Here is a 121,896-nt window from a genome sequence, read left to right as displayed (position 1 = left end):
ATATAATAAGTATCTTTAATGTAACTGGGATGTTTTTTAGCCAGAGGAATAATATAGGAATCAATAAATTCTACTACTCTATACGTTTCACCACTGCAGTCTGAAACTAGGAGCCTACCTGGAGGAATAACATATGGTTTACTCCATGTGGAGGGATCCTTATGAATTTTAGGTAAAAGAAACATTTGACCTTAGGTTCTGCTTCACCTGTCAAATAAGGTAATTGTTATTTATTCATGAATTACTTTTCATAAATTGTTTGGAAAATCCTGGAGACTAAAAGAAGTGTTTTCATGTATATAGGATTATTGATCTTACTGAAATAATACATTTTATTGTAAAATTGTCTTTCCCCTTCACACACATACTGTTCTCTATGGGTTAGGGCTCAGGGTAAGGGTCGGGGGTAGGGTTAGGATAAAGGGTAAGGGTTAGGAGGGGTGTGGGGGGTTAGGGTCAGGGTTAGGGAAAGGGTTAAAGTTAGGTTAAGGGTTACGGCTAGGGTTAGGGTTATGGTTAGGGTTACGGCTAGGGTTAGGGTTTGGGTTACGGCTAGGGTTAGGGTTACGGCTAGGGCTAGGGTTAGGGTTAGGGTTAGGGATAAGGGTTAGGGTTACGGCTAGGGTTAGGGTTACGGCTAGGGTTAGGGTTAGGGTTACGGCTAGGGCTAGGGTTAGGGTTACGGCTAGGGTTAGGGTTATGGTTACGGCTAGGGTTAGGGTTACGGCTAGGGCTTCGGTTAGGGTTAGGGTTACGGCTAGGGTTAGGGTTACAGCTAGGGCTAGGGTTAGGGTTAGGGAAAAGGGTTAGGGTTACGGCTAGGGTTAGGGTTAAGGCTAGGGCTAGGGTTAGGGTTTGGGTTAGGGTTAGGGTTACAGCTAGGGTTAGGGTTAGGGTTACAGCTAGGGTTAGGGTTAGGGTTACGGCTAGGGTTAGGGTTTGGGTTAGGGTTAAGGTTACAGCTAGGGTTAGGGTTATGGTTAGGGTTACGGCTAGGGTTAGGGTTATGGCTAGGGCTTCGGTTAGGGTTAGGGTTAGGGTTACGGCTAGGGTTAGGGTTAGGGTTACAGCTAGGGCTAGGGTTAGGGTTAGGGAAAAGGGTTAGGGTTACGGCTAGGGTTAGGGTTAGGGTTACGGCTAGGGCTAGGGTTAGGGTTTGGGTTAGGGTTAGGGTTACAGCTAGGGTTAGGGTTACAGCTAGGGTTAGGGTTACGGCTAGGGTTAGGGTTAGGGTTTGGGTTAGGGTTAGGGTTTGGGTTACGGCTAGGGTTAGGGTTACGGCTAGGGTTAGGGTTAGGGTTACGGCTAGGGCTAGGGCTAGGGTTAGGGTTACGGATAGGGTTAGGGTTAGGATGTGTTTATTTTAATCCTCACTGATCTAAACAGCCATCAGTGACCAAATGCATCTGTTGATATAAGTGTTTAATCACTGTTGAACCTTTAATCTTATCACTACAGTTAAATATTTCAGGTCAATTTCAGGTTCTGAACTTGTCAATGACATCACATCTGTCTGTTCTGTATTTTCAGACTCTGTAGAATTAGGGTTAGGGTTACGGCTAGGGTTAGGGATAAGGGTTAGGGTTAGGGATAAGGGTTAGGGTTACGGCTAGGGTTAGGGTTGGGTTAGGTTTACGGCTAGGGTTAGGGTTACGGCTAGGGTTAGGGTTACAGCTAGGGTTAGGGTTACGGCTAGGGTTAGGGTTACGGCAAGGGTTAGGGTCAGGGTTACAGCTAGGGTTAGGGTTACGGGTTAGGGTTACGGCTAGGGCTAGGGTTAGGGTTAGGGTTTGGGTTACGGCTAGGGTTAGGGTTACGGCTAGGGTTAGGGTTACGGCTAGGGCTAGGGTTACGGCTAGGGTTAGGGTTACGGTTACGGCTAGGGCTAGGGTTTGGGTTAGGGTTAGGGTTACAGCTAGGGTTAGGGTTACGGCTAGGGTTAGGGATAAGGGTTAGGGTTACGGCTAGGGTTAGGGTTACGGCTAGGGTTAGGGTTAGGGATAAGGGTTAGGGTTACGGCTAGGGTTAGGGTTAAGAATAAGGGTTAGGGATAAGGGTTAGGGTTACGGCTAGGGTTAGGGTTAGGGTTAGGATGTGTTTATTTTAATCCTCACTGATCTAAACAGCCATCAGTGACCAAATGCATCTGTTGATATAAGTGTTTAATCACTGTTGAACCTTTAATCTTATCACTACAGTTAAATATTTCAGGTCAATTTCAGGTTCTGAACTTGTCAGTGACATCACATCTGTCTGTTCTGTATTTTCAGACTCTGTAGAGTACAATCAAGCAGTTAGATGTGGACGCTTCTCATGTTCAACAGTCTCTGTCATGTAAACAGAAGAACTTCTATACACGTATTATATGTATTTACGTAAGCATTTATAAGCACTTTAACATTATGTATAACACACTTTGGGGAGATATAATTTTTGGGTGGAAAATGTCAAAATACTGCTCGGTAACATGTGGACTTGAAACAGACATACATTTTTTCAGCTTTACACAAACATCCACAACATGTGGTTCTCGACAGAAATTGATATGAAGTAGGACAAAACCTTTTAGATATTATGTTCAACTATGCTGAAAATACATTTTGGAATAAAATATTGAAAAGTCTCTGTTTTATTGACCTGAGAATGTGGTACCACGTGGACAGGTTGCCATGGTAACACGCAGATGACTCTTTACCATTGTATGCATCACCCAAAATGTGGACTTATTTTTTAAAACAACAAACCAGATATAATCACAATGCTTTTTTTAATGTATTTAATACAAACAGTGTTATTTATAACTTGTGCTGGTCCATACTGATAAAGATAAAATACAAATAAAGAGTCATTTCTCGGTAACAGTTCACAGATAGTCTTTTTAAATGTGACCAGTGTTTGAATTCACAAACTTCTTCATTCAGAATTTGTATTTCTCAGTAACAGACAGTCTTTTCATGTCTTTTTGTTAATTTAATGCGGCCTAGCAGAAGGTTCAGAACTTCTCCTGTACTGTGTGAGTGGTACTTTAAAAAGGATAACAGTTCCATAAGATACAGATCTAAAAAAAAACATGAGCCCACTTGATAAATGATGTGTGTACATTAACTTTTTCATGTAGATGTTCACTTTTGCTCAATCAGATCCTGTAGTAAATGTAAAAACATTCATCAATCAGCTATTTTCTGCATTTTCTTCAACCCATGAGAAAACCCTCTTTCCTTCATATTTCCTTATCACTGCTAAATAAGACACCAGCTTAAGATGCTTAACGTGGAATTTTTTTAACTTCATTATTTTTTATCTTTGTTTAGGTACTGGTTTTATTACTTCCACCAGGAGGTATTGTGATCACTTTGCTTTGTGTGTTTGTTTGTTTGTTTGTGTGTGTGTGTGTTTGTTTGTTTGTTTTTTTGTGTGTTTGTTTGTTGGCAACTTTAGGGGAAAACTATTCTCACCATCTTTCCCAAATTGTCCCCACACATAGGCCTTGACCCTGGGACCAACCCATTAAATTTAGGGCCAAAGTAGGACAAAGTTCAAATTTTCCTATCTGTCATCATTGAGCAATTTTCGAAAAAAAATTCAAAACAACTCCAATTAGCCTCCAATTTGATTCACCCGTAGCTTAGAACAATCTCTTGTATCTGGAACTAAATTGTCCACATCCACTGTGGAATGTGGACTCTGTGGACATTTCCATTGAACATTGAAAATCCCATTTACCACACATTTAAAATTAGAACTCAACAAATACTGATGTGAACTGAATGTAATTGGACAGACACACGACTGGGACCAAGCTGCAACTTTTTCTGCTTCAATGGAACAACCTGGAAACTGTTGAATTTAAACAGAAATCGTCGATCCACACATGCACACCGTTCAGGGTGCTTGGTGGAGGTTTGCGTTCTCTGAACACTTGTTAATGTATTTATTGCATGTATTCTTACTCTGTTTTTTTGTTTGTTTGTTTTTTTTCAGAGATTGATTCATTACAGAGTTAATTTTATAACAATTCATGTTATGTCGCTCTGCCACAGTGGACTGTATTTGTCATTGTTGACTTTGTGACTATCTATTCTATTCTATTGGTCAAAGTCACTCTACAGCACAGGTGTCAAACATGCGGCCCGGGGGCCAAATCAGGCCCACCAAAGGGTCCAATCTGGCCCCTGGGATGAATTTGTGAAATGCAAAAATTACACCGAAGATATTAACGATCAATAGTGTAAAAACCATGTTACTTCAGGTTCCATAAATACACATATAAACCAATTAGATCTCAGTTGGATCAGACCAGAAAAACACTGTCATCATAAGCTATAAATAATGACAACTGCAGATTTTATCTTTGTTTTAGTGTAAAAAAAGTAAAATTACATGAAAATGTTTACATTAACAAACTATCCTTTTACAAAAAAATGTGAATAACTTGAAAAAATATGAACAATGTGAAATGTCTTGAGAAAAGTAAACGCAATTTTATTAATATTATACCTGTTACTAAATGTTTTGTAGCTGTAATGGAAGTTGTAATGCACATGTGTAAATGATAAACTGAGGCAGAATATTGTTAAAACTGCACTTATTTTTCTTAAGACAGTTCAAGCTGTTCACTCTATTCACATTTTTACGGAAACGTTGTAGATGTAAAAATTATCATAATGTAACTGTACTTTTTTCACTGGTATTATTTACTGGTCCGGCCCACTGGACTTCATATTGGGGTGAAAGTGGAACTGAACTAAAATGAGTTTGACACCCCCGCACTATAGAGATAAAAACTGTAATCTTGAGAAAGGAGCTGAACCTGTTCAGTTTAGTAAACACATGTGAGATGTGCTGCAGTAGAAGTACAAAGTATTAGTAATAGTAGTTTAAAAAAAAGCCCAGAGTCAGCGCTGTGTTGTTGTGTTGTCCCAAACCTTTATTGCAGCACCCAGAACAGATCATTTACAGACAAACTGACACTTTAGATGGTTTTTTTTGTTTTTTTTTGTACAAAATCCATCATCATTACATCAGAATAATTTAATCCCCAGTATGGGCCTCTTCAGGACATGAGATCAGCAGACTGAAGGTTGTGACGTAAAGACAACAGTGTGAGGCCAACAGACAGGTGGATCCTCCACTCCTCCTCCTGTAGTTTTCCTTCTGTGCCTGAGAACAAAGCTGCCCGTGGATCACAACCTACACAGCACCGCTTCTGATCCAAGCAGGTGATGACAAACCAACCTCTGTGTCCCTGGGCTGCTGCAGAGTGTGGTTACTTTTATTGCTCTTGGTTTTGTGTTCTTAAAGGTTTGTCCTGAAGTAGCTCAGCCCCCTTAAACCTGCCTGTCACAAACAGCTTATGGCTTTGTAAAAAGCTTGTAAAGCATTCTCAGAAAATTAGGAGATTTCTTGTATTTTTTTTTTCCCCAAGTCCTTTTTAAAAAGGTTTAAAAATCTAGAAGCTCTCTCTCAGTAAAGACTGTAATCTTCAATGTTAAAAACGTCGTACAGTTCACATTGACTTACAAAGTGTTGGAAAGTAGAAAAGACCAGCTAGTGTTACAGAAAAAAAAAAAAAAAAAAAGACAGGAAGTCCTATAAAAACCACTACTGCACACAACTGGAATGTGTGGCATTCCTTAAAACAAACTGGTACAGTTGTGAGGACTAGACACAAAATACGAACACCGAACCAAGGAATTAAAGTGGAAATATGTTACTGAAATCTTCTTGGCTAAGCAACAGTAGTGTTTTCTTTGTACAATACCACACTGACATACAGTTTGCTGTCAGTGTCCCAACAGGAATGTGTTCCCAGGGTGCTGCACCCGCTGTCCTATCAAAGCCTCACAGTCACGTCCTATCAAATACAGGTAATGTACACTTACAACAATGGAACAGACAGGACGTTTACCTGCCCCTCTGCTCATTACCTTAAAAAAAAAAACAACAAAATAAAAAAAGCCCTCAGTTGGCTTTTACCATTTGGAAAGTCTACACATAGTTCTGCAGGGGAATGATGTTAGTGCTGAGAACTTGCTACCGTGGATTCCTGATTAAAAACACACAGAGACAGACGCTGAAGTCGCAAAAAAAAAGGTGGATAGAGACACGCACTGTTTCATTTTAAGAAGGTCAAATGCAGAACAAACCAGGCTGTGACGTCATCAGACCTGGTGACGACGGCCCACACAGGATCACCTGAACCCTGACCCCAAATGTAATCTGTAGGCAACATCCGAAACAAAACAGTTACGCAAAATATCAAAAAGCATTATTTCAGCCATGTCCAAACTGACATAATATATATATAGCTGAATAAAACTGTAACCTTTCCTTTTTTTTAATTTTTTTTTTTTTTTTTACAAGTTTACCGAATAAATATATAGTAAATCACAGTATGTTATTGGGTATTTAACACAGATACATACAAACAACAGCTGAAATACTAAGAAAAGCATCGGATATTCAAGATACATTTGTACAACAGATCTTTCAGCTGTAGTTTTACAGAGTGCTAATTACCCGACAATACACTATAATTTCAGACAAATGCTTCCATATGCACTACATTTGGGGTTAAACTGTTTCAGCGTGACCGGTGTCCTGTCTCCGTTTGTCTGCTCAGCCTCCTCAGGAATCCAAATATCCCTTAAAGGTTTTCAGCACAGTGCGACGCCGCTGCACCACCCACGTTCATCCTCATTTACATCACAGTTCAGGTTCTAAACACACACAGCTGAAGGTCCAACTCCAGTTCATGTGTTCAACAGTCGTTAGGTCCTGTTCACACTGGTTCTGACACGCATTCTGGGTGATCCAGGCCTAAGTGGACAGCTGGAAGTCTGGCCGTTCAGCCCTGGTATACCATCGGATTCATGTGTAGGTGATGTTTTGCAGTCGTGTGGCGACCTCTTGTGGGCACGTAAATAAGAACATGTATAAGAGGAAAAGGTGGATGTTAAACATGGACAAACCTGTGGTTCGAAGGCAGCGGCAGAAACTCTGGAAGCCTTCGATTTTACTGTTAAAACCATATGCACATGTTAAATTTTAGGTTTACCTTCACAGAGATCCTTTTTCATTCCTATGCAAGTGGTTTTTGTGCTTTAACACAACCTTTTCCTCAACATAACCGTGTTTTTGCACCTTATTTTCGGCGTTATCTGTAAGTTTTATGTGTATGAATTAGGGCTGAAAGATATATTGTTATCGTATCTATATCTAGATATGAAAATTCAAGATATTAATATCGGAAAAGCAACGATATAAACGATATATATTTCCCCTGTGCTCGCCCTGTATGTACAGCTCTGCAAGTCACAACAAATTTCATTTATTCGTACTTTATGTTAAAGTTGATGACTGGCAGTGAGTTCTAATAAATAACGCTGCACTTTCCACATTCTTTTGTATTACGATGTTTGTATTTTTCTGAAAAATGCTTGGTTTTCACCGAACCCGTAGTCATATCGTATTGATATCAAGATATCTTGCATGAATATCGAGATATGAAATTTTGTCCATATCGTTCAGCCCTAATCTGAGTTCTGTGCTGCAGGTACGAACATGGAACGTGACCACGCCAATGTGATCTGTGAAATCGCATCTGAAGTTGTAGAGCTGTCCATTTGTAACCTGATCACCGAAGACATGCCAGGTGAGAACAGGACCACAGTTAAACGGTCTCGGTAATCATATCTAGAAATAGAGGAGAGAAAAAAAAAACAAACAAAAAAAACCAATCAGCTAGAAATCTACAGAACACACAGAGATAAAGGTAGTTACACAACAAAAAAAACTGAGGAAGAGAGAGAACATAAAACTACATCATCACAGAAGGGAATGATGAGCAAAGATCCGTCAACACTCATATCATGGGAAACATTCACACATGCACGCACTCACACACTCGTTTCTCTCTGAATTCACGTGCTAGCATATGGCTCATCCTGGAGTCGACGCATACTGAGTGGTAAATAAACTGAGGGGGAGGGGGAGGGGAGGTAGGAGGCAGACAGCTTTGCATAGAGTCTACACAGACACACAGCTGACAGACGGGGACAGAGGGACACATCATGGTGTTTGGATTAGATTGGACTACATTTGAAAGTTTTATCACCGGCCTGAAACGGAGACATTCATAGCGGTGTCCTGTAGCTGATTTCTGCTCTAAGATGGCGGCTGCAACTCACTGTAAAAAACCTGCCAACTGTATGGAATGACCTGAGCCTTTTCATGCTATTACAGATCGAAGCTCAGAGCGGGACTTTGGCCTCGAATTAATTGGCAACAAAATTTAGCTCCAGGAAGTCTGAGTTACAATATCAGACTTCCAAAAATGATGAGCCAGTCTGGGGTCTTTTTACTTCTATTTTAGACGTTGCTCTGGTTGTGGCTGTAAAACGACAGCCACTGATTTCACAGACTTAAACTGCCCCTCCAGAACTGAACAATGATACGGCCGCTCAAAAGAAAACAAAGGGAGAAAAAAAAAAAAAAAAAGCCAGATGAACATGAACTCAAAGAAAATAAACAGAGGGGTAAAACAGGAGTACCATTAGTAACAATCCATTCAATATCTGACACATTTACACTAGAGGGACAGTTAAAGGGAGGAGAGGGATGAAGAGGAGGGGAGGGGGAGGCGAGTGTTGTCTTAACAACTTAAATCGTTTTCTCTGGAGGTGAAGAGATGCATCATCCTTCCTGAGCGTGCTCAGATAGTGCTGATGCGTCAGTGGGTCCCTGCTCCGTCACCACGGCGACTGCCGCTGCCTCTACGTTTCTATGGGAAACAAAAAACATATAAGATGCACAAGGGTCTGTGTGTTCATGGAAAACAGACATAAAACTATACACTTTTTACAGCTGTAGTTGATGAAAAGTGTTGATGGCCCTCCTGTTAGTGTGTCACGGTTTGGTTTTAAGTGGTTTTATTTTTAATCCCAATTAAATCCAATCAAATTTTATTTATATAGCGCCAAATCATAACAAAAGTTATCTCGTGACGCTGTACATATCGAGTTGGTCGAAACCAGACTCTAAGCCGATTTACAGAAACCCAACAGAATCCTCCAGGAGCAAACACTAGTGACTGGTGACAGTGGTGAGGAAAAACTTCCCTTTAACAGCAGAAACCTCAACTTTTACTCCAAGTCCAGATTATATTTAATTCTGTGGCTCCTGAACTTTTAACTGTGATTCAGATGATGTAACTGACCATTATTTTACGTTGATTAATCTCATTGGTTTCTGACATTTTAACGACCAAACAATAGAAAATAACTGAAACAGAATGACAAACCCCAAGATAGGTCTGGTTTGGTTCAGAAGTCAAAGATATTAACTTCACCGTCATTAGAGGAAAGAAATCAGAAAGTATTGACACTGACGAAACTGCAATTATCAGTTTAGCTATTGATTAATTTAACAGTACGATAAATAACTGATTACTCATTTATTATACACGCCGCTCTAGATTCAGTTTTAACTTGACTTTACAGTGGATATTTAACATCTAGTGGCTGCTGAGCTGAACTGAGAGAAAATAATGAACCTCTGAGAAAGTTAAGGACTGTTTTCTGATGCTGCTGAATTTCTGCCAGTTCATGATGAATCAGCTGTGGAGCTGAAGAGGATGGGTTGAACTTCAGCTGCATCACCAACACTCAGAGGATGCCTTATTTTAATTCAGCTTTTCCGTGTTGAGTATGGTGGCTTAGATTTACTAAATGGAGAATTTTCTATCCAGTTTTGCAACAGAGCTCTACTTGACGGCATTGCACCTGCACCTCAGTGGTTCAGTGGGGTATTAGAAATAAGATTTAACAATTTAAGATCTTCACACTCTCCACAACTGCTAACTCCCACATGTGCTGATAAATCTGCCCTTTGAACGTCCCTCTGAGGTTACATGTTGAAAAAGACACACATGTAGGCCCTCTCACAGGCTTTCTAGTAACAAACATCTGATAATATGTTCTTTGGCAAAAGGAGTCAAAGTGCAGCTGACTATCAGTTCCACGTTGATGACAGATGTTAGATAGTAGAAACATACGGCTTTTATCAAACATTATGTAATGCATGTTGTGCAGCAGGTGACAGCAAATATTAACTCTGCGACAGAGGTGAGGATTACACCTTCACCTCTGACATTTAGTCTAAGGCTACGTCCACACTGAGCAGAGAGAGGAGCTGCTATAACAGTATTTACCTGTGGGCTCGTCCTCCGTCTGTTCCTCTGTCTCAGCAAACTCTGCTGCTGCAACAAACACAAAATGCACAAGTAAGACGACAAAATCTAAAAAGCATGTCCACACAAACGTACATCTGCTGGAATTCTCTCCAACACTTGAAAAACTTTTTTCCTTTTGTTTCAGTACTTAAAAACAAACTAAGACATTTTTACTTCCTTACTCTCAGTGTGATTAGTAATCTTCCAGAATAGAGGCAATTATTGCATATTGTGTGGGAAGTTATTTTTTGTTTGTTCTGTATTTAATTGTTTTTGTGTACATAACATACTCCAATTCCATCTATTAATAAAGAAAAAAATGGATAAAATAGTGGTTAAGTTTATTTTATAACTTTTTGATTGTCTAATGTTGTATTTGATATTTGTCCCTTTGTTTTATAGTGTAAATGATTAAAAATTGGGAATGAGTGCCCACCTTCTTCTACTGCCTCCTCTGCCTCTTCTACTTCTTCTGTCTCTGTGGGTAAAAAACAAAAATATGACCCATTAGTTGTATGCTCATGTCAGGGAACAAGTTAACATCTCTGAATAATCTGGAATTCACAGAACGCAATGTGCACATCTAATGTATTCATGGCTAAACTGAAGAGCCTGTATTTTGTGAGCAGCTGTTTCTCTGTAGCTCCAGTCTGTCTTTTAATTGTATAAAAGTAAAAGACATAAACTGGGCGGTGTCTGTTGACAGACTGATATCACTGAAACAGATGGCCATCACACATTGTAGTTAAAGTTGTAAAATGAATTGTGGGTGTTGCTTTTGTAAATGTGGATATCTTTATGGATCCAGACAGGACAATATTCACATGGGTGTCGGTAAGAGCTTTATCATGTACAAGGAAAAACATAAAGGATGCTCATGTTTAAAAAAAAACAACAAAAAAACAGAAAACGGTCTCTCTTCTCTATACAACTGCCCACACTTGAGGGCAAATCTATATCTGATCTTTCCTCATGTTCTGGAGTTCTGCTGAAGATATGAAGATAGGATTGCAAACAACCACCTGTAAACCTCACAGACAGCCCATGTACTTTCATCTTACCTGGTGCTGTTTCTTCCTCCACTGCTTCTTCTGGAGTTTCTTCTGTTTCTGCAGCCTCCTCCACTGCCTCCTCTACAGGTTCAGCCTCTTCTGTAGCTTCTTCTGTGGCTTCTTCTGTAGGAGCTGCCTCCTCCTCAGCGGGCTCCTCTGAAGCTACTGCCTCTTCCACTGTCTCCTCTTCGGGTGCTGCCTCCTCCTCTTCCTCTGGTACTTCTTCCACTGCCTCCTCTGGTGCTACATCTTCAACAACTTCTTCTGCAGGTGCAGCCTCCTCAACAGGCTCCTCTGAAGGAGCAGCCTCCTCTTCAGCTGCTGGTTCTTCTGCTACTTCCTCTGCAGCTTCTTCTGATGGTGCTGCCTCCTCTTCAGCTACTTCTTCTACAGGAGCAGCCTCCTCTTCAGCTTCTTCTGCAGGTGGTGCTTCTTCCTCAACAGGCTCCTCAACAGCTTCTTCTGCAGGTGGTGCTTCCTCCTCAACGGCTTCTTCTGCAGGGGCACTCTCCTCCTCTGCAGCTGCCTCTTCCACAGCTTCCTCCACTGCAGCCTCCACCTCTGCTGCTAGTTCCTCTGCAACCTCGTCGACAACTGGCTCCTCCACAGCCTCCTCTGCTGCTGCCTCCTCCTCAACTGGAGCAGCCTGAAATCAATGGACACATTAGACCAGAGATTATAAACACATCCACCCTTTGTCACATTTTACTTTTAGTCATGAACAGTTAGACCTCCTTTATTTTCTTTAAACTCATCAGCTTAACATTTTCTAACATAAGAAATCAAACCAGTTAAATACCTGTGTTTAATGTCTGTGCTACTTCAGAACTAATGTGCTATAATAAATTAGAGTCAAGTTAAATATACTGAGTAAAAGCCACACTGTCATCTGATCAACCATTAGTTACATGAATGACAGTTCTTTAAGCTGACATAAATCAGTCTGAGATTCAAAGTTATCCGTTTACACAAACAATAATGGCATCTGATTATCAGCTTTTGATTTTACTATTAGTTATTTTTAATTGCAATTAAACGTAAGTCATAAAAATACAGATGTTGAGAAAATGTCATTCATTCTAAAGAAGTGGGCTATGATTTTGAAGATTCTGACTACATCTTGTCAGACACTTGTATGAACAGCTCCTTCTAAATCTACAACAAAACCTTTATGAGCAACAGACCAGGTTTGTTTTTCTATCTCCCAGTTTCTGTCCCTTCTCAAGTTACACCTACATACAACAAACGTGTAGAAACAGTACATTTATTACAAACAGAAATGACTTTGAGCATTTCTGGGGGCTATTAACGGTTAAAATCTGCTAATATAGACAGTGGTTTTCTAGTTTATTCTGATCAGACTTGTCTCTTCCAACTGCAGTGGTTACACAAAGACTTTTTTATTCTGTCTACTAATGGCAAACTTGGGTCCATGTAAACACAGCTAGGTGTCTTGACTTTGGGGGAAAACTAGATCATAGGAGTCTATTTTTAATATACGGAGTATGCTTTGCCCCAGGTACAGTACACAAGTCTGAGCCAGTTTAAGATGCATAAAAGAAAATGTGCTGTAACAGCAGCAAAGGTACAAGTCTAAAAGCAGTAGCAAATTATTTTAGAACATCTAAAGGGAAATCCTTGAGAAACAGCTTTATATTTGATTAAAAAAAAAGAATTGTTTATTCAATTGGTAGTGAAAGAATAAAAGAATGTAAACATCCAATATCTTTAAGGTGTTAAAATTATAGTAGCACCCCCCCCACCCATGCAGAAAGTGTATGAGTGACCCTACATCCAAAGAGGTCTTTGTGTAAAACTTGTTACACACATATTTAGATTTGAAATTACTCAGATATTATAACTGCTCAAGGTACAAGGCCATTTGACCTTGATAAAGTAGGTCAAGGTGACCCATTTTTAATAAGCTTCTGCTCCAAGCCAGGATGCATCCACAGTATAAATTTGGTGCAAATATCTCAATGCATTCTTCAGATGTTGAATGGACAGACAGACGACAAAACGACTACAATACCCCTTTGACCTGAAGTTGACAGAGGGGTAATAAAAACAATATTAACATTCTGGACATACTTCCTCCTCTACTGGGGGAAGCTCCTCTTCCAGCACCTCTGGATCCTCCTCAATCACCTGAAAAAGCAGAAAATAAAACACATCATAATTGTCTGAAGTCATTCTTAGAACTAATGGCCCGTCATAGTTTCACCTCCAACAGGCATCTGATTTTACAAGTAGAAAGACTTGGTGTCCAAACCCAGCAGGTGATGGTTTCATATTCATTATTCCAGTTAGTACTAACCTCAGGGGTCTCCTCTGGCTCTGGTTCAGGTTCAGCCTCAGGCTCTGGTTCTGGTTCTGGCTCAGATGCCTCCACCTCAGGCTCTGCTACAACCTCAGGTTCTGATAAAAGGAGAACCAGTTGTGCTTATCAGGGGTCCAACAGGCAGGAGGTGCTGAAACGTACCACAGTTTGAACTAAAGGTTGGACTACCACATCATGCAGGTTCATGCTCACTCGTACCTGGAGGTGGTGGTGCAGCCGCTTCCTCTGCTACTGCAGCTTCGATCACATCTTCCACAGGCACAGCATCAGGCTCGACAACAGCTGGAGACAGTAGCATCACAACAAAAATTAGAATGAACTAGTGCATGTAGCATATTTTGACCATTTTTCATGTTTATTATTATTGTCTGTGTAAGCAATGGTTCACTGTTCTTCATCAGTTTTGTCTAACTGCTGTATTTAAGTGAATAAATAACTGCATAAACTATGATGAAAAGCGTATTATTGTATCTCACAGGAAAAGAGCAATAACAATTATACATGTGGCATAATTAAAGCAACAAAGAATGTACTGTTTGCATTTCTAGTTACTTTCATATTCATTCAGTGCAGCAAAGACAATTATGAAGTTATCGCCTCCAATTTCAGTGTTTTATTTCTTTGAGTATGGCTCAAGTTTACGTAATAGCTGTGAGCATTTCAGATTCATCTGGACATTTATGTGCACAGAAGTTAATTTCCTTATTTGTGATCAGGTTGGTAAATTACTTTTCTCAACTGAGTGCAGTACATATTTCTAAGTGTACATGAGATTCTGAGCAGCTGAGGTTCCATACAGATTCTGCTATATGGGATGTTGAAGATGACTGACATTTTTTGCATTACTGCTTTTCTTCGGGATGCACTTTCAAAATGTCACTTTGGTGGTTTAGTGTAAATGAGAAGATGTTCCTTTTTTCAGACTTCAGTTACCATATATCACCTGTGTTCCCTTGTGATCTACCTTTACATGTTCCCATGAGATCTGTGTGTGTGTGTGTGTGTGTGTGTGTGCGTGTGTGTGTGTGTGTGCGCGTGTGTGTGTAATCAACCTGTCTGTTTTACCTTCTGGTGTGGGTTCAGGTTCAGGGGCCTCCACTGGGGCAGCTGCTTCCTCACTACGGGAAGTGACGACAACCACCTTCTCTTTGAGTCCTATATGGGGTTATGCACATGTTGAAGGCAGCAAACACACACATGTACAGTGCAGACATAGGATATGTAGTGTATACACACACACAGTATGTGAACTGTCACATTATGGACTGCACACACCTTTATGTATAGAGATGTGGTCAAAAGTTTTAGAACACATTTTTCCAGTTTTAGTAATATTTAAACAGTGAAATTGAGGAAAGGTAAAGAGCCTGAGACTACAAAAGTCCTTTCTTTTATCAGGACGCAAATAATGGATTAAAAATATAAGTTTTCTGCAGCAATGAAAGTAAATTTAATGTTCAAATTTGATGATTTTGATGATAACCTACAACCCACTTTATAAAAGTAGTTTTAGAGAAAAAAGGCAAAAAGGAACAGACACAACAGGTTTGGGACATTTGCACAAAAAGACCTTAAACGTTTTTCTATTGAGAGATATTAAAATGTGTTTTAACAGGTACATTTTTATGCCTTAAGACATTACACTTTGACATGTTAACGCAATACAAGTTGACATGGTAATGTGACTTTTCTGCTTGTACCCAATGAGGGACCGTGAATCAGGGCACCTTATATATTCATGAGGAGGGTTGCACAAAAGCAGTACTTTGTGTGTAAATTAATAATGTGGGCACATATGTACACGTTACAGGCACATACACAACAAAGGAAATGAAGTGTATGAAACACAAGCCAGAGCTGTTGCTCAGAAGAGTCTAAAGTTTCAGTGGAGAACAATGAATGATTCATATTAAAAAGGATTAGCACTGCATCATCTTGATTAAGCTGAGCCTAAATGCTGTATCTCACACTTCCTTTTAACTCTTATTGGAAGAATTGAACAACATACATTAGGTATTTTTTTGTTAAAACATGAAAATCGTACAGCTAAACGGGCAAACATACCCTTAACCCTCACTATAGTGTCATCTATTCGCAAGCGTCTCATCCACTATAACCTTTAAAAGTGTATATCTTCCCTTTAGACACCTACACTTCTAAAACTTTTGACCAATAAAGCACATATGTAGGTGATATTATCATTTATGCGCAGTAGATCAGATAGTGCTGCTCGACAACAAGGTGTGGATCTGATTTCTATTACATGTCAATCAAAATTATTGTTTTCCACTGGTGAAATCATTGACATAAAACAAACCATCAGTGAAAGGCAATGGGTTTCTTTTGCTGACTGAAAGAAATTTCACACACACACAAAGACTGTTAGCCTTCTGGGGCACAGAGTAACCACCAAATGTTGGATTTGCTCTTGTTTTAATAATTATTTTAGATTTATACAGTGTGAGATGTATTCTGTATTTAGTTTACTGGATGTGCTGGATATTAGATAGTAGATCAGGTACAGCAAAGGAAGGATGGAAGAGAATAAGCCACACATGGATCCAGAAACTTTATTGACAAAAGAAAAGTACACCTTTATGATTCCTATAAACCCTATTGTTTTCATAATCACTAAATATCCCCTCTCACGACTTCAGCAGCTACTATCCCCTGCACTTAGAGTCTATCTCCACTCATTTCCAACAATTCAGGCACACAGTGTCACACATCATAATAATCTGAACTAGTGCTGGCCAGTGGGTTCACCTTAGACCTTGCTGCAGTGACATAGACATGTGCTCCAGGGTCAGCATGTTTCTGGAAACACTCGACACACCCACAGGTTGTAGAGGTTATTTAGAGACTGAAAGACTTTTTACAGAACATTCCTTTCATTTGTCAAGATGATCCATCTTCTCTCAGTCAAACACAAATCGTACTCTTGCTTCAGTTCTCAGTTAACTAAACTAAGATTATCTAAACATTTCCTCATTACCTATGATGGTACACTTGGGAAAGTATAGGCTGCACATTTGAGATTTAAACCCACTTATTTCTTTAACCCCTCAACTGTATGAGTCAACAATGAAACTATTGCAGACAAATTCTTCATGTGGTTATTCATTTCCTTCTGGATTTAGACTAAAACCCTCTGCTCTACGATTGTGAATAAGTATAAAGAAGCCACGGACGAGAAACTTCAAAACAGGCCAGTATGAAGTTCAGATTTATAAACCAGGGGCCTTTTCAGTGCTGCAATGATCACTGATTCACATTGCCATGGGTACATTTTTGGTGTTAAAGACCTCAACCTCCACACACAGTCCTGTCTTTAAAAATGGCCAACTCTGCTTTTTTAATGATCAAGATATTCCTCTCAAGTTTGATTTCTTTATTTTCTGCCTTTGTCTGATTTGCCAGCTTTGCCTTTTTTCACCTTTTCTTTTCCTTTTCTGTGGTCCTCTTCCTCCTGGACCTTCTTTCCCTCCCCCTCTACTTTTTTCTCTGCTTTGTCCTCTTTCTCACCACCTCCTCCTCTCTTTAATTTGCTCTCCCTCCCCTCCACCTCCACCTCTTCTTCTTTCCCTTCATCCTTTTTCCCCTGCAGCTGTTTGGTTTTTTCCTTCCTCAGTTTTTCCAGGGCTTTCTCCATCTCTTCTTTTTCAATCTTCTCCTCTTCTTCCTTCAACCTGATGGCCACCCGTTCCTTCACTTTTGCCGATATGTCCTTCCTTCCCAGCTCCAGCTCCTTCTCCTCCTCCTCTTTGACCAGGATTTGTCTGACCTCAGCCAGGGCCAGCTTGGCGAGCTTCTTGGCCTCCATTCGTTCGTGGATGATGGCCAGCTGCTGTTTTAAGGCCTCTCGAAGCTTGAAACCCACATCTTTGGTTGGAGAACTCTCTGGGATGGAGGGGCAATAACACTCATTGGCGTTTCACCATTCATTAAAGGAGTTCATGGGACGAGGCCATGCTCAAATTCACACCAAGCATCAGACAGGCGAGTTCAGTTCAGTCAAACTAGTAAAAACCAGTTTCACACCACAGTCCTCTGACTCCTGTCAAATCACATTAACACTGTAGTGAACATGCATAAAATGGGTTTTACAACAGTTGCACGAGGGTTTTTATGGATTACTACTTCAGCTACTTCTGTAACCCTGCAACTGCACTTTTAGTATAGCTCAATTTGTAGTGCGTTTAGTATGTATACACTCCACCGTCTAGTCCACACAGGAACACAGCACGGCAACATGCAAATGCATGTCGATACCTTTTTTAGCTCCTCTCCTGTCTGCATCTCCAGGTTTCTCATCTGATATCACAGAAAACATACATAAATTAAAACTTTCTATCCCAACATGCAATACCTGCCTGATCGCAACAGTTGCATAAACTCAAATAATTCACCAAAAGGAGGTGATAAACTTAAGTCGACGACACATCAAATACCAGAGACGAAAACCTTCCTGTACAACCAAAGAGGCTATTAAAAGGGAAAGCAAAATGTGACATTGGGAAGTTAGATGAAGGTTCCTTTTTCCAAGCTGTTAACAGCAGTACCTATATGTAAAGAAATGAATATAGATCCACCTTTATGGTTGTCACCAGGGGTTTGATGAGTAATAATGAACTGAGGAGTAATGTCATAATTCTTCTCATCTGTTGTTTTACATGTGCTTCGTGGTTTTTTGTTAAATGTGCCTTTGGGAAAATATCCTGTCTCTGCTAGGTTGAACAAAATGTCTATATTAGTGTTGACAAGGAATTAACTGCTCCACCTTTGTGTGCATTCGAGGTTGATACAGCACCTAAGGGGTTAAAGTGCATAAAGAGTAAAATGCTAAAAATTCTAAAAAAAAAAAAAAAAAAAAAAAAAAAAAAAAAAATCAGCTGCATACTTTTTGATGGAATTTTACAAAAATATCTGTGTTCTGTTTTGCATTTTCTGTTTGGCAGCGTAAACCAGAGACAAAGTAAACATTTCCATATATGTTTGTCCAGAAAAAGGAGGGCTACAGTGGCAGTAAGAGCTTAGTGTACTGCTGTTTAAGAAAACACATGCAAATATAAAAAACCTAAACAAGTCAATTTGGCAAGCTACAGAAACTCAACACATGCAAATATAGTCCTGTACCTTTCTGCATTTGGCTGAGAGTATTAGCATGCATTGTCACATTGTTGGGGTTTTCTTAATTTGCTCTTTTTTTGTCTGTTAAGTTTGTTTTCTTACACAGCAGTGTGCCGGGTGTTCCCTGTCCCCATAGTGCATCATAGAAGACTCTCCTTAAAGTGACCGCTGTGGCATTTGACAGTTTAAAAAAAAAACAACAACCCCGCTTTAATAAGCAGGATTCATTGCTGAAGACAGAACAAGTCTAACCTGTTTCAGTCCAACGTAAATATTCCCTCAAGGCCTTTTGACACAGAAACACACACCCAGGCTGTCACATGCATAGGACAAAACACCTGCAGCTGATTCAGCATTTCATCATTATAAGTAGATCCCTGTGTAATTCAACAGACACTCCTGTTGCTGTGTCACTGTAAATGCTCTATCAGTGGTTCAGGTACACTCCTTTTAACCTCTGGCTATTACTAGAAGTGCTGCCATTCACACAGAAATAATCATTTCTCAACTGTGGATGTAAGAGACAACTGTTAGACTTCAAGGCTGCCAAGCACTGTTAGAGTAAGATGTCTGTTTATTACATTAAAGGGGAAATCAGAACAATGGAGCAGTTACAGTGATATACTGGAGCGGGGAAGAGGAATAATGCAGGTCCGCAAACACAATGAAGCCTGATTCCTGCAGAGTATAGGAGCACCTGAAGGACAGAGAGCACCACTGTAGCTCAGTATATACACAATATTGTTCTTGAGGCAAGTCCTAAAGCCATCAGTGACTAATATATGAAAGGTTCTATTTCTACTTAATTTCTACACCTGGAGGGTCTGCATACAAGAACATGTCCATACATGTGGCAACAAACGTATGGTCCATGGATGATCAAAAATCTGAGCTAAACGTCGACATTTGCAATGTACATTATGAGCTTCTTTTTTCCTCTATAGGAAGATATAGTCGGGGTGCAAATGAATAAAATGGCTTTGCGAAATGTTGGATCATTTTATAAACTGTATTTGAAGTAATGCATTCCCATCTTTTTCAGATTCTAAAAATCAAGGCTTTCATTCTAGTATTCTTCATTTTCAGAGTTAGGAATTGTCTGAGTTTTCTTGAAAATCTCAGAATTAAGAGGACTACATAGGCACTCAAAACTAAAAAAAAAAACAAGACTAAATACTCATTCACACTAAAACATACCAACATACTATTGAAAGCTTCACAGTTATAATAACCGGATCCCTGCACATTGAGATGCTCATGGCATGATCAATAATCTGAGCTGCACATGAAACTCTGAAGTGCATTGTATTTATTTACCCCTTCCTATACAGGAAAGTATGTTCCGCTTGACAGGTTTTAACTATCTGTGCCTTGAATTTGTCATCAGTAAACAGGTCTGGCAAAGTCCAAAATGTTCCAACAAACACATGAACATGTCCCTGCAAGGAGACACGCAATGTGTTACTGACAGAAACTACTGGCTCTCATCCTCAAGTGAGTGTGTTATGGTAAGAGTGCCATGGGAGAAGCTTCCTAGCACTAAATCAGCAACTCAATCGATCAGTTCTTTCTCACTGCAGTGGTCTGTCTCCCATGACAGTATGTCTTTGTGCAGAAAGTCAAAAGGTAGCTTGTTAACAGCAGTTTAAGACATCAGGAAGAGGAGGGGTGGGGTTACCCAGGTCAGTCTGCTATAGTACCACTACAACACATCCTGTGAAGATTCACCCCTAAATAAACCCGCATTTTTCCTGATTTCAACATATTATCCAAATGCACACAGTCTGAACACCAGGTAGGAGTGGGATCCAGGACAAAAAGCAAGAGTCTTAGATGTGCCAGAAATTTAGAAAAGTACAAATCCATGCTTGTAGTCCAAGTGTCCCGAGTAAATGTGTTCCAGATCAGTTTTTTAGGCATGCAGCGATGGGAAAAGACGAGGGACAGCAAAAACCAAGCTGTCAAAGTGCAAATCACCCTTGCATTTTTGTTTATTGGATTGCTGGCTATTTGCAACAGATTTGTGCAGAAAATCAGTTATAAATAGATTCTTAAAAAAAAAAAAAAAAAAAAAATCAACAAAAAAAAATAAAAAATTGAGAGCTTAAAAAATGTTCCTGAGTATCATCAGACCAAATCCCAGCACAGAAATCGACATCATGGAAACTCCTTCAAAAAGGATTTAACTCTCAAGATTCTGCTGATAGAAGTACGCAGGTTGTCAAGTTTTAGAAGGTTACAGTAGGTGGAATCCAGGATGGGTAGGGCCCAAAGCACAAGGCTAACTGCTGTATTTATCTTCAAGGCTAGTGGCTGGTTCAAGTGCCAAACGCTGTGAAACATCTCCCAGACACTAAAGCCTGGTCTGTTTGACAGGGGCCCTGTAAAGTTGAAGAACAAAGTGGAACTGAGGATAACTGGGCTGTTGCTATTGGTTATGGAGGCCAACTATGACAATCTTCTGCCCCTGATTTCCATCATCCTTTGCTCCTCTTCTTCTCACATGAACTTCATCGTCATCCTCCTCATCCTCATCCTGCAGCTCCAGGTCTCTTCTTGAGCCACTGCGCTGCTCTTCTTCCTGGTCCTCCTCCATTGGCTCCAAGGGGTTAATCAGACCGTACAGGAAAGTGAAGAAACCATTTAACCAATCAGAGCCGCCCTCCTCCACTTCTTCTAACCAATCCAGAATCTTGGATTCACCCTGACCATCGCCCTCACTGGTCAGGCCTACGCAAACAAGAGGAGGGGGTGGGGGGAGGGATGGAGGCGGGGGTGGATGGAGGGGAAGTGTGGGTGTACAACAAATTGACGTGAGAGAGACGGGGTCGGGGAGTGGAGAAAACTAATAGCAAAAAGGCAGGTGGAAGTAAAGTTGGAGCCGAATAAAATGAAGAGGATGATGAAATGAAAGAGCAGAGGAGGAAAGAGGGAGGGAAAGAACAGGAGAAGGTAAGAAGTTTTAAGCGTAGGTTAGGCAGCGAGGGATCTACTCAGACTATATAAATACTGTATATATAAGCAGGTAGTCAGGACGTCTCCACATGATCACCAGCAAAATGTAGCTTTTATACTAAACTATCGATGCTGCCTAACAAGACACTGAGTGGTTTAGTTTAAACCAACAGTGATTTTCTTTAGAATTAAATCAGATCGTTCTGTTTGATGAATCATAATGAAAGAGGTGTTTTGATGAAGTTTATTTAATAATGGGGCTACTGATCATGTGTAGACAGTCAGAACCAGACAGAAATAGGTGTCAGATACAAAACTACAAGGACACATGGTAGAGCTCATACTTCTGCAAGAGTGACTTTAAGTCTTTGCCTGTCGGCCAGGGATGGGCTTCATACATTTTTGAGCTGTAATTTAAATCATATGTCTTATATTGTAACATTAGCTAAAAATGTGAAAGTTTTGGCCAAAGTGTGAACAGTAAATAGCAAAAAAAATTGCAGCAGCACAACTGTCTGTCTGTGCATGTTTGGACCTTTTAATTAAAAAGGACAGAATATGTACACTGAATAAAAATGTTAAGTTAGCTACTTTTTACTGGCTTACCCAAATGTTTAACATGTTTGTGCTTACTTCAACATCCCATAACTTAAAAGAGTGAAGCCATTATATGTATGCGACCACTCTACATTTAAAAATATTTTCTTTCAGTTGCGCTCAAATCCAATAAAGTTAAGGAAGCAATGAAGCAGAGGCTAAGGAGAGAAAGCATGGAGATAAAAAAGACTTCTTTGAATAAAAACAAAACAAAGATGCATTAGAAGGCTTAAGAGTGTGTTGGGAAGATGCACTACAGTAAAAGGTTTGGGGACAGAGTTACAAACTATGTACTTATAATAAAGAACATTATCATGATTATCATTATCAATAGACATAATACTATTTATGAAGACCACTGAGCTAAAAAATAATCTGAATATTATTTTCATGCTGAAGATGACCTCTGTACAAAGTAGTAAAACATACCAAACTGGAATGAAGGTCAATATAACAGCAATTCTTGTGATAGAGCAGAGAAAAGGAGTTCAGCTTACCGCAAAAATTAATAAAAACAAAATCTGACACTGTCAGAAATAAGCCATATTTGAGGTTCAGTTTAACAGTTTCCCACTTTTTAGTAAAGTCAAAGTCATAGACCTTTCATGATAAAAATATATATCTATATAAATAAAGCTGTCTTATACAAAGTTAACTTTCATTGTAGCATGAATTAGCTCAAATACATAATGATGTTATTGTGTCTTTGAGTTTGGAACCTCCTTGAAAAAATAGACCTTACTTGAGTACACGTATGGTCCAATAACAGACCACATTACATATCAACATGACTTTTGGAGGCTGGTAATTTGTAAACATCCAAACACAACATTATTCAACCAAACAGATTGATGTCAACCTCTAACATAAAGGAATCATAAAATGTAAAGAACACAAATGGGGAGCTTGAGGATACAAACTTGAAGCTAAAACTTAAAAAGAGAACTTTTCCTAACAAGAGATTGGAGTAGAGAAAGTAATTCAGAATAAGAAAGCCAACACAAAAGTCCCTTATACACTGACATGTTCTTACCCTAAAACATGTTCTGTAGGACAAATGAATGACTGTTTTGATTAATGAAAAACAACTTTAAGGTTTGTCCCGCATCTGTGACCCAACATGTCGAAATTCATCACCATATGTATAATGTGTGCAAAAATGGTTATATTCCGATTAAGGACAGAAAAACATGTCTTCACCTTCGACGAACCTCATTAATTCCATCTGTTAATATCACTTCAGTGAGGACCTTCTGCAGATCGCCTTTCTTTTTGGAATATGTGGCCCATGAGATTTTAAGATAAAGACTAAATTCCTAACTGCTGAGTGGAGAGACTCAGTGGTATGTTTGTTGGATTCATTTAGTTAGATACCCTGAAAACAGCTCTATAAAAGTTATTATTATCATCATTAATATTGTTATTGTTGTTTCAGTCAACTGTTTGATTGTGAGTCATGCAAAAGAAACCCAGATTGCCTTTTAACATAAATCACACACACATGCCATTTGGTGCCTGCAGAAGAAATCAGAGCTGTCCCACATCTGTGTATCATGCGGATCTTATTCCAAATATATTTCCACACTGTACATATCCCTTGATTTCCTAATGCAGGGCACAGATAGCAACATTGGATACAAAATTTGACACAAATCAACTTGCCTAGCAGAACTTTAGCATCCTCCACATCAAAATCGCCGTCGCCATCTGTATCGTATGCCACCAGTTTACCTAGAGTAGTGACAAACGCACATGTACACTTACTGTCTGATCTTTGTAGAGGATTGGATTTGCATGCATCATTAAACATAGAACAGAACAGACATAACAAACAAATAGTAAATGCACCAAGCTTGTGAGGGACTGGTCATCTATTACTCATGCATGGCCATCATCACAAGTGTTAAAATCTTGGTGGATTTCCTTAAAGATGGAGATGCAGGACAGACAGTTAAGACCAGGCATCTACAGCTATTGCTGGGAAATCTGATACAAAAAGTACTAATACAACATTGTGGGACACCAGTATGTTGTTTTTTTTAATGATGTTATCTACAGTGCAACTACAAAAGAGAATGGGGTGGATCTAAACCATTTGAGACCTGGCACAGGGGCCTGTATCATAAAGCGAGGCGCACGGATTCAGGATCTCTTTGCGTCACCCAACAATCACACTACTAGCATAAGTTTGGAGCTCATCAACTTGCTTTGCCAACCCAGGGTTTCTGATTCTAATTATGAGTGTGTTCACGTAAAAGGGGTGGCTCCATATTTGTGACTAATAGCAAACATGGACAGGTCCGGAGCTGCTTATTTTCCACATGAAAACAAACCTGTAACGGGAAACAGATCTGAGGAATTAAAAAACATAATTACAGGCTAAAAGAAACAACTGCTGCAGCTAAAACTGTCAGAGGAACTTGACAACAGACAGTGAGAATCTGTAAAGATATGTATTCTTATCAATATACCTACTTCCTCCAGATCTGACTAGAACTACAGTTGTGGATTTCATCAAATTAATGTCTTGCTTCAATGTATTCTACATATTCCTGTGATGTGACAATTTTAGCCTTTGTCTCTCTATTTTGATATTGTTTTAAGAGTCTGCGAACAAATAAAGAACAAATACAAAAATAAAATTCAAGCCAATAAGTGGGCTTACTGTCAAATCTTCAAAGTTGGCAAGTACAAGGCTAAATATTCCATTATTATACTAAAGAAAAACCTTTTAGACAGCATCTAAAATCTGTCTAAGAGACCCTCCCACTACATGCACAGTCCACACCCTTCAGTGGGAGGCAATTTTAAAACACAACCTCTGACATAACCTGCTCCAAAGCAGTTTAGTTGATAAGTTACCATAGTGATTTCCCTCCTTAAGAAATAAACCACCTTTGTGATACTGAAAACCCAAGGTTGAATCAGAAGTTGCTTCTCTACATCACTTAATTTTGCTTTATGATACAGGCCCGTGGAAACTTCAGCTAAATGAAGAGGACAGTTAAAAGGGGGAGGGGTCTCTTGAAAATACAACGATGGCTTCTGAAGGGGATTCTAAGTCAGGGTTCCTACACATTTTTCAGTTTCAAAATTCTATTTTTCCCCAACACTCCGAATATTTCTGACCACAGTGGTCATCTAGATGTTTGTTACGCAGATAATACATTTAAACTTCTATTTTTGGGGTCAGACAACCACTCTGGGAGCCATGCTTTTGCCTGTGCACATAGCTTACATTTGCCACATGTTGGACAAGATTGCATCTACTTTTCTTTCCCTTAGCCAACAAAGCTTCATATTTGGGGCTCAGCTCAGCTCTCAGAAGACAGGTTCTTCCCAGGTGTAGAGGCAGCTCTGAGTGCTCAGCTGCTTCACATAATTATATTAAAAAGACTCTGGCTGGGATCAATTTTTAGAAGACCCAAACTTTATTTTACAAATAGAGAACTGGAGCTGTAATCTGGAAGGATCTCTCTCCATACTTTGCCCAAAATATGGAATTTGACTTTTGTCATTTCCAGTTCTATATGTGGAGGAACCCTTATAAATAGAGCTGCACCCATCTCAGTCAGTTTTTATTCTGTTCACTTTAGGTTCAGACTGGTGCATCCCCATTTACAAAACAAGGATGATATATGTTAATGTGTGTAAAAACATAGTACACCCTGAGTTCTTTACCTTGCAAGGCCTCAGACAGGTTAATTTGAAAGCCTTTAGCCTTATCTGCATGCAAAACACAATACAAACAATAGGAATTACAGAGTCATTGAGAAAGAAGAATCATAATTCATCCATTAACAGCAGAAGAAGAAAGTAGTACAAAAGACAGTGGCATTAGCTGTGCAAATTAGTCAATGTATCAATGAACATACATGCATTAGAGTAAGGGATGGGAATTGAGAAGAATTTTTCCGATTCCATTATCAATTTTGCTTATCGATCCGATTCCTTATCAATTCTCATTGGCTGAGGGAATAAAAGACTGCAAACGGGTTTGTTTGCATTAATTGTCTATTAGATTTCCATCTCTGCACAGAAAATATAACATATACAGTATGCACAAATAATAACAACAGATGACGCCGGGCCCGGTTCAGAGTGGGGGTGTGGGGGTGTCACACCATATGACTGTACAAAGTGAAAGTGAAACTTAAGATGCTTTACTAATTCCTCTATGTCTCCAGCTGTTGCGCACCTCATTTTCCTATTCCTTACCTGTAGAAACTTTTATTTGAGGGGGCTGGAGGTTTGTTGGAATCGATAAGCAGAATCGTTAAACAAGCAGGAAAAACAATTCCAAGGAATTGAGCAACTGGGAACCGGTTCTCTATTCCCATCACTAATATGAGTTGACCTCCAGTGAATAGGCGTGGACATGCTACATTCCAGTGACACAGAAATAAATTAATGAAGTTCCACGTAGTTTTTGTTTCCTCTTAAGATTCTTCATGAAAAGGTTATTGTATGCAAAAGTCTTATTGTTAAAAAACAAGCAAGATTAAAGTAATGATACTGAAGTTTGCTGATATGTTTGGGGGATTCATCTGCAGGCATTAACAGGTAGCTAATCTGCATATTATTTTCCTATGCAATGGTTTTAATGCCAATGGGAAAGCAGGAGAAAAGTAAAGATTGTCATTAAGTTGGTGGTAATGACAAGTGAATACAAGCTGTGGTGCCGTTTTTGGGTGAGTGGTTAAGAGTTCCTAATCAGAGCTTTAAAGGGTTATTTTCTGAAGTGTGATTGTATGAGGTACTTATCCATAGTCAATGTGCAAAAAATATATGGTGTTCATCACAACTCTGGTATGGAGTAAGTGTACACTAATCAGTAAACTACTATTGAAAAAAATTGTTTCATCTATCTATAAAAAAAACAACAAAAAAAAACGAAAAACTGTATGCTATATTTATTGATTTTTTAAAACCAGTCTTATTTCATCATAGGCAGATCTTGATAGGCATGGAGATGATTACCCATTTATAATTCATTAACTTTGTGGTAATGTTGGAGGAAATGACACTATCCAAATACGCCCAAGTTGAACAGCCATTGCACAACAGTTTTTAACTTGTTCTTCTAGTAAAGATAAGCAGCAGCACTGTTAACTAGGTTACAGATGAGGTAACAACCAAAGCTGAGGTCAAGCATTTACAAATGGCACCAAATGCAACATTACACACTCTGCCACTCAGTTCTTGCTATTGTGGTACCCTCAAGATAATGGTAAGGATGGTTTAACGGTCAGACAGATGACAAATGAAAGAAGAGGATATACCATTTAGTTTGTGTTACTTTATTACTTTTAAAAAGGACACTTTTAAAAAGGTCAGGACTAAAATGTAACACACCAGTCACAGAGTACATAAATATATTAAGAAAGAGGCTTGTTGTCAAAAGAGTCTGGTGGTTTTGAAGAGAGCAGAACAACAGCTTTACATCTTTGTCAAAAAGTAGAGTCTTCAATCTACTGTAGCCAATAGAGCGACTATGGATAATTACCTCATAAATGTCCAGAGTAACCCTTTAAGTAAAAAAGAAAGGGCTACTAGAGAAAGGAAATGCTGTCATATTCACATATAGATGCTTTCATATAAATTTGTGTAGTTTTTCACAACATGTACTCACCAAGGACCCCCTGGTAGTCAACAAGGTCAAAGTAAACCACGGCTACAGATGTCCAGACTCCCAGCAGGGCCAGGACGATGAACCAGGTAAAGAAACTACCGCCGCTTGACCCAGAGTCTGCCTTCTTCCCATTCTTATTGGCTGCCTGGGATTTGGTACCATCTGCAACACAAAGGCAGGATATGATGTCAGTATGTGCAGATAATACTCAAATTTGACTTGGAGCATTTTCAAGGTCAGTGTTACATTTCCTCACAAACTTCTGACACAGTATCACAGATAATCCAGTCCACACAGAACATCATTTAAAAAAACAAGCAGGGCTGCAACTGATGTTGATTTTCATTTCATCATCATCATTTGAATGTCATCTTATGATAAACCTACAGTTCAGCCTGTAAGATGTAAAAACAGAGCAATAAGGTAAATGTATTTTCAGAGGTTCAATTTGTTTTATGCTGGTGGGCATGTGAAGTGGGAACCTGAAGGTATTGTCTGAGACTCTAAAAGCTGTCCGTGAGTGTTTAGAGACCAGATGAATTCTGCTTTTGTTCACAACCTGGACAGACTCAGTGTTTTTCTGTTTAGAACTGTTTGGCCCACACCAACTGCAGTTAACAAAAAACACATTGACTCAATTAAAAGATCAGAGACTTAACATTTCAGAAACTGAAGATAGACATAACTTTTTAAATGTATAATAGTATGTGTGTGCCTGTGTAGTGTTAGCTGGTAAATGCAGTTATGCTGTTGCATAATCAACAAAAACAACCACACATGTTAAGCCATTTGCAATGATCACGCTCTTTATTATTTCTAACATCTTTCTAAGCCACCATGTTACTCTACTTCTTCCAGAACGGATGAAGTATCAAGTTGACATATTTCAACAAATTTGCATGCATTTTCCATTTGCTGCATCTGTAAAATTGGCTCTGGGAAAAGAAGCAGTCGAGGGAATGGAAACAGAAAAATAAACACATCCAAAGAGCATTGGGTGAGAAGCTATTCCGGGATAGATGATATCCATCAATGCATGATGGGAAAAAAATAGAGGCAGAGAGAATGAACAGGTGTTGCAGTGCACTACATGGTACAAGGTCATACTGAGACACACTCAGGGGCATAGCTGAAATTACAACATTACTTAGACTGATTCTTTTTATATGGAGTTCAGATAAAGACAGGAAATGTCATCTCAAGTCAGACAATATGCATCTACAATACAATAACTAATTCATTGCTACTCAGTGTTTAATTAATAGTCATGAGTTTTCCAGTCCAGATACAAGACCAAAAGCCACCCTCAAGCTGAAATGCGTGCAAGTGTGACATTTAGTTTCCCTCTCATGCTTTGTGCTCTATATTGTTCTGCCAACTTAACATTAATATAAGACTCCACAACAAGGGGAGGGATTCTTCTTTGTTTATTATCTTATCCCAGTCAGCTGAGTCTTCAGAGAGTTGACCAATACCAATCTGGACCAAAGTCTCCCAAAGTGGACATGAATGTGGGTCAAAGGTACTCACACTTCACAATCTCAGTGGAAACAGGTACTATAATAATTAAGACTTATTATAGGGACTTTACATAAATATTAGCAATATCACCTTCAACATATGGATACATTTACATTATAGGAGACCTTTCATAAATAATTTGTACATCATTTTATGGCATGCATATCCTTGATAACTAAAAAATTTAAATAAAGAAAAACTAAAATAAAACTAGCCTATGTATGCACCACTGAAACTGATGATAACATAACTAATACCTCTGATCCCTTTTTACAGCACTAGACATTCAGGTCTTTGCATCTTTCTGTCCTGAATCCAACCAGGCCTCAACAATGACCTCCATTCTGCTTCGTCCTTCCCTTAAACCAATGCGCCCCCTCACCTTGGGTTTCCCCAGCTATCACCGTAGGGATGGTTGTGACGACAGGAGAGGTGGTGGACTCGACCAGGGTCGCTGGATCACCCATCCCTGCGACTGACGCCCTGTCTCGCCAAATAATGGATAACAGCTCAAGTGTCTTAGCAGAAACCATTCAGTCTGAGCTCTGGCAGAAGAGCAGCTCTACCTCTCCGTTCGTCTTGTTGTCCCTCCCTCTTTCTGTGCTGATTGTTTCCTGCTCTACTGTCAGTCATCCTCCCTTTTTTCTCTCAGCCCGATATGGCTCTGGAGGTCCAGTCAGAGTTATTTATAGTTCCGTTAGACCAGCTGGCCTTGACACACACTCACACAGCTGTCAACATCACTGCCTGGCTGAAAAGACACTAGCAGCTTCACCTCTACAACATATCAAGTCATACGTTTTTATTTACCTTATTTTTATTTACAATTTATTTATTTTTATTTAAGAGGATTTCGTTTTGTAAGAGTGTAGTGGTGAACATAAGTGATGATTTATTTCTCATCATACTTTATACATCAGTTCAGTATGAGTTTTGTACAATGGAAGGAAAAAGGGAACAAAACACACAAATACACGTGAACGTTTCTTAACTGTATTTCAATTATGTTTTGAGTTTGGTGAAAGTTGACGTTTTAAACCTAGTATTGTGTAGTCATGAGGTAGTTGGTACTAAAGCTTTGGAATATGAAAAACATCCATCTAGATAGCTTGGTCTGTGAAACATCAAAAAATGAGAAATCAGAGAATAACCACTAATAACTTATTACAATGAGCTTGACTATTTGCCTCTCTAAATTATCTTTGTTTCATCTTGGAATATATCAGTCAAGATGGAGTGCTTAATCTATGAGTTGAATTTGTCCAAGACATCTTCCAGTTATTTTTTCATTAAATAAACTAAGAGTATCATTGAAGTCCTGAAAATGTATAAAGTGTAAAATTCAATATGTAATAATAAATTGCTCTTTCCATGTGAATTTTATATACTTAACCACTTACTGAATTTACAAAAATGTGCTGTATTGTTGCACGTCATTATCTGGATCTGAAATTACCAATATTTGTACAGCCAGTACTTTTACAAATGTCAATCATGGAGGATTAAGGCTGCATAGGAACGTTCCCCCCTGAAGAACAGAAATCCATCACTTCTCAGCTATGTCAGCCATTTTTATGAGTCTTTCTTAGGCCTGAGGCATGAACCCCTCCTCCACACGAATAGTGAAGCTGGGCAGGTTATTACTTTGCAGCTGATTGTTCCTGTGCACAACAGGTGATACAAAAATCAAAAACTCAAGTCTAAAACGTAAATCAAACCTAAAACACGGCTGTTGTCAACTGGCGTGCACAGGCAAAACTCGAAAGCCTTAGCTTAAAGAGAAAATAGGTAAATGGTTTTACCAGAGACTGCATACTGAGCCCTTGGTTTTAGGCTTTGGCAAGTGCATATGATCACAGGATGCACATTAAAATAAATCTAAACTAATCCTCATCCAACAAGTGTGAATCAAGTTTATGGATACAGGATATTTTTAGGTGCAGCAAAAATCAACCTGCTGTTAGGGACTAGAGACTTGCACAGCTGCCTTTTGTAACAGCCAAGTGGCCACAGGGCTGGTACTGTTTTGTGAGAGTTCAACAAGAAATTCTGGTTCATACTGTACATTCATGTCATCGTTAGGGCTATTTCTCCTCCTAAAATGTCAATAGCCTGATGCTTTACAAGCGACATTTATGTTACATAAACAACAATAAACACCTCAATTGCAGTGGTGAAAGAAGGCTTAAGATCCTTCAAGTAAAAGGGCTAATACCACACTGAAAATACTCCTCAAGTTGTGCTGCTGTCCTGTGAGAACCATGGATCTCTGTATAGTCAGGTTTTCATGAGCTCAGCAATGTGACAATGCACTTCCTATATTATCCAAGGGGATCTTCAAAGGGTTTATTTATCAGAATGAGGTAAAGAATGTTCAACTCAACTTGTAAAAGAAACACTTTATCTGTCAGTCTGTCACAAGTGTGGAGAGACGTGGTTTTCTCTGGATGGCAAGGATAGGGGGAAAAATTGTCTGAAAAATAACCAAACCTGTCTGATGCATGTAGGACTAAAAAGTGTGATACTTGCCTCTGAAAGAAGCAGAGTAGAAGTTGGGAAGATCTTGAGGGCAAACTTTCCACACCAGTTAAATACATAAAAGTCAGCGTCTAATTATAGCTGCTTCTAATAAACATGCAATGAACAACCTTTTGCCCAAGTTAAATCCAAAATATCACACAGTATTGATGCAAATCTCAGTCAAAATCTACAATAGCACATGCTAATATGACACACCTCACTTACAGGCTAGCCCAGAGAGCAGCCTGCCAACTCTGCCACGCACACCATCAGAAAACCATGTGTAGAAACATAAGCATGCATTAACGTACCACTCTGTTCTGTAGACTCCATGCTCATATAACCAATGCAAAATTCACACACATGCACACACAAACACACGTCGACTCTTCTTTTCCAAACAAAAGGAAAACCCCCTCTGCTCAGTCTCTTCACTCTGACATTCAGTACACATTGTTCAGGCTGAGTAGCTCCTCTTAGGTCTTATGTAAGCGCTGCTATGCACCGCCTTCTTTAAAAATCACAACCTCTTCCCTTAGGGACTTTTAACATAGATGCTAGCTCACATATACATACATGGAGCTCATGTGGGGGTTTGTACCTCCTCATACCATTAAGCGCATTCCGCTCAGCAGCACACATTCGCTGACCTTCGACACAATCACCTCTGACCCCAAACAACTTTTAAACATTTGCTTTGAAAAGTGCAACCAGACAGAAATAAGGAGAAACAGCTGTGAGTGTACCAGCTCAGCAAGATAACTTATCCACACTCTGTATCACACTATGTAGTGATTGCTACACACATTGAGTATTCTACTGATTTGGTAATCTAAAAAAGGCATTTAGTATAGCAATATTAGAAGGGGAAAACAAGATATCTCTCCAATCAACTGGCTGGTTTCCTTTTTGGAAAAAAAAAATAGGGATGCATCACTCCACTGAGTGAACATCAACAATGGCTAATTGCCAACTTTTTGACTGTCCTTGGAAAATAAGATGGCATTCACTGGTGGTAATACTGACCTGTTTCTGTTGCACTGAAGGCTTCCTGTCTGATGACTGACAACTCAGCCACCGCATCTGACTGCAGCCAGACTCCTTTCACTTTAGGTTTCAATAAGTCTAAGTCAAGTTCAGTATGCTGCCAAGTAGTTGTAGAAATATCTTGTACACTTGCTAGTTGTGGAATGGCTCATTCAACTTCACCTACTTTATGAAGACCATGAGTTTAGCCTGCTAGTGGTATGCAACAATACATTTAACAGTAAACAAAGTTTGTAATGGGCTCTGGCCATTTTTTTTATCATTTAGTATTAAAAATTGTTATTGTCATCATCAGCCTGGGACTGACCAGATTTCAGGATTAGACATCATCATTAATAATAATAATAATAATAATAATAATAATAATAATAATAATAATAATAATGATAAAAATAGGTTTGAACCCAACAGGCAGAATGTAAGCTTTTACTATAACTTTACAGGCTTTGTGAAGGAGGCAAATAAGTGGACAGCAAGGTTAGAACAAGTCCACATATACAATTTCATCTTGTGTAAAAAAGAAACTCATATGTAGTTATATGGATTAAGCAAAGCTTCCATGCTTTTAGTAATTGACTTTTTTGAGGAATTGTGTCATCTCTAATCCACATGTAACTGGACAGTCCTGTCCTACTGTACTGTGTTGAATGTGGACCTGGCTGATTCAGCCTCATGGCGCCAGGATCTGTGATGGTGCACAGTACATTCCAGTGATGGAGTCTGTGACAAAAACAGCAGGAAACAAATCCCATGCCTGGCTTTGTTCTGAGAAATCCCCAGAAAGTCACCAGTATTAACAAACGCTGCTGTTTGTTGAGCTGGTGTTAAGCTAATTGCATTATAGCACAGGCCTGCTGAAGTACCAACAAGCTGATCCAAATATACTGTACCTCCACTGCAGGAAAGTAGATTTATGCACAGCTTTACACTACTGAAGAATCAGGTTTATAGTAATACGGTGTTAGAACTACCATGGTGTTCAACTGTAGTCTAACAAGGGTGCACTCCTTTTTGTCTTTGAGCTTTTGTTTAAAAAAAAAAAAAAAAAAAAAAAAAAAAAAAAGATTAAATGCTTAATAAACTTGTAGTATCAACTGTGTAAAAATAGGCTTCCTGCTTACCAGACTTCTGCAGGCTGCCCAGTAGCTTACCAAGTGACTGTACAGTTAAACGTTTACCCTTTACTTACAGGGTAATATAGCAATGCATAGATGTTTTTTTTTTATTAGGAAAGGGGGTAAGATATTAGGTGATTCAATGATTATCAGCTTTTCCTGGTACAATTTGTCATTATTATATCAGCCTTTAAAATCCAATATTTGTTGACATGTAACATACTGCTACTGTAAAATAAAATTAGACATGACAACATGACAGTAGATTCTAGCCCCAGGGCTGAAGTCAAATGCACCTAAATTTAATGACAGCTTTACTGAAGGAGGTCCTCAACGCTGTGTACAGATGACAGATGGCGTATTGTCAAGATTTCTTTACGGCAGGATTGAAACCAGTCTAACCAGTCTCAGCATAGCTCATTTCACATTGTTCAATCAGGCCAAACGAAGCATGCTTAACAAACAAAGACATCAGCTACCATGACCAGTTGGAGAAATCCTCTGTACTTTTTTCAGAATCCTGCACTATGAACATCTCAAATATATTTTTAGATGTGTTATTCTTAGGGATTCTAACATCCTGTCTGAAGTTAAAACAATCACTCAAATATTAGCATTAGCAATATTCTATGATGACCAGAAGTTAAAACATTTTTATGATTCAGAAACCAACCCAAACATCCGTGACCCAAACACACACACACACACCATCATGCAAGGCCACGTGACATTTTTTCAACATCAGGGTTTCCGTTTACACAGTGAAGACAACCTGCAAGTGCAAAAAACACTGCATCACACATCAGTCCCAGAGGAACAGACAAGGCTGTTACCCTTTGTGCTCTGCAACACTCAGCCCTTTGGAGAGAAGAGGAGGAGGAAGAGGAGGAAGAAGAGGGGGAGGAGGCCTGGAGGATTGAAATGATAGATATGGAGAAGTGAGAACAACAAAAGATATAAATGGAAAAGCAAACACAAATAGATATGGCTAACAAGTAACAGATACATCATGTAAACGTCAAGATAATAGTAGTACATGTTAAAAAAAAGATTTGATTAATTAGTCCCATCATGGCATTTTACAAATTACTGATATAGGCCAATTTATTGCTATTGGTTTTGTCCTTCTCTTAACTGGAGTTATAAACTCTTAAAAAAAATCTACTAGTAGCTGACCTCAAAAGCTAATCATTACATGACTTTCTACAATTTCACCCGATTGTTTTCATTCTATTAATAGAGGTTACCATTTTGATGGTGTGGCATTTATTACTTTTTTCTCCTTAAACTACAATGTTATGTGTGTATATTTTATTATATATAGAGATACACAGGTGTACAGTATGTAGAGGTAATTGTCAACTATTAAATGACTGATCAACAATTTTGATAATCAGTTGGTTTGAACAGAGAAACAATTATAGTACAAGCATGATACACCTGATACAGAATTAGCCGTTTACACTCTTCTTTAAGGCGGAACTGCAACATCCAGTGTCAATATTTGATTAGTTGATGCCATTTTTATCCTATGATGTAATGTAAATAAAGACAAAGTGCACATGCAATTTAGTGCAAAAACTTCTACTGGGAGGAAGCCATTAGAGGTGGACCAACATATCAGCTGGCTGATATATTGCTTTTTTTCCTCCAATACTGGCCTTTATTTTTTTGGGGAAAGCTGATATTTGATCATTAGTAAAAATGTTATAAGATACTTGATAAAGCACCTGATCTTGAAGTTCAATAAATGCTAAGAGTACTATGTGTACGTGTATTAATAATTTTATTTATATTGCTACATAAAAATCTTAATTATCTGAGTGTTTCAATCGTATTTTATGGTCAGTGTGCTTTAAAATAAATAAATAAATAAATAAATTGGTCTTAAATATCGGCCTCAAAAATCAGCTGTAGATATCAGCCATCAGCTGACATTTTTTTTTTTTTAAATCAGCATTAGCCTAAGAAAAACCCATATTGGTCGACCTCTAGAAACTATGACCTCCTGACTGATGAACAGTTCAGAGTTCTGTACAGGTGTGAGAGGACTCCTAACATCTGTTGCATAAAAGGATGCTCAGTCATATGTTGAACAATCTGTCCGACAAGCTGCACAGTGTATTACTAAGCAACTGTACATGTGACCTATTTGGCTGCACTTCTAAGCTGTCAGGATCCAGCTGGGAGCCTGTTACACAGTGTCTAGGAAGTAACTTTTCTATCATTGTAAATGATAATGGGTGGGTTGTAACTTTTACACAAGAACCGTACACAAGTACAAATTTGAGGTGCTTATTTCACTTGAGTATTTCTATTTTATGTAACTTCACACAAGCATAATGCACCACATCTAAGAGGCAAGAATTATACTTTCAGCTGCATTGACTATTTAACTGATTAGATGTCAACTATCACATGAATTTTGAAGTATTTTCATAATACTTAAAATTTGATTAAATTTGAGAAGTACTAGTTTTCCAATTCCAGTTACTAATATTTGAATATTTTCTGGCTTTTTTCAACAACACATGATTGATACAAAATTTGTTTGTGAGATATCAAGTTGCCATTTATTTATTCAAAATTGATGCAGAAATGGCAATAAAATGTCCTTGAACACTCACTACCTTCACAATTATAGGTTTGTCATTAAAAAAAAAAAAAAAAGAGTCAACAAATGGATAATTCAGCTGCACAATTAGTCAAATCACAGGGTCAGCCTCTGTGATTACATAATCACAAAAGGCTGTAATTTAAAGGTCCAGATATTTTGGATTCAGTGACACTAAGAAGAGAGCTACTGTGTAAAAAACACAAAATGAATGCTATTCTATTTGTAATGTTTGTATTTTTCAGTTGCATAAAAACATATTCATTTGTGCATTTTTCTAAATAACCACACAAGTAAACTCAAACCTACAATAATTCCACTCTGATTTTTCACCAGAAAGTCAGTTTTATAATCCAGTGATATGTATATACTATGCTGCCAATACCTTAGTATTTACTCATGTTTAACTTTTACTTCTACCAGAGTATTTCCACAATGTGACATTGCTGGTTTTACTCTCTGAAATCTGGGGTGCTTCCCCCAGTACTGCAAATACAAATGATCAAATGAATGCAGGCTTTATTGTTAAATATATCTATATGATCTTGAGCCTTTGTTTATTCTGTACGCAGTGTCTGTTTATCCATGTAACCCTTTGTTTCATGGTAATCGTCAGCTCAGACTGAACAACTGCTGAACCGCATGCATGCATAAGCAATCTAGGGGGCGGGGTCAGAAACAAGACTACAAAAACTGTACATTTTGTTCTCTGGTCCTTTTTAACCGCCAAAAATGCCCTTTGATCAGCTGTAACAGGATATTATGCATGAATATTTCAGTCGCCAATATGATATGAGGCACACGGTGCAGAATTTTAAGATGCGATACTTTGTTTTTGTGAGCCCACCCTCTCTCGCTCTCCATTCATTCATTTGCAAAGACTCCACGACGTCAACGACAGCTGCTCTATACAATAGATTTTTGCTAGAAATTATTCATCTGCTTTACATTCTGCTGCTGTTAATCTCAATTCATAGTCTAAAAATTACAATAGATGCAGTTTTGTTTTCATGCAACAGCTGGAGGACAAGGTGTACCCAAATCTGTACACACACTTGGCTCGTAGTTCACGTCAACATATAGGCCTATAACATGGACTGCTACTGGTCTACCCACAGCCACGTGTCAGCGTGGGGGTTAAAGGCTTTCACTGCTTTCCCTATCCACGTTTAAGCACCTTTAGAGAATATCCAAGTTACATGCATTGTGTTTTAGAGCGCAAGTTTTTATGCAATAACGCACAGAATAATAGCTTTCAGATTAACCCAACGTGGGGACTATTTTCGTAAAAAAAAAAAAAAAAAATAAAAATAACAAAGCACTTTTACACGTTGACTATGTTTGTTATATTTAAGCCACGTAATCAAATATGTATGCAGCAGAGCAGGGTGTTTGGATCGTCGACGCTCCATCCACAGACCTCTAGATGGGTCCTATAGGGTCCGGGTGCAGTGAGGGACCCCCGGGGGGCCACGTATAGCCCCACCCACGGATCCCCATATTGACACGTGAGCATTTGGAAGAATGACTGGGCCAAACAGGGGGGCGGTGGGTTCTGCTCCAGGGTACACACTCCTCCAGCGAGGAGTCTCAAGGAAAAACGGCAACACTAGGCCTGTATTTGTCCGTGGGCCTGACAGTGTAGCGGCTATAAACCCACACGACAGGAAGCTAGCGGTATCTCTAGCGTGCGACTTTAATCCCAGGGGTTAGAGTCGCCATGGTCGACCGGTTCTGTTACCGGATAAACAGCTGGTGTACAGCCGACCGAGGTGCGACGAGTCCGGTTATAGTTAGCAAACAACAGCTCCGTGTGTGGGGTTATGGGTAATGGGCACACGCGCACCGTTGCTATGTGTTGCTATGTGGAATAACCTGAAAAGTAAGCTAGCAATTTATGGCGACGATAGTAGCTTTGCCTACACAGCGTTGACTCCTGCGTCTTTAAAACAGTAATAAGCACAGGGTTGTGTTATAATACAGTAATTTCTACGTTTTTAGCCAAGTCAAATAACGGTAGCTGCGGCCGTGAGAGAAATAATTATCTGACAGCTTGACAACCGATTAACTGTGAAAGGCCTTGGTTGCTGACAGTGAAATCTGAATGCTGTAACGCATCACTGCAACCCACCATTTAGTGGAAAAATAGAAAAATAGCAATGTACCTTTGGGTTTGACGTGCACTTTCACGGTTTTCCTTGAAGCCATGGCGTGACTCTGGAGTCTGAAAGCAATGTAGAAGAAGGAGTGAAGCGGCCCGGGGCTGTATTCTAGGAGTAAAGAGAAATCAAAATTTCACCTCCTGCCTCATAAAAAAACTCAGGGCCAAAGACGCCAAGCCCACTTTTGTTGACTGATAGCTCTCTCAGCTAGTAACAGACCCGGTTTACTGAAGAAGGCGGGGTGTTTGAAAATTAGGACCAATGGGATTTGAGAGGCGTTGAGCTTATTCAACTGTGTGGATAGTCTTATCTTTGCCCCGCCCCCTCTGTCCTCTGGAACGTGGCAAGATGGTAGATTCCCTGGCATCACTGGGACCCCTCCCCCTGCTCCCATGATACTGTGGCTTTTCTGTTCAAGACACTCTGGAAATACTCTTTATTCAGTTCAATTATGCATTACCCCTCAGTGATTCTTATCTATGAAAAGGAAATGCACTAGAGTTAAAAAAAAAAAAAAAAAAAAAAAAAAAAGATAGATAGATAGATAGATAGATAGATAGATAGATAGATAGATAGATAGATAGATAGATAGATAGATAGATAGATAGATAGATAGATAGATAGATAGAACATTTTGTATTACAAGCTTCCTGCAATAATTTCCTTGAATGTAAATTGCTAGTTTCTTACTTTTCTCTCTGAAAAAAAAGTTTGATTGTCATAAACTCACACAACTGTATCCACACTGGGAATCTGCACACAATACATGCTTTCAACAGGCATGAAAATCTATTAAATTTGAAGTCTTTATGTAACATTTGGAAATGCTACTGTGGCTTTTCTGTTAAAGACACTCTTTAAATACTCTTTATTCAGTTGAATTATACATTATCCTTCATAGTGATTCTTATCTATGAAAAGAAAATGGATGAGAGTAAAAAAAAAGATAGATAGATAGATAGATAGATAGATAGATAGATAGATAGATAGATAGATAGATAGAACATTTTGTATTACAAGCTTCCTGCAATAATTTCCTTTAATGTAAATTGCTAGTTTCTTACTTTTCTCTCTGAAAAAAAAAGTTTGATTGTCATAAACTCACACAACTGTATCCACACTGGGAATCTGCACGCAATACATGCTTTCAGCAGGCATGAAAATCTATTAAATTTGGAGTGTTTATGTAACATTTGGAAATGCTAGTGTGGCTTTTCTGTTAAAGACACTCTTTAAATACTCTTTATTCAGTTGAATTATACATTATCCCTCACAGTGATTCTTATCTATGAAAAGAAAATGGACTAGAGTAAAAAAAGAAAAAAAAAAAAAAAAGATAGAACATTTTGTATTACAAGCTTGCTGCAATAATTTCCTCGATTGTAAATTGCTAGTTTCTTACTTTTCTCCCTGGAAAAAAAAAATGTTTGTCATAAACTCACACAACTGTATCCACAGTGGAAATCTGCAAACAATACATGCTTTCAACAGGCATGAAAATCTATTAAATTTGGAGTGTTTATGTAACATTTGGAAAACTGTCCAGTCATTAAAAAGATGTGGGTGAGACTACATCTTGTGACTGAATCTAATGTCAAGCACATGCATGCAGTGGTGGAGTGTATCTAAATACTTTTATACAGGAACTGCAGGCTACTTAAGTATACATTTATGCTAATATATTTTCATTTTATACATCTTTATATGTCATCTCTACTTCATCTCAAAGGCAAATATTAAAGTTTCTACTCTACATTTGTTTGACAGCTTTAGTCACTTTGCAGATCGCAGTGTTTTATCCTGTTCCTGTCCGGTTAAACGTATGCAGATTTTTTAATGTTTGTGATAAATGAAGGTCGGAGTGTTTATCGATTAAAAATATTCTTCTCAAGCCAAATAAACTTTAAAACCCTCTTAAATCTGTTGGAAAATATATTGTAACAAAGCTGAGTATTGGACTGTTTTTGTGAGCTTATGACTTTTTAGACATGCATGGTCCTCAGAGAACAGAGAGAGAGAGACAAACGTATAATGAATATGATGAATTGCAGCTGATTAAACTACACCACAGTGCAAAACACAACATACACACTAATAATGCAGTAATGAATGCAAAAACATGAGAGTACAACAACGACAGGGACCATTTTACCATACAATGACAGCTTTTACTTTTCATGGTTAGCCTCAGGCACCGGCCCAAAAAGATAAATACGTAATAATCCACAAATTGTTTGATTTGCACTCATTTGACATGGCATTTAGCCTATAAAGACCCACACATCCACTGTCAACCAAAACCATCTACTGATCTAAACTGTTTAATAACTTCTAATCCACTAATCCTATTGATACATGTAAACAATTGGTGTAAAGTACACTTTGTCATTTTTTCATGGTCATTAGATATGACCCATTTGGACGTTCAGAGACTCTGTAGTGAACGTGGAAACACCTTCATCTTCTACAACAGGGGTGTCAAATTCATTTTAGTCCAGGGGCCGCATTCAACCTAATATGATCTAAAGTGGGCCGGACCAGTCAAATAATATAAATAATAGGATAAGAACTAATAAATAATGTCAACTCCAAAGTTTTCTCTATGTTTTTGAGTGAAAAAAGTAAAATTCCGTAATGAAAATGTTTACATCTACGAAGTGTACTTGAACATAACATGAACAAATTTGAATAACCTGAAAATTCTTAAGAAAAATAAGTGTAATTTGAACAGTATTACGCCTTAGTTTATCATTTATACATGTGCATCACAACTTACAGATCACAGTGGATCTACAAATACACAAAACATTTAGTAAGAGGCAGAATTTGGTACAATTCCACAGACTTCTCTTAAGAAGTTTCAGGTTATTCACATTTTTTGCCAAAGGCTAGTCTGTAAATGTAAACATTTTTGTGTAATTTTACTTTTTTTTTTTACACTAAAACAAAGAGAAAAAAAATGTAGTTTTCATTATTTATAGATTATTATGATAGTATTTTACTGGTCTGACCCACTTGAGATTGAATTGACCTAAAATGATTTGAACATCCTTGATTGTTCATATCTTCAGTGTAATGTCTGCATTTCACAAATTCATCCCAGGGGCCAGAAGACATCCCTTTGGTGGGCCAGATTTGGTCCCCGGGCCACATGTTTGACACCTGTGTTCAACAACATTGATTCACCAGTAAAACCCATGGAGTTGGATCAATGACAGTGGATGGACACATTTGTTTTATGTTCAGTTAATGAAATATAGAACTGAAAACGTCAATTTTCTGTAGTTTTCTCTGTTTTACATATAATAATCCTCAACTTTAATCTGAGTTTTTACAAACATCTATATGATCAGTACATTAAATATTAGAAAATACCTGATTTTCACTGGAAAAATGCAAAATACAGAGGATTATTTTATAAAAAATGGTGATAAATCTCTTAGGAAATTTTAAATATATAGAAAAAAATCATTTGGGAACTGCCACAAAAGTAGCACTGGGTCTTTAAAGGTTAAAACTGAATTAGACTTGTTCTGTCAACACCCATGTAGTCTCAGCCTTAAGCCCTTCATCCACACACACCCTCCAGCAGTGACCATTTAGTTATCTCACATTTAGTCAGTTTACATCCTTACATGCCAGTGTAGATGATCCTGTTCACACCTAGTATTAGCATTACATCCATTCATTAGATGCAAATACATGTGAGACACAACGAGGATGCATTTAACAGAGGGGACAAAAACTGAGGCCCAAAAAGGTAGATCCCATTTTTTAACCCTTTCATGCATAGTGGTCACTCCAGTGGACAGCTGTTCACAGGTGTTCTCTTGTATATTTATGGATTTTGTTGTTTTAGTTCCATATCAGCCAACACAGTGGACACTTATGCACCATCCCATACACTGACATTCATACCATTACTGTAAATTTGCTGTTCTAGATAAATCTAATCTGCACTAACATGTTTGAGTGTAAAACAAAAATTGCTAATTGTTGTTATTAGACTGTAATTAACTGTTTTGTTTTTTTTTTTAAACAAAAGGTTGTTTTTTTTTTTGCATACTATCTCCATGCAGGTATGTTAAAATGTGAGAAAACATCAGATTAGCAGCATTAAACATGTTTATATTCTATAGTTTTCAGGCACTATTTCAGTAAATACATGTTACTTTGCTTCTAAAATTAAACGCGCTGTGTCCAACTGAGTGGATATTTTTGGAACTCCATGAAAAATAGGTTCATAAAAATGTTTCATACTTTTTTTTCATGCCTAAAGAGGAATAAAAACACTCAGGAAAAAAAAAAAATTCATTAATGTTCTCAGAATTTATGCATGAAAGGGTTAAGGAATGTTGTCTTAAATACTATGCCTGGTACAGTTCACCTCATCATTATGGAGTGATTTAATCAGCTGAATTGAATGTATTTAGGTCTTTGTGTCATTGGGGGTGGAGGTATTGAGATAAAAACACTATTGAAGTTACCACAAGTTAACGATTAAAATCAGGGTTAATTTATTGTTGAGACAGATCACCGTGATTCTTTTGGTCCTGGGTGGCTCTGAAATGTTCTCAGTGAGTAAAAGTAAAAAGTGATTCTACATTTGAATCAGCTGTTTCTGCTCTAAGTTAACTGAACTGAACATTATCTATCTCTGTATTAGTTCTCCTGTTCTCATATTCTCATGAAATAAACAACACTTTTACAGTAACAACAATTAATTTGGCAAAAATGCATTAACCCTCCAGTGTCCCATCCAGTAAAACCCTTACTAAGCACCAAGTGTGCCTTTTTGCCACACTTGTGAAATAATGTCAAAAAAATTTCATACAGTTTGTTTTTAATTCTTTTACACTTTTTTCTATTTCATCAACTTGAGCCATAAATAAAAATACCAAATACTGAATAATTGTCACATTTTTTTTAACCCTTTAAATGCCGTGTTTGTAATGTAAACAAACCATTTTTTGATGCATAAACACAAAAAATTATTTTTTTTCAATATACTACATAAAAAGTGGATCACATATTATTTGATTTTGCAGCCTGGCATATGTCAATGATTAACTCCAACATTGGTTAATTTGCATTATTATTTTTGGCGCTAGGTCAAATGTTCAAAAATACTAGCATCTGTCACCAAGCGTGCGTAAAATGCACACCTGTAAATCAAACTATTAAATATTATATGTTGATTTATTTTCTGCTCTAATTTGATTTTTGTAAATCAAGGTCAGCCCTAATCATACAGATCAAATAATCATTCATTTTACATTTTTTTTAACCCTTTAAATTATCTCTTTTCATCATGATGTCACTACATTTTTTGGATGCAAAAAACACAAAATATGTTTTGTTTTGTTTTTTTCAAAATACTACATAAAAGTTGGATTACATATTATTTGATTTTTGCAGCCTGGCATATGTCAATGATTAACAGCAACATTAATAACGTTAATAAATTAATTTAGACCCTCACCTCTAAAATGAAGCCCAGATATCAGTAAAAGCAGGATTTATGCCTTAATGGCTTTCAGATCAAAAACAGTGGTTCTAATGGAAGAAATAGTGCGTTTTAGGCACACTTGGCAGACAGATGCTAGTCTGCTAATTTTCTGTTGTTTACAATGTGCATATTTTGGTTGGTGGCCAGAATTTTAAAGATCATGCAAAAATGAACAACTTTTGAATTCTAACCTTATTTAAATTGTGAAAAATAATATGAAGTTTTTTAACACAAAGTGCAAAGTGTGCCTAAAAAGCACACCCGGATACCGGAGGGTTTAAAGAAAAGTAACTGGGCTGTTTTGAAAATGTAAGTAGAAAGAACAGATATTTGTATTTAAATGTAAGAAGTAGAACTAAAAAGACACTGAAGTTAGCTATAGATATCTGTACTTAAGAAGACAGATACAGTATTTGTATTTAATTACTTCACATCTTTTTCCACAGCGTTCTGTTGATACAATAATACATGTAAAATTTGTGTTTGTACATGTGTTACTAACTTTAGATTGCATCTCTTACTTAAAATCAGCACCGACTAAATTCACAGCAGTTGTGATTTACAGTTTTTATCATTATCAACTTTACCCATTAACTAATTAATCTCTGAATAAAAATCCACTCAGAATCAAACTGGAGGAGGCCAGGGTTTACCAACAATTTTTTACTCCTATTTTATATCAAGGCATAAATATATTTTGACTAATAATATAAGTTGGGTATAGATTTTACAGAGTATTTAACATAAACATAGTACACCCAACAGTATCCAACCACCAGTGGGAGGAGGTTAGCAGCAGAATGACCCAGGGGACTGAAGACAATGCACCAACACTAATGTGTTTATATTGTAAACACTGTGTTAAAGTGAAAACAGCAGTGTAAAGTCGAAACCACAGTCTGTCCTTAGGCTACTCCTCTGCCTGGTCACTCAGTGGAGTTTATTTACACCTTAAAAATATGTGAACTGATTTCAAAAAATGACAATAAAATGATTTGTATTAATTTTAGTAGGTTTAAAGTTATTTAATTTCTTTTTAAAATGAAATCAAGCCCTGTGTAGCCGAATAGGTAAATCCATTTGTCAAGAAAAGTAGACTCAAACTTAATTGTTTCTTGAATATTTAGTTAGAATTAGGAAATATTGTAGTTTATTAAAGTACTGTGTAGAGTTTGCATGGTTTCTAATCCAGTCCAATCCATCTTTATTTTACAGAGTGCTTTAAAGTAACCACAGAGGCCGAAGGCGCTGCTCAGTAAGAATAAGCAACATTATAAAATACCTAAAAGTCATAAAATACTTAAAATATAGTAAATAAAATACATAAAACATATTAACCCGTGAAGACCCAGTGATACTTTTGTGGCAGTTCCTAAATGACTTTTTCATCTATATTTAACCTTTCTGCAATTATTTTTCACTATTTCTTATTATATCATCCTCTGTATTTTGTATTTTTTCAATGAAAATCAGGTATTTTCCAAAATCAAGTTTACTGATCATGCAGATGTTCATAAAAGCTCGAATTAAAGTTGAGGGGTTTTATATCAAAAACAGAGAAAACTGGGGAAATAGTGACTTTTCTCAACAAAATATATCATTAACTGATTGTAAAACAAGCATCTCTATCCACTGTCATTGATCCACCTCCATGGGTTTTACTGGTGAATCAATGTTGTAGAACACAGGTGTCAAACATGTAGCCCGGGGGCCAAAACCGGCCCACCAAAGGTTCCAAACCGGCCCGCGGGATGAATTTACAAAGTGCAAAAACTACCCTGAAGATATTAACAGTCAAGGGCATCAAACTCGAAAATAATAGCATAATAACCTAGAAATAATCACTCCAAATTTTCTTCTTTAATGTGAAAAAAAAGACATTATTCCTATAAATAATGGCAACACCAATTTATTCTCTTTGATTTATTGCAAAGAACATTAAATTCTGATATCCTTTAACAATAAAATGTCAATAAACGGAACAAATATGAACAACCTGAAATATCTAAAGAAAAATAAATGCAATTTTAACAATTGTTTTGTGCCTTAGTAGAGCTGATCTGTAATGCACATGTATAAATCATAAGTTGAGACCTAATATTGATAAAATTGTGCTGATTTTTCTTAAGAAATTTCTTTTTTTTAATTTTTTTTAGATTATTCACATCTTTTTTTGTTTTGGATAGTTTGTAAAATGTAAAAATTTTCAGAATTTAAGTTATTTAAGCTATTTTTTGCACTGAAAAATTTGGAGTCATCATTATTTATAGGTTTTTATGCTATTATTTTTTTGGTTTGGCCCGCTTGAGATTGAATTGGGCTGAACATGGCCCCTGAACTAAAATGAGTTTGACACCCCTGTTGTAGAAGATGATGGTGTTTCCACGGTAACTACAGAGCCTCTGAACATCCAAATGGGTCATATCTGATGACCATGAAAAGATGACGAACTGTATTTTACACCAATTATTTACATGGATTGATAGGATTAATGGATAAACAGGTATTAATCATTTTACATCAGTAGATACATTTGGTTTCTAGTGGCTGTTTGGGTCTTTTAGAAGTTAAAAACATTAAATGGAGTAAAATACAGAATTCACATGAGCCAACACATAATTAAAGAAATAAAATCAACATCTTACGTTGCTTCCTCTCATAGTCCAAAGACAGGCATCTTGATAAAGTCACTCTAAACTGGCTATAGAGGGGTTTAATGGAACTTCAGAAATAAAAGTCAGTATTAACTCACCTCACCTTTTCTCTGTCGGTGAAATCCAACTTTACCATCCCCAACCACAGAACCAGCGCTTTGTCGTCTTACCCTGTGATATTTCAGAGATACCAAACCAAAACACACTGACAATGAATAAGGTGTAAATTCTACTAATTATTATTAATAATAACATATATGTATACTTTTTAACCTTTATTTAACCAGGAAAAAATTATTAACCCTTTCATGCATAGTGGTCACTACAGTGGACAGCTGTTCAAAGGTGTTCTCTTGTATATTCATGGATTTTGTTGTTTTAGTTCCATATCAGCCAACACAGTGGACGCTCATGCATCATCCCATACTCTGACATTTATACCATTACTGTAATTTTTCTGTTCTTGATAAACCTGATCTGCACTAACATGTTTCAGTGTGAATCAATTGCTAACTGTCATTAGACTGTAATTATCAGGGTTTTTTTTTTTTTTGTTTTTTTTAACAAAAAGTAGTTGTTTTTTTTTGTTGCATAATATTATAAATGAGTAAAAACTAGTATTAGAGTATGTTAAAATGTGAGAAGACATCAGATTAGTGTCATTAAAAATGTTTGTATTTCATGGTTTCCACACAGTATGTCAGTAAATGCAATGTTTTTTTGCTTCAAAAACTAAACGCATGGTGTCCAGCTGAGTGGACATTTTTGTAACTCCATGAAAAATAGGTTCATTACCCAAAAAAAATTCAATCGCATTGTTTTTTTCATGCCTAAAGAGGAATAAAAACACTCAGGAAAAAAATCTTAAGGGTCTCATAATTCATGTATGAAAGGGTTAATTAAGATAGAAAAAAAAATCCCTTGTGCAAGAATGGCAGCAGAAAAATAACAAATTTATCTATACATCAACAATAAAACGTAGCCTTAAAACACAAAATATGAATTACTTCAGAATAAATTAATACAAAAACAAAGATTCTACCAAAAGCTGACTGATGATAGTAAAGAAGTAATAATAATCATCTGCAAATAGCACCAACGAAACGATGCATGATGTTTCTTTTAAATTAATTAATCGACTTGGAATTGATTCACAACAGATGAATGAACCGAAAGAATTGAGTTAGTTAAAAGAATCAGACTTCCCGTCACTAAATTTACAATAAAATGCTACTTTGGATTTATTAGTAGGTTATCTTTGCAGTTAACTGCAACATCTTTTTACATTTAAATAGCCATGTTTCGTGGAACAAGTTGCATAACATTTTTAACTAAATCCAACAAATTCCAACATTTTATTTCTTAGAGTGTAGTGTAATTCTTAAGTGGAAAAAAGAACCATGTGAGCCACAACATGGAGCCCATGGACTGTCCTGGAACAGGGTCCCTAAACAGTCCCATGGGTGCTAACAGACGTGTCACATGTGCAGTTAGATCAGACAGGCTGACTGATAAACCCCACAGAGCTGTAAGTACAGATGTGTTTGGTGAACGACAGGGTTTGGCTGCTCTGTGTGGAGAGCAAAGGGCAAGAGCACAGAGTGTTTGAGGTGTGGAAGGAAAACTGAAGCACAGAAGGTGAAGGGGATCTGGACCGCTCTTTATGGAGTCCAGGGTCCAGAGAACTATTGCAAAAAACCAGGTGGACAAGGCTTTATCTGTGTAAGAATGTGAGAGGAAATGCAGCAGCCTTTCCTGTTCCGCCTGTGAGGCTTTTATTCTGAACCTGGAAGGAAACAATAAAAGGGGAGAGGGGATTTTCAGCAGGGGGGGGGTTTCCATCTTTGTGTCAAAGGGTTTGGAATGAACACCAGTGATAAATGTGACCATCAGAGTAAAAGTTGGTTTCTAACCCTCAGTTACAGTGTGGTTTGTGTGATCAGTAGCTCTAGAACTCCATCTGCTGACAGACTTTAGTTTGACCCATCATGTCATTAAAACATGTAAGTACTGTGGTGGTGGAACAAAGTACTTTTTACTCAGTTTAAGGTACTTCCATTTTATGCGGAATGTGTTTTATACCTCTAGTCCACTATGTCTCAAAGGTAAATATTACACTTTTTACTTCAGCGACCAACTCCAGATAAGGGGACATACTGTACAATAACAGCTTTGTTCTGGCTACAATCATACTGGCTAAAAAAAACAAAAGAGACAGAATCTAGAATTTTTGCACCAAACTGCACAAGTTTATGTTTTTTTTTTAATTTGTATTTTATTTCACTTTAACCCTTTCATGCATAGTGGTCGCTACAGTGGACAGTTATTCTCCAGCTGTTCTCTTGTATATTCATGGATTTGTTGTTTTACTTTCATATCAGCCAACACAGTGGACGCTTATGCACCATCCCATACACTGACATTCAAACCATTACTGTAACTTTCCTGTTCTTGGTAAACCTGATCTGCACAAACATATCTGAGTGTAAATCAATTGCTAATGGTTATAAGATTGTAATTAACAGTTTTTAAAAAAACAGAAAAAAAACAAAAACATGTTGTTTTTTTACGTATTATCTGCGTGTGTAATAGCTAGTATTATAGTATTTTTTTTTTCCGAACATGCAAAAAAAAATAAATAATAAAATTTAAAAAATAAATAAATAAATAAAAACAAAATAAAACATTCAAATGGACAGAATCCATCTCCAAGCACATAGAAGTCTGAATTTTGCATGGTCGAAAAGGAGTAGGAAGAAGTAAAAACTTATAGTATGTTAAAATATGAGAAAATATCAGACTAGCAGAATTAAAGATGTTTTTATTTCATAGTTTTCAGACAGTATGTTGCTTCAAAAATGAAACACATGGTGTCCAGCTGAGTGGACATTTTTGTAATTTCATGAAAAATAGGTTCATAAAAAAATTTCAATCAATTTTTTTTTTCATGCCTAAGGAGGAATAAAAATAGTCAGGAAAAAATCTCATAATTTATGCATGAAAGGGTTAAGAAAAGAAATTCCTTTTCATTTGGAAAATTACCTTTTTCAATACAGATGTTTCCAAATCAAGGATATACCCCCACATACACATGTAACCTGACCTAATCATTCCAACAAGCATGTAAAATAAAATAAAGAAATAGAAAAATAAAATAAAATAAATAAAAATAAAAATAAAACAGCAACAAAAAACACAAACTTTGTAGCATCGAACCAGGGTGTAAAAAGAAAATCAATTTCCTTCAGTTGGTCTCTCAACAAGGTGCATGTAAAATGTTGGTCAGTACTAATGCCTGCTGAAAAGTAGCCTACAGAACCAACAGTAAAATCACTTCCCCTATACAAAAGTCTATTTATGTTTTTAGGCATATTTCTGTTTTTATATTTTTATCTTACTGTATTACTCTGATCTTATTTGACTGGTTTTATTCTCTTAACCTATTTCCTTTGTAATTATTTGCTCTTTGAATTGCAACATTCTTGTGTAAATCTGTTTATTCTCTGCGTTTATGTATATTGTCAAACTATGATGGATGCTACGACTCTTAGACTGCAGATCTAATTTTCCTATGGGTACCAATAAAGTAAACTACCAGAACCTGAGCTAAATTTAACCCATAAAGATCCAAACACACACCATCCACCAAAAGCAGCTACTGACCTAAACTGTTTAATACCCATTGATCCACTAATCCTATCATTATATGTAAATAATTGGTGTAAAATACAGTTCCTCATCTTTTCATGGTCATCAGATATGACCCATTTGGACATTCAGAGGCTCTGTAGTTACCGTGGAAACACCGTCATCTTCTACAACACTGATTCACCAGTAAAACCCATAGAGTTGGATCAATGACACTGGGTTTATATTCGATCACTGATAATTTTCCTGAAAAAGTTACTTTTTCTTAATGTTTTTTTCTGATTTGATATAATAACCTTTGAATTTTCTCTGAGCTTTCATGAACATCTACATGATCTGTGAATTACATACAGGAAAAGACATGATTTACACTGACAAAACTTAAAATTAAGCGGATAATATTACAATGGATGGTGATAAAACACTTACGAAAGGTTCAATATGGAGAAAAATCCATTTGAGAACTGCCACAAAAGTACCACTGGGCCTGTGTGGGCTAAGGATGAAGTGTTTACAGTTATATTCTTAAAACTAAAAAACCTTGTCTGATTCACTAGAAAATGTACAGGGTGACACAAAAAAACGGGAACTTTTTAACAATCCAATAAAACCAAGAGTGATGGAAGGAAAATATTTTATTCATAGTCATTGAAACCTTAAAACATGCCATTTAAGAAACAATGATGGAATTTTCATTTTTAAAAAATTATTTCCTGTAGATGGCGTCCTCCTGTATGAATGCATTCTTGAAATCTGCTGTTGAGATTCCTCTTTGACCGCTGCAACATCTCAGCTGGGATACTGTGAATTTCATCCTGAATTCTCTGTTTTAACTCATCCAGAGTTCTTGGTCGAGTCGTGTACACTTTACTCTTGAGATAGCCCCACAAGAAAAAATCACCGTTTTATTTTTATAAAACATTTTTATGGCTAACGCACGCTGTTGCCCGTTCCACTGATCCATGGTTACTAAAATGGGGGTGTGTTTACTTGCTCAAGGTCACTGTCTTGCAGTGCTGCCACTTGCTCATGTCTGCCGATACGCACCTCAAAAATTCCCATTTTTTTGGGTCACCCTGTATTATACCAAAGCTGAAAAGACAGACATGACTGAAGCAAGAAGCAAAATTCACAGATAATAAGTTATAATTTTATATAAATAAAAATTTCATGTTGATTATACTGAGAAATATTCAGATTTGTTTGTTCTTTTGCTGCAGTATTGACCAATGGGATAGAGAAACATTCAAATGTCCACTGGGGGTCACTGGAAAAGCAGGCCTTAAAAAACTGCACACATACGTATAAATTCTTAAATGTCACATTCCACCTGACAAGTTTTGGAAAGGCGTCATATACCAGGCCACAACCATCAAAAATATCCAAAATATGAAGAGTTTTGGATAAATTACTGCATCCTTTTGATGCTAAATGTGATCACTGTTAACACACTGCTTTGTGAGTCTAAATATACAACAGTAAAAACACAGAAGTGTGCATTCTGAATAAGTCTGATTACTGTGAGAGAATGTTCATTTGTGAAATATTTTCTTTGCACTTTCTGGTATTAAAGTAAAGGAACTTCAGTGTGTGTCACTTATGTGGAAAGGACTCAGGAAACTTGGCCAACGAGTAGATTTCATCAAATTTTGCACCATACCAACAGAAACCTACAGATCAACACGCAAATGTGGCGTCATGGCCAAAAGTTTACAGACACAAACTGCATAAAATGTTTATAAATGTGATTAACTTATGCTTAATATAAAGTTAGAAAAAATTAGGTGCACCCTAAATAACTCTATCAATAAATTTGACAAAATATGGGAGCCTCTTTTACTCTGCGTGAATATGTAGCCTGGCCTGGAACTTTAAAAACATCGTAGGTATTTATATTGTTATTAACCTGTTTTATTTATTTATGTATGTATGTATGTGTTTGTTTGTTTGTTTGTTTGTTTGTTTGTTCATTTATGTATGTATGTATGTATGTATGTATATAATGTGTTTGCTTGTTTGTTTGTTTGTTCGTTCATTTATGTATGTATGTATGTATGTATGTATGTGTTTGTTCATTCGTTCATTCGTTCATTTATGTATGTATGTATGTATGTATGTATGTATGTATGCATGTATGTATGTATGTATGTATGTATGTGTTTGTTTGTTTGTTTGTTCATTTGTTCATTTATTTATTTATTTATTTTCTTAATTTCCTCCTTTAACGGTACCAGAAGGCACTGTCTTGACTGTCTTTATGTGTGTCTTGTTTGTATTGCCTTTTTTGTTTGTTTGTTTTTTGTTTGTTTGTTTTTTTTTTTGTTTCCTTTGGGTTCGGTCTGTTTATCATGTCCAGTGTCAATCTTTGTATTATGAATACATTGCTACATTGCTTGAAATTATAAATGTTAAACTTGTGAAATGAAAAGTTCTATAAATGTTGAAAAGTTCTATAACTAAAGTTTAAAAAAAAAAAAAAAGTGATTAACTTATGTCTTTGAAACTCACTAGGTGCTTATAGTTCTTCTTCAGTGTACCTCAGAAACTTATGGAGGAAATAAATCCATAAAAACGGAGGCAGCAAATCTTGTGAAATCCAAATTTGTGTCAGTGCCAAACTTTTGGCCATGACTGTAAGTGAAGGCTGAGGAGTTTGGCTTCAGAGTGACTCTGCACAAAAGAAAACCTTCAAATCTCCCCAAATGCAGCGTGTGTTTGTTCTGCTCCTGTCACTGTCCAAACACCGCTGTAGTTGGGTATGTCTGAGGTCAGGGTGCTGCAACATTTACTGGGAAATATCGCAACCAAATACTTGATGGGAAGTTAGTGGTTATGGGTGCTGATGAGGACAAAAAAGTTTCAGTTTTTAGCTAGAAAATAGGATTTCAAAAGGGCAGGGACGTCTGAAAAAGTGTTGAAAGGATTTTAATAGTAGCCTTGATACCTGTTGTGTTGAACTTTTTGGTTCTTTTAAGGCTAAGAAACAACACTGAGCTAAAACTGATACTGCCTTCATAAAAACCACATACTGAATAGAATTGGCTTTGATCTTTTGCAGATAACGTTGACCTGACTGAGCGCTGCTGATAGACGTGTTTACTGACCTGCCGATCCTGACCAAAGGTCTCCACTGAAGCAGGAAAGACCACAATGAGTCAGGACTCAGGTGTGGAAGAATTCCAAGTTACTTTAATGCAGAGGATCCGAATGTTTTCAGCTCAGGATCTAAAACACACATTTATTGTTTCTCCGGAACCCAAATGTATGAAAGTACATAATAAACTACTTTAATATGTGTGTTTGTTTGTTTGTTTGTTTTTAACCCTTTCATGCATGAATTATTAGAACCTTTGTCGAGATCTTTTCTGAGTGTTTTTTTATTCCGCATTAGACATGAAAAAAACATTTGAGGTTTTTTTTTTTATGGATTTACAAAAATGTCCACTTGGCTACACCATGCATTTTATTCTTGAAGCACAGAAACATGTATTTAAACCCAATATCAGAAAGTGATATGAAAACAATGACGTAAAAAACATTTTTAATGCTGTTAATCGGATGTTTTCTCACATTTTATTATATTTATTTATTTATTTTTTTATTATTCATTATTTTTATTTTATTACACTATTTATTATATTTTAATTGTATTTTAAATGGTATTTTATTATGTTTTTAATGGTATTTTAATTGTAGTTTTATTTGTACTGTTTATTTGTACTTTGCACTGTAAAGCACTTTTTGACTCTGTGTGAAAAGTGCTCTATAAATAAAATTTACTTACTTACTTATTTTAACATAGTCTAATATTAGTTATGACTCACTTGATTGATTTGATTGACTGATGTATTTATTTTGATTATGAATGTCAAAACCCCACCCCTTCTCCTTAAATAATTAATAACAGTTATAATCTTCCTAGTTCATGGAGATAAAAAAAAAAAAAAAAAAAGTTAAAAAAAAAAAAAAACTGTTAATTACAGTCTAACAATTAACAATTGATTTACACTCAAACATGTTAGTGCAGATCAGGTTTATCAAGAACAGCAAAGTTACAGTGATGGTCTGAATGTCAGTGTATTATTATGGGATGGTGCAGAAGTGTCCACTGTTGGCTGATATGGAACTAAAACAACAAAACCTGTGAATATACAAGAGAGCAGCTGTAGAATAAACTGTCCACTGGAGTGACCCCTGTGCATGAAAGGGTTAATGTTAGCTGCATAGTTCATATTAGACTGCTGCCCATAAAGGTGGAATACTATATTCTTACCTCTTCTGATGAAATTATTGTCACAGTGTGATTTAATCTTGATATGTAGAGTGTCACTGAGGCTCAGTATATAATCATTACACCAGGTCAAAGGTCATAACTGCTGTGTATAAACAGGACTACAAAGATAAATGTCTCTGGAAACTAAACTACACCAACTTTATGGACAACAGTGTATGAGTGAGTCAGGGAAGGAATGTTGGAATGTTTAATGTTTTACCAACGCAGTTAAATGATAATGTGTACATACAAATACAACTGATTTAACATTAACCTGTCATAACACTGTCTTTGCTCAGTAAGAACGTTTTTGACACAGGGTCGGTCCAGTTTGTTCAGTTTTACACTTTCTTTATCCAGTATAGTACAGTGCAAAAATCTTAAACCTACTTTAAAACTACTTTAATTTTGTTGTTTTAGTGACATTATAATGACCAGACATACTCAGTTTGTGTTTAAAAATACAACCAGAATGTACAGAAAAGGCCTGCAGGATTAAAAACAAAAGCTTTAGGAAAAAAAGTATCAGGTATTTATTACGACTTCCTTTTGCTTTAACAATTCTTCAACTCTTTTTTTCAGACAGTGTGAGATTTACTGTATTCATTTCACTGTCAGACATTCCTTATTGTTTAGGATCCTTTCCGTCGAAGGAGCAGAGGTCACACTGAATATTAACTGTTGTTTGTATAAGACTTTTAGTTGTGAAGTTTTTGACGACTTGCTCTACATGAGGAAAAGAGACTGAGAGAAAATATGCATGATGACATCAACCCTGGAAAAATAACACAAGTCAAAGTTAGGAATGTAACGATATGAAAATTTCATATCACGGTCCTCATTATTATCACGGTATTATGGAAATTGTGCTCAAAATGTTCCAAAAGTACTAATACAGACACTGAAATAATCTAACCAAGTTGTATTTTGAAAATAAACAAATAAAATAATTGACACAATGTCCCTTCTGTTGCAGAAACATTCAAATATTAACCCTTAGTGGTCTGAGTCTATTTTGTCTGTTTTTCAGTCCTTTTGATTTTGCCTTTATATACAATATAAACAAATGTTTACTATACCCATGTTTGGGATCTGTTTTTTCAGCACAACTTCGTTTATATCATCTGTCTATTTTTTTTTTTTTTTTTTTTACTTTAACCTACTACAAAAACATAAAAGGACAAAAAACACAAACTATATAAAATCCAATTTGAAAAATGTACATAATTTATTGTATAAACAACACACAGATGCTTAACAAACCTTTTCAAAGACTTTAAAAGTGAATATTGGTTCCAAATATTAGGTATAGAAAATCAAAATTGTAATAAATTAAAACTATACTCAAATATTTGACATAAAAGCTGATCTTTATATAGGGTTTTTTCCCCTAAAAGTGCGGTAATCAAACACGGTTATCATGATAATTAGAATTTAAATGGTAATACTAACTGTCTGCAATTTTACCACGGTTTATCGTTATACCGATAATTGTTACATCCCTAGTCAAGGTATTTTTGAGAAGTTATAACCTTATTATTAGCTCTGATTTTCATTTCAACACAGAACACATATTCAAGGGTTAGAGAATCACAGAAATCACAATCATCTAACCATGTTTTAAAAAAAAACCAAAACATTTAGTGCTTGTTTTCTTCCTACAGTTCCTTCGTTCAAGCTAAAAACCCACAGAGAAATGCAGCTTAATTTGCATCCAGTATCCACACTCTCAAATCCAATGTTTGACCAGTTTGGGAGTAAAACACTAAAGCACTGTATACATAAACTCACTTTATTGAGAAGCATTTTGATTTTTTCAGTGATTTATTTTCACTGATATATATATATATACATTTTACAACATTCAAAAGTGGATTAAATCCTCTTATATGACTCTGATTCAGTATCCTGTTGGTGTTGTAGGGAGACATTTTATAGCAACTGTTACATCAAGAACATCATATTTCTAAATTCTGTATTTTTCCCTTCATTAAATGAAGTTTAATTTTATGTGCTTATGTGCATGCTCAGAGCAGCTTAAAACACAGGTCAAAATATAAATATATTCTAGGAACTATTTGTATCATCAAAAATATTAACAATTAAATCTATATGATAAATTCTTAACTAAAGTGAATTCACATATTGGTCCAAAAACAGGCACAAAGTGGAAGAGTACAAATTACAGCTGAGATTCTTCAATTAGCATAAAACAGAAAATGTTGAATTTCATAAATGTACATATTAGTACAGCATTATTCTCTTGAAAGGGTTGAAACAGTCAAGCCTTAACAGACAGGAGTGACAAGACAGACGTAAAGTCCATCTGCAAAATGTGTCCATGCTCTTAAAAACAGTGCAGTCAACGGTCCTGTTCCTCTTCAGTAAATGTAGATGTTCTGCCCTGACCTTAGCTATGGAAAAACCTTCAAGAACGCCCTCCAGAATGAGACGCTGGTTCAGAAACACACATAGAAAAGCCCTGAATAACCTGGTGATGTGACATTCAGTCTGTAACATTCACATTAAAGTAGAAGATGGTTCATTTCAAAGTGGACGCTGCACTAAACTGGTGTAAACTCCTTTAAGTGCGTGGACTGAAAAGTGTCCACATCAGAGAACATGAAGGATGGTTTAGTCCAAGTGTCTGAGTGTGGGTCAGAACCATTTGGGTTGAATGGAAACATGTTTTTTTTTTTTACTTGTACAAACATTAACACATATTATACTGTGTGATACAGAGGTCTGTGAATGCTCTACTGCATCATTATTCACATACTTGATTGTGTTCTACAGTTTTTTGATGCCTTTTGGAAACTCTTATTGACCCTGGACAAGTGGCGGCTGCTCGTCTTTCAGACGGGGGAAGCTCATTGTCGGCTTACATCAAAAAAAAGTCCAGTTATTTAAACATAAATTCGTCCCTCCGTTCCTTTTTAAGAAAATGCTCAGTGACTTTATCGTATCAAGTAAACAAGAAAACGTTGAAATTATGTTAAATTTAAACAAGGAAGTCCAATGAGTGTATTTTATTTACAGTGCAAGAAATGAACAAGTCATTTGGTAGTGGTTTCTCTGATTTCACAGCAGAATGTGTGACGGTATTAAACTGAACTGTGTCAGTGAAGGAGGAGATCTGAAAACAGCTGTCAATCAAATGGGATTCAGCCTTTTGACTGATCCTCCTATCAGCATGTGAAAGCTCAGTGTCCAGCCCGGCCGAGCTCCGCCCACAGCTGCATTCACCCCCAGAGACGCCAAGCGTCCGGGGGCGGGACAACATGGTGGCATTTATCCAATTACCGTCCAGTTTTGAAGCAATGAAAAAAACTGTTCCACTCAGTCCCATTGAAGTGTATGGACGCTGAATGTCTACGGACAAATGCAATGAGCAGAGATCGAATGAGAAAACAGAGACACGGGAATGGAGGAGAAGTGAACAACATCCAGTCTGATGATTTGGGATAAAGCTGATTCTGAACGAACTCGTCTGTGAGATGAACGTGTTCTAACACATTTGGAGTCAATGAAATGTCAACACAACCGAACAGATTTAACCATTTAATCTGAGTCATTTTAGGAGAAGCTGAGTTTCTACTGCAGTCTGGGAGAAATCGCCTCTGCCCTAGACACAGATCCTGACCTGAGGAATGATTTGACTTGGTACATTTGACTGAAGTGGTCTTAAAGTGTAGGGTTCAGACTAACAACAGCACAGAGAAAACAAATGCAGGTATGGAAGTATGTTTCTTCAATCTGTAATCAAGTTTTTAAAAAATGGTCACACAAGTAATTGGAGCATTAACAGATGAATTATGGTCCTTGATGCAGTGGCGCCTGAGTGATCCCATGTCACTTCAGCTTAGGTTTGTCTGATGTACATGCAGAAATTCCACCAGAATCCGTTCATTCTTATCTGCAGTGCAGAGGGTGAAAAATCCAAATTCCAACTTTTGTCTGAGGGACACTGTTGGAATACTTTTCAATGATTTAAACTACAATTAACTGGTTCCATTTTTGCTCTTAAAGGACTAGTTTTTGTATGTCTTTTCCAGACTCTCACTTTTTCTGAATTGTACTTGTAGTTTAGTAGGTGCTAAAGTCTTTTTGCGTTGATTTTGTCATTTACTCTTACAGGTCTATTATACACTTTCTGTACCATCTGGGGACCCTCAAACCAAATGTGTAAATGCAAAAAACTGTGACAAAAATAATAATAAGTAATAATGGATTAGATTTATATAGAGCTTTTTCATTTTGCGTACTCAAAGCGCTTCCATTGGATCCATTATTCATTCACTCTCACATTCACACACTGGTGGTGGTAAACCACATCTGGAACCACAGCTACGACGTCCAGTCCACACCAACAGCCCCTCTGACCACCACCAAACACTCATACACATTCATACACCAGTGTGAGTAGCACTAGAGGCATTCTATATCAAGATCTATTTTTCATAAATCCCTTAAACCACTTTAAGAGATTAGCCCTAACACTCATTTGATTGAATTAGTAGTTTTTCATTCAGTGCAGGACTCTGATGGTCAAAAATGCCTCATTGACCTACACTGAAACCACCTTTTTAATCTCACTTAAAACTAGTGATGCAATGAAATTGATGTTGTTGCCACTTTTTAAACTTGAATTCTAGCATTTTAACAGTTAAAATCCTGAAAATTATTAAACATTTGATAGTTTTGAGCAAAAATGAAGTGGTTTGAAAGATTAATGTAAAAAAAAAAACACTATCCAGAGGATAGTAAATTAGAGGGATGCACAAGGGTTAAGCATTTGGAAAATATATGAATAAAGACTGATTCATTAAAAAAATAAATGTACCTCTGCACACAGTCCCCTCAAGATAAAAAAAAAAAAAAATGCAGTTTAACACAGACGTAAACCTCAGCTTCTTGACTTCTGTTGTACCATCAATGTCTTTGCTTCGTTGGTCACAAAAACAGAGTCATACACTGTAAACATCAACTCAGCCACATGGCTCAAGAGCTGAAATCTGAAAAAGCTGCACATTAAATGTGTCCTTCCTGCTCCAGTGTGCATCAGGTATCCACCTTCTGCTGTCACTGAAGTGATGATGGCCATCCACCACATCCACGCAGTAGATGAGAATGTAACATGGAAGAAAACCCATCAGCCCTCATCGTCTGCTTTTTCATCTGAGATCACCTCATCAGCTGGGATGGCGATGTCACCTGTTGGGTGAACGGCGATCTGCTGCAAAAGCTGTTCAGACTGAAGCAGCTGATTGGTCCAGTCTTGACACGCCTCCTCTATGCCAAGCCCCTCCCCTCCGTATTCAGGAGGAAGGACGGGCGACGAGAAGAAATCAGCTAAAGTGTCGTGATAATCAGAGCCGTGCAAGTGGATCTGCAGACGAAAAGAAGGAAACCATGTAGTTGAAAATGTAAGCAGGATATGGACATGTTTGAATTGTATTATGAGGGTGGGAGATAAACCCAGAGCTGACCCTCTGCTTGATCTTATCGGGCAGGAACGGACGAATCGTGGCGAAGACCGGCCGGAAGAAGATGGGCTCGTTGACCAGATGGATTCCTCTGACTTTCAGTGGAAAAGAGTCCTGATGAACATGCAAATACACACAGATAATGTGAAAGAACTGTCTGAATAAAGCTAAAACAGTGTGAAACAGCAAAAACTCGACACATCAGATCAAGTTTGAACAGAAAAGAAGTTGCTTCAGTGTTAACATAACATTTGACAAAACACAGTTGGTGGCCTCTCACAAATAATACAATTTTTAGTAAGTATGTGTCCAGTACACATGTACAAAAGTATTTTTATAAAACAGTCTTTCCTCTGATATGCTACAAAACATCCTATTCATATAAGCACTTTTTATTAAATAAAATCTAAAGGCCAATTTATTCCAAAAGAATATTCCAATATTCTTTGAGATTATAGTCATAAATTTGCATCAACTTTAAGAAAAGCATTGTTTTTTTTATTGAACTATGGATATTTTAGCAAACACTCATGCTTGCATGTACTGTAAATGAAGTAGAGTTCATCTAGTTTGTGTGTTGAAACCAAATGGTGAACAAAATGCAAAGTTTAGTTTTCTGTGGTTTGAATACTTGAGGTGGTGAGTACTTAGTACAAAAAAATGCAACAAACATTTTTACTTTGTAGTGAACTGGATTACTAGTCAGCTAAAATTTCCTTAGGGGGTCGAATAAGTGGCCATTTTTGTCAAAAAAAAAAGTCGTCATAAATGCATAGAAGTGTGTGTAAATAATGCTAATCCATTTGTGCACAGACTACTGATATTCTTTGACAGTGGAAGCTCTATTTTCATAAATATTGGATTTGGAATAGCACGTGTATGTGAAAACTTTTGCTGGTGGACGGACGTGACATTACCCATGATGCTCTGGTCAGTACCAGTACTTTATTAGGAATAAACTTATAGACTTACTATTGATAATTCTGCTCTTATTCATAAACGTTAGTATTGTGGATCTAAAACAATCCCAGCTGACACAAAAACACTAAATGTGTCAGTGGACGGATGTGACATGGTTGTTGTGGATCCCATCATACTGATGCTCTGCAGCCATGTCAGCGTTTACACTAATGATCCCTGTGCAAAAACTAGGATCACAATTATTTATTGGATAGTTTATCATCAGACTAAAGAGGAAAGAACAATATAGAATTGTTCTTTCTGTATAAAAAATGCTTCTTATTGTAAAACTGTTGATGTAAACAGTGCTGTGTACCATTCTTCATGTATGTATTGGTGTAACATAAGCAGGAGGGATCAGCACCATACTCCAGATTGAACCTGTACAAATAAAACATGTGATATGTAGGAGAGAATCTGGGAAGAAAAATGGGGAATCTAAAAGAATAGAAGATTTGTTTTTTTTTAGCTCAATTCAGTTCAAATAGAACTTGTCCATTTGTGACATGAAAATATAGCATTAATTGTGCTGAAATTGTTCATTTTTGAGCTGAAAACATAGTTCATATGAGCATCAACATGTTGAACAGAAGTGAAATCCTGTCCATTTGCAGAACTGTCATTTACCAACACAAAGTTCCTTTGAGGATTCACTTAGATTGATTTCTGATGCACAAAGACAGAAATAAAACTTCTAAGCACATTTTAGCCGTAGTGTATTCTACATTTACATGTGCTCACTCTCTCCCATATATAGTTACATGTACTGTATATATTTACAGACAATTAATGGCTATAAAGGAAACTACAGTGTTTGGTAGGGGCTGTAATGAAGTGTTGTGCGTCATCTGCATAACATGAAATATTCACATGGATGAAGACTCATATGATTTTTGCATTTACAAACTTAACTTGTCTTTTCTTTACACACAGTAGAAGTCATGTTCACAGTAAACCCAACAGGAGCTAAAGCATGAACCTACTGAAAGCACAGAGGAGATCTTCCTGGCGAGGGAGGGGGTAATCTGCAGGGCATGGCCTAGACTCCACCCCTGCAGGTCAAATATGACCTTCAGACCCCGCCTCTGTGTCTGCGTCTCCATGGAGATGATCTCGGATGTCATCAGACTGATGCTGAACACCTGGAAGGCCGACCAGTCTTTCGGACTCCACTGACCTGCAACAAACCGAAACAACACCTTAACAGACTTCTATATTACATGTTAAATCTGGTCACTGTGACAGGAAAAGAAAAAGGCACTGCTTAAACTCTGCAATGTCAATTTTGGACCACAAACCCCTAAAAGTTCCTGTTTTCTCATCATTCTATCCAGTAGCGTCTTTCAATAGACCTTGTACAAGTCTTTTCCAGGAAATAAAAAGGGATGTTAATGATAAGTTAAGATAAGATAAGATAAGACTTTATTGATCCCACTAAGGGTATTTTTCACAGTAGACAGCAGCGAACACAAAAGTAAAGTGCAGAGAAGTTAGAAAATAAGCTGGAAATTCTGCTGTATTTCATCAAATAAAATCAATCAGTTACTGGGTAATTATTACTAGGCCTCTAAAAACAAATGACAACATGAAGAAATAAAGACCTCAATTACTGGACAGTTTTAAAGTCCCTTTAAAACAAACCAAAAACTACTAGTCTATGCCTTTTTCGACCCCTGTTTATGAGTGAACACATGATAACCGGCCGAGCTTGCACCTTTCCCTGGATCCAACTCACCGATCCTGTAGATGAGGACTCTGCTGCCTGCGTGGTCCCGCTGGGGGAGGACGGCATGATACGATGTGTTGAGGAGGCCCAGCACCGACAGGGGACACAGATATCTGCTGATTTCAGGACTGTCCTTCCGCCACTGCTGGTAGTTCAGTAAGAGCTGAACAGGACACACAGACGTCAGCCTTCCCCAGACCCACACAAGACTGTACATGAAACTCTGACTGCCATTAGAACAGGCTGTAGCCTAGCTGTCTTCAGGTCTGCTTTGCAATACATGTGTCAGAAAATGTCTTTTTTGTCAATTCTTTTGCACCTTTGTTTTTAGGAAGAACTTCACTTTCAATATCTGGCTATTAATTATCATTACCTACTAGGGCTGTAAGAAAATATCAGTTCTGCAAGATATCGCGATATTTCATTTCACAATACTGTATCAATATTAAAAAGTACTGAATTGATATTTTTAGGTATTTATTTAAATGCAGATACTATAGAGGTTTATTTTTGTTTTTTGTTTCTATTTTATTTATTCTTATTTCACACTCTGTTATTCAATAGTTCGTTTCTTTGTTGGGATTGAACTCAAATACTGTTCTGATGTTAGTTGTGAACTAATAGAATCTGAACATTTGAACAGGATCTGAAACTGGAATGTCTGTAAAACAGAATTTCAGTTTGAACACAGGAACATTTGGTGATAGAACATTAGATCCTGTTGGGATCAAATAAAAATGTGTTTAGTATTTGTACAAATTTCTGCTGTAATTCAATTCTTCAAGGAAATAATCTTTTTTTAAAAAAAGAAACAAACAAAAAATTGCCTTTTTAACAGTATTATGATATATTGTGATATATCATATCGTTATCCTAGTATTGTGACTTGTATCGTATCACCAGATTCTTGCCGATACACAGCCCTATTACCTACAGTATGTTATAAAAGGGAAGTAAACTCTGTTTGTGTGTGTGTCTTGGGCATAACACAAAGTCCAGAAAGAGATGACTGCTGCAGTTTGACATAGTTATGTATTTCTGGTCAAGGAACAGACTAATGAAAACAGCAAATTCATAGGATCAATATTTTGGGAGATATTAGTAATTTTGTACTTTTGTATTTTTTGAGTACAATAGCCTTACAATCACATTGCTATGCCCAGAATGAAGTGGGTTACCTAGCAACAGATAAACAATAGGCCTAGTTGTAAATAATGCTTAAAACTGTGTTATAGTAAAAAAAGAAAAAAACACAAACAAACAAAAAGCAGATTTGAAGTTTTTACAGTGCAGTCACTGTAAACAACTGTTCATGTCAATAATAAAACTTTTTGAGATCGCATAAATAAACTTTCAACTATTTTACATCTGCTCAAACATGCTTTTTTGGTCTTGAACATTTAGTATTCATATTATGGCTTCATATTTTTAGCTATTTCCAGGTGTTTTTTAGCCTGTGTGGAAGTCTCTGACACAGTTCCTTTCTACTTATCACAGTTCCACATTGCTGCCATAAAGTGTTACATAGTGTCGAAAAGCTTTCCGATGCTGTTTGACTTTTGTGGATAGCACAAACAGTTCAGGAGTTACAGTAACTGGAATGCTGTAGTCCAAAATGCAGCGCCGCAGAGACTGCCGTTGTTAGAGAGTTAAAAACAAACGTTCACTAAACACTTCCAGCATTTAACACAACTATTACAACACAAATATTATCACAATCTGTTCGTTATCAGAGTCAATCTTCAGAGTAAATGTTGAGGGCAAACAGGAAATCAGGCAGTTAGCTTCTCCCCAACACCATGTTAAATGACCATGCTCTATTTGTGCTCGACTTCTGAGTCCGTTTGTGCTTTTTTGTTTGTCTCCATGACAGACTGCTAACCCTCGGTCCAGTTGGATGAACTCCAACCCCCTCCAAATAAAAATAAATAACTCTGTCCTGCACATCTGACACCAATGGAGTCACTGTGTTTACACACCTGAAACATTTGAATACTACAGTTATATCAGATTTACAAGTAATGTCATTGAAAGCTTATGGATAACCAGTAAATTTGATCACTAACTCACTGCTGAGCACAACAGACAATGAAAACAGTTTGTTTAGTTTAGATTTTCCTCTGCATTTTACATTTATCAGTGAAAATCAGGTTTTTTCCTACATCTAAATCACTGATCATATAGTCCAGGGCTGTCAAACTCATGTTAGTTCAGGGGCCACATTCAGCCTAATATGATCTAAAGTGGGCCAGACCAGTAAAATAATAGAAATAATAGGATAAGAACTGATAAATAATGTCAACTCTAATGTTTTCTCTGTTTTTGAGTGAAAAAAGTCAAACTCCGTAATAAAAATGTTTACATCTACAAACTGTACTTGAACATAACATGAACAAATATGAACAACCTAGAAATTCTTCAGAAAAATAAGTGCAATTTTAACTATATTACGCCTTAGTTTATCATTTATACATGTGCATCACAACTTACAGATCATAGCGGATCTGCAAATACACAAAACATTTAATAACAGGCAGAATATTGGTACAGTTCCACATACTTCTCTTATGAAATTTGACGTTGTTCATATTTGTTCAGGTTATTCATATTTTGCTTGTAAAAGGCTAGTCTGTAAATGTAAACATTTTTGTGTGATTTTCCTTTAATTTTTTTTTGCAGTTTTCATAATTTATAGGTTATTATGATAGTATTTTACTGGTCTGACCCACTTTAGGTTGAACTGACCTAAAATTATTTGAACATCCTTGATTGTTAATGTCTTAAGTGTAATTTTTGCATTTCACAAATCCATTCCAGGGGTCAGTTTTGGCCCCCGGGCCGCATGTTTGACACCTGTGATATAGATGTCCATTACAGCTAAGAGTGAATTCTGAGGTTTTTACATCAAAACAGACAAAAAAGTTACATTTTCATCAAAATCATTAACTGAGCATAAAAAACAAGCATCTACATCCACTGTCATTTGTCAAACTACATGGTTTTTATTGGTGCATCAGTGTTGTAGAGGATGGCAGTGTTTCCATGGTTACTTTCATCCAAATGGATCATATCTGATGACTATGAAAAGATGACAAACTGCATTTTCCCTTAATTATATACATGTATCAACAGAAAAAGTAGATAAAAAGTTCTTAGACATGTTAGATCTGTAGATGCTTTTGGCTGTTGGTGGTTCTTTAGGACTTGAAGGTTTAAAACACAGGTGTCAAACATGCGGCCCGGGGGCCAAATCTGGCCCACCAAAGGGTTTAGTCCGGCCCTGCAGGATGAGTGTGTGAAATGCAAAAATTACACTAAAATATTAACAATCCTTTTAGTTCAGTTTCCACATTCAGAACAATATGATCTACAGTGGGTCAGACCAGTCAAATACTACGGTAATAACCTGTAAATACCCACAACTCCAAATTTTTCTCTTTGTAAATGTAAATATTTTGATGTATTTACACTAAAACGAAGTATAATTTCACAAAAAAATGTGAATAACCTGAACAAATATGAAGCACCTGAAATTTCTTAAGAGAAATAAGTGTAATTTTAACAACATTATATCTGGAAATGATAAACTGAAGCATATTGTTAAAATTGCACTTATTTATTCAGTTTGTTCATGTTATTCTCATGCTTTTGAAAGGATAGTTTGTAGATGTAAACATTTTCATAATGTAATCATATTTTTTTCACATTAAAACATAGAGGAAAGTTTGGAGTTGACATTATTTCTATATTATTATGTTATTATTTTACTGATCTGGCCCATTTCAGATTTAATTTAGCTGAATGTGACCCCTGAACTAAAATGAGTTTGACAGCCCTGGTTTTAAAGGAACTACAGCTGTCTGACAGAAGTAGTGGAGTAAAAAAGTACTGTATTTTCCTCTGAGATGTAGTTGAATAGAAGTTTAAAGCTGCATTAAATGGAAATACTAAAGTAAAGCACAGGTACAAGTTGTACTTCAGTAGGTTTTCAGTGGATCTGACTTTAGTTTCAAGACACTACTGTGCAAGAAAACATACACTTATTTACACTGATGTGTTAATTCTAAAAGACAGTGAATATTTAAAACTGTAACATGCTGCAGAGTCAGATCAGTGCTGATAAATACACCTCCTTTTTGCATAAATCTAGAATAAATCTGAAAAACCAGTTCCACCTCATGCAGATTCTTTCTCTGTGCACACTTGCACTGTTTTCCTTTCCTTCCATGTTTTACCTTCAGTGAAAGCTCCACGTCGAAGTCTCTGGCCCGCAGAAACTTGAGGAGGAACCCGTCGGAGAAGGTCCGGACCGGGGCCGGGCCGGTGGCCTGCAGGGCGGCCCGCCTCAGCTGGACCAAGAACGGCTGCAGCTGCTCCGACTCATCCGGTAGTTCATTTAACTGCGGCCCGTTCATGGCGCACCCAGGTCCGGTTCCATGGCACTGTTTAACCGGCTGAACTGAGGAGGAGGAGGAGGAGGAGGAGGAGGAGGAGGACCTCCAGCCTACTGGGAATGTCCTCATATGTTCTCTCAGCACACAGAAAGCTTATGAAATCCCCTCCAGACTGACAGCAGACCTACAGAGTATCACACATGAGCGAATATAACATGATTCCAAGTGTGTGAACTGACAAACTGTGAAAAAGTTCTGACAAAATACACTTTGTATCCATGGACAGAGTGCAGACACCACCCTCTGCTGGTCATCAGAGGTATTGTACACAACATGCACCACACAGGTATCAAACCCAGTTTAGTTCAGGGGCCACAAACCTGAATATGAGCTCAAATGTACGGTGGCCCAGAGGTGCAACAGGACCAAAAATGATCCACTAGCCCAAAAAATATCCACTATTTGTTTTTCTTATACGGGATAACTTTTTGGGCTGTTCTCTTTTTTTTTCTTATAGGGGATAGTTTTTTGGGCTGTTCTCTTTTTTTTCTTGTAGTGGATAATTTTTTGGGCTGTTCTCTTTTTTCTTACAGTGGATAATTTTTTGGGCTGTTCTCTTTTTTTTCTTATAGTGGATATTTTTTTGGGCTGTCCTCTTTTTTTTCTTATAGTGGATAATTTTTTGGGCTATTCTCTTTTTTTCTTGTAGTGGATAATTTTTTGGGCTGTTCTCTTTTTTTCTTATAGTGGATAATTTTTTGGGCTGTTCTCTGTTTTTTCTTATAGTGGATAATTTTTTTGGGCTGTTCTCTTTTTTTTCTTATAGTGGATAATTTTTTGGGCTGTCCTCTGTTTTTTTCTTATAGTGGATAATTTTTTGGGCTGTTCTCTTTTTTTTCTTATAGTGGATAATTTTTTGGGCTGTTCTCTTTTTTTCTCATAAGTGATATTTTTTTTGGGCTGTTCTCTTTTTTTTGTTATAGTGGATAATTTTTTGGGCTCTTCTCTTTTTTTCTTGTAGTGGATAATTTTTTGGGCTGTTCTCTTTTTTTCTTATAGTGGATAATTTTTTGGGCTGTTCTCTTTTTTTTTATTGTGGATAATTTTTTGGGCTGTTCTCTTTTTTTCTTATAGTGGATAATTTTTGGGGCTGTTCTCTTTTTTTCTTATAGTGGATAATTTTTTGGGCTGTTCTCTGTTTTTTCTTATAGTGGATAATTTTTTGGGCTGTTCTCTCTTTTTTTTTCTTATAGGGGATAATTTTTTGGGCTGTTCTCTTTTTTTCTTGAAGTGGATAATTTTTTGAGCTGTTCTCTTTTTTTCTCATAAGGGATAATTTTTTTGGGCTGTTCTCTTTTTTTCTTACAGTGGATAATTTTTTGGGCTGTTCTCTTTTTGTTCTTATTGTGGATAATTTTTTGGGCTGTTCTCTTTTTTTCTTATAGTGGATAATTTTTTGGGCTGTTCTCTTTTTTTTCTCATAAGCGATAATTTTTTTGGGCTGTTCTCTTTTTTTTCTTATAGTGGATAATTTTTTGGGCTGTTCTCTTTTTTTCTTGTAGTGGATAATTTTTTGGGCTGTTCTCTTTTTGTTCTTATTGTGGATAATTTTTTGGGCTGTTCTCTTTTTTTCTTATAGTGGATAATTTTTTGGGCTGTTCTCTTTTTTTCTTATAGTGGATAATTTTTTGGGCTGTTCTCTGTTTTTTTCTTATAGTGGATAATTTTTTGGGCTGTTCTCTTTTTTTTCTCATAAGCGATAATTTTTTTGGGCTGTTCTCTTTTTTTTCTTATAGTGGATAATTTTTTGGGCTGTTCTCTTTTTTCCTTATAGTGGATAATTTTTTTGGGCTGTTCTCTTTTTTTCTTATTGTGGATAATTTTTTGGGCTGTTCTCTTTTTTTCTTATAGTGGATAATTTCTGGGGCTGTTCTCTTTTTTTTCTTATAGTGGATAATTTTTTGGGCTGTTCTCTGTTTTTTCTTATAGTGGATAATTTTTTGGGCTGTTCTCTTTTTTTTCATATAGGGGATAATTTTTTGGGCTGTTCTCTTTTTTTCTTGTAGTGGATAATTTTTTGAGCTGTTCTCTTTTTTTCTCATAGTGGATAATTTTTTGGGCTGTTGCACCTCTGGGCCACCGTACAATTGGGCCTGACCAGCAAAATAATAATAGCCCATAAATAATGTCAGCAACATGTAAATCCAGGTCAGCCCTAATCATCCAGACCAAATGTTAGAAATAGTGCGTTTTAGGCACACTTGGCAGACAGATGCTAGTCTGGTAATTTTCTTTTGTTTACATTGTGCACATTTTAGTTGGTGGCCAGAATTTTAAAGATCATGCAAAAATGAACAACTTTTAAAAAAAATAATATGAAGTTTTTTAAACATGAAGTGCAACGTGTGCCTAAAAGGCGCACCCAGATACTGGAGGGTTAAGCAGTTTTTGGTGCAATTCAGTTGGTGCCACAAAAGCACATAAGTTCAGTGACTACAGTTATTTTTCCACTTATGTATGCCAAAATTAACAAATTGTGATAATAAAAGTTTAATATTATGTGAAAATGTACAGTTTTTTAGTCCAGTAACATCCTAGAACAGCTGTGACACTGAAACTAATGGAAAAACCCTGTAAATGAATGATGTTATTAAAAGAAATCAGACTCAAGCCAGCAAACCTCTGTGATCTTTATCGGTTTTTACTGAAAAACTGTAACAGGGGTTGGTGAACCAGGCACCGCCGTAGCATCACACTGCTACTGTACATACAAGACAACACCCACAGCACAGTCACTGATTATACAATGCTTCTAATCAATATATCATGTATTGTATAATCAACAGCTCTGGGTCAAACTATAGTGAGTTCAAACTGACCCCACTAAAAACCAATCAAAAGGCTGGTTCTCAAACAAGACGACCAACCACGTTTTGGTTTTTTGATTGATACTGATCTAATCAACGTCATCGTGTGATTAAACTATAAGGATGTCAGACATTTTTAATCCAAGTCCAGGTTGTGTTTACTCTACAGTTACAGCAAGTTCTCCTCAAAAAGTCATGTTTGTTTGTGAAAAATGAGTAAAATTCAATCATTAGCTTGGCTACAAGTCTAAAAAATAAACCCTGTGAGAGGCTCTGACTGCAGGTCCACAACGCAGACTGGTGTTCAGCAAAAAAAAAAAATGGACCCTGTGTTCAGAGATGTTTTTTTTTTCTTTTTAGAGCTTATGGATCTGAGGACAAAACCCTTAGAGATGCCACTGTAATGCCTCTTCAGCAGAGCAGCATCAGATAATCCCAACACAACCACTCAATTCTGGCCCAACCTGTCTGACGAACATGGACCTAAACCACAGGTGTCAAACATGCGGCCCGGGGGCTAAATGTGGCCCCTCAAAGGGTCCAGTTTGGCCCCTGGGATGTTTTTGCCAAGTGCCAAAATTCCACAGTCTTGAATTGAATTAAGCAAAACAAAAAAAACAAAAACAAACAAACAAAAAAATAGCTTGAATTAGGGAAAAAATCTTGAATTAAGCCCAAAAAAAATTTCAAATTTAGCAAAAAATCTTGAATTAAGCAAAAAAAAAAAAAAAAAAAAAACCTTCACTTAAGTCAAAAAAATCTTGAATTAAGCCAAAAAAAATCTAAAATTAACAACTTAATTTTTTTTCTTTGTTTCAGTGCAAAAAATAACATTAAATTATGAAAATATTTCCATTTACACTAAAATGTGAATAATCTGAACAAATATGAACAACCTGAAATGTCTAAAGAAAATTAAGCACAATTTTAACTATTTTTCTTCCTGTTCCTCAGTGTTTAGTGCCTTTGTAGATCTGATCCATAATGCACATGGACAAATGAGAAGTGGAGGAATAATACTGTTAAAATTGCACTAAATTTTCTTACGTTTTTTAATTTAAATTTCAGTTTTGTTTTGTTTTTTTGGATAGTTTATAAAAGTAAGTATTTTCATAATTTAATGGGTTTTTTTTTCACTAAAACAAAGACAAAAACTGGGAGTTGTCATTATTTATATATTATTATGTTCTTATATTTCTGGTTGGGCCCACTGCAGATCAAATTGAGCTGAATATGGAACTGAACTCAAATGAGTCTGACAGCCCTGGCCTGAACGTTCAGTGCAGAACAAACCGGCCTCACTGCTGCCAAATATCTGTCTGGTTGGATCTGATTACTGTGGAAACTTCAGACGGATGAAAGACAACGGCCCAGCTTTACTGAGACCAGGGGACATGGACCAGAATTAAGTGGTGGGCTCGTTGTAAAATAGTAATAAGACATTCTGAGAGCGTTTCAGTTTGGTCCAACGGGGCTGGGTATCACATAAAAGGGCCAATTAAATATCACCATTCAGTAGTAGGTCTTCATGGAGTCAAAGAAACAGGAGCTAAACAGACACAGCAAATACCAGTAGGGTCAGTCCATATAATTTCATTAAGCGGTCCCCACCTGACCCTCTCGGATCTTTTTAATTTTTACATACTTATAGAACATTATATATGATGGAAAAATCCTAAATTTCAAGGCTTAATTGTGAATAGTTCCAAAGTTCTGATCATTTGAAGTAGGTAGGGGGTATTCTAAAATTGCGACCAAAATTGCAACGATAAATTTTCAGTTATTTTCAGGCTTTTATAACTTCCGAACAACAAGAGCTAGAGGTCTGAAATTTTCAGAATCATTTCACAGGAATCTATAGTCCTAAGAAATGTGAAAAGATCAACTTCAAATTTATAATTGCATGTTACAGAGAATGACAAAGTTGAGATTTTATCCATCGCGAACTTCTACAATGCTACTTTTGGCAGCTCATTACACAAAAACTAATCGTCATATTCATTATAAATTCTCTGTGCTATATCTGGTCTACTTAGGGAATGGATCTGTGTCAAATGAAGGTCCTATGTTCTGTTATGGATGATATATGAACAGCTGAAAATCAAAAATATCTGTCCGACCTTCAGATTCAAAGGTCAATATCAGCATGTGGGATAGGTAGGATCACAAAATAAAAGACACCATGTAGAAAGGACAGGAAGTGACCCAAATTTGAACACCAAGCACAGCTGGCTTCTGTAAATCCCATATTTTAGCCAAAAACGTCCATATTTAATTTGAACATTTAATATAGAAGGATTTATAGAAGCCAGTTGTGCTTGGTGTCCAAATTTCAGTCCATTCCTGTCCTTTCACATGGTGTCTTTTATTTTGAAATTTTGACACCAAGCACAACTAGAAGCCTGAAAATAGCCGAAAATTTCAAGTCTTAATTTTGTTTGTAAAAGCTGAGGCAGTCAGAGTAGGGCTGAAATTAAAAAGCCTTTATTAAAGCATGGCCAAACAAATAAAAACTATAGCTAAAATGGGGTCACAATTCAGGAACCAGGAATGTGCGCTGTTTTTATTTTTTATATTTTTATTTTTATTTTATTTTATTGTATTTCTGTTTTTATTTTTTATTGTATTTCAAATTTCATTTTATTTCTTGCACTTCAAAAATTCTATGTATAATCAAATATTTTAATGTGCGATTTTTATCTTATTGTATTTCTCTCAAATTTCATTTTATTTCTTGATGTATAATCAAATCTTAATGTATTTTAATATTGTATTTTTTCAATCAATGTGAAGCACTTTGGGCTACATTTTCTGTATGAAAGGTGCTATACAAATAAAGTTTATTATTATTATTATTATTATTATTATAGCTGATGCATTGCGGCCTATGGGCCTTCATCAGGGCTGATATAAGAAGATGCTTTAATCAAGGGTTTTTAATTTCAGCTCTACTCTGAGTGCCTCAGTTTTTACAAACAACTAGTATTTAGATCCCAACACTGATGAGCACCAGAAGCAAGGAAAGAAGACTAACGATACCCACGCAGCACTCTAGGCTTGTGTTTGTTTGATTTAAGTCTTAATTTTGGTTGCAATTTGAGGGTAGTCCCTACCTATTTCAAATGGTCAGAACTTTGGAACTATTTCCAATTAAGCCTTGAAATTGTGGATTTTCCCATCATATATAATGTTCTATAAGTATGTAAAAATGGAGAAAAATCTGAGCGGGTCAGGTGGGAAATTTTCTTAAAATCTGTTGATTTCATATGGAATGACCCAGTAAGATTTATATGTCAACATTTATCCACCAAAAATGCATTTCAATCAACATTAGAGTGATTTTTTTGGTCAATGACAGCATTTTAGGGTTTCATCTTTTGTATCCTTTTGTATCCTCCTGAGACCCAGGAAAGTAAGTTTTAGCTTTTTTACATGAAATAATTGCATTAAGGTGTTTCTTTTTTTTCTAATGAAATGCATTTTGCAGTGGACAGTTTTTTTTTTTTTTTAAGTAAAGCAGTGAAACTCTTGTCCACTATGGAGGACAAAAATGCAATGCTGGGTCTCAGGAGGATCTAGTATATAGTCTAAAATCTGATTAGAACCAGGAGAACAATTTTAAATCACTATTTGTTGTAAAATTAATGATTTAGGGATTTTATGCAATAAGCTGAACAATGCACAGGGATTTAGAGCAACAAAAAGTCCTTCAGGGTGATCAACGTCCTCCTGATTTTAATCATTTTCTCCACCTACATTATGTTTCACTTAATGGCTGTGGTGCTTCAGGTGTTTGGATGGAATATAATGAAGTGTCTCTAATGCTCAGGTTTAGACACTGAAAGTTAGAGACAGGAACCAAGGTTTGGTTTAACAGAAGCCTAATAGAAGTAATGTATTGAATAATTTTTAAAACATGTATATATATATATATATATATATATATATATATATATATATATATATATATATATATATATATATACATACATACATACATACATACATACATACATATATATATATATATATATATATATATATATATATATATATATATATATATATATATATATATATATATTTTATTTTATTATTATTATTTTTTTCAAATTCAATTCATTCTAACTGATGAATGTGGTTTTGATGCTGGTCTTGCAATGAAAAATAACAAAATTTCTGCTCTCAAATTAGTTTTTTTTTTTTTGTTTTTTTTTTTAGAATTTAGTTAATGAATACTGAAAATGTTGGAACAGCAGCATGTCTGGTTCAGACTATGGAACCAGGAATTTTTATTATTTGTTCTAAATTTGCCCTTGAAGTGAGTAAAATAGTTTAGTTTAGTTTAATTTAGTTTAGATCACTTCTGTACGGTGGCCCAGAGGTGCAACAGGCCAAAAAATTATCCATTAGCCCAAAAAATTATCCACTATAAGAAAAAAAGAGAACAGGCCAAAAAATTATCCACTATAAGAAAAAAAAAAGAGAACAGCCCAAAAAATTATCCACTATAAGAAAAAAAGGGAACAGCCCAAAAAATTATCCACTATAAGAAAAAAAAAAAAAGAACAGCCCAAAAAATTATCTACTAGCCCAAAAAATTATCCACTGTAAGAAAAAAAAGAGAACAGCCAAAAAAATTACCCACTTGCCCAAAAAAATATCTATTAAAAAAAAAAAAAGAACAGTCCAAAAAAATATCTACTAGCCCAAAAAATTATCTACTATTACTATTCTCTTTTTTTTCTAATAGTGGATAATTTTTTGGGCATTTCTCTTTTTTTCTTGCAGTGGATATTTTTTTGGGCTAGTGGATAATTTTTTTGGGCTGTTCTCTTTTTTTTCTTATAGTGAATAATTTTTGGCCTGTTGCACCTCTGGGCCGCTGTACTTCGGACCCCATTACACACATTTTATTGCTGCTTTTAATCATTTAACTGATCAGTAGTGTAATGCTGCTCAGTTCCCCGTAAATATCTCAATAAAACCAAAAACCATCATTTCTAGATGTTGGGCCCCAGGTTCCAAAATATCCATGAAGACCTCTACTTCTGTAAAACACAAACATATTTTTTCCTTTACGTCAAAGCAAGTGAAAACACAAGTAAAGAAATGACAAATCTGACCAGACATTCAATGCTGCAGAAAAATCTGCATTGCATCTGTCACATGATTGAGGTTTGATACCCAGCCCTGATTCATTTGAGCTGGAACAAGAAGGAGGGTTTTATCTGTCTGTCACCACCTTCACAACAGAGGGGGGGAGTCAACATCAGCTGGAATGTAATGAAAAAGAAACCAAGAGACACAGACTAGGACGTCTAACACTAACGCGACATGGTCCGCAGGATTAAAAGAAGAGTGTCATCAGCCTGCCTGCAGCTGAAATGTGAACAAAATATGAGTACAGGTGTATAGAAAGATCTGGACAATGAGGGAAAAGACTGTTTGGCATTCTGAAAGTAAGCCTCTCCTCAACATGGATTAAGATTACTGCTGCAACGTTTTATTTGGTCTGTTTTCTCGATTTGGATGAACCTTTGTAGCTTTGTGCGCTGAGCTAAAGCTGACTGAGTGTATGTCAATGGAAAATGCAGTGAGGCTTCACATTCACAGAGTAAGCACAAGGGAGAAAAAAAACAAAAAAAACAAATCAAGAGGTTTAGGAGCTTTTTTGGCTGCTTGCGAATGAGCAGGTTAAGGTGCAAATGCGCTAACAATGTCCTGAGATTAAATCTGTCACATAACACGTCACCTCTCCTTTCACTACAACGCGGTTAAAAAACACAGAAATGGCTTCAAAACACCCTAACGCTGTCAAAAGGTGGACAACATGAAAACCTGAGGAATTAAGAAATAAATACTCCTGGACTAATGCACCGCAGTTAGAAACAGGAAATACAACGGTTCTCTTTGGATGAAATGAATGTGTCGACTCTTCTTCAGACACACCAACCCTCATCTCAAAGCTTGTTCTAAAAGGTTTTCTTACTAAAATATATATATATATGTCTGTGACTATATGGGAGTAAAGGTCACCAAGGCAAACCTGCTGCTCTCACTGTTTTTACCTGCATTAATGTGTGAAACAGGGAAAACCCTGAGCGCTGATGAAAACCTAAAGCTGGAGTCACTGCTGGACTGATTGTCGCTTAAACACATCTTCTCAGCATTGGCACCTAAAGCTGAACGAACTCGTGGAGTATGAATTAAAGTTAAAAAGGGCAGCTATGGGAAACAAGAAGAAGAGGAAACAGGAATGACAGAGCGAATAAGTAAAACAAAAAGAAACCAAAACTTTAACATGTGGTTAACATGAAGAGTTCGTATTTGGATGGAAATATTTAGGGTACTTAAATCTAAACAGCAGTTTCCATAGCCTCCATCTCTACTGAGCAAAAATCTACCATCATGACATGTAAAATACATAATGTAACAAATATTTAAGTAACTACATGTACTTCAAAGTTGGCCCACAGTAGCTGTGTTTCCATAAAAGGAGTGAATTTGGAGTGAAGTTTTGAGAAGTCATGAAAAATAACAAATTGTGAATTTCCTCAAACAAGTTTAAGGTGAAAAAACAAGGCTGAGTGATAACAGAAGGTGGCGCTATCGGATACATTTCACTGAGCTGTAATAAAAAAACAATAACAGGTTAAGAAGCGGAGTGCTCTGATGCAGTTCTCAAAACAAAACTGTTTCAGTTTCTGTTTTTAGATTATATCAGACCTGGGCATTGTAAGGCCCGGGGGCCACATGCAGACCGACAGCTGACCCTAACTGGCCCACATGAGGGCACTGGCAAATTAAAAGTCAATGCAAATATATATCATCATAATAGATGTAACCAATACAACACCACTGCTTTTATTTTGAAGGATCTGCTAATTTACCATTTTTTTCACACATACTTTCTGTACTCACATAAGGCTTATGCACTGACTGGTTTGTTGGTCAGTTTCAGCCCATGAAGATGTCAGCTAACGGCAAAAAAAGAACGACTGATTCCCAATGCAGAGTTTTAACAAGACACGGACTTGAAAGTATTTCTTTACTGAAGTCAGAGGTAAAGAAAAAGAAAAGGAAGTGATATGCAAACAAACAAAGCTGGATGCATTTATAGTTTTTCATGTCAAGTTAATGTGGAGCTGGTTTTGCACATTTTCTAAAGTCTTTTTGTGAATATTCATTAAATAGTTGTATTCAGTGCTCCACATTTTCATTTTATTATTGTATTGTTGCATTACCTGTTTTTGTATTATAGTATATATATATATATATATATATAGATAGATAGATAGATAGAGAGAGAGAGAGAGAGAGAGAGAGATTAAGGAGAGCTGCAAGGGTATTGATCCAGCCCTTAACAACTGTCAAAGTTTCTCATGTGGCTCCATAGGAAACTTAATTGCCCACCCCTGGATTATATAAACTGGATTTGTTGCTGCTGCCAGCTACGGTTTCAACCTTTATGGGAATAATTTGTGAGCAGTTTAATTAACATTACGGAGTTCTGGATTATTTTTCTTTTTTTCCATGTGCATAAACATGTTTCAAATGCAAGACTTCAAAATGTGCATTAAATACATTTACCTACTGAAAGACAAAAGGAAATACAAGTAAGTTTATATGTCAGCCAGGAAAAGAAAAGCATTATTTAATAATATGTAAACTGAGTAACAAAAATATTAAAGAATTGGAGAATCTTCAGATTCAGATTAAAACTGGACACAAAAAGTTGTCAAACTAATTATTTTCAGAGGATGAAATATTTCTTAATGCACATTTGTTTCAATTAAATATTCTGTGCTACACTTCCTGGTGACATTGAAAAGAAAACATTAATTTAAAATGAAAACGTTACAAATTGAGTATAAGTACAACACATAAAAAATGGTTCTAGGAGGTGGGATGCTGGCACTATGACAATGAACATTAGGAAGATTTTCAGTTGGTAATTAAGTGCACAAGTACTATTAAAACTTAATAAAGCCAAGAATCCCACTCACAGATGTCAAACATGAGTTGATGCTGAATAGACCTGCTGTGTTTACCTTTGGTAATGTCAAAAGGAGGCAACTACATGATCATCTTCAGCTAGAAAAATTAAGAAAAAATGTTCTCCAGTGTATTCACAACTACCTGTCTTCACCCAAAAACGAGAGAATGCCTTCATTTTGTAGCTATAAGAATCTGAAAACACGATCTGCCTTTCCAAACCTGCAGAGCTGCGATCACAGTAGTGCGCTGATATGCAGACGATGTGATGCTGTTTGTGTATAACTAGTCGCGCTAATGAAACTGTTAAACCCAATGTGTTTATTGAATCTGCACATCCTTTTCTAAAAAAAAAAAAAAAGCCAATCAAATCCCGATAACATGAGTCCATCAGTCAAAATGGTCGAGTATAATAGTGGCGTCTTTGAGAGAAGATGTGACAGACAGATAACCTCCTCCTTCACCAGTGTCAGTTTACCATAAACTAGTTTTAATAACCATCCTCAGAAATCACATTTATATATAAGTAAAGTGAAACTGCAAATCCATTAGTCCAAACATATTGCTACCTGCAGTGCCTTTTATTTCAACAAAATAACTAAAGGTTGTCAATTAAGGTAATTTCCAAGTTTATTAGGAATTCTTCACAGGTAATGTATTTTATCTTCCATTCACTCAATTTGGACAGTTGTATTAATGAGGTTTTTATGGTCAGGTTTAGACACTGGCAGCCTTTGATTAGGTTTAGGACAAATGACACCAAGGCTTGGTATAAAGTAGGAAATGTCCACAAAAGGTGATGAAAAGTGAAATAAAACCAGAATCTTCTCCCAACCCTGATCAAAGTGCCTTTACTGGTGAAACTTAAAAAAACAATTGGAGCTGGGATACAAACCTGTCCTGCATCAACTGAGAAATGTAAAAAACTAAATGGATACTTCAATTTTAAAAAATCCCATTTTGTTGCAATAAAATCAAGGCACCGATAATGTTTGTTGCAATAAGTAATTGGATTTACAATTGAGTTATATATAAAGGTATTTCTGAGACAAACATGAGTTATCATGTCAGTACCAGTTTACTCAGATCCATCAACATAGGGCACATTAAAAAAAACCAACAAACAAACAAAAAAAACCAACTTGTCATTAAAATCAATTATTTTTAACATTTCCCAAGAATCAGTTCGGGGTTGACAGGTGCTACTAAGAGTCTCTCCCATTCACACATACATAAATAAGTTGGCATACATTCAGTAAAACCATGTCCTGGTGCTGGATTTTTTCATCACGAGGGTGACTGGGAGGGCGAGTAGGGTGATCTTCATCTTTGTTAGGAAATAAAATCAAAATTCCTTCTCAGCAGTTCTTCCTGCTGCTGTTTTTTTTCTTCTTTTTTTTACAGTCTTAAGTCACACTTTTTATTTTCATGGAATATTTGCTTTTTTTCTGAATATTTATTGTTACACCACCTTCTACTTTGGTCCGTCATATATTTACAACCACAGTTACAAATAAGCTCTGGTCAGTTTGTTTTTTTCTTCCCAAGAAAAATCATTTGAGTGACATCCACTCTGTTGCACGTCCGTCAATAATAAAACATATGAAATCACTGTGTGTGAAGACACACAATAGGCATTCCATGCCACTCTTCCTACAAAGTGCGTGTTTCTGTGTGTGTTTGTGTTTCTAAAGCGTGTAAGGTGCAGGTAGGCAGCTCTGTGATGATTTGACGGGCAAGATGAAGAGCAAGTCAAGCCTGATTATTAGCATTATCAGATGCTTTTGTGTTGGCCAGCACGAATGTCCACACCTGTGCAAAGGGGAATTTCTACACTGTTACTGAAAACACATGAGGCTTCAGGTTGATGCCAAGGTCCAAATGCGTGTTGACTGTCAAGGTGCGAACACTAGATAATTGATTAAAAGGCCTCTCCATGAGCTTTACCTGGTTGTGTGGAGTGCAGGTTGTTACTAATAGCTACAGGCAGGGAGGAAATGTTCTGTCCTTCAAGGTTTTCCTCCCCTGGCATGGAGTTCTGTGGCACTGAGAGGAGCAGGGACACTTCCTGTCAGGCAGATCGGCTTGTGTTCCATGTTGTTGCGTTGTTCATGCTAGGCTGAGGTTCTGAGTACTGTAGACTGCAAGCCCAAGCAATGGCTCAAGAGTGGATGAGGTCTAAGAGCTTGTATCCCATTGCTTTAAGTAACATAGGATTTAAAAGTATGAGCTCACTCCTGGTTATTATTGAAGGTAGACGTAGCAGTGTGATGGCCGTCTTACTGGGGTTTTGTTTTTTGTTCAGGAGGTAGAAGCAGAAGTTCCTCCCCTGAAATAGTTCTGAACCCTAGAAGAGGCTCATATCTTGGAGAAGTTTAAAGTAGGCATGTGAGTTTCAAACTCAAACAGTTCAACGCCCAACCCGCCGGGTAATTCCTAAGTTAGGAGGCAGAGTTTCCTCCTTTGAATAAATTCTGGACCCAGGCGAGGGGCGTGGCCTGATGTCAGGAGTCGTCGTCAGTGTCCTCTATCAAAACCTTGGTGTCACGGGTCTTGGACCTGGGGGATAAAACACAGAGATGGAGGAGTATGAGAAAGAGTTTATAGATTTAAACACAAGTGACGAGTGGATTTACACTCTCCATTTATTTTCCAGAGCTACTTTTAGCTCCATGCTTGAAAAGAAAGAAGACTTTTCTTGAAAAACTGCATTAGGATGGCTATTTCTATGTTTTTATTTTTACTTATTTTGTCTTTTCATTTTATTCATTCAATTATTATTGTTTTGTTTTCTTTTTTTCCCCTTCTCTTCCTGATGATCATTGCTTTAGTGAGGCTATGATTAAGTCTGTACTTGCAGCTTAGAGTAATGTCAGGAAGTTGAAATATTGTAATAAATGATTAAGGGGAAAGGGGTGGGACTGAATGTTTACTTCTTCCCACTCCTTTTCAGATGTACAAATAATACTAAAATTGTATTATGCATTTATTTTGCATGACTGTACAGTTTTCTTTTTTGTTTGTGTTGTGTCATGTTGTTAACTTGCTTTGGGCATTTGCTTTTGTTGGTGATTGTATTGTGTTTTTATATGTCCAAAATAAAACATTCTAAACATTCAAAGATATTTTATGTCGGCTCTGTTAAAACCAAAGTCAGACTGTTTTTAAAAAGGGCAAACATGAGCTAACGTGACATAACCTTGATCTCTATTTCCTAGTTTTGCTAATAGTTTTCAGACATACCCTGTGTCACACACTGGTTGTATTGCACCGCGTCACTGCACCTTTCCAAGTTTCACTTCATTTTCAACTGTTTGTTAGGACTCACTGTGAGGCGAGTCGTGGTCTACGTAGACTCATGCTGTAGCTCCTCTTCCAGCTCTTCTTGCCCTGCCGGTTCCTGACTCCATCCTCCTGGTCCATCATCTGCTCCAGCAGGGTCTGGTCATCAGCATTGAGTGGAGCCACACTGATGTCTCTGACGGCTCTGAACTCACCACAGTTATTCAGATGCTCGTTTTCCAATCGGAAGAAGTTCCACACAAAACGTCTGGGAGAAAATATGCACAGTAAACAATGATTCACTTTTCTTTTACGTGATATATAATAATATGGTAGACGAAAGGAAATGTAAAGGATGAAGAAGACATAAAGAGAAAACAAAGGTCTGAATATGATGTATTAATTAAAGAATGACAGTGTTTACCTGAAGACCTCCATTGGGGCCAGTATAGTCGCCAATATGTCAGAGATGCCGTGATAGCTAGACAGGGTGCTCAGCGTAACTGTTAAAGTCCATGAAAAGCGCAGTAGCACATCCTCCACTATGGCGCTGTAGTAATAGGCCTGAAAATGGAAAAATAAACACATCACCATGACAAAAGTCAATCAATAACACATATCACATATACGACACTCTCTTCCCTCAAAAAAAGGTAATATTATATGTGCATGTATCTTCTCATTGCTGTCTACCATGGACCCGAGGCTCATCTTACTGTATTCAGTCAGGTTGGATGGTCTGTTCTGTCCACACACAAACCCAAACACTGTTATGTCCTAATTTGTGAGTTTATTATAGGCCTGATTTCATCTTATCTATAAATCTGCATCCATGAAAAGTACAGGAATTAAGTGTCTTAGGTCTGACGGCTTTTTCATCACTCTGAGTACTTGTTTTGAACTGAAAAAAAGGTTTTGTCAGCGTTTGTCAAAATGACCTGAAAATGAGCCCTATTTAATATATGCAGGGATGAAATGTGTTTAAATGATTTGAAGGCAAGTACATGTGGCTATAAATATTTTTCAATTCTTGATCAAACTGCTGATTTGTGATGAATATTTTGTTTTGATATCATACCATTCTGTAATCTATTTTAATTTCTTGGTAATTATTATATGCACATATGTCCGGATCACAGTTACGTACTGTTGCTGTCTTTCTAGGCCAGAATGTGTTTAAAAGAGTTTTAAATGGTGTCGTGTCCTGTCTGTGGAAATACCTTATGTGGGTAAACGATCTCCTCTCTCAAAAAGGTGTTTTCTCCTGCGTTGCGGTCAAACAGGCCCCAGTCCATCTTCAGATCCCAGACCAGTGTGTAACAGGAGCTCACCACCAAACAGCTGATGTACAGGTAGAAGAAGATCTGGGCTGTTTCATCCTTCAGGGCTTCAGGTAGAGAGCAGACAAACCAGAGTGTGTATTTACAAGTTCTTAGCAGTCATTAACACTTAAACACACGCAATGTGAACAGGCTCTCAAAAAAAGGTGAAGATTTTACCTTTGTGTGTGCTGTAGAGGGCTGCAAAAGTGATGACAAAGAAAGAAGTGGAGTATTTTCCGGCGTTAACAAGATGAGGGAAGGCCCGTTTGGTGTCACGGTAACGCCTCAGACACTGGACGAACCGGAACCAAGCAGGAAGACACTGGATGACGGCACGGACGCCATAGGAGTAGGAATTACACATATCTCCACCTGCACAGAATGCAATGAATGCACATTGTGATTGATATGATAAGTGTCCGTCTTCCTTCTGAGCCTCGCTTCCAGATTCAATCACATCAGCTCTCACCTTCACTGCTGATGAGTCCATCATGCTTTTTCCAGTCCAGTTCAAAACTGTAAAAACAGATCATGTACTCCAGATCCATCAGAACCACCACCAGAGAGTTCAACTGGTCAGCCAGCCAGAAATCTGCAAAGCCCACTCGATGAAAAGGAGCCGTCACGACACGGAACTGTGAGAAGAAAAAGAAAAGCTGAGTCTTTCTCCAAGTTCTGTCAAAGTATCAGATGTAACCGTTACCACAGTACTCTGAGTGACGTTACCAGGAGTTTGAGGAGCCAGAAGCGGGACTTGTAGTAGCAGGTTTTGAAGGGGTTGATGAGGAAGAGGAGGAAGAAGCCGTAGAGAGCCAGAGGGTTCACTTGCATTGGTACCAGAATGCTGTCGCTGAACAGACAGGAGAGCAGGCTGACGCACCACAGGACGCCCAACAGACCTGCAATCTGAACACACAGTGCATCTATGAGCAGGGGCCTGTGGTGCACGACATTCAGAGAACATGGACTCTAGGATGTAATTCTGCATGTTGCTTTTGTATGCTGTTACATAACTTCAAAATAAATATAAATTTAATTTTAATCACTTCATATCCATAAAGTGACTCATAGCTTCATGCAAACAAATATGAGACATTTCCAAAAGTCACTCGAATCCAGGGGTGTCAAATATATACAAAAGAATCCCTCCAAAGGGTTCCATCTGGCCCACAGAAAGAATTTGCAAAGTGCAAAAATTACACACAAGACACTGACAGGGTGTCATTAAAGGGTATATTTATCAGTTCCAGATGCCTGTTGGTAAATGTTGTGTGTCTTTGTAGATCCATTGTGATCTGTAAGTTGTAATGCACATGTATAAATGATAAGCTGCAATAAAAGGGTTCCCATTCTTTCCCTAAAATTATTTTCCAGGACATTTTCAGCTGCTACAGAGACAAGTTCTCACATCATACACTAATCCATTCCCCTGTCCCCATCATTCTTTGGAAGTGTTCTTTTCTACAGTTGTAACTTGCATTTACCCAAATTGTTTCTATGTTTATTATTCAGACATTTGATGTGCAGTCTATGGCTATAATTTATCAATGAAAAATAATTATGACAACTGTATTATAGAATAATGCAAACACATCCACAGATTACAGCGTAGTACCTTATTAACATGATAAACTGTTACAATGAGCTACAATGTTCATTTGGACAATTCCCAACTCAACTTTCTCTTTTCTCTTACTTTCTCTCCTGCACTTCCTCTAAAAATATTTGTAAATTTTTAATAAATCACTGAAAAACAATTTCTTTTGTTTCATCTCAGTTTAGGCACACAAGGTCATAAGGCAGGGGGAGGATAAATAACTTTCCAGAAAAACTTAACCGTTTCCAGGACATTTGACCTTTTTTCTCATTTTCCATGTTTTCCATGACTGGAAAATTGGTCAGTCATTTTCCAGGTTTTCCAGGATGTGTGGGAACCGTGAATAGGTTGCACTTGTTTTTCTAATTTCAGGTTGTTTGTGGATTTTCAGGTTTTTCATATTTTTTGTGAAGGGTTAGTTTGTAAATGTAAACATTTTCATAATGTAATTCAACTTTTTTTGCGCTAAAACAAGAGGAAAATGTGGGGTTGTCATTGTTTATTAGTTACTATGTTATTATTTTACAGGTCTGAGGTAAAACTGGGCTGTACATGGCCCTTGAACTAAAATGAGTTTGACATCCTTGCTCTAATCATAGTGAAGGATTTTCTGTGTGTTTGCTCAGACCTCAAACAGATGTTGATGGGACAGGTTGTTTCTGGGGTTGAGTTCAAATATAAGGACGTGGTTGACTCCTGCCTGCCTCCAGCCATACGTGTTGATGCCTGGAAGAGAGACAATGGTAAGGAAGTACACACAAACACAGGAAAACCTTTGCGGAGAGTGGGGACAACTGAACTGGTCAAGCATGGCTAGGACTGTGCATGTCAGAGTGTTCAGTTCAAGATTTTAACAATATTTTGATTGCATTTATATGGGACAGCATCACTAGAAATGTACCATGGGGTTAACTCATAACTAATTTGAACCTGTAGTTGAAACAAATACACACAATATTTGCACCACTTTAAGTAGAGATGACAATATTCTTGGAATCAGTGAAAAATATGACTGTATTAAGAACCAGTTAATGGTAATAGAGTGCATCTTGTAAATCATTTAAATGGAGAGGAAGGGATGCACAGTGTTTGCTTACGAATGTTTCCTTGCTGTCTGTCAATATGAAATATGAATTGCAGTGACTTTAATTGGGAAGTACTGGATGCCTTCCAACTGAATCTTAGGTGAACATGTTTTGTTAAGGAACTCGTCTTCCTAAACTCGATCAACAGACAAGTGGATCTGGACAGTTCCTGTATTTGTGTGTGGATACCTAACAGGAAGAGGAATTCTATCAGCAGGAACCCTCCCCTGTAGATCCTGACCATCGGCCAAACATCATCACTACGAATCACCACAGCTCCTGAGGAGAGAGTCAGAGGAGACACATGCAAAGGATTCAGCTGCTGAACTTGAGTCGACAGTATCTTTAGGTTTTTTTTTCTTTTTTTATCTGTGCACAAATCTCGACAATCTGTAAAAAGACAAAAGTTCTAAAAGGTCACAGTCCATGTTCTAGTCCTTTGACCAGTGATAACCTCTTTCCATTTTATTCTGCTGTGACAAATGTTATTAAAAATACTGTGCGAGTATTTCTGGCCTGAAAGCTCAATTTCCAGGAAGTAAAAACTGAGTCACCAGGTACAAAAAAATAATCATTGTTCCATCTGACATACATGTAGGTTGGTGATTGGATCACTCCCAACCAGCAGCACAGACATTCTGTTCTTGAAGTTTTTTGCCTCCAGTCAGAACAAAGCCACATTTTCAAGTGTTCATCCTGAAGTTCTGTTGTGACAATGTTTGGATGTGTGTGTTTTACCTGTGATGACCACTGTGACCACTAAGACGAGGAAGACTCCACAGTAAAGACCGACTCTAAAGGTGGTCCAGGCAGGAGCAGGCTGCAGACAAATGCACAAACAAAATGAGTAATATGGTAAAATGTGCATTTATTCTGTGTAAATGTCTGTTTTTAACGTAGAATTATATCCTACAAATAAACAAACATAACATGGCAGTGCTATTTTATCCTTTTGTTTTATTTAAATAGATGCTATCTCTATTGGAAAGGCACATATTTCATTTATTCAAAGCCTTTAATCGGCATCAGTAGATCTTAATCTGACATTTTATTCAGTATGCAGTTGGGGAAGTTTTGCTGCTGACTCTAATGAGTCCTGTCTTTCAGTTCTTGTTTGTTGTACATTTTATTTTGCTGAATTAGCTACTACCATTTCTTTTTTGTAAGGATGATGATTAGGGCTGTGTATTGGCAAGAATCTGGCGATACAATACAAATCATAATACTAGAATCATGGTACAATATATCACGATATATCACAATATTGTTAAAAAGGATATTTTTTATTGGTTTTTTTTAAAGATTTTTTTTAAAGATGTTTAAGATTTTTTTCAAATTATTTTTGTTATCATTTATTCATTTTACATTCATTTATTCATATATATTTCTAAGATTTTTATATATTTTTAAGAGTTTTTCCTGGAAGAACTGAATTACACCACAAATATGCACAAATACTAAACACATTTCTATTTGATCAAAACAGGATCTAATGCTTTTTCACAAAATGTTCCTGTGTTAAAACTTGAATTATGTTTTACAGACATTACAGTTTAACATCCTGCTCAAATGTTCCTATTCTATTAGTTCAGAACTAACAGAAAATTATTTTTGTGTAATCCCAAAAAAGGAACTAACATCTGCCTCTCAGACAGTAAAAAGTGCTTTTAGGATGCTTTAAGTAACATTATTTAATAAAACAGTGTTAAATAATAATAAATAAAATAAGAACAATAAAGAAAAAACAAAAACAAAAATGAACCTCCGCCATATCTGCATTTGAATAAACACCTAAAAATATCCATACAGTACTTTTAAATATCAATAGACTATTATGAAATGAAATATTGCGATATATTGCAGAACCGGCATTTTCTAACACCCCTAATGACAATATAGACGGTTACCAGTGGATTGCATTGACATGCAAACATGTAATGATTCTGAGGCAAGTTCTTTTATTTATAATATTCTCCATTCAGGTTTTGGGCCAGTACTGATTACACTGAACATGAACATGTAAGGATCATCATGTGTGTATGTGTGTTCAGATGTGAATGATTAACTCCCCTGAGGAGGTGAAGGAGTTTCTATTGTCTTAAAATCTACAAACAATCCCAACCTCTTGCATACATAAACAGTGATGTGGAAAGTAGAATCTTCTCTGAGCAGTAACACCAGGAGTTTACTATTCCACTGGGCAAAGCATCAAATTAATTTTGCATCTGTAGCCGCGCAGACGGAGTTAGCTGAGATACAGTATGTAATTTGCTTTGGCTATAATGTAATGTCAGCATCACGCCAATAATGTTCATTTGATTTAATGCAGAGAGCTAAAGGGGAAGACTGCATTTTGTGCTCTGACTAATGCATTATTTCTAACAAATCTACATTGGGACGAAAAGAATCCCTTGTCTGATGAAAGCAGGATGTAGTACATACCACATATTTTGTTGTGGGGTGAAAGACCAACATTATGTTTAAAGTGTTTTTATTTATCTGCTTATTTTTTTACCTGTGCAGCTCCTAGAGGAGGAACCCTCAGCCGCTTCATGGCTTTCTGTCTGTCACCACCTTCCAACTCTGTTGTGACCAGCGCCTGAAAAACAATGATACCATGTCTGCACCTGCTCCTCTACTTACAACTGTCACTTTCCACTTGACACTTAATTTTGATAAACTGGAATGTATTCACATCTCTTCAGCAGTAGAGACCTGATGTATGAACTGACACAAAATTCAGAACTTTTCCTACTTCATGAGATTGATGTTCATGGAAAAGAAAATCCTATGAAACCTTTAATGAAATGGATGGGACCTGGTAAAATCCTCAAGCTCTACTCCAGTTTTGAGCTATGAAAATTTGAAATGTTATTTTATGTACTCTAAGGTTCACTAAATGTTAACTGGAGTAAGTTGAAATTCATTCTGAATGTTCAAGAAATATAGAATATGTATGAGGAAAAAGGAGGATAATTTGTAACGTGTACATCTATTCATGTACAAATTAGCAGCAATTAATAAACATAAATGATGGTACCTCTTTATAAAAAAAAAAATCTAAGAATGTCATAACTCCTCTCTTCTTAAAAACAGATGTCAGAAAATATCTCTGTAGTATTGTTACAGTTCTATCATATCTATAATCCATTTGCATAAAGCATATATTGCTAATCTTGTTAAATGTTTATGTTTATGTTTATGTTTACGCATTTGGCAGACGCTTTTTTCCAAAGCGACTTACAGGGGAAAACCAATTAAATCACTCAATCAATCAAATTTTATTTATATAGCGCCAGATCACAAGAAAGTTATCTCTTGACATTTTATATATCGAGTTGGTCAAAACCAGACTCTAAGTCAATTCTACAGAAACCCAACAGAATTAAATCAAAATGTAGCTCTGGAGCTGAAAAACACACATTTACACTTAAGATTTTCCCTAAGAATGAAAACTGCTAATCACTGCAAGTTAAAAGAAAAAGGTTAAAGATGTTACATAACTCTATTAGTATTTGAATCAATAAATTTGGCAAATAATCCTTAGGGTTTTTTAGATGTTTAATAAAAAAAAAAATCCATTCCAGTGAATAAAAGAAACTGGTGTGACTTAGAGTGAACAGAAAAATGATGAAATTTAGCTTTGAGGAACAGACTTCAAAAAAATACAAACAAAATTGTCATAAAATGGAAAAATGAATTGGAGCAGAACTTCAGGAATTTTCAAGGCCATGAACTTGAACATGAAGAAATTACATTAGAAAATAATGTTCTGTTGTAATGAACAAGAATTGTACATAAATATAGTCATACTACTGAAACCACTGATGTGTTACCTCAGTCTCAGAGATGAGCTGTGTGATTTTCTTGCATGTGTAAAATGGAGCCACTTCAACATGGACCACTCTCCAGTCGGCCCCCCTCGACGTCTCCAAAATCTTATCATGTTTCTTCAGGATCTTTCTGAAACCTGTGAAGTTCAGGTTCTGCGCAGACAGAGACAGAGACAGAGGGATGATTATAAAGGAAGGAGGAATCTGTCAGGACCGGCTGATTAAACATGATCAAAGACGTGCGACTGTAAATGACATCAGTGTGAAAAGGAACTCTACATGTGGTCCAGCTGTGGTTGCAAAAGACGGACATGTTCCTGGTTCCAACTGACTGAAAAAGAAGAAAATGGAGGCTGCTTTGTGGTCGTGAAACAAGCTGAAACTTGCAAAGATAGAAAAGTATCCACCAGTGATAATGTCATTTGAAACACAGGGGTGACAAGTGGTAACTTTCAAGAATTTAGTTTCATCATTTTTTCTTGTCATCAATAAATCAAACAACTAACAAAAATTTGCATTTGTTTGTGTCTATCTGTTGCAGCCACACCTTTTGAAACATAAAAAATATTTTCACATAAATATTTCATGATAATATTTGAGATTGAGTGTAACTTTAAGGGTGTCAGAGAACTTTCTCCCCCCTACTCTGTGACTGAAAAAACAGCTGTATCCTTTGTGAAGTCCTACTGCAAAGACGTATAAAAAAGGCACTATGCACACAGTTTTCCTTATTCAGAATCAGAACATGTATTAGTTGTCAAAAATCATCAAATGCAGGATCAAACCTTTATGGGTTTAAAAAAAAAAAAAAAAACATCTCTCGATAGCTTTGCCAGACTGTGAATTGAATTTAAAGTTAATTATAATTTTACGTTGACCCTGTTCTGCTTATTTGACAGGCCATAAAATGCAGCTGTGCACTGTAACTAAATAACTGACAGATGATACGGCTGTGCCAAACAATGAAAGGCGTCAAGCGGATAGAAATTATAAAATGATGGGTGGAGGGCTACCACTGCAATATATTAAGCTGATTTTCATGAGATCTTTCAAGATAAAAAAACATTTGGACAGCAGCAATACCATCATCACACCAAATGTCATTTTTCAAAGGATGTGAGAACCAAAATATGTTAGAATGACATTTAGTGTTATTTATGCACCTTTCACCATAACATAAGAGGATGACAACACCATATTGTAAAGATAAAGCATTATAAATTGATATATTTGCATATAATTGCACATTCTTTTTGAAAGGAAAAATAAGCAAGTCCTGCTGGAAATTCACCATCTGTGATTCACGTTAGCGATTTTTAGTTGTAGTTTTACCAAAGTTATGTTTGCACTGAAGGTCAAAATAAAAGAAATACTTAAAGATAATGAAGTATGAATGATGTACTGTCACATAAAATATAATAATAATAATAATAATACAAGTGGAGGGGTTGTGTTTTGCTCATTCTCTGTGTGTGTTCATCAGTACAAGCAGCTCCTTTCTGACTTCAGAGTCCACTGATCTATTGTTAATGTGATCTGTGACTGATCAGCGTAGTTAGTTAGCGGTCTCCATGGGGACAGTGGTACAGACTGGCTGTGTGTGAGCGTTCACCTGATAGTTCTGCAGCAGAATGAGGCTGAGGTAGAACTCGGAGAAGGCCAGCTGCAGGTCCTTTATGTTTCTGTGTTTGCATCTCTCCTGCTGCGACAGAGCGAACACAGTCTTCCTCCTCCTCAGGCCCCGCCCGTTCGCGGCGCTCTCCCTCTGGGCGTCCAGGGAGGACTGCAGCTCATTCTGCAGCGTGGCGAATCGCCGTTGGGCTTCGGCCAGCTTCTCTGGAGGGACGAGACAGAAGACGAGACAGTTATGACGACAAAAAGCCACATCAAGACAATAAGGACAACACACTTACAGAATTACATATACAGCTGTGGAGAAATGAAGAGACCACTGGGTTTACTATTCATGCATTTGAGTAAAATGCAGTTTTCTGTTTACTGTAGAAACTTCTGACAAAATTCCAACTAAAATATCTGAAGAGTGGTTGCAAAAAATGACATCACACATCCTGTACTGCCAAGAAAATAAAACACAGTACCAATGTTTTAACCCTAAAAAAGACAGAGACCTGCAGCTAAAAAGAAATATTTAAAAATGTTTACACTGTTTATATGATCTGTATCATCATTGTCGGGCGGAAACCTCTTATGTCCAAAACGGTTATTTTTGAAAACAATGTATATTCTAAATAAATAATTGGAGTTAAGAGGTGTAGCCAAAAGCCCTTTTCAACACTTTCATTGTTTAAATATTTCTAAAACTGTAAAGCCAACGTGAAGACTGACCAACAGAATTGTTTTATGACCAAAAAAAAAAAAAAAAAAGAAAAAAAAAAAAAGACCAAAAATGGACTTAAGAGGTTTCCACCCGACAGCAACAATATGCTCTAAAAGTCAAGTACAACAGGGACTCTAAGCTGTAATGTCAGCTTCTTCCTACTCCTTTTCGGACATAAAAGATGGTTAAAGAGCCACAATAAAATTGTTATACATTTGTGTGATATTTTGTTTTCTTTTTTGGTTGATTTATTTCCATATATTGGAGCGTCCTTTTAAATCTGGAATTTCTTTTGCCTTCTTATGTTCGAAATAAAGTCCATCTATACCTATATCTATTCATTATACATTCCATGCACATTTTAGGGGCAAAACTTCAATGACTTTTATACCTCTCGACAAGGAACAAATAATACCATTACTGCTACAAAAGAAGATGATCTGTTTACACCAACAAAGTACAACTGATAAATTGGATGCCCAAGGTCCTCACAGATATTAAATATTGTTTAAATTAAACACCAAAACTGAACAACACATGCTGATTCATTCTGCTGCAGCTCAAATTCAATGCCTTAAACCTACAATTTCAGATTTTAATGTGATCGTATATAATGCAAAATAAAAAAAAGGAAATTGCCTGAGTTTTTCAGACAACAAGCAATATACAAATGCAGACAATAAGTACAAAAAAATTATAAATATAACAGTAAAATAATTAAAAACAGGAGTGATTGCAGGGGTAAATGTGAGATATTCTGAGGCTGTATAGGGATTTCAATGAGATTCTCATCTTAATTATTTCCAGCTCTGTATGAATTTGTGTGTAGTGTAAAATGTGATTAACAGTCATTACCAGAGTAGAAGGTGTTGATCTTTGCCAGCTCTTTTTCACATGTCTGGAAGAACTTCTCCTCAAACTTGGCATAGTACCTCTTGACTGTATCTTCATCTGTGACTGCAGGAGGAGAGAGAGGGTGTTAGATTAGTGCAAATTCATTAACAGTCCAGATGATTTTGTCTTTTGGAAGGAGGTAAAAGGACAGAAAACATAAAGATTTAAAAAATAGGAAGACAGACAAGGCTTGAATAACTGATGGATTTGAATGCAGAACTGCGACAAATCTCATTTTGTGCAATAAACTCCTGCATTGACCTACTCTGGCCAACAGATGGAGCAGTGAGACAGTAGCAATGATAAAGTCAAATCTGATGTTTACTTTGTTCAATGAGTCTGACACAAGCAACCCTTCAGTCATGCATGTTTTACCATTGTTCCATGTCTTATGGCTTGACTATGCGTTATTATTGTCAGTGTGCATGTCTATTTAATGCTCACAAATCTCATCTCAAGACTGTTTATTTTGAGAACGACTTTTTAGGAAATTGACTATTTTCTTCTTATCAGAACAAGAGCTTTATTTTATTTGCCAATATCCTATTGCTCTTCAGCTTTATTTGATGAACTATATCACTTGCTACTACAGTCAGTGCTTGTAAAAATCAATATGGAAAAAAGCAAAACAGTTCAAAGCTAAAGAACAAAACTGATGAGAAAAAAAAGGCTGATAAATGCATTTTGTAGATGTTTTGTGGGCTCATCATTCACATCACCCTTGGATTTAGTAGTTGGTAGAAGCTAGTCAGATGGGATGAAGTGAAAAATGTCTAAATATGAAGTAAATTTGGACCATTAAAGACAAATTTGCCACCCTCTGACCACTATTCCATCAACTGTTACTCATTTCAATACAGTTTCCTACCTGAAGTGAATTATTGCAAAGGAGAATCAACCTTTATGCACATTTCAGGCCAGAAATTAATATTTAAAATTGCACATATTTGTGTCTGATCAAACGTTTTGTAGCATAGATGATAACATAGACGAGATGTATTACTCAAGTCCTGCCCCTTCCAGTGGACTGCCGTCAGAGCTTATTTTAGAAAAAATATATGGGGAGAGTTGCAACTGAGAAGAGACAAGTCAGTTTTATTATGTTTGAATAACATCAAGTACACATTGCCTATTAAAAGAACAATTTTGCAAGTTAAGAAAATTGCTGGAAACTTGTAAAGTCTGTGACAACATAATTACGATTACGCGCCTAAATGTTGTGCATGTGATGTCATCCTAACTTTGTCTATCCACAAGCCACTCAAAGCCACTGATGATGTCTCTGCAGCCCCAAACATGACCAGACTTTCAGTGGTTTTCACCTCTTTTCATACTTTTTGTTCCAAGTTGACAGCCTCTTTGGTGGTTGTGATGTACTGATCATCATGTGAGAGGAGGGATGCTGTTCACTGAGCTGTTTCACACCAAAATAAGGGACATTTCACTATTTTTAACCACAAAATTTGATGTCTTTAACTTGTAAACATTAAATCTAGAATTGATGACATGTTTCCACTGACAGTCACATTTGGTTTTATTTCCCATGTCGGTCCACAGGAAGCAGCATGATTTAGGAAGTTCCATTGCATCATATTTTATTTTTGATGCATGCTTTAGGACATCTGACGTGAGTTTAAACAAGTAGCAAATAGTCAAAATACAAACATGTTACAGGACATTTTAAAGCGTAAAATGACTTGTATGATGCAGGGTATTTCAGTCAACATCGCCGGTTAGGTAGTGTATGTTGCAGTGTGTCATACAAATGGAATTAAATAAAGAAAAAACTGAAAAAATATCAATGTCTTTGATTTACTCAATTCTAGTTATCCATAATTCAACCTCAAACATTTTATTTGTGAAATATTGTGAACATAAAACTAAATATAACTGTGGTTTGTTCAACCTTCACATTCAAATCAGCTTTTAAACTTAAAGGTAACAATGATTTGGCCTTTATTGTGATAATAATCAGTACTGACTGATAGAAGTTTTTGGCCTTATCAACCACGCCTGTTTCATTAAGCTCAGAAATGTCAGTGTAACTTAAGGGGATGAAAAACTGATAAATGACGAACGCACCATTTCAGTGGCCTTTCTAATGTTGACTGTACATACAACCATTATGTTGCTGTCACCTGCAACACAAAACATTAACTGAAGATGATCCTTATCTGTGTAATTTCTAGTCACTCATGCCCTGTGTCTGCCCGTCCAGGTGATCATCAGGGCTGATATGTAATCTAATCTAAGAACGCTGCAGATAAGAGACTGTTTTTTGGCTGATATTTGATCATCATTTCCAAAATTGCCACGTTAGCTGCTGTGAGTGTGTGGCCGACGCTCCTCAACTTGTTGTGACATCTTTGTTAAATGTTCTCGTATCCCGAAAAGCACGGTAAAAACTTTATCTCCAGTTCCTCCCCATTGAGTCAAAACCTTTTTTTATAGTTTTACCAGAACACAGTCCTGTAATTTCCATCATTTGTTTTGATCTTTACTATTTCGGATGTCACGCCGGCACAGATTCTGGTAAACTTTAATTGAACAGTGGACATAGAGAACCTGTGTGTCCGACCGCTAACTTGTACCCGCTGGCACGTCAACAACCAAACAACAAGCAGTGCAGGTGGTTTTGAGTCAGACTGTGCACACTCAGTGATTCACTATGTTTCAGACTGGCTGCTTTTAGACAAGACACCAAATTAACTAAATTGGAGTGTCCCAACCAACCACCCGCTCCCTCCCTCCTCAGTACATAAACACACAAACAGCCACCACAGTCAGACTACACTAATCTCCTTATCCCTTTTTGGCCTTATTCTGCTCTTTTCTCTCTGTGTCTCTGCTGGTCACCATGATTATTATCATTATTACCATTATGACATGTCTGTCTCGCAGTAATAGGCTATACTTTCCATCTGACAATTGATGTTTTTTACCTCTATTTTTCAGCAACACCCTGCTTTGCACATACACTATTCATACGGAAGCCATCCAGAGCAGCAGCCTGCTATCCTTAAACAGGGCTCAGTGTCATGCTCAAAGGCACATCAACAGTTACACAAGGAGGGGATGGTGTAACATGGAGTGTATTATGATAATAACAGTAGATACACAGTAATAACAGTAAATAGTAAAGTAACAGTAGAGTAATAAAAACTGGGCACAGGTTCAGGCAGAGGTGGGAAGTAATGAAGTAGGATTAATGTTACTGTTAGTGTTGTTTTTACGACTTAGGCAATAACTTTGGCTTTAATTGACTGCTAAGTTATTGTAAAACATTTGCAACATCATCACCAGTTCTAACCTTCGTGGAACAGTAACACACTATCAGTACATATGCAGGACTGATGTCATCATTTGAACACAATGTAAAAGATGTAACAAAAAAACAACTGACAAAAACAGAGACTAGACCATGAATACAAGTTTCTAGACAATGATATGGATATTGTAGCGATGTTAATGCTCATTATTTTCAGTATACAGCTTTGTATTTCACTTGAAATTGAAATGGTTTAATAACCTTTACATTTCATGTTATATAGTTTACAAAATGTCTACATATGTACTGATAATAATGCCATCAGTTCAATAACTATTCCTAAATAATGCAAAATAACATAACTTTACACATTAACTCTTTCATGCATAGTGGTCACTACAGTGGACAGTTATTCTACAGCTGTTTTCTTGTATATACATGGGATTTGTTGTTTTAGTTCCATATCACTCCACACATTGGACGCTTATGCATCATCCCATCCCATACACTGCAATTGAAAACATTACTGTAAATTTGCTGTTCTTGATAAACCTGATCTAACATGTTTGAGTGTAAATCAATTCCTTATTATTGTTATTAGACTGTAATTAACAACAAAAGTTTTCGTTTTTTTTTTTTGGGCATATTATGTCCATGAAGTGAGTAATGACTAGTATTAGAGTACACTACAAACAAAAAGTTAAGGATATTTCTTTTTTTTTTTTGTCATTTTTTTTGTCATTTTTGCCATTTGTAAATAAAACAATGTCTGGTCATTTTTAAAAAAATATATATTTCAATTCAATTCACACACAAAAAAGTAAAAAGCATTGTGCAAGAATCCCAACTGAAAAAAATAGCCCAAAAATTAAAAACATACATAACTTTTTGTTTGTAGAGTATACTAAAATGTGAGAAAGCATCAAATTAGCAGCATTTAATGTTTTTATTTCATAGTTTTCACACAGTAGATCAGTAAATACATGTTTCTTTGCTTCAAAAATTAAACACATGGTGTCCAGCTTGGTGGACATTTTTGCAACTCCATGAAAAATAGCTTCATAAAAAAAAATTAAATTGCATAGTTTTTTTTAATGCCCAAAGAGGAATAAAGAAAAAAATCTTGATTAATGTTGTCATAATTCATACATGAAAGTGTTAAGGTACAAATATTTAACTCATTTTTCAGCTCATTTGCATTTCTTTGCAATCAGTTGTTTGTGCAGCATGAGATTTTCTCCTTAAGAACTGAATTTGGTGTTAAACAACTGAGAGCTGGGTAGATTTACAGTGTGACCGCTTAAAACACCTGGATTTATCCAATATGATTGCACCAGCATTTGCCGTTAGGACAAGTTGTCTCGACCTATAAAATGTCCTCCATCGACCTCATGGCAACAGAGTCAAAGTACAAAACATAAATTGTTTGCATCAGTAGTAAGCAACACTAAAACATTATTAACATAATATTAGATTGTAAATAACAGACACTAGTGTAAGACTTAAGAAATTATAGAATGAGAGGAAAAGTGGAGCACTGGATGGAGGTCTGGACTCATTTTATCATCTTCAAATTTATTAAGTGAATTTATTAAGACCTTCTTTAATGAGAAGTCAGAAGAGAATTAATAATTTGTGCCTACCGTAAGATGATTTAAAAGCCTAAAAGAGAAATGACCAAATATTTTTCCAGTAACAGCTAGAAGGATAAAAATGATATGCCCTATTATTTTACTTCTGTCCTGTCTTAAGTTACACAAAACACAAAATTCAATGTGCAGAACAAACAGCCATCTTATTAAATTAGAAATGCAGTATCAGGTTTTATTGTAATGTTCCCTCTCTTATGATTTTACTACTACTACAAGAATTTACACTGGACTTCTTTTGTGTGGTCAGTGTTGCTTTCAATCCTTATCAAGGTTCAATTGATAGATAGAAGCTGCAGTTGCACAAGTCTGTCCACCAGAGCAGCTGATGAATTCAGCCACGAGGAGAGGTGATGGTGTCAGACAGTTAATGGACTGACACAACATAAACAAACAGACCATTACGGAGCTTACGAGTAGAAGCACAGCTCCAATCGACCCTTTTACTGGTTATACTGGCACTCCTAATTTGTCTTATGTAGATGATCTAAAAAGGTTTTACTTTGCCCATTGCTGCTTCAAGAATACCTTTTAAGCTTTAAGTTTTTTTGTTATACACAGATAAGTTGTTTAAATTTATGCTCGGGGGGCAAACTTCCACGGCTTGATTAGTTGAATATTATTATTTTTAGACTCATTGCTATGTTCTTATCTGCAAAAGTCATGATCCAAATATAGACAAAAATAAAGATCAGAACAGCACATGTACCGAATTAACTGAGCTATGAAAGACTGTTTTCTTCTTTTTTTTATATTTTCACAACATAACCAAAGAAAACATGTGCTGAACAAACAAATCAAAACAAGCCCACTTCCACCCCCACCCCTCAAATTGTTTAATTTCTTGGTTGGGGATCAGGTTAATAAATTATACTCTATTTTAGTCAATTTTAAGGGAAAAAAAAGAGACATTGTTGTTGAACTGAATTGAACACTGCAGAGGGCTACTGTTTACATGTCCCCAGGCACTTCCATCATGTGTCAATTATAGACTTTTGGTTGTGGCAACACACACGACTGTTACATGGTTCAGAGAAATGACTGATGCTTATGTGTCTGTTTCCATGCATCTTTAATAAGTCACACCCACGAAAAAATTCCCATGTAGTGAATGAAGGGTAAGTCGGAGGAAAAATTCTTAAAATACATGAAATGCAGACAGATGGATTAAAATGACATGTGAGTAACAGCGGGGTGCATGTATGCATTAGTCAGAAGAGGGAACAGGCTTTTAATCACACCTTCACAGTCTGTGACAACATGTGACTGTTGCTTCAGTATATAACATAGAGCCATTTAAAGACATAATGTTGGAAATGAGTCAGTCAATGAGCCGCATCAATAACATGACTGGAACGGCAACTACAAAATAACCAGATATTTACTAGTCTTCAAACTAGCCTTTAATTACTGCAAGAAATTAGTCTCTGAGTTGCTTATTTGTTACAATAAAAAAAAAAAAGAACATTCATGTAGCTCTCAATATAACATTTATTTTTTTGCAAAGTAACAAAAGTGGGAGATACGTTTTGAGATAAATGAAAAGAAAATGAGTGCAATACAATTAAACACACTCTTAAACATGAACACATTACATATTAGGGATGTAACAATTACCAGTATAATGATAAACCGCAGCAAAATTGCAGACAGTTAGTATTACCGTTTAAATTCTAATTAGCACGATAACGGTGTTCCATTACCACACTTTTAGGGGAAAAAACCCTATGTAAAGATCTACTTTTATGTCAAATATCTGAGTATAGTTTTAATTTATTACAATTTTGATTTTCTATACCTAATATTTGGAACCAACATTCAGTTTTAAAGTCTTTGAAAAGATTCCTTAAACATCTGTGTGTTATTTATGCAATAAATTATATGCATTTTTCAAATCGGATTTTATATTTTTTTTGTGTTTTTTGTCCTTTTGTGTTGATATAGTAGCTTAAAGTGAAAAAAATAATAGATTATATAAATGAAGTTGTGCTGAAAAAAAAAGATCCCAAACATGGGTATAGTAAACATTTGTTTATATAGTATATAAATGCAAAATCAAAAGTACTGAAAAATGGACAAAATAGACTCAGACCACTGTTACGCTTGGTCTAGGGGCTGCCGAGACGCAACATGGTCTAAATATAAATGGTTAAATATTAACCCACAAAGGGTTAATATTTGAATGTTTCTGCCAACAGAAAGTACATTGTGCCAATTATTTTATTTTATTTTATTTTATTTTATTTTTAAATACAACTTGGTTAAATAATTTCAGTGTGTGTATAAGTACTTTTTGAACATTTTGAGCACAGTTTCAACAATACCGTGATAATAATGATAACCGTGATACTTCTGGTCACATTAACTGTGATATGAAATTTTCATATCGTTACATCCCTATTACATATACAGCTGATGGGTACAAAACACACCAAGGATCCTCAGTCTGGAATTAGATTTCTGAAGTTATGTCAACTTGGGTGATGAAATGCAAGTTGAGTTATGTATCATCACTTAACGACAGAAACAAAACTGCTTAATAAAATGTCTGATAGTTTCAGTTAAATCCATTCAATGCAAAACACATAATGGACACACAAAGTAGAGTTACAGGAAAAACCCCTCCCTCCTCTGATAATGGAGCATGTTATGAGTAACATTCAAACAGGCCTTCAATTAATAGGTGTGTAGTTTGGTTGCACCTTGGGCCAGGCAATTTCACCATCTTAGTGATTGTTTTTTTTTTTTTTCCATCATTCTCCATATGATCTTACTTTTCAGAGGCATTGTATGTTCTTTTTGAATTAAAAAGAAACAACAGCATTGTCAAAACTCCTAAATGACCTCTTCATCAGAGTAAGAACAGAATTTTACCGAGAGACTTGCACTAACCTGTAGGTTTGTAGCATTAATGTCCCTGGTGCAGGTTGCTGAGCTAATGAGTTTAATTCAGCCATTAGTTGCAGTAGCATTCAGTTTTAATCCACATTAATTTGCAGGGCTTGTGTGAGGTATTGTTTTGTTGGTGCTGAAGAAATAATTATAAGTAATTGCAGTAAGCCTAGCTTCTGAACTCTGTCGTGATGATTCACACTAATGCATATGAGCTACACTAGTGCTAAAACATTTTTAATTCATTATAAAACACCAGAGAGAGAAATGAATCCATCACTATATGCGAAATTAATGGAAAAAGTACATCTGTATGTACATGAAAATGTGTACTACTGTTTATTTCAGATTTCTAGATATTGCCAATATTGCAATACTGTTCAGCCAAAATGATACCAGAATTCAATTTGTAGGCAGATCACAATAAGAAAAGTCACCATAGATAAGTTTCTGGATCTAGAAAGCTGGAGGAAAACTTGTTGTAGTTTGTTTGTAACTCATATATATTTCATAAAGAGGTGAGAAAACAGTGATTCTGATCGTGGATCTTGATTCTACTGCAAAAGATGGTCATATGATCTTCAGGTCAGATCATCCAGCCCTAGTGCTATCATACAAAAACAGTGAGTCCATTCTTTGTTCTTTTCTAAAAGTCTGTCCAAAATTAGAACGCTGAATGTAAACTATGCAAAAAAGCAGCCCAGCCAGGCAATACAACAAATCTGATTTATGACCTTGGCTTCCATTCTTTGGAATATTTATGTATTTTTTTTATTGTGGTGTTAATGGTGCATTATGAAATTGTTAAATTAGAAATAAAGTGGTTCATTTAACACCCTATAACCAAACTAAATGATTAGTAATTGCTGACATCAACTGAAAATAAACTTTTCATCCTGATACATTTTCTGTTGAATCCTTCAACGCTATCTTCTCAAAAGCCTCCTCTACTTATTGTTGCTCTAATTACTGATCACTTTAGCATGACATAACCCACAGAGAGCATGTACAATGTTAAAAAACTACAGGCTTAAGTTACTTACAACCATCATATCCGTAATGTCTACCATGTAATAACAGTAATATGATTCTAGAAAACTATAGAATGTCATCAGTAGAACTGAATAAACAGAGCTCATACTATGCTGAATGTTGTTTACATGAAGAGTATGATCAACATTTGAGGAAAATGCATTACAGAAACTGCCCTGTACGATGTTCAGTCAAAACAGAGCTGACAGCGCCCTATTACAGGATATGTAACAAATACAGTTACATAACCCTGATGGTTCAGGAGACCACATTGTGTTCTGTGCCTGATCCTTAATTTTATCATAATCCTCCATCAATAAACAGCTACAGCGCAAGTCACATAATTCATGATAGTGCAATGGCTTTTATGTTATTTCCAAGGAAGTGTCATCCAAGACTAAATATTTCAGTAACAAAATGAGACTGAAAACCCTGTGGACTTGACCAGCATTTGTCAGCACCGGGAACTTAGTTGGAATGGTTTTCCACATAGTTACAGACCCATTACTATCAACTTATAAAACATACTTTGCTTCAAATAATAATTTGCTCCTGAAATAGTTTTTCAACCATATAGCACTGTGTTTCACATTAGATCCTGATTGGGAACAAAATATTACTGATGAGCACTAAGACGTTTCTGGCTTTTGTAACTGAATGTGGGAACATTGTGGTGATCTCTGCATTTCTGCACAGTGAAAGCCAAAGATCACTTGGAATGAACATGAACAAACATTTGTTTTTGACTCAAGGGGCTTTTAATGGATTAAGGTTTTAAGGTAATTTTAATTTAAAGAAAAGTTTGTTCTAACTGGGTGTGTGGTGTGTCTTCATTGTATGTATTAAAAGAGCTGGATACCTGACCCACAGATGGAACCCACCAATGTAAACAAAGACTGCTCACTAAGTGCACCAGCCAAAACACTTCCCAGGTTTCTGGATTTCATTCAACACACCACTGGAACAATATGACAGAAGTAGAGTGTCAGCGAGGTACCCATCTCTCGTCTGGTTCATGTCCATGTCTGCTGCCTCAATGTCTGTTTTTCCCCCATCACCGGTGGGGACCATAAAATTAATCCTTCACATACTTATGCTGAATATTTCACTCAAAAACTGCACTGGGTGTTGTTTGAGATGGTGAAATAAAGCAAATGAGTTGTGCTGCTACCTTAGTTTGTGATGGTTTTATGCTATAATCTGCACATCACTGAACATTTACGTGTCTACCACCATGAAACTGAACCATTTACAAAGCTGACTTTTGGTTTTTTTTCCTCCATTGTTTATTGACTTCTCAGTTATCAGTTAGCATACACATTAGCCAAAAGCACCACAGACAGAACTGCACAGCCACATCATACTTTTCTTTTAAAATGTCAGTTTAAAACACATGCAGATGGAAGGAAATATTATGCAGTCAGTATAGCAAAAATGGTCATTACTTAGTGTGTATTTTACACCACACAGCACTATGTCATTTTTTAATATAACTGATGAAAAGCTTTGCTCTAGCTATCATTCAAGTAATAAAAAAAAAATCTAATTTTCACAAGTTAGAAACTGACTGAACAGGTTTGACCTGCATGTTTGTGGATTTTCTTCTCATACCCTTCTCTGTATTTGAGTACAGAAAAACTCACACCATGCTATGAACATACAACAGGCAGATAGAAGTGAAACCACCTGTACAATAAACTGAGTGAACTGTATGAACTTAGGATGGAACAGGTTAGATTTATGTCTTCCCGTTATAATGGAATGGAACTCTTAATTGTCAAAATAAGATGAAAGAGGCAACACCAAGAAAAACATATTGTGCTTCTCATGCTGTTTAGTATTACTGTAAGAGTGAACAGTACATTTAGCACAAACAGGCCTGTCATTACATGATGAAAAATAAGGCCTCTGATAACTGGTTTTAAGACTTTTTAAGACTCTTTGAGGTCTTAAATTTAGGTCCTGCTGTGGCTGGTGTCAGTGGATGGTGCACTTTTACAAAGACACATAATTAAGCAATAATGCAGGATGAGGTAACCCCATATAAAACAATAACAGAAGGAGGTGGAGAAGAACTACAGGATGCACAACAGAGTAAAATTCCTAAAGTCAACTTAGAACCAAGCTCCAAACATGGGTAGATTTTGTATTTGGTGAGTAAATTTCAGAAGACTGGCACACTGGACAGTAAAACAATCCTGGCATAAAAAAGCTAAGACTCTCTAACATAATTTGATATCATTTATGGGCACTTCTAAAATAATGACAATATCCTGTTTGTCTGTACTTAGCATAGCAGGTTGTAAAAATATTTTACCAGCAAAAGCCATATTTTCATATAATAGGTCTCAATAAATACACATGTGATAACTTTCAAGATGTTTTATTACAACATCTTTTAATAATGTTTAAGTTAAAAAAAAGCCATACAGTTTTGGGAATAATAATTTAACCAATGAGACCAAGTCACAAAAAGTCAGTTGTTGTATATGAGATGTGTAAGGTCATTAGGGTTTTCTGATATGCACATATGAGGCAAAAGGCACATGGAATTGGAAAAAAAAAAGTCCAATGGAAGTCTATTGCCACGTTTCCACTACGTGGAACCGGCTCGACTCGGGTACCAGGTCCTATTCCTGGAGACCATTTCCATTACAGGATACTACCCACTTTACAGTACCTGGTCGTCACAGCGATGCGGTGCGTTACTTCCATGTCGTTTGCTCAGAGAGTTGCTGATAAACTCGCTCCTTGCGTGTTGTCTTGTCAAGCTCATGCTGAATTTTTATGTCTGAACCTCCTGGACAAACCATGGTGTAGTTTTGCGGGCTGTCATGTGGATTAACCTACTGCTATTTTTACTGGAAACTTTCGCATCTGTTTTTTTGTAAAACAGCAGGTCAGAGACGACTATCTGACCAATCAGTAGTCTGCAGCGTTTATACGTCACGTTTTAGTATCTGGTCCTCAGTCCTGGAACCTCGGCGGAGGTGATACCAAAAAACTACTACCAGGTACCAGATTCCAGGACCTTTTTCGTAATGGAAACGCAAAAAGGCCGAGTTGAGTCGAGTCAACCTGATACCACGTAGTGGAAATGCTGCATATGGGATCAAGGACTTTTTGGAGTCACCCCCAATGGCCATCAGTGGTATTACAACTTTTAGATGCTTCTCTTCTGCATTGACTTCTTTTGAAAGCTAAGGTCCATGCCACTTGGTTCAATTTAAAACGTCTCAGTGAAATTTTATGTGCCACAAAAAGGCAATTATTTTGACTAGTTAAAAAAAGGCTATTTTCACACACAGCTGGACCGCATACTTTCAATTATGAATCATGACTTTTAACACAGAAACCTGTAGATTAATGTATGTTCAAGACAGAATTGAAATGATGATACAGTTAATCAGTCTTCAGTTTAATACCAAGGAAGTGTGCAGAGGTTTATATGAAGTGCTTTTCTAGTGCATGCTCAGTTGGTGCACTTGTTTAATGTTCATATGTTGTTGAACATGAGCCCAAACAAAGTATGACTTGACCTTCAGATGCTCACAGGTCATCAGCTACCTAATAGACCAGATCTGTGTCTTTGTGCATTACCTTCAATAGACGGGGCCTGGTCCTGAGCAGCATACAGCATCTCTTTAAAAGCCTGCAGACACAAAAAGAGAACATCAAATAATTAAATATTAAATAATAACTATAAATATTTAATCTTTCGAAATCTCTTTATTAAGTCAAAGAGGTTTGTTCAATTTAATGGACCATCAGTATCAAGTATTTTATACGATATGAAATAGCCAGACACCAGTAGCTGTAACATATTTCAGTTAAAGTAATGGCAGGAGATGTTTTAGCATACGGTAAGATAAATGAGGCAGCGTATAATTTAAAGTATATACAGATTAAGTCTGTTAGATAAGGATAGGGGCCATCAGAAAGATGCTTCAAGTCATTATTTTTACGTGACTGGCCAACACAAAGGGATGGATGGTGCAGTCTCGCTCATGGAGAATTTACCAGGGTGGAGGATTGTAGATTGTAGACATAGAGCCTGCAAACGGATTAACCAGTCAAACAGCTCTGCTCTTTAATTAAACAGTGCAGCACCCTGCCAATCAAAAAGTTAAACTAGCAGTCAAACATTAAGAACGCATTACCATACATCAAATGACTGAAAGGAAAAGTTTCAGAGCCTTTAAAAAATGTCAATCATTTGACTCATTTCACATCAGTTTCAACGAAAAAAACCTTCAGATCTTAACCCCCTTCAGGCATTAATGCATGCACTGACAGAAATGGTCTAAAAGTGCAGGGAAACATTCAGCAGTTTTTCACATGCAGGCAGCATTTTCAGGTTTTCCACCTCGGTGTGGAGGTCACCATGGCTGTAGATGTTATTTGCCATGTTGAGAGGTGACAGTTCTTGGCACATGTATGAGATTTTCTGGAACATGCATATTTTATAACCTGGGGGAACAAACAGGGCTGTTGCACAGGCAAAACAACACAATCACACACAGCTGAAAATTACACTTCAGTAAAACAGCACTTGGAGCACTTAGTTGGAGGATGAGGGCTATCTTAGTGACGTCTTTGTCACAGGCCTAGTCCACATGTACACAGGTGCTTCGTTGAGTGAATGCCAGACCAACATGCGGTGACAAAATCCTAATCCTAAAGTTGGACAAACAGGCACCAGGAAGGACTTAAGTTATTCTGCAACATCACACAAGAAAATGTGGACTGGGCAAAAAAAAAAAAAAAAATTAAACATAAAAACAGAGCTTACAAAAACTTTCTGTCTGCATGACAAGACTGAAAACTTTGTAAAGTCTTAAGGCTGGAAGGAGTTACAAATGGTCTATTTTCAGTGACTTAAAACAATTTGTGTGTGAGCAAACTGTCAAATATCTGACACGATAATTTCAGTGAGCTGCTGGTGACTGCAGACATCCCTTATGGCATTAAACCTGGTTTTAACAATGTAATTTTGCATTTAGTCATTTCTGTATTTTGTCATTTATAAGCTAACATCTTTTAGGGTCTGTAATTAATGAGCCAAATCGTTCCATGTTTTAATAGACTGTATATAATTCATAGGAACTGTGACATTATCCATTGCTTTCTGAAGCCAGTCGTTTGCGATTTGGCTGTCACCATGTTGGCATTTTAGAGTCAGCAGTGACCAAATTTGGACAAAATAATAATAATAATAATAATAATAATAATAATAATAATAATAATAATAATAAATTTTATTTATAGGCACCTTTCTTGGCACTCAAGGACACCGTACAGTAAAACAGTAAAACAGGAGAGTATAAAACAAGCAATAAAGCAGAGTAAAAAATAAAAGGCAGGTTAAAAAATTGGACAATGCAATTGAGTTCACAAAGAGAAAGAGGTCCTAAAAGCGGCAGAACCACGGGAACCTCAGGGGTCGGAGGTGAGTTAATGTTCAGCACTAGCTTACTGACTTGGTAAAATGCTTAACAAGAATCAAGAATTTTGTAACAAAGTCATTTTACAGTCACGATATTAGAACTTATTGACTATGTGTATAGTGGAGCCATCTGTCAAGAAAAAAAATATTAAATTAATTGAAACTCTGAAAGTCAAATGTTGACAGGGCAGTTTTCTAATCCTTCTATTTGCTCTGAGATATAATTAACAGACAAGAAAAGTAAAGACAAACGGGCAGATCACTTATTAAAGGTTTCAAATATTATGTGTACTGTATGAAAGTAAATAAACTGTTATTACCAAGATAAGTATTATAGCTGTGAAAAGAAAAAGAAAATTACATTGTAAGTCACAATTGTTTCTTTATAGCCTAAAATGAAAATAACTTAGAGCTCTAGTTTGTATAGAGAAAAAAATGAGTGGCAGTAAAAGACAATTAATTACTTAGCCAGTAAAATATACATGGTCTATGGATTTTTTTTTTTCATGTATCAGCCTCCTTGGGTATTGAGTCAAAAAGTTAATGTCAGACACTGCATGTCCCTGGCGCCTCTCCTTCTGTCCTTTAATCTTGCAGTGCTATTAATGCAGACACTCAGACTCTTTCATGCTCTCTGTTAGTGAATCTGCAGTGTATGCTGCAGCTTGTTGACAACAGTCATTCAGTCTCAGTGAGCTGTGGTTGGACAGCAGGACAGTCACCCTCTTTCATCCAAAGTAGCTCAAGGGTTAGATAGTAGAGCGGTCAGTCAGTCAGTGTTTCAGAAGGCCAGCAGAGCACACAGACTCCACAAAGGCCTCACTGTGTGTCAGCCAGTCGGCAAGAGAGCGGCAAAGCAGGACACACAGCTTCTGCAGCAAACAACAGGGCAAGTCAAGGTCATCCCATCTCCCACTCACTCACTGTTTCACTGGTGCAACCACAACAGCATTGTAAACAAACAAGGTAGACCAAAAGCAGCAAACATGCACATGGCATTTATTAGAAGCCAGAGAGATGGCTCCTGTTCATCTGGATTTACATTTTTTACACGTAGATATTTAGTTTCACCAAATTATTGACTGAGAGTAACAGCAGAGCTAAAACCCAAGGTAAGATTTCAGGATCAATACAATCCAATTCCTCGTTGCAACCTGAGAGATAAGGTACTCAGCAGGCAGAGGAGATCACTAACATTCCCACAAGCTCCACTTGCCTCACTTTACCTTGTCTTAAGCTCCTCTTCACTCACACACTGACAAGTTCAAATAAGCACATGAAGACTGAAGAAACTACAGGCTACACAAGGGAGATGTTTCACCCATATTTCCTAAAATTATGTGTGGGAAACGAACACAACAGTGAATGACATACTGTACATGGACCGTATTCAGTTGTTTTTACATTAGGTTAGTTAATATAGGATCCAAATTACTCGGGTTCATTTCCTTGTTGGTCCAGTTTCTGTTTCTTTTTACATGGCAGAAATACCAAGTGAACCAAAAGACACTGCTTGAGACTCCACATATTGATCAGATGGGTCTGGAGTGGATGGAAAAAAAAAATAAATACAAGAGGATCCTATGGTCTTGGAGGCTAGCGCAGACTCATTGTCATTCTTTTTCCAGACTGTGTCCAACTTGAATGTGTCACCAGTTCATTGGAGGGCTGACATATACATAGTGCATATGTCTTCAAAAATATCTGTTTAACGTTTTTGTGCTTTAAAGAAGTTGATAAAAGGGGTAAGAGAAGATGGACACAGGCAGTATTTGAGTATGGGATTGCAACAGTAAAATAATGAGCACTTTATTAGCTGAGCAATTAAAAGAAATTACAGGGAGATTAACCATAGAGCTAGTACAATTAGCTACAGGAGCTGTTTATACAAAACCTGCAAATTTCACCTGGTAATCTGGTCAAATCGAGGATCACAATGGTACCAAAAACAAAAACCAGGGCCACCATCTATAAAGAGCCTCTGTGCTTTATTTTGGTCTGCAGTTGATTACTGTACCCACAGCTTCCCAAACAACTACACACTGATCAGCCAAAACTCTGACTACTGACAGGAGAAGTGGCAATAATACTGATTTTCTCATTACAGTGGTACCTTTCACTGGGTTTAATATATTAGGCAGCAAGTGAACATTTAGTCCTAAAAGCTGATGTGTTGGAAGCAGCAAAATGAGCAACATAAGGAACTGAGTGACTTTGACCAGGTCCATATTATAACGGTGAAGACTGAGTCAGAGCATCTCCACAACTGCAGGTCTGGTTGGGTGTTCCTGTTCTGCAGTGGCTAGTGACGACCAAAAATCTACTAAAGAAGGACATCCCAATCTCAGGACAATTTATCATCTATGGGAGATGCTGGACAAATACATATGATCCATGCAGGTCCACCTCTCAACTTCCAGGACTTCAGGGATCTGCTGCTAACGTCTTGGTCCAGATACCTCAGCACACCTTCAGAGGTCTGGTGGAGTCTAGGCCTCGGGTCAGAGATGTTTTTGTGGGAAAAGTGGAACCTACACAATATTACACAGGTGGTAATAATGTTCTGATCCCATAGATGCTTGACTGGTTGAGATCCGATTGTTGTTCTCTAGATACTCTTGGTAGGTTCTAACCCAGTGTTTTTCAACCTTGGGGTCGGGACCCCTCGTGGGGTTGCCTGGAATTCAAATGGGGTCACCTGAAATTTCTAGTAATTCATAAAAACTTACTTATAAAAAATGTATGGTGAGTTGAGAGAGACAATCCCAATCCATAAAAGACATGACCAACTCTGAAGCTGAAACTGAAGCACTGTGGTTCTGTTTATTTTCAAATGTTCATCATGGTCAGTTTCAGATGCTGCAGCTCTTTCACAATTCATTGTTTGAGTTCTTGTTTGTTCAGTATTAATTGTCAGCCTTGTAAATCCAAGCTGGACTGACTGTACATATCCTGACCAAGGAAAATAAAACTCTCCCTTTGTGCAGTAATCTACACCTGGCTTTTCTGCCTCCATCCATAAGAATATACATTATATAGACTAAATGTCCTCTAAAATTAACATTTATTTGCAACATAGTATAGCAAACTATTACATGATCAAAAACAAAAAAAAGTCTCAGTTTTGAATGTCTACGGTCACCAGAAATATCTGATGCTAAAATGGGGTCTAAAGCCAAAAAAGGTTGGGAACCCCTGTTCTAACCACTTTAAACTGGGAATGAACAACAAGATCTGGAGATGTTCTGACCCAATGATCTGACCATCAGAATTCCTCCCTTGTCAAAGTCACTCAGATCCTTAATCTTGTACATTTCTGCTATTTCTAACACATCCAGGTTGAGGGCTAAATACCCATGTGTTGACCAATATATCCACCTACTAACTTGTCCCACTGTAAAGACATAATCCAAATTAATACTACTTTGGCCATCACTGGTCATAATATTGTGCCTGATTGGTTGTATATGAATATCAGGTTTGACTGCAGTGCAATATCTTGCCTAAGGATACAAATCCAAGAAAATTGAGTGGTATCTTTCATATCATAACACTGAGTAAATATATACAATTTATAAGAAAGTAGGGCTAATAACAGGTATAAATTCAGCAACTGGGAATTAAATTAATATGTACTTTTTTCAGTCATAGTGAGCTGAAAATGTAAACAGTATGTTACAACCTGGCTGAGACGTGTTTTACTATGATGCAAATTAAAGGTGATAGAGTGCTTTGTTTGCCAATATGACATTGTCTTCATCAGCAGCAACACGAGCACACAAACACAGACGTAAAGTACATGTAGGTGACAAATGCCAAGTTTTCCCACACTCCTCCTGAGGCCCATAGGGTGTGTGTCTGTGCATATGTGTGTGTGTGTGTGTGTGGTCAGTAGGCTGGCTCAGCATGTGCTAAGGCTAAAGTTTCCAAAACAAAACACACACAGCTCAACAGGAAGGAGGGCAGCTCTGCTTATCCTCACAGATTACCCTACTTCTGTCCTTTTCCCCTTCACTCTCTCCTGTGACTCACACACTCTGGATATGACTTGACATGACATAGTACTGTGAGGACAATCATGACTTAATGCATTCCCTGGTACCTTACTTTAACTTTAACCTAATTCTAAACCTGACCATAAAACCAAGTGTTAACCCTCAAACAGGTCTTTAAGAGGAGACCACTGACCAATATGATCTCAGTTAGCATGTCAGGCTTTCAACTGTTAATGGTTAATAATTCAAAATCGGCCTCATAAAGATAAACATCTTAAGATTTCTTACAACATTTCTCTGTTCTTTCTTTCTCTGCTGTACTGAAAACCTATCGAACCATGACCATGAATGTGGTACACTATTACTTCTTTTGGAATGGGCCATTGTGCACTTTATCTATTGGTGTTTAACGCCTTAAAACTTGCCATGGTAATGTTATGTCATGCTTGTAGCAGCACACACATGCTATACAAGATCAGCTAAAAACAACAAAACCAATTTTCAGAAAACATTACAGAATTAAACCAACAAGCACATAAATAGGCAAATATTATAATCAATAAAATGATAGTTTGAGACCAGCGTATGCCAAGGTTATAATCGTTAATGAAAACTAACGAAATGACGAAAACTAGAATTGTAAAAACATTTTCGTTAACTGAAAAAAAATAAAAACTACAATTAAAAGAAAAAAACGATAACTAACTGAAACTGTATTGTGTGTTTACAAAACTAACTAAAACGTATAAAAATTATGGATAAAATTCCCTTCGTTTTCGTCTTTGTCAATGCCGGATTGATACGAAAGCGATTTATTTCGCTCTAGCAATTTTAGTTAGCGGCACCATATAATATTTAACGGTCCGTCACTTGTGGTCACTTGTGGTTTCCAGTCGTCTTCTGGTCCCCACTCTACCTGGAAACATGGAGACTAAAGTTGGGAGAAAGCAGCAGAGTCCTGTCTGGGATTTATTTGAATACGACGGAGAAGAAGAGAAAATATATTAAAAAAAAACTAAAACTAAACTAAGCTAAGCATTTAGAAATAAACGAAAACTAATAAAAACTAACAAACCTGCTCTAAAAACTAATTAAAACTAACTGAATTAGAGACAAAAAAAAGTCAAAACTAAATAAAACTAAACTAGAATGAAAAATCCAAAACTATTAGAACCTTGGTGTATGCAATGAATAATTTCATAAACACAAGACCAATGCAACAAACTTTGCAGCGTTAAGCTAACATGAAGCAGATCCAACAATACAAGTATTTCTCTACTGCTAAAACTCACTGAACGAGACAAAGAAGTGCAACAATAAAGGCTGCAATTTATGATATGATGATTATGAACTTGTTTTCTGATCATACCTTGGTTTTATATGAATGAAACTTCTACATCTGGCTAATCCATTGGGTCAGAATATTTTAAACTAATGCTATTGTATATTATACTTCAATAAAATTAGAATTATGGTATTGTTACTTTTACCCTTAGTTAAAGCTTTGTGTACTTCTTAGTCCACACTCTGTTTAGGACATTTTCTCTCTTACACACTTCTTCTTCGATCCAGACACACCACTTGTGGGTAACACCAAAAATGTGCCACAATAATCAACCACATATCAGTGAGACTGGCTTGTCTGTGGTGTCTTTTCCCTCTTCATCTCTCTGAATGTTTCCTCAATTACCTAATTTCTCCCCTTCTCCCTTTTTGCTCTATCTTTTATTTTCCTTTTATCCATATATTTACATTTCATTCCCTCCACTGTTTCTTCTCCTCTCTTTTTTGCCTAAGCCCTTTTATTCACTCCATTCGTTCTCTCATCTCCCTAACCCCCACCCACAGTGAGACAAACACTTCATATCTTGACACCAAACTGTCAAAAGGATTAAAGGAGTCATAACTGGATTAGGCTGGCATTTGTGTCCCACAGAAACCTCAGATCTCAGTGTTTTCCTTACTTTTGTGTGACTGGGGGCTCATACTGTTTATATACATTGAAGTGCCTTGTGTAGGTGTTACGAAAGGGATGCTGTGTTTTTGATGTGAAAGCCTTCAGGGACCTTAAAAAAAAAAAAAAAAAACAGAAAACAAACAGTATCCTCTAAATTTCTATCAACTCAGGGTTTTCAGAAATGTGTTGCAGGACAGTGACGTCATGCTTTGTGACGCACAGATGACGCAAAGCGAAAGCTAAACCACAAGCTTCCCTCAAACATCAACAACAGCCTGAGCAACATATATGAGTGAGTTTAGTAGTTTTACTTCTAGGTTTAAAACCCTTAGTGAAAATATAAGATTCGTGATGTATGGTTTACTTATGTCTAATCTACTGCTGTTATTGCTTTATATTAGTGGCTCATGGGTCCTGTGGCCCACGGTACCATTGTAGCATCGGTAGCCACACAGCATTTTGGACACATCTTTAGCTTTTTATATATAAATATACAAAAATGTGTTGACACCTTATTCATCTACACTCATAATTGTGATTCTGTATTGATGCTAAGGTAGAAAGGGAGTTTTCTTTGTAATAAAACTTTGTCTTTCTTATTGTTATTGCAATGTTATTGAGTTTTTCATCAATATGTTATTAGTAATAATAGCAATATTGACTAGAAATAACTGTAGACAGAAAGTCTTGATGCATGATGCTTTCAGCTGCAATCACAATATTTCTGTTCTATAGACATCCAGTGGACACTAATTGTGTTTTTATGTCAATGCTTGCCTGAGCAACATTGCAAAACACAATGTGACAGATATTAAATGTTGCGTTGATAAGTGTAAAAAATATTTTTAATGTGAAACTGAGGCAGGGCGCATTAGACACAGTTTTCTGAACTGTGTGGTTGTGGTTATGTTTGGGCAAGAAAGTACAGCAAAAAAACAAAAACATGCATTTAATTAAATGTTTAGTGCTCTGATGCCAGTTCTATATTGACTGATTGAAAATGACAGGCTAAGCTTGCATTGTCCAAATACTGTAGTGTTAAAATACTTTATGAAAAATTATGTCGCAAATTGACTGAAACCCAAAACCACAAAAAATACATTAATTTATAATTTGTTTGTTTGTTTATTTTGGTCATGAAACATAGTCAGAACAATACAGGGTTCATTGATGTGACACCAATGTGATAGCAAAACAGGAAAGAAATAATATAAAGACCCCCCGAAAAAAAAAAAAAAAAAGAACACAAAAGTATCTATCTTGGTGTTGAGTTAAAACAGATAGAATAGATGTTTAAGTGAAAATATCCTGTTATGTTGTTTTTACTTATTATTTTCTTGTAAAATTAATTTCATTCTTTTTCATAGAAATCATTCAGTTCAAGTATTAAGTTGTCAAATTCACTTGGTTTATTATGAGTTATGTGCTCTGAATACAGGGATGAACCTGTGTTTTTAGAAAGTTAATGCTGAGGATAAAAAATCATCCTGAATTCTATAAAAGTGGGTCATGACTTAATAACCACGAGTAAAATGTGGGTCCCAAAGTGAAATGCTTTCAGAACTACTGCATTAGATTACGGTGGCATCCCACAGTCAGGGACACAATGTTTGTTAAATAACTGTATTGTACCATTAGTCTGGCTCACAGGACATACTACACTATCTGCGTAATTCTGTTTAGAGAATCCTCCTCACTAAGAACAATAGCCTGTGTGCTGTAACTATACACTGAAAATGGAAAGTTTTGACCAAGGTTTATTTATATGGCATTTTGTTTTGTTGAGATTTTACAAAATTTCTTGATGCAGAGTCGTACTAAATGTTTGACTTATCAATGTGAGAACCATTATTCACCTATACATTTTTTTTTTTTTACATACTTGTTGCTTTTTATGTGCATCAGCAGCAGCATTGATGTGTTTAATGACAATTGAGTCATATGATTCTTCTTTAAGCTCAAAAACCATATTTTAGTGTTTAGTAAGGCTGTGCAATTAATCGAAATTCAACTACGATTTTGATTATTACACTCAACGATTACAAAAATTATGTAATCGAGAAAAAACGATTATTAATTTTGAGTTTTAATTCATGTGCACGCAAGCTACCATGAGCTGCTCCGCCCCGCCCCCCTCTAAAGGCGGCCATACACTGCGATTATTTCGATCGTTGCACGCAGCTCCATCTCAATCTGTGCGAATCAGTTGTAAAGTCAGGCTCACGATTCATGTTCTCACACTGCACGGACCGACGCTCGTATGCGACCTGACTGCTCACACTGTAGGACCGTACACCACAGGACGCACCACACATTTGAGTGTTGTGTCCGGAAATACAACGTTAAAATACCAAGGAATCCGTAAAAGTGCACAGACGATTGTGTATTGGCGTGAGCCACGAAATGGTAGTGCTAAACAAAAACCAACAAGCTGCTTTGGTAATATGTGCCATTATCTGCGGGGAATCAAAAAAGAAGAAAAGACAACGACGTGTTTGGTGCAGGAATTGGTTGGACAGTATGGGCTGTCAATCCTACAGCAAAGGGAACTAGAGGTAAGCTGCAACAGCTAAACTGCACTAGGACAATAGCCAGCTACTGTTAGCTTGTACGCTACTGTACGCGTCTGTGTTCGCGCATGCACAGTGTGAGAATTTGAGGCACATTGGCTCGTGGCACTGCTTTGACAGTGCCATACCCTCACGAGGAGCGAGCAGGATTTCAAACAGCTCCGTTTTCCTTGCGAACACACGATTGCTGGTCGAGAGGTGGTCGTGAGGTGCTAATTGCTTCTCTTTACCCGATGTACACTGCACGAAGCACGACACACGATTGGAGGCACATCGGGCCCGATCCCAGAAAGAGTCGCACGAGTGAGAAATCGTCTCTAAACTCGCACAGCGTAAGGCCGCCTTAAGCTACAGCTGCCAGCTAGCCGGCAGGTCCACCCCAGGAGGAAAGCTATACCTAATGGTCTTGAAAAATGGCAAGAGAATCACAGCAGAAGGGCTTGGTAAACAAAAAAGGCAAGTCAACTTCAATTGTATGGAATCACTTTGGGTTTGATTAAGAAGACAGAGAGCAAAAACACATCACATGCAAAAAGTGTTTGGTAGTTGTGTCCGCACCGACCGCTAACACAACAAACCTTTTTAGCCATCTAAAGTTGAACCACCGCCACCTTTATGAAAATCTGATGAAAAACCAAAACACACAAAAAAAACCCCCAACTCTGTCAACAACTTCGTCCGCAATGCAATCTTCAATCTCCGAATCTCTTTACGCTGCAACTCCCTACTCATCAACATCGTAGAGACACCAAAAGAAAAACAGAATCCATTGTCCATTACCTGGTTAAAGGTATGTGCCCCATTAACACCACTGACAACTCGGGCTTCAGACAAATGGTGAATACACTGGACAAATGCTATGTTTCGCCTTCAAGACATCATTTTACATGAGCTGCAACTACACTGAACATACTTGAATTTATAATTTGCACTTTACATGACTTGTTTTTTTTAACTGCTACAGTTCTATGGCAAGTCTTCAACAGTTTAATTACAGTGCACTATTTTTTTTTTTTACAAAAGGAAACATACTTGAATTTACAGTATACTTATTTGCATTCAAAGATTTTTTTTGTTTCGTACAAAAGTGAACATACTTTGTTTTAGTGTTTAAAAGCTTTATTTATGTTTAAAGAGTATATTTTACATTGTTTTGCAAGAAAAAAATAAACAACTTTAAGGTTAACAAAGAGTCGTTTTTTCATAATCGGGATTTCAATTATTGCTAAAATAATCATGATTATTATTTTTTTCTATAATCGAGCAGCCCTAGTGTTTAGTGTCATATCAACCAAGGCTCATGTCACGAAATGTTCCTCTTAAACAACTCCCCCTACTCCACCTGGCAAAAGCACTGTCGCAGCATCCTGCTCTTGACAACAGACGAGTGAGACTAGTTTACAGCGATATAAGCTGGTCAAACAACCAAAGATTTTCTCCTTATTTCGGAAATGAAACTGAACTGAGCCAGACTGATTTACCAAATATCTACCAAAGTGGCATGTTATGATGTCTTCTATGAAATGTCAGTGCAGATAATGAAATCCCTGATGAAATGTGGTGATGGTTCTGGCTATGTGTAGTGTACGTTACATATGAAAAAATAAAATAATATGGTTAAATTGGGGAAAAACATCATATTTCATGCTTTTCTCCCCTATGTGTCATTTAATGACTAAGTTGAGATAATCATATGTGGATACTTCTTTATAAATGTCAGTTTATAATGCAGGAGATTAAAGAAATGCATCTTACATTTACTACTGATGACATTTCACTGTTCCTGAACGCACACGTACAGTTTGCTCATTGGTATTCCCTGGGAGTTTCTGAAGGGCATTCTGGGGAATGCAGGAAATAGCAGACTGCAGTGGAAAGTGTCGGCGACCGGAGGGGACGTTGTGTCTTTAAAGTATGTCTTATTAAGCCTTGGCTCACAGGACAGGAGACAGCTATGGGAATTTAAGAAACATCTATGCATGTGTGTCCAGTCCAGTGTGTATGTGTATGTGATCTCGCTAATACCAGTCAGGTGGTAAAGCCCATGCCATCAGCACTCACTCCTTTTCTCTCACATCTCCCTGACCTTCTGCCTCATTTGTTCTCGTCTTTCCATGTTAAGAATTTCTTCTATTTTCCACGCTCCTAGAAAGAGATTTAAGTGAAGTTTATCTGTGGATTATGACAGTACAGCCCTTAGCATGTCAGATTTCCATTCTCTACCTCCTTCTACGGACATTTTTTCAACATACGAGCAGTCTCTTTCTATCTGATGTGTCTACACTGATGTTTTTCTGTGTCATTTTTCCTTTCAAACCCCCACCTCCGCCTCCATCATTTGCTTTCTTTCCTAATCAGATAATAAGACCAGCAGAATCAGCAGCTGTCTTCCACGACAACTTTCTGCTGAAGGGAGCATTAACCTGGACCGACAAGTGGAGAAAAAAAAACAAAGAAAACACAGATAAAGACAGGGCTGCTTCTTTCAGAGTCTACGTTTCAAGACAAAATGTGGTGTAACAGGTTGATAAGGTCTGCCTCCAAATACGGCTATGAAAAAAAAATCAGCTTCTGCACAGTCAAACAGAGCTCACTGTTCAACCATCTAATGCATGCCGCTCCACTGTTTTATGTTTCACTCAACTTGTTAACCCACAAAGTTGGGGAATAGCACACGAGCACATCATATTCACCAGATATCACAAGTATGCACAGAACCAAAACTGGACCAAAGACAAGACACTATAGTCTGAAAAAAGGACTGAATTTTTTAATGCTGTTGTTTGTTGACAATTTTAATCCATTATTTCTGTCTTAAGGAAGTTATTACCAAACATGATTCAAAAATACTTTTATTTATTAAACCTATATACGGTCTATGTGCAATATAAGTAACCACTGATATTAAAAAAAAAGCACAAGACGAGACAAACATAGTCACAGTCAACGTATAACAACAAACAAACCGACTGCATTTTGACTTTTCATCAGATTTTTACATTTTTCACATCATTTAAAAAGTAAAAGCTTAATTAATAAAATTAATTCAATAGTTCTCCTGCTTTAGCTGAGAACAAAAACTCCCACTCAGCTTTTCTGGATATGTTGCCTCTGGGTTATGCAGATAAATGACAGTTAAATCAATGTATGCCCACTGCTGTTGACATCCACAACATGGATATAAGCTCATCCACAGTGAAAAAATGTGAACACCAAAAAGGGCTCATGAATATTTTTAAAATGTCAGCTTAAAAAGGAAGATTTAGAGTCTATTTTTGCTTCATGATTAAAGTTCCCAGCCTGTCTGCATCTATTTACATACACACATAGAATATCTACTTTTACACCACATGGTACACTTTGGATTCATCAATCAATGCTGCCTCCCTCTGCCGTGAATAATTCCACATTCCACAGAGTAGTTTAAGACATAATGCAGCATGTTGCCAAAAAAAACAAATCACATGCAAAAAATTTACTATTACTGTGATATAATTAGTCTCTGCTGTTTTCTCAATTGACTACTTTATTTAAAATGTATTTCAGTCAACAACAAATAAATACTGATATTCAAAAAAGAGTCCTCATCTATTATAAGTAATCTTGTCTTTCTGATTTAAGGGTAAACATACTTAGTGTACTAAATTCTTTTGAAAAGGCCAACCAAAATATCACATTATGTTTGCTTCTTTTTAAACTAAACCACAGACCCTGTATGCTGTTAGTATGAAACGGTATGCTTCCTGTTTATTAAGAAGCCACACTCAAAAGGGTCAAAAACAGAGTAGAACAAAGAGTACAATACTACTACTATTAATAATAATAATAATAATAATAATAATAATAATAATAATAATAATAATATACTGATATCAACAACCTTGTTTTTTATGGTGATATTTTGTGTTATTTTCCTGCTTGCCTTTACCTCCTTTAGACAATATTTATGTTGCCAGAACTTTAGGAATTTGTTGAAGAGACAGAAACAGGCCTCAAACTTCAATTTTCTCCTAATCTCCTAAAACCTTTTTTAATGTCGGAATATTTAGAAGTTATGTGACCTACCTCTACTTCTCCTAAAGGGATGAAATCCATGTGAAAGAACTTAATAAGTCACAGCAGGAAGACATGTCAAATATAACTGTTTGCTGTTGCAAGCTAACTCATCACAACACATTACAGTAATTAGTTGCTTAATAGTAGCTTCCTGAGGAGATAAAAATGGATATTTCAGTATTTCTACCTGATATTTCGATGTGAGACCATATTCAGAAACCGAAATGAGTCAAGTCTGATTAGGATACACCCACTTGGCTTCTGTTGTCTTTGTCTAATACATTTTTTTTTTTTTTTTTTAATGGCTTTTATGTTTAATACATTTCTTAGTTTGAAGTCTGATTTTTGAAGTTGAGTGTACAAAAAAAAACCCTAGAAGACGTCAGAATAAGAGCTCTCAGAAAAACAAGACTTTGACTACCATTTATTATTCATTCCAGCTCTGGTCTCATATAACCTCCTTTACCAGGACTGAACCTGTAAAGGCAAATTAACAAATGGCAACACATTAATTATGCATTGATACAAACTACTGTACTTTATCACTGAGTGTCACTTTGCATCTGTTGAAACAATAAAATTAGTTTCAAAAAGTAATAGGTATACAATACCTCTAGAAAAAGTACTTGAATAAAACTAGTATATTAAATATGACTTGTGTCAGTGTAGTGTCAAAGGTCCGTTTAAATGTCTGCTGACTGCAACTGTGACTGCAAGAAAAAAGTCAATTCACCCTTATTTTTCTGTCTGCTTCTCTATAAATCACTCCAACTGAAACCAGCTGCCATCAGCAAACTAACTTCCCATGAAGCCTTGCTGCTGCGGCTTGGATTTTCCATTATAACTGCTGTGCACAGAACTCCACACCATGGTGTCATGTAAACTAAGAAAATACATTCTGTTTCGTAATAGAAAAACACCTCAGGCCTTTGGCATATGGAAATTACATCACAATAAATGTGCTACAAAGTAAACAAGATGTCACTGCTAATATACATCTATCACCAGACTGAGGCTGTGACTGAAGGTCAATGCAGATGGAAAACAATTAATGTCCAAAACAGTAAAAAAAAAAATGCTTAAAGCGCTGAGACATCCTCATAATCAACCATACAAAGTCCCCAAAGGTCTGAAATTGGCCAGGGATAGGCCTATTAGCTGCATTTTACTCTATTTCCTGTCTACTGACTATATTCTGGTTCATTTAATGCTTTGTACCACACAGACATACTAAGTAAAAAATATGTATAAAACACTGTTTCGGAGGCATACAGAATAAAGACGTTGCGGTTAGTCATACCAATTATGTTGTTAAATATGCAACTAAATAAATACACATTAAGGTGTACACTGAGGTATTGTAAAAGAAGTTATTTGGTAAAAAATATCACTATATATTCACTGGGAATAATGCTACCCCTAAGCAAATACAAAGAGAGAAAGGAATTCATCACACTTTCTCACAGCACATTGTACCTTGAGTCATTATGGAAAAATACTGAATTAATTATTACATCAACTATTAATAACTCCACAAACTGTACCACATGTTCATTTGATTATGTAATAACCTGTCAAGGGCATTGTTACAATGAAATTATAATAATATGAGAAATTATGTAATGATGAATGTCTGAACATTTCACGTTTCTAAAAATTAATCTGTATTCAACTTAAACTCCAAATAGTGAAATTAGATACTGATGGTTTTCTCTGAATATAACCCAAATATCTACATAAACATTGTAACAAGATCATTTTTTTCTTATATTTATCTTACATACAGCCTATAAGTAAACTGAGGGAATTCATAGCAAAAACAGACGGGAAAAACTCATACATGTGTTAATTTAGACAAGGTGGTAACATGTTTTGTTTTGTTGTTTAATTGTATACAGCCAATATTTAGGTGCAACCTTCTAGCGGTAGTAGCATGGAACTAACTAGCAAACATGCATAAAAAACAATAGAAAAGATAAGATGGCAGTTATGCGATCTACTCAGATGCCAGACTTGAGCTGTTGGGGCAGGGTAAGGTTCACAAGTTTTTAATAGCTTATCAATACTGGTTCCCAAATGACGCCAGTTTTTCAGTGTAACAAAAAGAATATTCCATCACACAGTAAGGTACACATTTAATGTTGCATTCTAAATCTCCTCTGCATTTAGAGCGGCTTCATATAATATAAAATATAACCCTATTTAACTTCTGTTGTTTAGTTTATGTTTCAGCACTCTGGCATGTTTC

At 36.7% G+C, this 121,896-nt stretch overlaps 3 protein-coding genes and 1 long non-coding RNA gene across 13 annotated transcripts in view; all 4 read right to left on the bottom strand.

Moving 5' to 3' along the window:
* Positions 1 to 4,999: 4,999 nt before the first annotated feature.
* On the bottom strand, positions 5,000 to 39,096 carry asph (aspartate beta-hydroxylase). 9 transcript variants are annotated; one of them, XM_030159638.1, is made up of 14 exons: positions 29,842 to 30,006; positions 27,939 to 28,100; positions 25,988 to 26,032; positions 23,969 to 24,037; positions 14,690 to 14,779; positions 13,811 to 13,906; positions 13,601 to 13,698; positions 13,375 to 13,431; positions 12,014 to 12,017; positions 11,402 to 11,931; positions 11,293 to 11,359; positions 10,668 to 10,709; positions 10,211 to 10,258; positions 5,000 to 8,782 (listed from the first exon to the last, which is right to left on the bottom strand). In XM_030159638.1, exons 1-14 carry the CDS (start codon positions 29,990 to 29,992, stop codon positions 8,775 to 8,777), a joined length of 1,467 nt encoding a protein of 488 aa, XP_030015498.1. In that variant the 5' UTR covers positions 29,993 to 30,006; the 3' UTR covers positions 5,000 to 8,774. The 9 variants fall into 9 exon arrangements, with proteins under 9 accessions (XP_030015498.1, XP_030015501.1, XP_030015502.1 ...); XM_030159641.1 differs by lacking the exon at positions 29,842 to 30,006 and adding an exon at positions 38,921 to 39,096 and having other exon boundaries at positions 11,293 to 11,931; XM_030159642.1 differs by lacking the exon at positions 29,842 to 30,006 and adding an exon at positions 32,291 to 32,442 and having other exon boundaries at positions 11,293 to 11,931.
* A 19,373-nt stretch (positions 39,097 to 58,469) lies between these two features.
* ttpa (tocopherol (alpha) transfer protein) lies at positions 58,470 to 67,916 on the bottom strand. 2 transcript variants are annotated; one of them, XM_030159660.1, is made up of 5 exons: positions 67,409 to 67,916; positions 63,183 to 63,336; positions 62,435 to 62,624; positions 60,491 to 60,605; positions 58,470 to 60,390 (listed from the first exon to the last, which is right to left on the bottom strand). In XM_030159660.1, exons 1-5 carry the CDS (start codon positions 67,694 to 67,696, stop codon positions 60,154 to 60,156), a joined length of 984 nt encoding a protein of 327 aa, XP_030015520.1. In that variant the 5' UTR covers positions 67,697 to 67,916; the 3' UTR covers positions 58,470 to 60,153. The 2 variants fall into 2 exon arrangements, with proteins under 2 accessions (XP_030015520.1, XP_030015519.1); XM_030159659.1 differs by having other exon boundaries at positions 60,491 to 60,601; positions 62,431 to 62,624; positions 67,409 to 67,914.
* Positions 67,917 to 73,943: 6,027 nt separating this feature from the next.
* LOC115436740 (uncharacterized) lies at positions 73,944 to 74,334 on the bottom strand. The gene is made up of 2 exons (XR_003937868.1): positions 74,294 to 74,334; positions 73,944 to 74,250 (listed from the first exon to the last, which is right to left on the bottom strand). It is a non-coding gene; the product is annotated as an uncharacterized LOC115436740 (long non-coding RNA).
* A 5,061-nt stretch (positions 74,335 to 79,395) lies between these two features.
* LOC115436737 (xenotropic and polytropic retrovirus receptor 1 homolog) overlaps positions 79,396 to 121,896 on the bottom strand; it is a 51,706-nt gene continuing 9,205 nt past the window's right edge. The window contains exons 2-16 of the mRNA XM_030159658.1: positions 105,225 to 105,276; positions 92,745 to 92,846; positions 91,164 to 91,387; positions 89,555 to 89,704; positions 88,234 to 88,317; positions 86,457 to 86,538; positions 85,908 to 85,997; positions 85,262 to 85,359; positions 83,763 to 83,942; positions 83,506 to 83,671; positions 83,214 to 83,408; positions 82,935 to 83,101; positions 82,139 to 82,278; positions 81,761 to 81,982; positions 79,396 to 80,991 (exon numbers count right to left, since the gene is read on the bottom strand). Coding sequence (XP_030015518.1) covers positions 80,937 to 80,991; positions 81,761 to 81,982; positions 82,139 to 82,278; positions 82,935 to 83,101; positions 83,214 to 83,408; positions 83,506 to 83,671; positions 83,763 to 83,942; positions 85,262 to 85,359; positions 85,908 to 85,997; positions 86,457 to 86,538; positions 88,234 to 88,317; positions 89,555 to 89,704; positions 91,164 to 91,387; positions 92,745 to 92,846; positions 105,225 to 105,276 — 2,007 coding nt within the window. The 3' untranslated portion in view covers positions 79,396 to 80,936. The remainder of the gene's footprint in view (positions 80,992 to 81,760; positions 81,983 to 82,138; positions 82,279 to 82,934; positions 83,102 to 83,213; positions 83,409 to 83,505; positions 83,672 to 83,762; positions 83,943 to 85,261; positions 85,360 to 85,907; positions 85,998 to 86,456; positions 86,539 to 88,233; positions 88,318 to 89,554; positions 89,705 to 91,163; positions 91,388 to 92,744; positions 92,847 to 105,224; positions 105,277 to 121,896) is intronic.

The sequence above is a fragment of the Sphaeramia orbicularis genome, chromosome 17, assembly GCF_902148855.1.
Source record: "Sphaeramia orbicularis chromosome 17, fSphaOr1.1, whole genome shotgun sequence".
Classification (NCBI taxonomy): Eukaryota; Metazoa; Chordata; class Actinopteri; order Kurtiformes; family Apogonidae; genus Sphaeramia; species Sphaeramia orbicularis.
This window is presented reverse-complemented; position numbering and strand designations above follow the sequence as displayed.

What these genes read in the sequence shown, in the direction of transcription:
- ttpa (XM_030159660.1), bottom strand. Translation starts at nt 67,696, where the DNA reads ATGAGGACATTCCCAGTAGGCTGGAGGTCCTCCTCCTCCTCCTCCTCC. An exon ending in AGTCCTCATCTACAGGATCG is followed by an intron (nt 62,625 to 63,182) that starts GTGAGTTGGATC and finishes GGTTTGTTGCAG; the next exon opens with GTCAGTGGAGTCCGAAAGAC. An exon ending in AGGAAGATCTCCTCTGTGCT is followed by an intron (nt 60,606 to 62,434) that starts TTCAGTAGGTTC and finishes TTTGCATGTTCA; the next exon opens with TCAGGACTCTTTTCCACTGA.
- asph (XM_030159634.1), bottom strand. Translation starts at nt 29,992, where the DNA reads ATGGTTTCTGCTAAGACACTTGAGCTGTTATCCATTATTTGGCGAGAC. An exon ending in TGACTACCAGGGGGTCCTTG is followed by an intron (nt 26,033 to 27,938) that starts GTGAGTACATGT and finishes TTTTGCATGCAG; the next exon opens with ATAAGGCTAAAGGCTTTCAA. An exon ending in CCTGTCTGAGGCCTTGCAAG is followed by an intron (nt 24,038 to 25,987) that starts GTAAAGAACTCA and finishes TCACTACTCTAG; the next exon opens with GTAAACTGGTGGCATACGAT.